Source organism: Empidonax traillii, unplaced genomic scaffold (genome assembly GCF_003031625.1).
Source record: "Empidonax traillii isolate 1590-97213 ecotype Southwest subspecies unplaced genomic scaffold, ASM303162v1 scaffold73:size1297144, whole genome shotgun sequence".
Classification (NCBI taxonomy): Eukaryota; Metazoa; Chordata; class Aves; order Passeriformes; family Tyrannidae; genus Empidonax; species Empidonax traillii.
The window spans coordinates 9,749-153,927 of record NW_020955266.1 but is presented as its reverse complement, the minus strand read 5'-3'; positions in this window follow the sequence as shown (position 1 = coordinate 153,927).

Sequence of the window (144,179 nt, the reverse complement as noted above, 5' to 3'; positions counted from 1 at the left end):
AATAAATGCATATATTTTATTAGAGTGTGTGGTAATATAAAACCTAAATAAAGTGTTTAATCTGAAATCTAGGAATGAAGCTGGAGCACATTTGTTCCTGTTCCCCAATGGTTTTGAAGTATGCATTTGATCCCCAAATGTGGAACAAGTACCAAAGCAATATAATATAACTTGTCAATTCTAAGAAAAAAAATGTGGTCATACTAAGCAAAAGAGATTAAACACTATGAAAAATGAAACTATATTGAAGAGGCACAGATTTTAAGAAAAATATGCTCCCAAGGTATACAAAACTGATTCAACTTAATCTATAACCCATCCTGAGTAAGAAGGTAAAATTGACTCTTGAAGATTATATGAATAAAAAGCATCTTTGGGCAAGGTCCCGTCTTTACCAAAGTCTTATGAACTGCTCAATTCGCTTTTGAAGATCATTCTCTCTCCCTTCTCTCTCTCAAATTATGAATGATGGGAAAATGAGTAAGAGAAAGCCCTTGTTCTTCAACTGGAGAGGACAGATTGCCTCCCTTGTTAGATCATTTAGTGTGGTGATGGGTGGAATGTAATGTAATAAGTGATGCGATTTCTCTTTCACCTCCCAATGTGTGGGGAAATGAGTCCCATATTCCCAAATTACACCCCAAGAACATAGTCATCTCCAAAACTTACTTGCCATTGCTACCTGATGCCTAGATATCTCTGCTGTAGCAAAAAAACATCTTGCAGCAGATCCATCTCATTCGAAGCAGTTGCAGTTATGGCAGGACAGAAATAGGACATGGAGCAGGTATTTCCCCTTATTTTTTTCTAATGGGGACTGAGACACCACAAAACCAGTCCTGACAGGGTGAAGTGTTGATGACTGTCCCCAAATTGTATTAACACACCTTTCAAATTAAGGTAAACCCACTTTGTTTTGAATAAAAGGGATTATTTAACTTAAGTGGACCTTTTGCTACATAGCACCATGGTGGATTCCTTAGCAACATCAAGAAATTTGTAAAGTCTTCTGTTGATACAATCTCCTCTTTTCCATGAGCCTGTTTTCAGCAGGAAAGAAAAATACAGTAGTATGTAGTGAGAACTTCAGTAGTTTTAATTGCATAGGGTTGTTTGTTAGCTTTAGATGCTGAATGATTTCTAAACATGTAATTAAACTTGCAGGGACTGATGACTTCTTACTTAAATGGCTTAAAATTAAACATGTGTTTTTGATGATTGATAGACTGGTTGACAACTAGGATGCTGCTTAACCACCCAGCTGGCTGCAGACTTTGCATGGGGCAGAAAACAAAACAATATGTATAAAGATGCTTTGGTCAGGGTATGTTAAAATCCTATTTCTCATCAGTGATTTATCAATGAAGCTCTTGGTTTAAAATATTTTTTTTAATATTTTTTCCTTTTAGTAGGGGAGAAAAACAGGCAAAGCTTTATTTTGTGGGGTTTTTTTCTCTATTTATTTCAGCTCTCTAAAATGTCTGCCCGTTATCCATTATAAAGGATCCGACTTGTTTCATATAAAAGACAGGCTTATTAATGTCTGGGTGCTGCAGATTGACACAACACATCATTAAAGCTCAGATATAGTCATTACCCCATGCTACAGTGCTCGGGATTATTAATATTTCCAGTGTTACGAGGACACAGGAGATGTGCCACTGGTGTATGCATTTCTAAGCCTTGTGATAGATTAAAAAAAGGGATGCCTGGATACAAAGCACAATAACACTGGCCTGGCCTTTTTGCAGACTCCTTTCAACATTCAGGGAGGTTTTTCTGTTGTTCCACCAAGCGTGTGCTAATTAAACCGATGGGAGGACTGAGAGCTAATTGATGGCAGGATGGGACTCCAAAAGTACTGTGCTAAAGGGAGTAATATTGGGCCTGCTTTTGAAAACTCCAGTTCTAAGTTTTGGCACGTGGTAGATTCAATGGACCAGGCACTGAATCGGAGCCCCAGCCCCCAGAAACTCAGCGTTGTGAGGCTCTCAGTGGGCTACAAGTTTCCAGGAGGGCAGAGAGGACAGAGCACATGGAATGGTCTCATTCCTAGGCACACAAGGACAGCATAGAGAAGGCACATCTCCTGGGAGCAACGAGAATTGTGCAACAGAACGTCCTAGAGCAGGCTGTTGGCCTGGGAAATCGCTCTGTGGACTCAGCTAGAATAGGCAGGTGCTGAAAATTGGAGAAATCCTTGTGAAAAGGGATTTTAGTGTCGTAGTTGATGCTATTCCTAGGTTTAAGCGAAGCAAAGTGGTTGCAGTGAGGTTTGTCACTGTGTTAGGAATGTCTTCCAGACTAAATGAGGTAGCCAGAGGGTTACCTGCTGTGCTGGTGTGCAGAGCAAAGACCCTGCCTGGGGCCTGTGTGTTCCTCCGGCCAGGGTGACTGAACTCTTTTTGTTTTCAGTTTTACTTAGGGAAATGTCTTTAATATGAAGGCACAGATTCCTATCACCACCCAACACGAGAACTGTAGTTCACTGTTTGGCTCACTGAACTCTTCTTTGGTGCTACACAATGGTTTTATAATTATTATTGACTGAATTGTCCTTTTCCATACTTAATCCCCTTGTATTTTGCTGACCAAGGTAGATGCTTTAGCAAAGCTCTTATCTCTGATGCTTTCTACAGATATCTCTTGAGTTTTCTGTATTCTCTTCTTGCTGCAGAAAATTCTTTGACTGTGGAAGTTTCATGCATAAAATGAATGAGAAGGTAACCTTGCTAGAAAAAGGGAGTGTGGAATGGAGAGAGAAGAGAGCCCTGAGACACTGGAACTGGAATTTCCACCACCTTCTTTTGTTGCACTTTGCAGAGTTTATAAAGTAGCTGACTCCATTCTGAGATTTACATGTTGCCTTTCCCAATAGTCCCTCTTTTACTGACGCATTTTAACAATTAAATTAAACTTCATAATTGGCATTATTTCTCCCCCAGGACAGAGGCTGGCAGGGCTGTATTCTCAGGTGTCTGATTCTGTCTAACTGCTGTAGTTGTGAAGTCTGTGGATTTCTGTTGTTTTCTACAAGCCGAAAAAAATTCACCCTCCGATAATGTTAGATTATTTTTTTTATTACGAGGTATTTTGTTGTAGTATGATAATTTCTTTTTAACTAAATACTGTTGATTTGCCACAGTATTGTTTCCTCCTTCCACTGCAATGGAAGTATGGTCTAAAACCACTTTCCAAGAACCTCTGTGAGAGGCACTGCACTAAATGCAATTTGACTAGTACATATTTGGACAGAGAGGAGAAATGGCTCCATAGAACTGGTAGTAGATGCTTCTTGTTTTTGTGTGGCAAAAACAAAGCAAGTGAAAATGAGGGAGAGCCAAGAACAGTGTTGTGGGATAAGCCACACACTGTCCCAAGTTGCCATCCTTATGCAGAAAACATTTTTGTCTCACTCTGAGACCACCCAGCATTCTCAGAGCAATTATTCACCTCTGGCAATCGATGCTGTTTGGAGCCCTGAAGGTCCTTGATTAAGGACATCTTTCCAAGTGTGTTGTGTGAACTCAGACACTCCTATTAAGCTTCTCACTGTTTTACTTCACTCTCTGCAAAATAATAAGTTCTTGCCTAATGGACCATGTAGCCAGTGTTTCAGAGAAAGCCAGAGCAGTGCATCTGGCCCCCACTGACTTTCCACCTTAGTTATTATATGGGTTAATCCAGATCATTTACATGAGCATTGCAAAAGCAATAAGCTCCCCAAATCAACTGGTTACGCTGCTGTCTGTGTTTATTGACTGGTTGACAACTTCAGAACTGTTATTATCATGATTCCTGCAGCTCAGCAGGTAGTAAACATTCTCTTCAGTATAGCATATTGAACAAAATTTGTATGCAAGTCTATTAGCAAAGCTTGTAAACACTCGACTAAACTATGTGGCTCAATTAGCAAAGAATAATGCAGCAATAAGTAAAGTGTGTGCAATTTTATCAACTCTTTGCAGCTCAGTGAAGTCTACAGCATTATCAGGAAAGCATAAAGAGCAATTGTCAGTCTATCTCACTGAATATTTGCCTATTACCTTTGACTAAATCACTAAGACAAGTCAGAAAATCAGAAAAAAATTATTAACAGCATCAGCACAAAATGCAGAACAGTCAGGTGCATTTATTCATTAAGTAGCAAACGTGTACCCCTTGGTTAATTAAGAATATTAAAATATGACATCTGAAGTGTGCTATTAAACTATTGAAACAGCAAAGTTGATTGCTGTCATATAGCACACAAACAGCTCCTTCATGGAAAGTAGATGTAGAGCACAATTTTTTAATTGCATAAATATGAGCACACTTAAAATAGAGCTTTACAGTCAGCATGGGAAATGGATCCTGCCAGGAACTTCTGTGTTGGACCCAAGCTCCATTTGGCCTGAGGTTCAGACAGAGATTTGAACACTGAGATTTTGACTCAGCTGTAGCAAAGCACTGACAGGACTCCTCAGAATCTCAGTTCCTTCCAGCATTTTCAGTTGCTTTTACACCTGATTCATTCAACAGCTGCATTTCTTGGTTTTATCGTATGGATAAAAATTAAAGTGTAATGTGGAGGCAAAAACTTGGGATATATAAAGCTTTATTCCATCTTGTGCTGATGCAGAATTGCTCTTCAAGGACCCATGTTGCAGTTCTTTGCTGTATTATTAAAGGTTTGATGTTCTCAGCAGACTATGCCTGTTAGAATGTAGTTTAGGGGTCTGCTAAGAGAAAAAAGGAGAAAGAAATGTGTCCACCACAGCAACAAGTTCTGCAGAATCCGTGCCTCCCTGCAGAATTATCTGAGGTCATCTGAGGGAGGGAAGAGTGGGATTATATTCCCTTTTCACTCACACCAACAATAAATCATCACCTGACTTTCCTCTCGATTAAAGATCTTGGTGACAGCCCAAATGTGTGTAGATATGTGATGAATCTCTCTGAAAACACGGATTAAAAACAAGAATGAAGGTGACACCTGTATTTTCTGCATCCCACAAGGAACAGTCAGTAAAAGGCTCTTAGAAGAAAGTGCTTGGCACCCTGAAGACCACCCTCTGCAGTACTGTGTGTGTCTCAGCTGCCACAGTGAGATCAGGGGAGGAAACACCATCAAAGAGACAGTTTGGGTTTGATCTCTGGCATCTTTGAAAATAAAAATCAGGATCTGGTATAATGTAAAAGTTGTAGGTGTATAAAAGCCTCTCGGGACTATTTGAGACTTTTGCAGTATCTATAGCAGTAAAAGATAACTTGATAGTATCAAGTATTTTGACTTTCAGACATTTAAGGGCTGCTTCATTAAGGGTTGTTAACCACGAGGCAGCTGGTAACTGGAGACTTTTATTTCCCTTTAGTTTCTCTCAGCTTTCTTGGCAACCTTACCTGGCTCAGGAACTGGAGAGTGTTGGTCCCAATAAGAGCAGTAGCATTGCATCAGGTATTAACATTTCCTGCCCCACTTGTGTCACACTCTCCCTTCCCAGCCCCTTTCCCTCTCCAGGAGCAGAGAGCTCATGTTCATACACATAGGCTGGCAAAACCCCTGGGCTGCCCTCAGCAGCAGCCAAACAGCCCTGGGGACTTTAGTTGCTTGTTTGAGGTACCTGAGGGAGACAAGTCGTTCCTAGTATGGCATTTCATGTGAAAATAGAGAGGGGAAATGGAGAAAGCACAATATTCAGGCTTCATTCCCTCACCTTGCACTTAAAGAGAAGCCATTTCCAGTGATCCCATCGATAAGGAAATCAGAAACATTGCCTCTTGTACTCTAAAGTGGGGTGAATTTGACTCCTACTCGTTCATCAGTGGGACTGTCAGGTAACAAATTTTACATATTTACCCAGCACACTCTATTCCCATCTCACTGGACTGCATGGCACATTCATACGAACATTACAGTTATTAAAGCTTCTGCTCAGCAAAATCACCTCTGACTATACCCAGCCAGAGCAGGGATCTGCCACACTGCATTAGGTGACTGTATTTTTTATGACAAAAAGAACAAGATTCCTCATGGACACAGCAAACTGCGAGGGAGACCTCTGGAGCACCATGTATCTCCAGGCTAGCAGGCTTTTTCCATCATGAAGCCATTAAGTGTGGCATTAACTACAGCATATGAATGGGTAGCACAGATTAGAGCCATAGGAGGTACTGGGAACGTGCCCCCTCTTACATTGTTTGTGGAAATGCACTCCTGTTGTGAGGATTTATGTTTTCATTACAGAACAATTCCCATAATAAGAGCCATAGAATAGGAATGCTTAATGTGGAGTACAGGGGGAAAGAAGCAGAGCCACACTTCAAGTAATAAGTTTGGATTGAATGAATGGCTACTTTATAAACTTTCATTACTATGATTTGGTGTGAGGGAAATAGCGGCTCGTCGGATTTTTTTTTTTTTCCCATGGAAAATTTAATCACAACAGAAAATGACACATTAGGAGGATGAAAAGGCCTTTGGCACCGTTCAGCTGGAACTTCACAGCTTTGCCTGCCTTTCTATGAGTTTAACTACTTGGGTTTTCAAGGTCCTACCCCCTTTTCCTTGGGATTGTTGTGCGAGCTGCCCTGAGAGCTTTCACAGAGCCTGAAAAAGCTCTTGAGAAAGTTTGAGACCGTCTTCACGCAGAATGTGATGATCAGACATCTCAAACACATGGAGATTGGCAGTCCTGAGTGAACAGCACTGTCCTCTGTGGCTCTTTGCTAAACCATGCTGAACTTGAAGCTGTCCAAAGTCAGGTTGTTTTTATGGCCACGCTGAGGGTCCAGAGCATGTTTAGTTGCTTTATTAGCCCAGTGCTACTTGGCTGTGCTCAGCCTGTTTATACCATCTCTCTGTAGGACAGAAGTGTTTTTACTGGGAAATTCATCAGCACAGTGTCATTTTTAGTAGAGCTGTGACTTTGAAATAGTATTGAAACATCACCATAACTCCGCAATCTGCTGGTTTTATCACTACAATTTCAAACTTTTCCAGCAGTATTATGAAATACTAGTCAAGATCTATTTTCTTTATGCAATAGTTTGATCAATAGATGTTTGGTTTTTTTCTTGCTAAAATAGTTGATTGCCAGGTAGGTTTTTTTGAGGATCACATTTTGTCTCTCTGATTCAACAACCCTTTCTTCCCCCTCTCCTCTTTCTTCTCTCTTCCCATAAAGAAGTTGCAAAGTTTTCATATTTGTGTTTTCTGTAGTTTGAGCAAAGTGGAAAATAGGGAAATATATTTAAAGAAAAATTAAATTTAAACAAGAGGAAGTCTCTGGTATTCCTCCAGCTAAAAGATACCTCATATTATGCATTGGTAGAAGATGTGAGTGATACCTCTACACGTACTGGCTTTTCACCTTTATTTTTCTATTTGCAGTTCTACTCCTTGTATTTTGCCTTTTCTTTCTGTATTTCATCCCAGGCTAACCCACCTTTGTTTAAACTTTTCTTCCTAGGATTTTCTCTTTCTCCCCCAGGGTTTCTTCTGGCTGAAAACTCTGATTTTGCTCACAACATTAAAGAGTTTTGAAGGAATCCTTCTACATCTGACCCCAATCCTAAATTTTCATAGCAATTTGCTGATGGTTTAAGTTGCTAAATGGCTTCTTTTCCCTTTTGTTGTAGTGTCATTTTTTCCCAGTTATCCATCAGTCTCAGTAGTTCTATGAACAGTAACAACTTCAGGCAGCGTGCTGTATTAAATTATTTATTCTGCTCTCCTTATCAGGAGACTCATAGTCTATAAACTCTGAAGAAATGCACAAGTCATATAACCAAGGCTTGGAAGTTTCGGCTTAGAGTGCTTTTGATCCCAGAACTATGGATCTAAATACATGATAATACAGGGTCATGCAGATAAGTTTACATTTTAAGAAGCTTTTTGAACCAACATATTGCAGAATCTACAGCTGGTTATCACAGCACACACCAAACAGCAGCTGTAAAACTACACTGTTACAGGATCCTCATGGTTTTTGTCCAGACACAGCATCTTTTTCAAATTATACTTTACCACATAGCTTCTCCTATTACTTGAATTACTGATAGTTGGCTTCACCCTGTTTATATTAATCATGAGTGTGATTAATCTAAATTATTAATAAAAATTAATGAAACCCCACTGCAGCAAAGCAACACCATGAAACTCATTTAGATGTGAAAAGCTACAGTTTAGGTAGCAAGTTTTTCCATCCCAGTGAGTGCCACCTAACAAATATTGCAAGTATAAATCCAGCACTTCACACGTGCTTCTGATGTGACCTGTGTGAGGATAAACATAACTAAGCATTTTGCTGGTTTGAATTCTGTCTGGTGCCTGGAATATTCTATAAGACAAAATCTTTCTGGTCTGTGGCAAGAAACCCTCATCGAGAGGATGTGCAAATCTGGTCGCTGACGTCAGGAGAGCCCCGACTTTGGGCACCACTCTGAGCACAGAGGGCAGCTCCTCTGCTGCTGGGAGCTGGAGCTGCTCAGCTGAAGTAAAATATTTAAGACGTTCATTATGTAGTTGCTCACCTGTTGGGTACGTGACCCTCTCAATCACCGCCTTTCTTTCTGTGCCTCTCTGATTCCAGCAGCGGGTGTGATCCTGCAGACTCCCAGCTGGAGCTGAGCTCTTCATGCACCTTTTGCATATGCATCATGGAAAGATGCTGCATATTTGCCTTCAGCTACGGGATTTACTAACTTGCATGGAAAAATAGCCCTGTACTCCAGCTGCACTATTCTATAAAGAAGTCAGTTATTTTATTGATTCATGGAAATTGCGTATGCAACCCAAATAAAATAACTTTTGTTATTAAGATTCAAAATTTTTAACCAGGTTAAAAGCAGAAAAACCCACCGTTTGCCCCTGAACAACTTTACCTGCTTATAGGTCTGAGTGAGAGATACAAACTGATTTCTTCATATGTTTTTTGGTAAGTCCCTGTAAGATCTGACTAACCTTCTGAGGGCACCATTCTGACACCACGATGACAGAGGAATGATATGTTCCAGTGGCATATGTGCAAATCTAGTTCAAATCTCTCCAGACAGGACAGGAACTAAACACACCACATAGCAGAAGAACTTCATAACCAGTGGCTACTAAGCCTTTCTTCTATGGCTATCTGCTGCTTTACCTCAAGAAAAACCCTGAAAGGTCTCTTTTGTTTTTCAGTTTGGAACAAATCTAAATTTCCAGATTCACCTTTTTTGACAAAACATCTCTTCTTTTCCAGCCCCCCGCTTACAGCCACAGCACAAGCAGTACTTTCCTGATCAATGCATTTATTTTTGAAAGCAGCTTTGACATTTAGAACTAGCTGAAGCAGAGCTATACTTTAGCACTTTCCAAGCCACCCCTGTCAAGTTAGGACTAAGGGAAGATCAGGAAATCTGTATCACTGTTGCTAAATTTAAATTGTGCAGAAAGAAGGAACCACATTTCCAAGTGTGCCACACTCAAAGTTTTCACATGAATAAACTAAAGGCATGAGAAAACAGAGGGATGATGACAAGAAACACAAAAGACAAAACTACATCTTCAGCATGTATTTCTAGACAGGCCAGAGGGCATCTTTGATGATCCTCATGTAGTTTAACTTTTTGTATGTTAGGTGATAACTTCTCTGCTGCAATTGCAAGATCCTATTCCATCTGTACAGAAATGTTTTTCACAGAGGCAGCTCCTTCATCCTGCTCTTCTAAGGGCTGCAGTACAAATAAAACAACTACAGGGACAAATAGAAGAGGAAGGAAAGTTGGGATTATATTCCATATCCACTTGCACTATCAGGTTTCTCATGAGAGGGTTCACACTGGTTTGTTTTTGAGAATCTCTGCTTGTGCAGTGCTTGATAATGATGTGTCTGAGACTCCTCTGTCACTTAGGACAAAGCTCTTCCAGCAGGAACCAGAATGCTATTGCTCATCTTTTCCAATAGTATTTCCAGCTATTTTTTTGAAGCATAGGACTTAAACCCATCCTTCAAACACTTGGAAAAAAAGTTCACTGGTGTTTGCTGAGTGTATCTTGAGGTTCTGGGAGGATTCCTACTGCAGAGTGGCTTTAGGGTCTTTTCCAAACGTAGAACCTGATGATTTCTATTGCTGTGACTGAATCAGTCAAAGAGATCAGTGCAGCTAAATCAGATGAACCTCCTCTGTGTGAGTTCTTTCCTAAATCCTCACCCTGCTTGGAAACACACTCTTCTGGGAAGCATGGGGATGTAAAATCTCTTTCAAGAATTTGATCCAAAAGCATTTGTTTCAAAGTGTCCTTGTTGAGCTGTGTCAGTGATGCTGCAGCTCAGGGTGAGTTTGTGTCCATGTGGGCACAGCAGCTGTGACAAAACAGGGGCACAGACAGAGCTGGGAGCCCTCACAGTCTGAGCTTGTGCTTAGGCAGGTAGGGTGAGGAAGGACAGAGCAAATCATCCCCCTGGAGCATGACTGCTTCTTTCACTACCTGCTGCTGGGGTGGCAGAGCCCCAACAGCCCTCCAGCAACCTCAGATCAGCCTTAGAAGACAGACAGACAGACAGACAGACTCCTTTGGGTGGCAGTCAGCTCTGCTTCTCCAATATCCTCATGTGATCACTGTTCAGGGAAGCAAGAACAAGTTTTACATGACGAAGCTTTGCCAGTGGCATGTGCTTAACTCCCAAGTCGAGTTGAATTAAACTGAGAGTTACAAAAGTACTTGTCCACCTCAGGACAACTTCCCTTTCCCATCCTTGGGCAAAGTCTCAAACCCCTCCAAATTATCACAAACCATGTCAAAATTATTTCCAAGGTAGAGAATATCTGCGTGCAGCCATGTCCTGAAATACACACTTCAGCTTTTGCTGATAGAACCTTCCCTTTTAAACAAGTCTTTGGAAAGTTTGGTTGGTTAGCTTTTGACTTCTGCTTTTTCAAGGAGTTCTGTTCCTTCCTGGAAAGCATTGGATATTCTTTTGGGGGGTGTCCCTGTGTGTTTCAGCAGCTCCTGAATACAGGATTTGACAACCTATGCACTTCTCCTTTGAAAAGATATATTCCATCTCTTTCTCACCTCCTACCTCAATCTCCTTTGTGACAGAGTAGCACAAGGCCCTTTTTTGCTCTCATCCTGGCCTTTTCTTCCTTCAAAGGATTTGGAGTTTCCCCCTTTTCTATTCTTTGTGTCCTCAGCCCATTCACTGGTCTTTGTTTTTGTGTTTGATGATTTATTGATAAATAGAACGTGTTCTGTTTCTCTACACAATCTCAATCCTCAACCAAAACACCACAGAGCTCAATAAAAATCCAAGCCATGAGAAATAAACCCAGGAGACAGGAGCAGACAACAGGAATGGAGAATGTTCTAATAATAATTTTTTTAAAGCACCATTGCCTTGTGCATTTAGATGAGGCTTTCCTAGACCTAATGTACTGCAACTTTGACCCTGAGATAAAGTACTAAATAATTTCTCTTTCAATTACAAATGACTGGATCTTTCTTTTTCTGTTGGCTTGAATGTAGACAGATGAATATTCACAAAATACACATGCATTTCTTTTTCTGCTATTTAATTAAGGGGTGATCAGTGTCATAATCTGTCAGCCAGATTCAAATCTCTACCAAAAAATTAAAATATTTTCACGGCCATAAAAATGGTGAAATATCCAAGCTTTCAGATGAGATCCTCTGTGCAAGTTCTGTAATAAACACACCTTCAACATATTCTGACCTCTTCATTTTTCATTGCAAAGATTAATAATAGGTAGCTTAGCAACGATGCTGTATTGTCAGCACATGTTGGAGACTTGGCAGCATTCAAGGTCGATCTGCAATAAGCTTAGATTGAATGCCATTAGCTTGATGCCACTTTGCCTCTGGAACTTATTGCTAAATTTTTATTCCAGGAGGGAAAGAAAACACCCTGCTGACACAGTTAATATTTGGACCACGGTAGGAAGGTCTGGATCACTTACCTGACTCACGTGTTGTAAAAACCCTGTAATAAATTATCATTTAACCATTTGAAAACTGAATCTGTTAGAGGTAATTTCTGCATGGGGCAGTCATTAGACTGCAGGCAGTTAGGAATGCAATGGTTATGGCTTTGATTCATAGGAATTAGGGTTCAACTAACAACTCTGAACCTGGAAAATCGGGTACATTTGGTCATCTCTTGGCTGACTCCTCTGGGAAAGGCAGATCCACAAGACTATATCGGTGCCTAAAACAGGCACAATGTCTCTATATCCAAAACTTTCAAATTCAAAATCCCTCTCTAGCTGCTGCACAAAAAGACCCATCAAATGAAACCTGTAAGTGGGCTTTGGGGCAATGATGGATTTTGCTGAAAAGGGGCAATCATTAAGCTCTGCTTGTAGAACTGCTTGCAAAGATGCTGAAATCAGGAATTAACCCAGGCAGCTCACCCTCATGGCTACACATGAGAGACAACCAGTAAGAACGTGCTTGGCATCTGATCTTCCCCTTCAAGAGAGTCAGTAAAGCCAGAAGTAAACTTTTGTTGACTTTTGAGGGCAAAGGGATCTCGCCACAAAACTGATCAGTTAAACCTGAAAAAAATCATCAAAACTCTGGAAAACATCACCATTGACCCCCAGATCAGCTCAGCTGGTTAGAGCACGGTGCTAATAATGGCAAGGTTGATCCTCACATGGGCCATTCACTGAGGAGCTGGACTTGATGATCTTTGTGGGTCCCTTCCAACTCAGAATATTGTGTGTGTGTGATTCTGTTACACAAAAACCTTAAGTGCTTCCAGCCACCAAGCTTTAAACCCTGCTGTGACCAATCAGACCTGCAAAGCTGTGCAATTCTAGGGTCGTTTTCAAAACACTAAATGACACCAGAAAAAGGGCTGGAAATTTGTTTCTGGAGCTTTCAAATGCCGTAACATTTAACATCTGTCTCTTGGCAAATCTCTACTCAGAGATGGCCTGAATTCAATCATTTCCTCTGACTCTGGATAAGCTGCAATTGCACATTCATTTTTAACAGCTTAAAAATGAATATAGCACTTAGCAATGCCTGTCGCTGCCCCAGCATTTCCCTTTTTTTCCCAGTGCCTGTTTTTTCATTTGGTTTTCATGGTACAGTGGCTCAATATAGGATTCTGCAGACATGGATGGGAAGAACAGCAAACATATTCTAGAGCAGGTTTCCAAACTGCCACACGCAAAGTAGGTGACCCTCGGGTTTTTGAGATAACAAGTGTTACCTAATTTCCTTAAATTAACTCAGTTTCTTAGGTAGCAGGTAGAATCTGAAAAATCACGGAGAGATTTGTGGGAATCCTCACATTTGCTCAACTCCATTTTTTGAAGCTGTTGTGAACAACACAGAAAGGAGTAGCAATGGAATAATTTGACACCGTGAAGAGAACACAGATAGCCATGTTTCCCCTTGTAATTTCCATGTTTCCATTGTAGGGCACCATTTAACAGTGGAAAAAATTAAGACTTAGGACAGTAAAAAAATGAGACAAAAAATCAGATCAATAGCACATTTAATGTTCCTGCTACCAGTACAGTTGATGGCATGGCTGAATTTTTCTTTTCCGTGAACATGTTTATACCCAGTAAAATGTCATTTCTTGTGCTTGTGATTAGAGGAAATGCAAATAGAAATCCAGATCTAATGCATAATCTTCTAATAAAGTCAAGTTTTCCCAGTGTTCCTATACTACAGCCATCCTCTAATTTATTTCTCATTAGGTTCTGGCATCACTAGTTGGGAGTAAAGCATTCAGAAGGAAATCAACAGACCTGAGAAGAATTTTAAATAATTGTTCTTTTAAAATACGCAGGAAGTTAAATTATGAAGTCATTACTATGCTTTTTTCCCCTTAATTTCTATTTCAACATTTTTTAAAAATTCAACTCCTCTTTTTTTTTCTTTACATCTATTAATTTTTACCCTGGGTAGTAGGTCCCAAGGGCATTTATCATAAATTCTTTATCTGAAATCATTATTACCAAAGAAAATCAAAGTTTATTCCAGCTACTCATGTTATATTTCACATTGTATATTCCCTGTAGACCGGATTATGAGTTTTGAAGTCTCTCTCTTGAAAAGAAGCATCTTTTTTCTGGTTGGCAGCCTGTCTTGCCTTCCTGCTTTGGAGTCAGGCACACAGTAGAGGTTCTTCACTCTTTATGTGGCTTTCCATATATAATGTACAGGGGGGGGGGGAAAAATCAAAATCCATCAACATGCAACCTGCTGCTCCTCTGCTCAGTCTTCTCTTACAGCAGGGCAGGCATTTAAACTGGCTTTGGGTCTGTTTATTGATGCTTTGTGCCGTGATCCTTCACCAAATCTAGAAGTGTCCATAAACTGTAGAATAATACTGTAAATTTAATTCCTTGGGAATTTGATTCCTGCCCCAGGGGAATTTTCTGTGTGGAATTTCTGTGTTGGTCAACTGAGTTCCCTTTGTCTTGTTAAGATACCCATGGTGCTTCTTGCCTCTTGGAATGTTGTTTGCTTTGTATTTAAGTTTGGTGAACGGGGCCCCTCGTTTTGAAGGGACCCGTCTGGTACTGCAGGGTCTGGGGTCACTGCACAGAGGGGCTTTTACTGGTAGCAATAATTAAATGAGAGGATGTTAAAAAATTACTCCTTCTTTAATGGCTCCTCTCCCAAATGGCATTTGATCTGATTCAATTTAATTGTATCTGTTAGAGCTCTCTCTTTGTGCCGTTATTTGATAGCACATATGCTTACTTTCAAAACTTAGAGCTCATTGCTTTCATTAATAAGAGAAAATATGTGTTAAAATCTTGAGTCATATGCTTTTCTCTTTTTTAATGTTGTTTTGTGCCTCTCCAAAGGAATACATTCAATATGTCTTGCTCATTTTTACTGTTGCTTTAATCTCTTGAGCTGTAACTCCTTATTAACATACAGTCTTAGGCAGTTAATGAGGATACACAGGCCTTACACCTTCAGGTCTTTTTTATTCTTGTTCAGGCTGACAGTGCTGAAGGAGATTGCCCCTGTAAAGAATTTTTAGTGCCCCTTTACCTGTGGATTATATTGGATTATCTGCCCTGTCTGTGACAGATATGAAGTGTCTTCCCCACAGAACTGAGGAGGTCATGTCACTTGTTTCTTATTACTTAAACCAACAAATCAGTGAATAACCTCAACTGGAACTTTAGAACAAGTCAAAGAAAATGTTGATCAGTAATAATAACAGCAGTAATGTAACAGAAATAACAATAATAAAAATGCAGTGCTCTATGAAATGGCTGATGGTGAAAGAAGAGGAGTATTAAAAAATAGAATAAAAAGGCAGTTAACTTTATAACCACACCAGCTATTCTACATTATTTGTGCATTACTTTTCCCAGTGTGTTGTGAAAGCAATAGCAAACTAATAGTGATGCATAACATGAAAATAACCCACCGCCAAATGAACATCTGCCTTCAATTAAACAGGTGTATCAGAAATTCGGCATATTCATAAGCATAATTAAAGATGGTTATTACCAGGGAGTAGAGAGATACTTTAGTAATTGAACATAGTTGAAAATTACTGTACTTTTTCTTTATAAACTTATCTTGCCTGTTTAAAAGAAGTCAACTGTTGTCAAACAGATAATTTTGAGGAGTATCTTCATAATTTAAACAAAATTTGGGAGTGGAAATAGTCTATCTTTAAAATGCACCTTATTTATTATTTTGATGGTTTTGATTAACGTTTTAAGGTCATTCATACTTTCAGTGCTTTTCTAGAAGTAACATTAAAAGCTTTACTACCAGAAGATGGTGAGTTATCTCCCTTCTCAAATACTGACCAGTAAATGTCAAAAGTTCAGCATCCACAAATAGAGACACCTGAAACTAAAATTCACATTAGCAGACGTTGACCTTTTGCTCTTGTGTCTCCCTAAAGGCACTGGACTGAAGAATTCCTACATGAGACAGATATTGCCCGGGGATTATGGACTAAAATGTCAGAAGTGCCCAAAAAACTTACTGCCAGTGAGTCTGTTTTTGATGAGCCAGACAACCAAGGAGTTGTCATTCCCCAGAAAACTAAACTTGGGGGGTCTGGGGCATGATTTGGAAGCTGATATAGGATCAGTTGGCACAGCCAAAGCCAGGCCAACTTACAACTAAATAGGTATTGTTACGAGCAGTTGGTTTACAAGTAGTGCTGAAAAAAAAAGGTCAGCAAGTCCTCCAGGCTGTGTTCCTTTTCATAGAGATTTGCCAAACATCTTACTAAGTGGCAGAAATCTCCTGCAGAGCAGTTTTGGTCCAGTCCAACATCTGTGAGGGGCTTCCTTGCTCGTTGTTGCACAAGACACACAGAGTCAGCCTTTCTGACCCTTCTCTGCCATGAGGGGACAGGTCACTGCTCTCTTGGGCTTTCTGCTGAGTGTTCCCTCCTTCCCTCCTTTGGACAATCTTCCTGTTTAAATGATGAAACAAGCAGTGGTTTTGTCTGCTTTTTCTCTCATGAAGGAAAAACCTGTTTGGGGTTCTCTTATCCAGTCTGGAGAGCCAGATTCAGTCAGAATCTGAAAGTAAAGAAGTAAATATGTGTTGGTATTTCATAAAATCATGGGACCTGTCCTTGACTTAGCTATACTTATCGGTACAATGGGGAGAAAAAGGATTTGATATTTGATACCCTATTTGATATTGTATTATTTCATGATTTTCTTTCTCTGCTGCCAGTAGTTTAATTGACCCTCTCCTTTACTGCAATCAGCAGGCAACCCACTTGTGTACATTCCTCTGTGGTTTATGCCCCAGTCATCATCTTCAGCTGCATAAATTGGCTAACTGGAAAACTGCTGATATAGACCTGTCATGGTCTTTCCTCAGCTCTGTAAATTATGTTTTCCAGGTGAAGGGCATTGTGTTAATGGACATTCTGTCTGTGCCTCCTTCACTTCAGACTGTGCTGTCTGAGTCATGTGAGAAGTCAAAGTGAGCTTCACAGAGCTGAACACAAGCAGGGAGAAAGATAAAAACAACACCTGAGAACCTCTTCACCACAAGTAGAAAAACAATGTAGATTTTCTGCACAGACCAGTACCCAACTCTTTTTCTTTATATCTTCCTCACAAAGGAATGAAATGGAGTACTGAGTCAGGTAGTAGTTTAGTTGAGTAGTAAAAATTGCACTAAGCTTTATCTTATCCCTGGACATTAATGTGGGGAGAAATAGATTAATCTAATGAATTTCCAAAGCTCTATATTTCATCTAGTGGTTCTCCTTTCTTCCCCCAGTTTGCTGTGACATGTCCATGTAGAATTCTTCCTGTTATTTCAGATGTAACTATTTCTCTTCCACTGTGTCATTTCCTTTTCCTTGCCTCTTGCATAGCAGACCAGGCTCTAGTTCAAGTAGAGGTGAAAATAAAGAGTAGATTAAAAGCTGCCCTTTTTCACTCCAGGTAAATCTGAGAGAGTTACTAGAATAGATTGAAAATAGAGTTTTCATCCCATGGGGCGTATCCTTTTAATTTAGAAACCATACCAAATGTGAAAGGGTTGAGGGAAGCAGAGTTTAATGAGATATTTTGATTTCATAGTCTCAAATTTTGTTACACTCCAGTGACTGCAGTGTTTTAGTTGGATAGTACAGCACTGCTGAGACAACAGAAATAAAATGCATTGATAACTTCCCACACAGCAGAATGGGAAATCTGGTATGTTACCATATGTTTTGATTTTTGTAAATCAGTGTTATTTGGTGGAACAAAGATCTGTAGGAAAGTTCTCAACCAATTCTTGTGTTTACCCGGATGAAATAAGATAAACTGTATTTCAGACAAACCTGCAGCATAAGTAACCCAGCTGAATAACTGTTCACACTGCAGAGCTGCTTCACACTTTCACCAGCACCAAGGAAATCTAGGCCAGTAAATCCATTAACAGGAGTTTTTTCCCTGTATCCTTTCACCACCATGACACACTCATCTTCTATGGACACACAAATTACTGGGTTTGTGCAGTTTATAATTACCTTTTAAGTAATTAGTTGGCCCTTGCAATAGCCAAATTTAGCTGGGTTACTCTAAAGCTTGGAATAACCTCAGGTATTTTGTCTGTCATTCTGGCTTCCTAGCACAAAGGCTCTGACCAAAGATTGCTTCAAACTATTATCAGGTACTCAAAAGATCTGTGCTCTCTGTCACTGCCCCACAGAGAGCTCAGATTATTTAGGCCTAGGGGTTAATGTTGGAAGTCACTGCTGAATGAGATTCAACTCAAGTTGGAAAGTATTAATTCTTAATATCTTTAAAAAGAACTAACCAAATTGTAAATACATGAAGTGGTATTTGCTGAATTGACTTTTTTTCCTTTATTGATCCATAGCCAATTTATAAGGTGCTTTGAAGTAGAATAGTTTAAAAAAATAAGAGGTTTTAGGACACTTGGAAATATCTCTTATCAAAGAGTTGCAGCTTTTGCATCTCTTAGCAGCAACATTTGGGCTTATTGGGAAACCTACATGTTTTTCCAGTATTCTGATTTAGAGAAGTGTCTGAAAAGCTTTATACAATGCATGTGAGTGATCTCAGATCTTCAGCAGAACTAAGTCAGACACTTTCCTGATGGAGTTTACAGGGGGTTTATTTATTTCTTCATACCATCTTCAGTGACCTAAATTTGAAAGAGAGAGGGATGTGTTTTAATTTCTCCTTTTATTTTCACAGCAGGATGAGTGTTTGTCATACTTCATAGAACCACCAAAAGATTGAATTCTGCTCTCACTTGCACAGCTTTTAATTTGGAGCAGCTTCAGGGGAGTTAGTCCAGACTTAACTACTGTAAATGGAAGCAGGAAAATTTTACTTAGTACAGGTTTGACTCTGATTCCAGGTGTGGTTGTTGACATTTCAGCTCCTATTTGATTCCAAACCTTGGGTTAAGTGCATGAGATGTGTGGCCGTGTCCTTTTCAGATGGAATTTACTGCACGACAATTTAAATAAAGTCTTAATCAGGTGCCATACAAATTCCTGATTAAGGTTTTTAAATAACAACCTTGAAGTTAAAACCAGCAGGGCGTAAGAAATTCCCAGAGCGGTGAATACAGAATCATTAATCTGCACCACTTTTAGTTTCAGCTCAGAATGTGTTAGCAGAGTGGTTAATTAAATTGTGATCCTACGTTTAGAAAAGTATCTGCTGTGAGGGTACACTCATTTTTTTTCCTAATCAGAGATGGTAGGAAATAATACTGATAGAAACAAGTTGCCATTTAATCTTTGAATAAGGAATTTAAAAAAAAAAATCTCATGGAAAAGATTTGTTTTCTCATAAAAAGCAAGCACTGCAACATGAGACCAGCAAGAATATCAGTGTGGAAGTCCTGATGCATGGAACAGGATGAGGATAGGACTGAGCACTGCTCTGCCATGTCCCTGGAACTAGGTATGGTTGTTTAGCTGAGATTATCTGTACAATCACATCGGTGATGAGCAGGAGAGCCCTCAGGAACCCAAATCTGGGAGAGAAAGCAGGTAGGACGTAGAATTCAGGTAGCAAAACTGCTCCTTTAGGTTGTAAATAGCTTTACCTGAGGCATCATCTGGAGGAGAGTTGGGATTTTGGGAAGCTCCTTAGTCATCTGAAGAGATTAGGTGTTAATGATCTTTGGTGTTATAAATATGCATGGGAATGTGGATGAACAGCCTGTAAATGACTGTCTGAACTGCCTCTGTGCTGGGCTCTGGAAAGATTTCTACTACACTCACCTTCTGCTGCTCTTTTCAAGACTCTCCCACACATTTCCTTATTCTGGATGTGAATTCCCACTCCCAGGAGTGTGACTGGCTCCTGTAAATCACTGGGGTGAAGGGTGCTATTGCTATTTGCCATAGGTGGGGCATCCCGCAGCACAGAGCTGGGGCCTACCAAGCCAAAGAGGATGTCTGTGCTGGTCAAAACTGTGTTTTTATCACTGATCTTCCAACTGAGCAGTGACACAAGCACAGTGAAGCAGCCAGGGGCAGCGCAGGAAGGCTCAGCATCATCTCCAGGGAGTCACAACCTCACGGACTCAATGACTCTCTGTGGGTTTGGGGATTTTTTTTCGTGAATTGTGAAAAAGCAGAGGAGAAACAAGTGGAAAATTCAACTGGCACTAACAAAATGCAATTAAATTAAAACCTGGGAAGAAGGGAGAAGGAATTCCCCAGGAAGAACAGTAGGTCACTGCAAGAAAGCCTAGCATGACTTAAATCAATGGGAATGTTGTCAGCTCTGGGCTAATTGCCCTTTCCCTGTGTTCAGTACATGTGCATACCCTGAGATTTTAACATGTAAATGATTCAACTCTCTTTAGCAACGCACTTCTCTACATGTAAGAGTTTTGGTAGTTCGAGGCTCCTGTGAAGCCCCTACTGCTACAATTTAGTTAAAAAGGGGTGAGAAAGCTCAGCCCATCCCAGGAGGTTCCCGACTAGTCTTTACAGGAATGTCCCTGTAGCATGAATTAGGGGATTTCTTAGAGTCTCCGTGCAGCAAAGCCCAAATGTGCAGCTAAAAATTAAGATCCTTTTCTGGGTATTTTTACATATCCATTAATTTAAGGAAACAAGTTCTTTACAGCAAACAAAAGAGAGGTTACGTGCAATGAATGTTAGATTGCTTGAAAAAGGAAAACAGTATAATATGTTCTCTGTGTGGTTGGAGTATCCCCAGTGCTTATTTTCCAATTAAGTGAAAAACTACAGAAAAATAGAGAATATATAAAAAGAGGATCTCTGCAGTCACATCCAGGATATTGGTAGAACCAACTAACAATAATTCTTGTCTCAGAAGAGTATTGTGAGAGTTAACTCATATCTGGAAAAAAAGCTCTTAGTTCTGGGATGAAAGACCCTGCACAAATAGAAACTATTTTAATATTTTGAACCAGTTCTTTTGCTAGAATCCAATTCCTTTTTGCTGGAACTACTTACACTAGAAGATGGAAACAACAATAAGGATATTAAGGACATTGTCTTTTATTACATATGAAGGAAGTCACTGCTTGTTGTAACTAAGAATTACCTGTGCTGATGAAATGCCACATCTGCTTCTTGACCAACACCTGGATCATTGAAAGTTGTTGGTTTTTCACCTCCAAAGGTTAAAGATTGAAAAAAGTCAATAGAGACACAGCAGAACAATTGATAGTGGTGGCTTTCAATGGCTCCTCCCTGTCTTCTATTAAAATCTGTGTCTCTAAAATCCTTTGCAAAGGGAATGAGGAGCTGCAGAAATCTCTTTTGACAAGGCAGCCCCAATGCCCTGGGACAGGGGAGACCTGACCAGGCAGGTCAATGGACACAGCAAGGAGCTGGTGTTACCTGGGGTGGGGGGGTGATGTGACAAAACCCTCAGCACTGAGAGCTGGTTGGGGTCTGGGAAGGGAAGGAAATGATTCAGTGAGTGCCAGTGGAGTAAGAATGGCTAACACTGCGGCTCTGCAGTAAGGACAGTTTTTCCCCAAGTTCTTAATGTAGTTCTCAGGGAAGTAGATGGGGATATTTCTGGTTAATTAAACATCAGAAGGGTGCTCTCATTCAGTTAAAACACCATGGTCTTGGGCTTTTTATGGTACCTGATAAGTGACTATTCACACACAAGTCAGAATTCAACAACAATGCAGAGATGGGTAGCACTTGTGTTGGTCTCTCAAAGCAGCACATAAAAATACCCAACTGTGTTAAGCAAATATGATTTTGAGGCCTAAACGTGGAAATATTAACTTTCAAGGTGTGATATAAAGTAACTAATCTTCTGGAGACTCCGTTGATTTGATGTGACAGTGCAGAGTTTTTATCTCATCACTGAGTGATATTTTGCGTACGAAGTTTGCAAACACAATATGTTTTTGTCATATAAAATACAGTTAATTTTGCTCAAAACCACCGGGGAAATTTTGAAGTAATTTTGTCAACATGCTCAGTAATGAAATGAATTTTGGGGCTCCCAGGCTCAGTAACTTCCTCAGAAGAAGAAATAGCTCTTCTTAGTCTCACTCAGAATGTTGCTGGCAACTATAAAAGTCTATAAATACTTTAAACAGGAACATTTTAAATGGTTAGAAATGAACCACGGTGAAATTGGCTGCTCCTTTCTCTCATTTCAGAAACCCGAACGAATAACAGCAAAGGGAAATGGGGGGGGAATACTTGCACACAGGCAAAACCTTGAGAAAATTAATCCAGCTCAGAGCAAGGTGGATGAGTTTTAACAAAGAATGGGACTAAACCGTAATCCTTTTTGCCAGGATACAAGATATTGGCAGCACGTAGGTATCACATGTTGAACGGCTGGGTCACTGGGGGGTATCCCAGTTTGTATTGCATTTATCCCAGCTGATGTCTGGCAGAATGTCCAAGGTTGAAATCCAGCAGCTGGTTTGGAAGGAACCGTTGTCATGGAGATGCCGGGGCATAAGGTGTGGTCTTGTGGACCAGAAACAGGCTGTCACTGCAATTCTTGCACACAGACTGCTCCTGGGAACGCTGTAGCTCATGGAGAGTCTTTGTAGCATTCTCCATGGACTGCTGATCCCAGGCAGGACTGAACGTGCTGGAATTTTGCTTTCTGGGTGAGTAAGAGATCCCTGCTTACACCAGAGTGCAGCAAAAGGTGATGGTTGTCTGTGTTTGCACTGAAATAACCACTGTGAGGTACAACAGGAGGCACAGCACTGGCAAAGCCAAGGACCAAATGCTCCAGCATGGCTTGCAGCAGTGAAAAATGACTGTGCACAGGGTGCACACATCATGTGTGAGGGCAGGTAGAGTAACCTCCAGCCTCTGGGGGGAATAAACTGCCCCTGGCTCAAGCTCTGATCACCCTGTTCGGGTGGAGGCCACAGGAAGAACCAATAATGACAACTATAACGCTCTTGTTTTCAAATGATCTGAAAATTACCGAAATGCCTTCTAAAAGAAAGGTTATAATATATGAGCCTCAAATGAGATGTTACTGGCATTTCTGTACTGATGCTCTGCAGAGGACAGTGGAGATTCAGGGAGATTGAATCCCTGCAGTGCCATCCTCTGCCTCCACATTTCCTCTGGAAGTTTGGACTTTGTTTTGTGCAGTTTTTACAGCAGTGATAGACGGTGTAAAAAGGAGGTTTTATAAAAGTGTGCTGCAGGGGGATTGACAAACCCAATACACGGATGGGATGAGGTGAGGCCCAAGTATTTCCATACCACTATTGCATAATCTCAGGCAAATTAATGTTTAATGATTTGATTTATTCAAGCTTTGTAAGCCACAAAGATAGCACACTGAAGGGCTTAATCTCTTTGCTCCATTGGCTTTAATTAAGCTCATCTGCAGCTTATGAGTTTTGGTGGGTTCATTACAAAGCCAAACAAACAAAACCTTGCCCATGTGGGTGAATCACCCTGAAATCCCCATTTCTGCCTTCATGTGATCTTGTGAACAAACAAATTAGCACTAAATGTTTGCAAATTATTGCAATGAAGGTTTTACTCAAGTCAGGATTGATTGAAGGGAAAAGTGACTACATTTTGATTTTTATCAGCAATATGTCTCTGCATAGAAATCCTGGTAGGCATGAAATGAGGAACTGAGCATCCTGCTTTCATTGTCAGACTGGATCTCAGACAAACACTCTTCCCAGAGTCTGTATCTGACAAATTATTGGAACCAGAGTGGCATTTGAGGTGCCTGGATAAAGAGGCAATAAAAATATTTTCTATTTGTTTACACTGAAAAATATCATATACTGAACTGTCAGGTCTGAAAAATTGATGCTTCTGACTTTACAAATATTCGGCAGCCTAATAGAAATGTCAGATGTGTGTGGTTTTGAGAGAGCAAAAGAAAAAAGGGAAAAAAAAAAAAGAAAAAATCAGCCACATAACAAAATGTTCATTTATTTTCATCAGATTTGATACTTCATCACGTAAGTGATAGATCCAAAGACCTAGAAAGTTTATAGAGCTTTTTTTCTTCTTGATTTCAGTGATTTTGATTAAGCATTATAGAATACCAGGGTTGAGTAGCACCTCTTTAACATCACTATTTCTTCTTGCTGGAAAATTGGTGTCTTTTGGATGGAGATTTGTGTCATTAAAGGCAAGAGGCTGAGGCTGCCTTTCGGCAAGTTCTAGAAGGAGGAGCACATGGGTCGAGTAGAACCATTTTGGTTGTGAAAGATTCTACTGCTGCTCATGTGCAGATTAGAGAGTTCTTTTAAGGGGTGCTAAGGGGAGCAGTTGTCCACCCTTTCATTATTTTGAAATATTCTTACTTTTTGCTTTAGAAAGGGGGAAAAAAGGTCAAATAATACTAGGAGGGTTGAATAGATTTTTCATACGGTTGGCTGAAATTTCAAACAGTGGTAACTGAACTCTAAGGTCCAAATCTGGGAATGTGGAAACTGGGTCATTCTGATCACTGTGGATACAAGGATGGTGCTGGGGGGAGCATCAGCAACTGGTGGAAATCAGTATTTTTGCCTTACTGCCAAGGGCTGGGCATTCTGCAGTTGTGCCATGGCTCTATCACGTGCGTGCAGTGAAAACACAAAGTCTGGAACTGAAGCCCACTAGGGTACAGAAAAACTGTCATTCCTGCTTCTTTCAATTCCTCTCTAAGCAGATTTCAGTCCCTAATTTCTAAAACAGCACAAGCCAGAACAGATCAGTTTTATGATGGTCTTTGTTTTCTCTGTAATAGCTTAGGGCAGATTATCCTTTGGGCAATAGCTGTGTTTGGGTGTAATTATATAATTAGAGCCAATGCATGTAAATCAGATAAATGGGACATAATCAGCTGTAGGATTTGGTGGCAAACATACCCAATGCATATGAAGTACATGGTCCTAAGGTTCAGCTGATGGAACTGTCAGCACCCATTAAGGATGATAAAGCTGGAGCTTTCAAGGCCTGGCTGTGGGGAACAGGAAGAATTGGGTCTGTATTAAAAATGCATCCCCGGGTGGCTGTTTCAGCTGACAGTGTGGAGGGGGCTGGAGCTGTCAGTGTGTGTCCTGCTGCCCTGAGGCAGAGAAAAGGATCCAGGTTTGGGGAACAAACCAAATGGCAGCTGAGGACACCCTGGACTTTGGGGACTGGTTATTTTTGATGTGCCATTTCTGTCTCAGAGTAACGTTTAAGGGTTTGGTTTACAGGGTGATATTTGGTCCAAGGTCGGACTTGATGATCTTGGAGATCTTTCCAAATCTTGATGATTCTGTGATTCTAAACTTGAAAACAAGTGTGGTATCAGAATATTGAAAATAGGTTAAAGTATTGTTTTCTCATGATTTTACTTAGCCCAAGCAAACCAAAGTGTCCCTGGATGTAGGGAAGACCAAGACAGCAAAACACTGAGACTGAATGCAACTGTAAAGAAGAATTTTGTCCTTATTCAGTCCTGAATATCACTGTGCCACATTCTGTTAACACAGAAAAAAAGACTTAAAATGGCTTTGAAACCCAGGGCACCAAAAAACCCCAGTTCTTTATATACAGACTGAGAATTGCATTCTCATAGGAACTCGAGCACATGGATGCCTGTTTTGGTCTTTGACCTAAAGTTGTTCTTAAATCTTATGGACTTAATAGGAATTAAGTCAAAGCTTACAAGTGTAGAAATTATTGTCTGTATAACTGTTACTCATTTGCTGGGAAAACAAATATTGGTCTTGTAAGAAACAACAGGAAAAAGAAACTGGTCTCAGATGAATGGATATTGTTGTGGGATAATAGTCCCTGATAGTCTGCAACTTTTGTTTGTGCAAGCTAAATGGTACAATTTTAATTACCATAATGCTGAAATTACTGTAATGGATTACAGTAAAAACCTAATTTTTTTTTTTCAATTGTTTTAGTGGAAACTCATGAGCAGCCATACTGTTGTTATCCTGTGGTTCTTCTGAACAGCTTTGGGATATGCAGGAGAGAATGAAGGCACTGTAGAGATGAGATGCCACAGTCCTGCTATAAATACCTGATTGGGTTGCGGTTTGCTTGCTTTGCTTGGGTTTCTGAGTGGTAGAATTTTTGGTATTTCCTTCTCTGAACATCAATGGCTGCAGAGACATGAGACTGGAGAAGAGAGTAACAAATGTCCTCACACATGAGCTGCTTCTGCCTCCCCTCTGAGCAAGGGCAGTAGCTGCGCTATGGGCTCCTGTCCCTCCCTGACCCTCCTGTACACATGAAGCAGGGTAATGTTCTTTAAAAATAATATATATTACCCTTGGAAAGAATGCTGTAAGTTGAAAAATGGGTGCCTTGGACTTTGGGACTATTGAAAGGAAGACGAGAAAATAGGAAAGTTGATTGAGGCAGGTTATATTGAACAGCCTGGAACGCCGTGGAAGCAGTGCTTTTGGAAAAACAGCAGGGGTACAACAGATAAATAAACCAGCAGCAGAATTGCCAGCAACTGTCAAATCAAAAGCAGCAGTAAAGCAGAAATATAAAGTCAGTATCAGTCTGAATAAGCATTTGTTAAACACACCAAGGACAGACAGACAGTTGTGCAAAGCCATAATGTCAGTGTTGTTTTCAAAAGATAATTGTTCCTGTTGAGACCAGCTGGTGGTTAATGCTCTGTTCTGATCAATATGACTATTTTAATCAAATGAGTAAGGAAAAAAACATGAAATCATTTTTGGTAAAGAAAGCAGTTAACGTGTTAGCTGTGTGTGACAGAGTGAGCCTGCCATCCTTTTTCTCACTGAGTTTCTCATAATGGAGTCCTCCAGGAACTGAGACTATCAAGAGGTGACTGCAGAATTTAGGAATGTGTCAATCAGGTGGGGACCTGACTGGGCTCAGCACTCCTTGAGGTGCTTTGTTTCCCCATCACAAATATTTTTCCACGGTCAGCAAAGGTTGATTCTCTCAGCTTGGCCTGTGCAGCTTTGGGATTGTTGTTCCCAAAGGTGCTGGTTATTATTAAGATTTTGGAAGACGTAAATTGCCTTGTAGATCCACACAGATCAAATGCACAGCAGAGGAATGGCAGTAGAGCACCGAAGTGTTGTACCTGCCCACAACCAAGCTGGATTTGACAGCATATTGTCTGATACCACATGTGGATAATGGATGTCTGTGGCCGGTTTGGGTCCATAATTAAGTTTTTGAGTTTTCTAGAAGCTTCTAAGGAACTTCTAAGGAACTGGGTGTCCCCTGGACTGTAAATAAGGTCTGGGCAGTGGTGAAAGAATGACAGCTGGGTAACAGCTGGGGTTTCAACCACTTCACCTGCTGCTGAATTCAGAGTTGTATTTTATTAAAATTAAAATAATTTTAGCTGGATGAACTAATGACATTAGACCATCTCTCTGTAGTTTTTCTATACTGACAATCAATTCTGCAGGGCATCTCTTAATACACTTGCTCTAATTTCTTCAATTCCTGTAACTCTGCAGGAACAGGTCACCTGAAATGCTCACAGAATAATCTTCCCCAGCCCTTAAAGAGGCTGCTTTGATAAGTCTGCTCATGGTGTGCTTTTGAAACAGAAGCCAGCAATTGCACACTGCTGCTACCTTCATGACATGGGGAATATTTTATCAGATCCTTTTTAAGGTACAACTTTGTTTTCTCATCTGGGATTACATCCTATAAGGACAATCTAAAACTTTCTGTAACAGTTGCAGTGAAACTCTATGCAGATATGTATGGGGGGAAAAACCCCCCTCTCTAAAAATGTGCAGCTTTTAAAGTCAAGCCAAGTCGCGAGAAACTGTGGTACCAGATGTGCATCATCAAAGTTCACAGTAGTTGTGGCTTTCCTTTCCTCTCTCTCATCCTTTAAGATTCTGAAGCAGCACACTTCAAGGGTTTGACAAGAAAGAGGCATATATTCCCCTTTGTGCAAATCTGCTTGATGCTTATGAACACTGTTCATTCTAAAACCCCATTAAGATACTCTCCCAGTGCTGTGGCTCTGACAGAGAGAAACAGAAATAATTCCACAGCAAGGAAGGAAAAAAAAAAAAAAAAAAAAAAAAAAAAAAAAAAAAAAAAAAAAAAAAAAAAAAAAAAAAAAAAAAAAAAAAAAAAAAAAAAGAAAAGCCATCTTGCAAATCTGTCACTCCAAAGAATGTATTAAATATATTTAACATATCCTGTTAAATAGAATAAATGGATGAGATTCTTATCTGAAGGGGGGGGGTAGAATGGGTGCAAAAATTAAAACAGGACAGCAGAGACATAGGTTTCCCAACCAAAAGTTGTGTGGTCCTTTGGAGTCTGGTCCAGAACCCAGAGTACTTCAGAAATCAGTCTCCTGTGGAGTGCAGGGAGTGAGTGAAACAACTCACTCAATCCTTCTCGCAGAAGGCTGGTCAGAAGCAACATAATGAGGGGTTTTCTGAAACCCAGCATCCCACTTTAGGTGCTGCCATAGTCCTGTGGTACTGGGAGAATTTTAGCCCCTCTCTTGGGTTAAGTTGATATTTGTACCATCACCGTGCACTGTGCAACAGGTTCCTTAGAAGACCTGCTTGCCAAGATTTACAAACAGTTTGGAAAGCAGAAGTGCACTTGTTTATTTGTACAGGGGCAGTTACTCATTTCACAGCTCTGGCCCTTCATCAAAGGCACTTTACATGTGTAAAAGAAGAAATGAGTCATTTTTTTTCTGTACCCAGAAGCCTCCAAGTGTACAAAAAAAGAGACAACAGGCAGAGTCAGGCAGATGAGTAGTAGGACGTGACAGGACGTCAGCATCACTCAAAATCAGAAAATGCCACTTTTGAAAAACATTGTTTCACAGTGAAACATCTCCTTTAGCTTTGAAATTAAGACGTGCAATAAATAGCATAAAAAGCAAATGGAGATGTCATTTAGAGACACAGAGGACTTATTTTACTCTTACAATCAAAATGTTTCTGTCTTATTGCTCTGTCTTGAAATGAAATTTGTCAAAATTGATATATCCTCCAGAATTTTTCAATTTTGTAGAAAGCTTCTTTGTTTCAGAAAACTAATACTTGGATTTTTTGTTGTTGCCTGTTATAATCTCGAGACTTTAGGATTTTATTGTCTCCCTGAGGAAAAAGAAAAGATGGGGTAATAAATATTCTGAGCATTTTTATGCTATGAAACCTAGGTATAAATATACAAAAGTCAGATTATTTTGGATTTCAAATGATAAAGCTGAGTTCGTTGTTTGATTAACTTTACTTTTGCCACTTACACCATTCTTTTAGTGAGTTTTAATACCTTTTGGTGACTAATCAGGCTTTCCATTAAAGCATGGGTCATTGGGAAGAGGTGTCTCTGCATATTTATAGTAATTCATTAAGCAGCCTCTTATCAATTTAGAATAAAAGATCTGTAATCATGTTTGGAATATGAGGCAGCTAATGCAACACAGTATTTGTGCTAAGGGAAAACATGGGGTTGAAAAATCATTAAAAATATAGTGTTTGAAACCCCCAATAAACTACTGTCTCTGTACATATTCCTTATGTATTACAACTGCTGTGAATTTAGACAGCTGCTTTTGAATAATTCTCATGGTTCAGTTTTCTACTGCTGCAGCTATGCATGTCTGAATGTTGTTCAGAAAATGAATTATTTAACAATATTTTAAATCAATTATCAACTGATAGATCAGAGAATAATATTTTCCTCTAACTCACTGTACCTCTCCAATGGCAAGTGAGTAAAACAACACATGATGCAGTACAGCTTTTACAATACCTTTAATCAAAAAGAAGCAGGCACACAAAAAAGAATTGTAAAAAAAAAGAGAAAGAATTGTGTCTAGAGATACAAACGCTGGCACAAATTTAGTCTCACTAGCCAGGGTAGCAGATATATGCTCTCATCTGTAAGTAGACTTTGCTGCAAAACAACCATCTGAAACTAATTGGCCACATTACCCCGTGTGTGTAGGTGGGGAGTGAGTGCCTGAGTCTTTGCCTGCAGCCACTCGGTGCCTATTTTCAATGCATGGGGAGTTCCCAAATGGTCCTACCTGAAAATGTACTTCACAAATCTCATGCCTAGTCATTTTTTTTGCTCCAAGTCCAACTTATGTGCTTGTTCTGTTCAGGCAGCAAGTGTGAGGTGTAGTACCTGTGATTCCTGGAGTGTGGGAGAAGGATGTGTGAGCTGGGAATGCCCTACACAGCAGCCTTTGGTGGGAATTCAGGGTATCCAGGTCTTTGGTCCATGAAGATTCTCTACATTAGCAATGAATATGTAAATTTGTGGTGCTGTTCTCTGAATTGCCACAGAGAGAATCGGACCCTGAACTTTTATCACTTCAAATCGAACTGCTTGGGAGTTCATAGACTTCATTAATAACAAATGCTATGAAAACTCATAAAGCCTTTTCCCTTTGCCTATCTGAAAGCTCAGATTCAGAGTTCATTCTCAATCTTTAGATTTTATTTGTTTCTTTAAAAGGTAGGACTGAAATGTGGATGAAGTTTTGTCATGACAACCTTGAGTCTTGATTTTTCAGTAACTCCACACCGTGGCACCTGCTGTGGTGGAAAATAAAGGCAGCTGGGATTTTCATCTTCCTGTAGCACGTCTCAGAAATGTGTCTTCCCTTTAAACACCCACAAAGGTGTAGTTTCTTGAAGGATCACACCATGTAATTACATGGTTTACTTCTTCACATCAGTGACAGACATACTTGGTTTAGTTTTATTGCGTCCCCACGGTAGAACGTGGGACATTGATGTGTCTGTGTCCTTGGCTGATTTCTGCTCTGGCTCCCCATGGCAACCCTCACTGGGAACAAGTTTCAGGCTTTCCCTGGAGCTCTGAATTGACCTGTGGACCCCTCCCTGATGGGTATTGCAGGCAATGCAGAGCAATCACCAATTGCAAAATAGGCAATGGCACAAATGACAGGAGGCAGGTGCACGTCAATATAAAGGCATTCCCATCCTTCCAGCAGCTGTGATGATAAAGCCACTATTTCACCATGTGATTAAGTACCTTATTTCCTTTGTCTGTACATCTCCTTTTGTTCCTTCCCACCTAAATTCTTTCCCCTGGATGTGTGTAGTTATTATTTTAGTAGCACCTAGAGGCCTAAAACGCAGCAGGCCCCCTACTGTTTTAGGTAGAGTTAATTAAGTTTCTCTGCTCTCTTTTTTCCATGTGTTTAATACCTATTAAATGTGCATTATCTGGCACATAAGAGTCTCTGGCAATGATACAGGACCCCACTGTGGTAGGTGAGACTGTTTTCTCCCTGCTTTATAAATTCTGAGTAGATGAGCTGTTATAGGATGGCAAAGAACAGACTCATTTCTGGTTCAAGCACCTGGTGAGGCATGAAAGTTGGATGAAGTCTGTGAGAGACTGGTTGAGCATGCACTTCTCTGGCAGCTAAATTGGAAAAAAAATATTATGCTGAGTCGTATTTGTTGTTCTTTCCACCACTGACCTAAAAATATGATCTAGTGCACTTATAGCATTGAGAAAAAAATTATTTGCTAAAGTGACAGCTTAGAACCTGTTTCCAGTGGAATGGAGATGATGGCACTTTCCTTGGGTTTGGATAATGTTATGTGGTTCCCAACATATAACTACTGCTACCAGGAAAGCTGGGTTAGAAATTCCTGAGGGCCACTGCCTAGTAGAGCTTATAATTTAAGAAAGCTGGGGTGAGTGAAAAGAATATACTGAAAGAAAGCTGGGATTTGATGCAGTGAGAGATCATGAGTGACTGCTGATCACTGTACTGAGAATTTTAACTTGGGCTTCTTCAATCTAATTGTATGACCCTTTTGTAATCTTGCTAAAGTAAATACATTTTTTGAAGCCCATGACCTGGTTTTATCAGTGCTCAGTCTCTTAACATCCTCAGCACAACAAATTGTTGTCCCAAATCAGGATCCACACAGGGGCCCAAGGGACTAAATTTTATTTATTTATGTGTGTGTGTTTCCTCCTGCAAATACATTTGTTAGACAGGCATTAAGTGACATGAGTGAAATAGCAAATGTTTCACTTTTGGATGGAGTTAGGGAAAATAAATCTATATTTATGACTCTGGGTTTGTTTATCTTTCTAGCAAATATAAATATATTAATTTGTGTAAATCCAAGAAGCTGCAAATAAGAACGTGGGCAACCTTAAAAGGTCAGGCAGAGTATGATCCAAACAATATTTGCTACCTCGTAACTATTTTCTCCCTAATTGGAAGGGTAAGCAGAAATCCTACTGCTGCTTTCTTCACTATTTAGGTGAAAACATGGTTGTTTCGCTAAAAAATATTACAATGCTAATGACTGCAGTGCAAGCTGGACTCTTCAGAATGTTTACGTCCCCTGAACATGTAATATCTTAAACTCTTCTGAATATTTCTGGCTTCACTAATGGATGGCAGAATGGTAATCCAAACGCTAACCAACATGCATGCTAATATATTTATTTTCCCAGAACAGTAGGCCCATTTTCAATATTCAGTGGGTGCTGTCATTTGGAAATCTTCTACCAGAAGAAATGTCAGTTAAAGTTTTGATGGTTTTGGTTAAATCTTTCATAATATTCTTACTCCTTCATGGCTCAGGGGTATATGCTGACTACCACCTGACAGATTTTTTATGGCATCCTTTGAAGACAGACATGGGAATTTCTGATCTGGGACTACGCAAAAGGAATGAAAATGGCAAGTCCTCAATGACAGACTTTTTCCAGTTGATAACACGTTGCCTTTTTTCATGTGTGGCCCTGTATGTGTCCAATATTGATTTTCTGACTCATGTGTCCCTCCTCTCCTGCCCCACTGTGGTGCCACGTTCACTCCTGGATTATTAGTTTGGCTGAAAGATAAAGCAGGGGGACAGGGCCAGCCTGGGGAATCACAAGGCTGCTTTCAGCTTCTCCTGCTGCACGTACTGGAAAAGTTAAGGGAGGAAATAATGGCCTTCCCTAAGGCTCACCTGAAAAGCCTGCCAGGGAAAAATGGATCCACAGAATGAAACACTGGACATGCTGAAGGAGAGGGATGCACACAAGGGCTCAGGCAGTGCCTGTAGAGCTCAGTGTCATTGCTGAGAGGACAGAGCTGCAGATTTTCTTCCTTTTATTTTATTTTTCCCTTTTCTTTGCTTAACTTTGGAAAAAATGCAAAGAAAGGAAATTAAAGGGTTGATTCACTGGCAATGGCAAGCTGAAAACAAATTCCTTTACTCATAAACCTGTACAGATCTTTAGGTGTAGTGACACCATTTGTTGTAACTGATTTACAGTTACAGCCTGTGGATTGAGTTCCACATGTATCCACATGTAGAGTTTATAGAAACCCAAACCTGACTCACTCCTCAATATTTTTGTGTATCATTTGGGAACCTTCTCATCAGGAAGGCAAGAGCCTGCACAGTTTTGCAAAGTTGTATCACATAGTTCTCAAAGAGAATATCCTGAATATATCTCTATGTTGGCTCTTCAATTAAATACAAACAAGACACCTTCAAAATAGTTATTCTTCACGAACAACATAAAAATACTGAGTTTGTCAGAATCCCTTTTCTGCTGTGTGCCAGGCCAGCCTGAAATGCATTTCAATGTGCCAGCAATTGTGAGCTCTGTCCTTTTTTCTTATTCTTTCTGAAGATGCTTGTTAATGAACCTCCTTGAACAGTCACAGAGGAGGATGAAAGGCCAGGGCACTGGGTGGAAAAGCAATGCAGATTGGAAAAGACAGAAAGCTTATTTAATTCTTTCTTTTCCTGATCTCAACTCCCTCAAGTTATCTCTAAAAAGATGTTTAAAGCTTACAGTTAGAACTTTTCTACATTTAACTGGAATAATTAAAAGCAGCTAAGGTAACATTCAGGTCCAAAGGGAAAACTTTCAAAACTCATTTCATCCACTGCTGGTCATGTATTTTGGGGGTGGATGGGATCTTGAGCAGAGTTCACAGCTGTCTTTTTACCTTGATTTTTATTTTTTAGTCAGTTGTGCTTGAATGTAATTTGTTAAGATTTACGGTCTTCATCTTGGGCCTGTTGCTTACCAACCTCTGGATTCTAAATGGGCACTGTTGACTCTCAGCAGCAGCAAGCTGAGCTTTATTTGAGGATGCAGTTTACGAGTCTGCCAGTAAAGTGAAAGATGTGGGTTGAAAGAAGGAACTGGGAAAAGCAGAGGGATTGAAACAGTCCTGATCAGGTCCTCAAGAAGTGGTACTGCAGTTTGCAGGCTGCTCACCACGTGCATCACCTTCCCAGTGGACTGATCAGGATTGACTGTTCCTAATGAGAACATAAACCCGGGAAGTCTGGTACCATGCCTACATCAATGACTAATTCCAGCCATTTAAAGAGGACATAAAACCCCTGTAATGAATCTACTGATTCCATAAGGGAAGTGCTGATGTGATATTCTAAATACCAAGATTTCAGTCGACATAATTCATATGCATTCGCAGCCACACTTTTCAGAGAGGATTGTTAAAGTATCTTAAATGCAGACTAAGACTGTTGCAGGTGAATGTCTTCAGTTCTTTCCAGGATAGATGGAGGTCACTGCTCTAACAGCTTCTGGGCAAGCTGAAATTTCGATGTGGGAGAAACTCAAAGACTCAGTTTATTCCTGTATCATCTTAGACCTGAAGAAACGGGAATATTTTTGGACAGTGGTCACTAGAATATGCCATACAGCTATAGTAAGGGTTAGAAATAGGGCCAGCCATGAGTTTTAGGAACAGGGAATAGGGGACAACATAGAGTGTAATCTCTAAAACAGAAGCTCTCCTTGGTGGGCCCTTATGCCAGTTATACTGCTGATGTATTTGTAGTATAAAACACTTTAGGCAGGATTACCTCTCCTCACTGTGCTTTATTCAGCCCCACACATACCACTGTCTCTTTAGGCAGTAATTAATAATAAATCTTCAAGTAATCTGGTTACAACATAATCTTCATACTGTTACTTCCACTATGTGTGAGATAAAACAAACTAACAGATGATTTGGAGACTCCTGAAGCAGTGTTAGCTGTGTGGGGGGTTTTCAGCCACTTCAATATGGAAAGATTTAGCAGGAAATCTGGATTATATGAGAGAATCTGTGTCTGCTTTTGCCATTGCACTGAAGTAACCTAGGAATAACTGTAATGAAGTTATGAGACTTTATATATAATCTCCTTAATCTTCTCACACAGCTAAGCATCATCATGTAGGTGGTGAAACTAAATAAATGCTAATACTGAGCTCTTTGTGGTTACTTCAGGCAGAGAATAGATCTTGGAAACTTTAAACAGCAGCTCATTAGTCAGCAGGGTTGGCTTATTTTAGATATAAATTATAGATAAGCTTTTTCTGGGTCTCTACAAAGTGGTTAATGGCAACTTCCATGACGTGATTGAACACCATACATTTCCCATTCACTTATCCCCAATCATCAAGTTGATATTAAATCAAGTAGCTCTCCCAGCACCCCTTCTCCAATGTCTCAACTGGAGGTTTGGTTTCCATCCAGCACAGACTCTTCTGCTCTTTGTTCCCACTTCCTACAAATCCTGAACTGCCTCACTGGCTACACTGGGGAAGCTTGGTAGGGCCTGTTTGGAAATGGGGCATGTGAGCTTTGGCATCTTATTCTCTGGGATTGTCAAATGCCATTCCTGTTTGCCTTGGATAGATTGTTTTGTGTGAGAAAGCAAATTTGTGTATTTGGCCGGCTAGAAAGAAAAAACACTCATTTCTTAATGTGTATATAACTGTCCCTTATTCAGTGTTATAGAGTCTTCCAGTCTCCTCCTTGTCATGTGTGTATCAGCACATATCAAACAGGCAGGGAGAAAAAGGGAGAGGAAATGGAGCTGACTCCATCCAGAACATTGGTGTAATATGTATATAGTTTGTAATTTAGGGAACAGTTACAATGGGAGTGAGGTTAAAGAAGGGATATTTCCAAAGCTTGGAGTGCTGTTTGTACTTGCCAATTAATTCCTAATGAGGGCAGAAGCACTTAAAGGAATACTATAAAGGTACATTTTCTTTTTTCATTTAGAAACATAACATCTGAGGAGCATTTATTAGCAAAATATCAACTCTGTTTGCACACTTCTAAATAGAATGTTGTAGCAACTGAATTTTAATTTTCTTGTCTGTAATTTGTTAATATAATTACTATACAATACAGTCAGGTGCTTTCAAATCTTTCAGTGTTAATTAAAAAGCTAATAACTTGAAAAGCTATAAATACTGAGGTAGAGGGGCTAGTGCTCCAGGGAGTTAATCCTTTATTTGTCATTTACTAGAGATCCCTTTACTAGAAGGCCAGGCTTTGTACTCCACAAAGCACTTTGTGACGTGACTCCTTTGTGCTACCTGAGATGCTCCCACCAAGCACAAGCAGTGCAAGGTTCCATCCCTAGCACAGATCAACATATTCACAGCTAAATGCAAGCAGAAAACAGAATTAATCCCACCTCTTCCACCCATTAATTTTTCTTCCTTCTCTGCTTTCACCTCCTCTGCCCCACCTAGACCTCACCTGCCTCTCTATGGACTGGCTGGTACTTGGGACATTGTGAGACAGTCTTTGGCTCTTTCTAAAGACCATCTCCACTGGCCATGGAGGTCTTTTGTAGCCTGTTATGTAGGAACTGCGAGAATCTCTCTGAAAAGCCATCAACCTCACCATGGGCAGAGGGGTGTGTTTGTCAGAGGATGTGTACTTGCAGCTCTGGGGCCCAGAGCAGCAGTTTTGGGAAGCACCCCTTGATCAGCAGCGTGTGGAACTGGTTGAGGTGTTTTCAGTTTGAGGGTGAATTTTCCATATGACAAATTAAAAAAGGAAAGCCAGTACTCAGGATTTCTTGTTGGAATCTCCACTAATCTGAGCCACCTGAACTCACTGGAGTTCCCAACAGCATGAGCTTCACTGGGACTACCAAGGGGATAAAGTCCCATTTGTGCTGCTATATCAGTGTAAATCTGCAGAGCAGCATTCCTGGGACTAATCACAGCTATAGGGAAAAATACCCTGTGCTCATCATGCAGTGTCTCAAAAGTAGTGTAATTCATGTCTTACTCCTGCAAACTACTCAAACTGTGGTAGGCTAGAACATGAATCACTTTTTCCTGTGCAGTGTCTACTCTTTAGTCAGTGGAAATGGAAGGAAGATTTTATTTAAATGTAGTGATCCTGTTTTTAAATTAAGTTTGTCTGGACATACCCTGGTTCTAATACAGTGACCTGTGCTGTGGAGGAGGGAGAAAAATGCTTTGTATTAGGCATACTGTGATCTGGTGCTGATTGTTTTAAATGCTCTAAAGACGACGTGTATTTTAACAGCAAATGGACTTGCTCTGCAGTTATGTAAATGAAGCACAAACAAATGAGGCTGTGCTACCTCACAGAAGGAAAAGCTGTGTTTTAAATTCTAGTCAACCAGCAACATAGCGGCAGATAACACACCCAGCCGGGTGCACGCTCGCAGCACAAAGAGGCTGAGTTTTAAAACGAGCCAACAAGACAAACGTCAGAGCTGGGAAACAACGTTCCCTCTCAGCAAAGACAATGCTTAATGGTGCACCTCAGCATTGTTCCAGCACACAGTCATTTACCTCGCAGAAATCATTAATTCTGCCCAGCATTTTTGAAGAATGGCGTGATGATGAGCTTCCTAAAAGGCACTCAAAGGAAGCACCGCGTGCTGCAGTGGGCTCAGATTGTTTAATATTTGTCAGACTTGAGTTGTATTCGAAGGATACATTGTGAGTAATGGATTCTCCTGCTATTTACACGTGGGCAAGGCTGCACAGCCGTTCCATGTGCCATTTATTGCACTGCATTATGCATGAGGTGGTTTTGCCAGCAGAGACATAAACACAGAAGGGGGGAGGGAAGAAGAACACAAGAAAGCAGATTCGTGTGTTGTCCAATCTGCAACTGTTAGGAATAATTTAGAAAACTTTTAAACACCTGTGTGCAAATATTTTGGAACTGCAGCTCTGAAATGAGTTATTTACTGCATTCTCAGCAGAGAACATGGTAGCTTTACCATGAAGCAACTCCTCCTTCTGTTGGAATTAGCTTATAGCTACTGCACTGCTGTTACAGGACAACAACAATCCCAGCAGCCTGCATTGAAAACGTGGGGTCACATCCTAAAAAAAGAGCTATGCTCTTTCATTTCTCATTGCTTTAAGGGTAATTTTGGCACTAAGTCCATTTGTAAACCTGCTGCTCAAACTGTTAAGATGTAGGTGTAGTGCGTAAGAAATGCCAAATGTCTCAGAAGCCCCCACCAGGCATTGATTTCCAGGAGGCATTAGGGAACGCTCTGCTCAGGGATTTATTGGTAAATCCTACTGAGCCACCCTCTAGGTCATCAAATCACGGTGCTGCTCTGTCTGTGAGCACTCATGGGAGATGGTAACACCTCACAGAGCTGGATTCTCCCGGGCTGGCTGCACATTTCTCACTGAGCAGCACTCTCTGGTCCAGTGGGGCTGCGTTCCAGGCACCTCATTCCCTGGGTGGTGTCAGTGGGAGGAGAACAGCTGATGGCAGTCATTGCTCACCCAGGGGAGAGCACAGAGCTTCAGTCTGGCACTGCAAGAGGACTAATCAGAATAAATTACCACTTCAAGCAGGAAAGGTGTCAGAATTTGGCTCTTTGTGACTAGTTAGGTTGCTGCCTTGGAACTTGGCACCCACGTAGCTGGGAATCACCACTGTGTTGACCGTAAGACACTGGCATTCTGTCAGTGCAGTTCCTTGGCTCTCAGAGTATCACCTAACTTGGAAGGGTTCATTCCTATTTCTTTTAATCTCCCAAATGCTCTGCACAACTGAAGGTCATTACAGTTTTCCTGGATGAGCTGTCATGGAGAGCAAAAGGAGAGACAAGCACAATGCAAACCAGAGCTAATATTTAGACATTCCGTGTCAGGATTTGAAATCCAATGGCAGAATCCGTGATTTTCTAGGGAGACTGTATGAATGTGGGCACATTGTCCGGGTATAAATTGTTGTTTGTTAGTTCTGGAACAAGGTAGCTAATGAGCTGCCATGGCACAGGAGTCAGAGACACATTTCATGGGAGAGAATGAAAGGGACCTGACAGCCAGCACAATGAAAGATAGCAAAGCTGCTTCTCCAGACAGGAGTCTGTCTCACAGCACATAATGCAGCCTAAATATCTATAATATTTTTAGAGTGTGCTTTGAAACCTAACATCACCTAATACTTGCAGTCCACCACTTCACATAAGGCTGTTGTAATACTGAGCACAAATTTTATAACATTTGTAAAATTTAAGTCTTGTGAAGGCTATGACAGGATGTTTCCCTATGATTTGAATAAGATATGTGTGAAATACCTTTCACGGATTCCTTTTGGCAGGGCTGAACACAGAAATCAGAATATTACTCCTTTCCCAAAGTTCACTTTACCAGACCACACTGCCCCTCCTAACAAAGAACTGAACAGTGTCTTGTGTGGTTTCTCTTTCATGTTCCTGTGACTCTTTATCCCCAAATGTTACATCCTTACTATGGCAGGAGACATAAACTTAATCAGCTATAAACATTTCTAAACTATAGCAGGCAGGCAGGGTTAGGGTTAGGATTAGGATTTGGGTTAGGGTTATTTTTAGTCTTTTTTCAAGGTTATTTTTAGGGTTAGGCTTAAGTTTATTTTTATTTGGGTTAGGGTTCTTTATAAGCTTTTTTTCAGAATTATTTTTATGTTTAGGGTAAAGTATATTATTATTTGGGTGAGGGTTAGGGGCATTATTAGGCTTATTTTTAGGGTTATTTTTAGATTAGGGGTTATGGTTGGGGTTAGAGTTTATTGTTAGGGTTAGTGTTAGGGTTAGGGCTAGGATTAGGGTTAGGATTGGCATAAGGGGTTAGGGTTAGGGTTAGGGTTAGGGTGTGAATTTCCACTAATATACTTAAAAAATACTAGTCCATGGTAGAAGTACATTAGTTTTAGACAGTGTTAATGTTGTACACAAGAGCATGAGGATTGATAGTCCTTTTAATCTCTTATCTAAACATAGGAGAGCTGCATATGCTGTTCATAAACCACTGAAATCAATCATCATTGTGGCAGACAGGTAATTGGGAATCAAGCTCCTGCTTGTGCAGACCAGGAGAGGATAATAGCCTTCAACAGGTTGGGTGGGTTTTGTTTTCTTTTAAACACAAATTATTCTCTGCCTGAGATTTCAAACTTCAAAATCTTATTTGAGTCACTTAAAATCCACGCGTGAGCAATCAGATAGGCAGCTTGGCTTTCAGAACTGCAAAAATCTTGCATTCTCCACCACTTCAAAGATCATAAGGGTTATCCAGTGCTTAGTTAGAAGGGCCTGGAAAGGTGGGGTGCTGGACCTGGACACTGCTTGTTGGGTACCCAAGTGCAAGGAGAGGGTTCTGATTTGTAGTTCCTGGTTAGAGATAAAAACCAGCTATGTCTTCGTGGCTCTACGAGTAGGATCAGATTTTAATTAACATTTGTAAAGTCCTTTGAAATGTGCTAAGGCTTAAAACAATTATATGACTGCACAGCTCCGTAATTTTGATAATCAAAGTCTTGTAAAAGGGATCTTGGAGCATTTAAGAACAGCTCTGTTTACATATTCAGCCAGAAGACGATAGGAGGAAAGACTCCATAATTAGAAAGGTTTTGTGACTAAAAGCTTCTCCATGTATTAAACATTAACAGAATGTTTCTAACGATGAAATGAATTAGACCTAACTAAGACATTGTAAGAATTAGCAGTATTCACTCTCTGATTTCCAGATTAGTTACATTAATTTTAAATACTACTTTTTGCCAGGAAGAAACTAGTAAATACATAACAATAAAAATTGGCCATGTTTCATTAAAACGCTGAGAAAAAAATATACTTTTTGCATTTTTTTAATTATTTTTTTTTTCCTTTTTGGTAACTCATTGTAATCCACAACTTTCACTGAGTTTGCTGGGATTTATCCTCTTTCATAACAACACCAATAATTATTTTGCTTTGTTTTTTTATTGCTTCATAATAGGAAGGAGAGTTGTTTCCCTTGCCTAGAGAAGCACAGTTTAGCTCTAATAGATATCTGTGGAGCTGGCAATGGTCCCACTTCTCTTTACATTACACAAGTCCTGTCGGCCCCTCAGGATGGGAGAACCCATCTGTGCTTTCCTACTTACACAACAGCAGTTGTTTCCCTTATCAAAGCATGTGGTTTGTTCAGGGGGGTTTTCATGTTGTGTTTGATTTGGGGTTTGGTTTTTTATGGGTGTTTGGGTGGGTTTGGTTTGGTTTGGGTTTTTTTTCTTTATTTTTATTTTCACAAGCTGTGATGGGGATCTTGGTCTTGCAAGGAGTTTGTGCGTGGGCAGAGCTGTCCACACAGCTCCCCTGGAGCGTGAGATGCAAAGTGCTCTTTGCCTCACCACGTCCCATCTGAACGCTGGGTTTTTGGCAGGAGGGACTGGTTGTCTGTATTAATGGTGTGGGTTGCAACCACAGCCCTCTGTAGGGTGAGCTGGCAGTTGGCTGGGTGGCAGTGGAAAAGCAACAGAAGAAATGTGGGATTTTTAAATTTTTTTTTAATTTTCTTTTTTTTACATCCTGTGATAGTAAAGCGTCTTCTTTTAGCAGACCATGTGTTATATCTTTGCTGCTGCACGTTGCATTTATTCTCTGATGACTCATGGCTTGATGGCAAATCCTTTACTTTCTTCCCTGATAGGGTGGCATTTTTCAAAGTGCAAACAAAAAAATTATTTGAAGGGGGTTTGAATGAGTTACAAGGTTTTAGCCTCTTGCACTGTATGTGTTAGAGTTGGTTTAGGATTTCTTTGTGGATAAACAAAAACTTTAAAGACTCTGGAAAAAACCTGGGCCTGTACTTCTTTAGAGGCACTTTCATCTCCTTTTTTTCTCCTCTCCACTCTGTAATTACTGTCTATAACCCAAGCAGAAAACTCACCCAAGAAAAACTGTGTTGTTCTAGAAATATTTACATGTGTTTAGCACAACAGAGTCCTGATTTTAACATAACATTTTTAGACGCCAACTTTACTCTGGTCAATAAATAACCATCTCTAAAATTACCCATGGACAGGAATCTTGCTTAAATCCAACATTTGTCAAGGCCTTAAGCACCTCCCTAAGGGAACATGCACAAAGGCACCCTTGTCCTTTATGAAGAGGATTTCACACTTCTGTTTTAAATTACAGGTTAATTGATCAAAGTGCTGATCTAATGTCTCATTTTCCCCACCCGTGTTGTGTGATAAAAGCTGCTTGTAAACACACACAAAACTATTAAAATTGTCAGAGTTTAAAACATGTAATATCAAGTCAAGTACAGCCTTTTCTCTTTTCAAAAGCATGTAATTTATAAAAGAGGCCCTGCCATAAATATTAGACCTCCTGTGTACAGAATCACACATGATTACTTCAGCAATTAGATGGCCACATGGAGAGTGAGCAGCAGGGCACTCCTGGGAGCGACTTACAGTGAAATACTTCTTGAGATGATGCTGCTGGAGCAAGGCTGAGGGCTGAGAGCTGTGAAATGCAGCAGGTGTGAATTGCTGCACTATCATTCACAGGCTCACATGTCTTATTAGAATTATGTAATAGCCCTATGCAAATGTTCTCTACAATTAATCAGATCTGAGCCCACACCTTATCTAAGGGTCCTAAAGTCTTAAACAGCAACAAGGTATTGCATCATAAAAGTAAAGGGGGAGAAAATGGGTTATTTTTAATTGGTTAAAGTAATTAAATATAAGAAGTACATTTGAAATGTTTGTTCCTAGTTGCTTTGTCATTTAGCCACTGCATTTGCCTGTCACAATCTCTGCCCTCAGAATGCCCCTGTTCAGTTTTCTCCTCTGTCCAGTGTAGAGGCAGCCAAAGTCCTTATAAAAATTTAGCTTCTGATCATCCTTGCTTCAGGAGGTTTCTCACAAAGTTTAATCCATTCTGTAAAGGACTGAAGCAGATGCACAGCATTCTTATTTTGAAAGGTATGCTCTAGTTCTGAGTATCTGGCATTAGTACTCACTGTGATGAGTTTATATCTGTACCCAAAGCAGAACCCACTGAGACCTCCAGCTCTCTGTAGCCTCCAAAAATCAGACTGCTCCATTTCCAGTTAAAATGCTAAATCTGTGGGCCCAGGGTAGCTCAGCCATTATCAGTACATCTACAACGTGAAAATCGAAGCCATTCCCCTCTGAAAACAAACATGCTGATAGATGGAAGTACATTCTTATTGTTATAAAAATACCCAGATTCATCAAATGGGCTCTCAATAAAGAGTGGTTTGTTTAAGAAAGGAGAATTGATGAGTGCTTCCTGTGAAAGAGGGGCTGGAGGGTAGGCTGAGCTCACCAAGAATGAAATCAGATTTCAGGTTTTGTCAGGCAAGCAGAGCAGCCCGGTGTGATCGAATGAGCTCAACAGCTGCTGGGTGTCAGTTTGCAACAATGCTGTAAAAAAGCTGAGTTGATGTTTTGTCTCATGGGAGGTTCATATTTAAAACACATATTTGGATATTTATGTTCTCCAGACTGTTTTCTCTTAAGAAGGTCAAAAAAATTGTGCCTGTTTTCTGAGTTTATTTTTTGGCAAGTTACACCATTGGCAACTTGCAGGTTTTGTAAATAAACCAATATGTAACAATTTTGCCTTTTTGTTTACTTAGCATATGGTCCAGCCATAGGAAATACTGGCATCCTTGGCTTCTTTTTGGATCAGAGGGATTGAAGTGTGGTTGCTTTGTTTGCTAGGTGTATTGTCATAGATCCAAAAGGATCCCAGCCCCACACTGAGGTTAGATGACCTTCTCAGGCTGAGGAATTTGGGACTTTTCAGCCTGGAGAAGAGAAGGTTGTGTGGAGACCTCATAGCAACCTTCCAGTATCTGAAGGGGCCTACAAGGAAAAGCTGGAGAGCGACTGTTCATCAGGAACTGTAGTGACAGGACAAGAGGGAATGGCTTCAAACTGAAAGAGAGTAGGTTTAGGTTAGATGTTAGCAAGAAATTCTTTTTTGTAATGGTGATGAGGCATTGCCACAGGTTGCCCAGAGTAGCTGTGGCTGCCCCATCCCTGGAAGTGTCCAAGGCCAGGTTGGACGGGGCATTGAGCAACCTGATCTAGTGGCAGGTGTCCCTGTCCATGGCTGGGGGTTTGAAATTAGATGATCTTTAAGGTCCCTTCCAACCCAAACCATTCTGTGTTTCTATATAGGGAATGTACAGCAGACAATATTTGGAAGTCCCCTGATTTAATTCCATTTTTATTTGGGCCGAATATGTCTGTTCTAAGAGCGCCGGAAAATTATCTTGATGTAACTGAAACTCAGTGGCAACCCCCAATCCCTCCAGCTCCTTTAAAAAGCCATCCTTCCCCGAGCAGTGCTGTAATGAGCCCAGTTACATGGCCCAAATTAGATTTCTGTTACAGTTACTTGGGGCTATTTCAATACTTTCATGAAACTGAGTCATCTTTTACAACCATATCACTAATTAAAACCAAGATGAGCAAACTGCTTACACAGCTTGGTGGCTCCGACTGCAGAGTTCCTCGAGCACATGCTGCAGCATATGTGTCCTCCAGGAACATCAGAGGAAGAGAAGTTGTTTGGCTGCCCAAGAGCAAATGTCAAATTCCTCAAGCAAGAGCTTGACTGAGCTCTGGTGCCCATCTGAGAGTCCAAAAAGGCCTCCAAACACGAAGCAGAAGGGGCAGTTTGCCACGAGGATTGATCTCAGCACGTCCCTCCGCTACGTTCTGGGACGCAGCCTCATCCTGCCACTCCGAGGTGTCCTGGTCTCTGGATCTGAAAAAAGAATTCAGGCAAAGGCTTGTTCTGAGACAGACAATGTTGCCATGGAAAGCTGATCAAGCTTTTACAATCACAGCTTTGCTCTGCCCTGTATCCCTGGCCCTCTGTATTTCTTCAAGCTTATAGAGGGCATGGCAGGCCTTTAGCTCCAAAATCTGCCCAGCACAATGATGGTGTTTTACTGCTCTGCATCCTTCATCAGGCTGGCATTTTCAGATGAGGACCCAGGAACCAGATCTCTCTCTATATATATATAATTTCTCCATATAAAAATGTATGGAATTACATTTAACGCTCATTCAAATGGATGAGGACTTAGTCAAGTGCAAGTAGTTGAAAGCAACAGTAGTCATGGTGTCCCCACCCCTAGACAGAAAATGTGCATATTAATTCCTCTCCTTCATGAAATTTCAACACACCCTAATTAGTGTTTAGGCTCCACAGGAGGGTTGGTAAATAAGGACATCCAAGATTCCCTGTATTTTTAAGTTTCGGTGGTCTCAGACTCTGTGAACTCATCATCTGAAGTTAACAGCCAAAAGGCAAATGGAGAAAATTATTTACCTTCTAAAAAAACCTTCTGAGTTGGTTTCCTTTGCTTCAAGTTTATGTAAGTTCACCATGATTTCTGCAAGCATTCTTAGGGCTATTGTAGCGCTTGAATATTTTTGTAAATAGCAATCCTTATCCCTGGAGGTCTGAATCTACCTGCCAAAATGAACCAAAAATCTTAAGTAAGCCAAGATGTTAAAAAAAAGTTTCCTGTAGTCAGAACTTTGAAATTCTCTTTTCAGAGAGCCAGATGACTGAAGAGCATTCCGGAAATGGATTAAAAAGATCATCAGCTCTTCCAGTTATCAAAGTGATATTAAGTTCTTCCTTGTGGATGCAGATGTACCCACTGCAACTCCATTTTTCATTTGTTTTCTATTGTGCCCCTTCTCTCCCAAGCAGGATTTCAAGGCATGAAAAGCCCTTTAAAAGAATTCAAACTTAGGTTCAAACTGAGTGAAAACAACGTGGTGTTTTGGGGGCATTTTTATGTGGTCACTGCAGGACTAAGAGGCTCTCTTGAGTCTCTGTGCCTGTGTCACTGCTATAAATTCTTGTGTCACCAGCATTAGCTTAACACAACGTGACTGATCTAATTAGACACGATGTGTCACAGCAGCTGCACGCCAGTCTGGGAGCTCAGAGAGGGCCTCTTCAGGTGATGGCAGCTTTATGTGTTCCTTCTACACGCAGCAGCTGATTAAAAACACACCTGTTTTCAACCTTGAAGCTGAACCCTTTCCACATCCCCCCGGGGGAACCAGGGTGACACAGTGCTGGGCACAGGCAGTGCTGAGCCCCAAGGGATGCCCACGGCTCCAGGGACAAGCTCCAGCCCTGCCTGCCTCAGCCAGGGGGTCACCTCCACCCCACATCTGTGGGCAGGGCACAGGGACAGCCTGGCTGGGCTGTTTGGGGCATCCAGTTGGACACCTACACGAAGATCACGCACAATGATGGCTCATCCTGATGGCACTGGTGGTGGAGCCCCGTGGAGGCGCTTCCAGCATCACTGTGGAGCGGCTTGAGGAAGGGGCCAACAGGAGCAAGCAGGTGGATGTCCATCTTGTCTTTGCCTGCAGTCCTCCCCTGGCCCCAGAGAGAAGATCCATGACCACTATCAAGGCCACTCAGATGAAGTGACAGTACCCTGGCAATGACACGGGGATGGTGCATGTATCTCAGCTGGACCTCACATGGTACCTGGACAAGCAGATCTTCCACTTTGACCATGCTTTTGATGATCAAGATTAATGGGAATTAAGTGTATGACCCTCTGAAATGATAGTTTCTGAAAGTGATGAACAGCAGATCAAAGTGGTGAGGCTGTGGGAGAAAGGAGTCACCAGTGTGGAAGATGCCATCAAGCTAATTGAAATGGGTAGTAAGTGTCACATGTCAGGCAAGACCTCTCTCTGCCAACAGTCAGTTCTCCCAGAGCCATGCCAGGACCATACTCAAGAAGAGAGGGCATTTTGTAATCAAGTTTTCCCTGATTGATTTGGCTGGGAAAGAGCAAGGCACTGACACCTCCACTGCAGACAGGCAAACCAGGCTGGAGGGGCCTGGCACTTGAAAGGAGTAGGTTAAACATGTAGGAAAATAGTACACTGTTGTTTCCAGTTATTTTTCACTTCAGAAAGCACAATTGGGTAGTTGTGAGGTTCTAACTTGCAGGAAAAGGCAAGAATTTACAGAAAATGTATCTCACCTCATCTAGGCAGGTTTTCTCCTCTTGCCTGTAAAATGCACACACACCCCCTCCCCACAAAGCTCCCTAGATGGGTCCTGCTCCAGGGTTGTGTCAAACTGCACCAAAATCAAAGTAGTTCTCAGGGCAGGAGGCATTTGGAGTGATTTAAGAAGGCATTAGAGTGCAAAGCACTGTCATCTCAGAGCAGGATACATTTGGGAAATGAGGGTTATTTTGTCATGACATAAGCAGTGGCTTTTTTACAGCATCAGTTCACGTTATTTTGGCTCTCCTTCTCTATCTTTCTGTCCTAACTATGTTCTCATGAGACATAAAAGGATGCTGGAACCTGTCTTTGGAAAAATGAGACTAAAGACGATGGCAATTGCCTGGCCAGTGGGGAGAGGATGTGCCTGCACGGTTTGCAGAGGAAAGCAGAGGAGTCAGTGCCCTGTATCAGAGGCCTGATGAGAGGAGATTTATCAGACCAAAGGGTCAGAAAAGCTGCATCCAACAAAGCACCACCTGATAGTGTGTATCTGTGTGAGAGCAGCACTGCCCAGGATGGTGCATCATCCCTGAAGGGAAACCCTGCAAAAAGTGCTCTGAGCAGAGAGGTCAAAGCATCAAGCACATATTTATGATTATTATTCCATTTGGAAATTAATTAGTATAAAACACTGAAAGGGTAACAAAGAAGTGGAAGAAATTAAACTGTATAAATCATATCTAATTAACTGATTCTAATCTCCCTGCATTTCCTCATGCTGTCTGAGCTTGCTCTGGCTGTTGGCCCCAATCACCAGTTTATGCCAGCAAACATTTTAAATATCTGAACTGAAGTGTGATAAAACCAGTGATAGGACTTCAGCAGCCTTTGAACCAGAGATCCATTTTCAGTGATGAAATTATGGGACACCAAATATTGTTTAAATGTTGGTCATCTCTTAGTAATAATACACTGTGCTTTTCAGCTCCAGTGCACTTTACAAGCATTTATTTATTGGCACCTTGCTTGCTTTGGTATTTTCCTCGCTTCAGCAACTCAGAGTGTTCAGAGAAGCAATGAGACATAGGTGCCACTTGCCAGATTAAGATAAAAATGTGTTGCTTCCAGCGGGGATTTACCACGAAAGGGTTTTCTCCTTTCTGAAAACAAACCTCTTTGAGGTTCCTTCCTTAGCACTTCTCTTGGCTTCTCGTGTTTGAGGTTGTAAAGCCCTGTTACCCCACCATGGGGTACAGTAAAACTACACCCCTTGCCTGGGATTACCAACCAACTCCCTTTTGTCTGGGTGTAGGAAATGTTTTCCACACAGAGTGATAGATTCACTCCTTTGGCTGCCCACATTTTGGTCCTTACTCCAGGTCTAAGTTCCCACTGTTCTCCTGCTGTGGCCGTGTCTCAGCTATAAATCACGGCCATGAACTGCTTTGGCAAAAAGGGCTAGGAATTAATTGAGTTGGGCACAGCTCTAGAAACACAGTTTTAATGAGCTGAAACAAAGTCATACCAGGGTGGGATGGTTTGCAGTGAGTAGGAAAATGGATTTCATTCTCTCCTCGTTCGTAGTCACACATCCAGGAGGCTGCTTGCAACGGAGCTCCCAAGGCGACTCAGGAGCACACCCTACTGCTGCTTACAGCACATGCAAAAGGAACTAATTAAATTGGCTCCCCCCTCCCCTCCCCATTTTTGTGGTTACATGTAGTGTTGATTAACCTGTTTTGCTTCTTTGATGAACTGTATTTACAGATTTTCCTTTGTTTTCTAAACATAAATCCTATGTATGTAAGGGGATTTTTTTTCCCTTACCTGGATTTTTAAAAACAATTTCTGTCCGGTTTTCACCAGTCTGTAGCCATAGAATACCCCCTTGTATTTTGGGTTTGAAAATGCAGTTTACTTGTGTCCACAGATATGTCCCAACCCATAAAGGTTGACAGATACAATTAAAATTCCTTCTATTTTTACCGGCCAAGGCATGCCCTTGGAATGAAACCAGCATCAGAGAAGGGTGCTAGGGTGTAGGTTTGCATCACTCTGGTGACCATAAATATTCAATTAGGTAAAGATCCCTAATTAATTATAGTGAGGTCATTCACTTAGCCTGTTAAACAACTGAAACACTTTTATGGGATGTGTTTTTGTTTATAAGTCAATGTAGCTGAATGAACAAGAGAAGCAACGGTTGTATAAATAGAACCTGGTTAATCTAATCATTTAATGCCTGATAATTAACCATAAATATTGCTATTCTGTTATGCTTCAAGGACTTAAATCCGCTCTCTTCCTGCCTGTGTCATTTCTAGGAAAGATTTTATTGCTAGTGAGACATTATACTTAGGAGTTCTACAACCCCCCCACTTCACATGCCTCTGCTTGACTTCAGTGTTTCATAAGACCTGAACACAGAATCTTCTCTGCCAACAAGTCATAGTAGTTCCCATTGCAAGTATTATATATATTTATAGATAGATAGACAAATATATGTTGGTATAATTTTCCAGCTGATGCCTTCCTAGTTCTGACCAGGGGACAGCTTTGACCGTAAAATATATTCTTATTTTCCACAATTCTCAAGCTTTTGCCACCTAATTTTGTCAGAGTAGTCCGCAGTGCCTCCACAGCCTGATTCAGTCTCTGCTGAAACCCTTGTTAGGTTTCCTCATCACTGATTCCAGCTCTTGCATGTTCTCCTCATGCAGTCCTCGAAGGTTTGAATTTCCTCAGCTGAGGAAGGCCCATATGCTCCCTTCAACCCATAACGTGTGTGTCAGCTGAAAAAATATTGATTCATCCCCTAGATTTTTGAAGCATTTAATGGCTTTACCCGCTGCTCTCACGTCCATTTGCCTTCCCATCTTCTACTCCCATTCAAACTGCCTTTCTGGCTGTGACTCTCCACACCAGGCAATCAGCAGCAATATTGTTGCATGTATCTCAGAATCTTTCATTTCAAGATTTCTCCCAGCGTTGCCAGCTCTCATGTCTCACAAAATACAGGATCTTTCATTCCCACTGTACCTTCTAGAATTATTCAGTTGTCAGAATTATACTTTTAAGTGGGGGTTGGTTAATCTTTTAGGCTTCCTGGTAGCAGAAAAAAAAACACAAGACCTCAGAAAGATACAATTTAAAAGCTTGCAAAAAACATTTAGGTGCTAAAAAAATATTTACAGGAAGTTAATCTTGTGAATCTTGGCACCAGAAATAGGAGATTTAGAAGCTTGACTTTGGCAGTACAACTCTGCTTAAACCTTCCTGTCTCCGGCACTTGTGATCAAGCCTGTGCAGGGATAACTCCTTTCATCATACCTCTGATAACCAGGGAGTTTGGTGACTGTTTGAAGACATTATTTTGCTCTGCTTCTGTGGAAGTCCAACAGAACAACATATTTCTGGGCTCAGGGTCCAAAAAAATCCACATCTTGATGTGATTTAAGAGCTCACCTGGGGCAGAGAGCAGCTGGGATGGGAGGTGGCCCTCTGATGCTGCAGGAGGGTGGAAAGGCAGAGCTGGGTGCCACAGGCAGCTGAAATAAGTGAGGTTCAACCCATCAGAAGCCCCCAGCTTCCCAAACTGCAGCATCAGGAGTTTCTGAGGTGTCAGTCAAAATGGGAGCTGTAATGAACAGATCAAAATAATCTGTACCCTGCAAAGACAATCTGGGAGAACAAGACACCTTCTGGTCCTGCCTCTGCTCTGTGCAATTTGCTCGATTTAGCATCAAGTATGGCTGAATTTAGCCCTGTATTTTTGGCTTTATTACTGTCTGAGTGTTACAGCCCAGCCTGGTAACATGAGGCTAACTCACAAGGTTTTATTCAGATTTTTCTCTGGTTTCTGCTCAGACAAAGCCCAAGGCAACTGGGATTTTCCAGCGCAGAGAATGACTTGTCACTAATAATAGCTTCAGTCAGCAACATATGTTTAGTGATGCACATCAATATCTGTGCTTTCACAGATGCTAAGATTTGGCACTTTCGATGTCATTGTGTCCACGAGCATGCTTTATCTCACTGTTTTAAAAGTACACGGAAAATACTGGATTTTTATACCTACATTTCCCAGTGGCTGAGATTCCTCTGTGATATCAGACTGTGTCACATTGCAAACCATCCCATTTCCCACCTTGTACCAGAATCCTGTGAATCTTTGAAATACGCACCTCAGCTATGATTTATGAGGTATTTGTATCATTTTCCTTTTATTTTTCTAGAGGAGCAGGCAATACCTCACAGGGTACGTTGAAAGACTTTATGTTTTGAAGCAATTCGCCTGCTATTCTGCCTCACTCTCTCCTTCAACACTGTAAGGAATGTGTGACAAGGCAATGTTGTTATTCCTCAGGTTATTCCTTGAAGTTTTCTCTTGTTTCTACTTTTTTTTTTTTTATGGAGTTATTCTTCATGTGACCTCCTCATCATTTCCTCAGCGACAGCCTGGAAGGTGACATTGGAAGAGGTGATTTCAAGTGAAGAGGAGATCTTAGATGTAAGGAACCTGGTTACATGCATGACAGAAATGTTTAATTCTGCATTGCAGTGTTGTCCAAACAGCAAGCACAGTCTTGTCTACAAACTAGAAAATTCCTGCTGACTCCCTCAGACACTGGAGGGAAGGAGATGCCCTCCTCATGGGGTTTTTACAGAGTAGGTGTGATCAAATCTGCATGGTAAAGGTTTGGCATTTATGTCCAGAACATTGGTGGGTTTATTTGAAATAACACTTATTTGTGTGTGCAGTTCAGGTGTTCTATCCAGGAATGATAATTGGTCTCCTTCACATTTTGGAGGAAAGAGGTTTAATGAAAAACTACCATATGGCTTTTCTCCTTTTTTTATAGACTTTGGTTTTGCTTGAATTAATTTCTGTTTCTCAAACTCACGGTAAGAAGCAAAACATCAGGAACCTCCTGCTCCTCCTGGGGACTGGCTGGTGACAGGACCATGCATCAAAATGCTCATCCACCTTTTCTGCCTGAATCAGCTGGTCACAAAAAAGCATTTTTGTTTCCTCTGCTCTGGCTACAAATAAGCTCCTACTACTGAGCACAGACATTTTCTCTCTGTGAACTGTGTTCTTGATATCAAGGAGTAGAATGGTGGCTGGTGAACAGCTGCTGTGTAATATGTGCCTCATCCTGAAGTTGATGTTTAAATTCATTCTCATTTGTAAGACTTCACTGGTTTTGTTCATCACCCAAAAGCTGACTCTGCACAGGTCTTGTACAGCTGAGCAAAAGGGTGCCAGGCTGGTCTGGAGCTTCTTATATTGCCCACAGTCTAATTTTCATAATTTCAAGCAGTATTAAGGACCTCTTGGAATAGGATATTAGAGCCCAAACTTCATTTGGGTGTTTATTCCCTCCTCCTGCAGACTGTCCCTGTCTTCTGCTGCTGTGGGATGTTGTCTGTGACGCCTCTCCCTCATTTCTTTTCTCTCAACAAATCACTGCTTACAAACTGCTCCTTCCCTTTTGGAGAGCTCCTATGTGCTATCCTCCATGTAATTGTTCCAAGGAGAGGAGAGTAAACACACCACCCACCTTTTTGAAGGAAAGGAGTCTAAGCAGAACTGTTTCCAACTCGGATATTTCCTCCATTAAGCTTCCCACATCCCTTTTCCTTTTTCTCCCACTCATGGTACCTTATGGGCAGTGGTGTTATTCTTGTGTGACCAATTTGCATGGAAGCAAAGGAAAATATACTTTTTATTTGATGTAAACATGCTTTTAAAATATTTTAGTATTTTTATGTGTAAATTTATAGATTAAAAAACACAAGGAGGTGCAGGATTCATGTTTAGAAAAGCAGTGTGTGTCAGTGAGTGCCTTGGCTTTACTCTTTTGACTTAGCAGCTTTGTGCAATGGAGGTTGAAACTACCAATAACTGTAAATATAACCCATTTTTATTGGCATAACAGTGACATCTATTGTTTGATATTATAAACATCTGTGCCACTCTTAGCAACTGCCTGCAGGTATTGAACTATCTTTCTCAATTTCATAAGGTGCAAGCAGGCAAAGTCAAATCATTGATTCAAAGAATTAGGTAATGGTACATGTAGTAATGCCATTGGACAGCTATGCAAAATTAAATCTAATTTGTTTTGTCACAGCCTAATTTACAGATTAGTGTGGACTGATGCACAGAGAGAGGTGTCTCCTGTTTCAGAGTGTCGGCAGATGTTGTTTTTGTGTCACCTGCACACCAGCCACGCTGCTGGCAAAGCTGCAGCCACGCTGATCTCCCACCCTGGGCACAGCCAGAGGCTGGCAGTGCCCAGCAGTGGATTCTCCCAGGAAAACTGCCTCTGCTTTGCCCCACAGTGCAGCTGCAGAACATCTGCCCCCTGCCATCCTCGGGCTGAACCAAGAGAACCCCGAATATTGAGCTGCAGGCACAGGCACAGTGGGCAAGAGGGGAGTGCCGGCAGGGAACGCCCCACTGCTCCTTGATTTCACTGAGCAGCTGCTGCAAGGCACAGCCACAAGCAGAGCACTGGGTCCTACCCACACCTGAGCCCTCACAAGCCAGCCCCAGGGGTATATAAGGGCCCAAAAGCATGCCAGGTACTTGCTCCAGGTAATTCCAGGCCAGGTCTTGCACTGAAAACAAAGCATCAAGCTGAGGGAGTTGAGAGAGTTAGTTTTCTTTAAGTCCTCTCTTATTGCCCTCTTTTATTATCTCTTCTATTTCTCTCTTCTTTTAATAGAGAATAGAGAATTCAGATAGGAAAGATTTTAATATAGCAGTAATGAAATACAGGGACTATCTAGTGTGTCAGACTCTGTGGCTGATTAGACTTTCTGATTCGTGGGCTGGCACTCAAGGGAACAGCAACTGTCTCTTTTACTGCCTTGTCTATGAAAACAGCAGAAGGCTATGTATGCTCATTACTATTTTATGTGGTTCTGAACATTAGAAGAGAAGTGGAGAGAGCAGAGCTATAGCAAGATACTTTTAATAATTTTAATGGAATACCCTGTTTAATTCTTACATAAGCAAGCCCTGGATAAGCAATTATTCTCAGTAAAAAATATCTGATACTGGCAAACAAAGCAAGATAGTTGCCTTCTTTTTAAGCCATAAGCTCTAATATAGGAATGTAGAATTGTAAGAAGGGTGAGTAAAGGGAACACATTGCCTATAGACCCTGCTGTGAAAATAGCACTGAAATATGTGCTAAACATTGGGCTTACACTTAGAGTTCACTGGGGTACATAAATGCCCTCATGAACAGCCACAGCACATTCCTAAACTGAGGATATAAAGTTGGGCTGTTGTGTAACCCCCCAGGCTTTCCATCAGAAGAGTAAATACTGTCTTCTCCTCCATGGATCTGTACATAAACAGACTTTTCCAAACCTCCATTCAACTGTAAAGGCTGCAGGATGAAATATTCATATGAAAAATCTTGGATTAAAATCTAGAGTCTTTCATGTATTGTTCTCCAAAGTGATGTAAACCCGCTTCTAATTTCTTCCATTCCAGCCTCTCTTTTCAGATGCTCTCCACATAGTAGCACCCAGCTGAAAAGAAACAGCAGCTGCGTTTCTAAGGGCCCGTGTTGAACTTCTGTTCTTTCCAAAAAGAGAGAAAAATAAATGTTATAGGAGCAAGTAACACAGATTTCATAAATAAGCATGTTCTGGAAATCTCACTGTTCCCTCGGCCCAGAGGGAAAAGGAGAGCATGTAATGAAAGCTCTGAGTGTGTGCAGTGTTGCAGGGGCTGGAGATGCAGACAGGCACCAAACCCCACTGGGATGGATTTTCTGAGATGCAAATGTTCACAAAAGCAATGAAAAACATCTATTCCAAAACCTGACACTTCTGTGAGTGAAGAACTAAGAGATCCAGTGGTGGCTGTAAGGATCTCTGGAGAAGCCAAGGAAAGTGGTTTTGCTCTCCCAACCCCAGATTCCTGGGGGAGAGGCCTCTTGAGTTTGCAGCAGGCACAGAAGTAAAGCTGCAAGGTTTTTAAAAGGACCCAAGGGATGTGGGAGCCTGTGTCACACTGAAATTCAGAGGGCACCCTGCTGATAATTCCCCACACGTACTCTCGAGATCCCAGCCCTCTCTATTTATTTATTGTCTCTGAACTTGCATCCCTTTAAATGGTAAAAGCAGAGAGTGAGTGATCGTAGGTTCTGAAACACCAGCGTTAGCAACATGCAGACAGCCCCCAATCCAAGTGGAGGGAAGTAATTTATTATCCATTAGGTGACCTGTCAGTCAGAGAGGACTAACAGAGCAATAAACTCTGAAGTGATCAGTGGAGCTCAGCCCATACTACCAGCTGGCTATCAGAAAGGTCAGGGTGGCAAGATGGATGGTTTCCTCTTCTGCAGGCACTCAGTCTTTCTGTCTGGTGACACATGCAACTCTCTCATCGAGTAAGATTGTCAGATATCTCCTGTGGACGGAGTCAATTCCAACCCAATTGCATATTTTACTGTTTCAGGGGAAAGAATACGAAGTTTTTATGTTTTAATGAAATGTTTTCAAATTAGGACGATGGCCTCAGTTGTTCTGGTGGTGGTGTTAGTGAGCTGCAGCTTTCAGTGCCAAACCCATTCTCCTTGCAAAGCTGATGCTCCACAGCTCTGCCAGGCTCCTGAGGCACCAGCCAGATGCTGGTGCAGCGAACCCTCAGGGAAGCTTTGCCAGGGAAGTTATTCTGTGTTGTTCCACTGTAGTCAGTGTGCCAGGGCCTAGATATGAGACCTCTTACTTGGGATTCAAGGGGTGCAAGCTCATTTCTTCTCTCTCACCTGATCCACCAACCTGTGGGCTCCTCCAGGATCATACTTCAGCAAGGATCCTGAAATTCAGGATTCATTAAGCCAGAGAAAAACCATGAAAGATTCAGAGACCCCCATCTCTGGGAAAGGGGGAAAACTTAGATTTTGGTCCCAAACTGCTGCTAGTGTTTCATCCCACACTTTTTCCAAGTAAAACAGGAACATTCCTGGAGGCAGCAAGTAATATTGCTTTGAAAGGTTTCTCTAAAGCAGGTGCAGCTTTCCCAGGTGCTGCCCTAACACATTAATATTTCCAACAGACTCTCCTAAACTCCAATCAGACAGTCTTGCTCCTGGGTGGCCAGGGAACCGCATTTCTCCAACAGACTTGTAGCTCACTGGAGAGCTCTCTGCAAACACTGCTCACAGCCCAGAGCATGCTCATGATGGGGAATTAATCCACACTCTGACACACTCCCTGGCTCCGCCCTTCCCTCCTCACTCCTTATTGCACTGACAGTTGTTCCCAGTCTCTGGCTTGCAGCTACAGGCAAAAGTGTAACCAAACTTCCAAGCCCCAGGGAGGGAACTCGAAATGTTCAGACTTCCAGCCCAAATGCAGTTCTGGTGTTCCTCATCCTTTTTTTTTTTTTTTCATTGCAGTATCGTGCACACGTTTGTTTGTCGTGCTCTAACAAGCTGTGTGTGAACAGCCAGCTTGTTTGTTCTCAAAGAGTAGATTAGAACAGCCAGGCTCCTCCTGGAATAAGTGGAAGTTGAATTATTTATTTTCTTTTCTTCATAAGAAGCTTATAGCATGCTGCATGAAAAGCCAGAAATAATTAAGAAAAAAAAATGCTGTGCGTTCAAACAGGAGAAATACACCCAGAGAAGGTGAAAGGCTGACTGTGGCTACACTGGCAGTGCTCAACAGGTCACAGCTGGTCTGAATGTTGGCTTGGGATAGGAAGGGAATATCCTTTTGATCTTGCAGGATTCAGACTGGAAGGATGTAGGGATTCTGTGGAAGTCTGTCATTTTTTCTGAAATCTCATGTTCACTTTCAGCAGCAGCAATAAGTCTCTGGGTGAGGCTTTTTACCTGGTGGTGTGGAAGTGCTTCAACAACCAGGCTACTGCTGTCATGGTGGGTGTTTTAAAGAAGGGGATACTGAGGCACAGAGAAAGGATGACATCTGGGGGCTTGGAATGTGTTATCCCTTTAATTATGCTGTCAAATAAGACTCTTTAATTTTAATACACAATTTCTGTTATTTTTCATGGAGACAGAAAGTTTGGAAATACTCCTTCTCTTTATTAGATGCAGGTTCTTTCTGTTCTAAAATACTGATGCATCCCTCAGAGGAGAAGTTCCGCCCTTATGAGTTTCTACTCATTGGTCCCACACCTCAATTTGGAATTCTGAGTAAAAGACAATATTCCCCAACAGTGGAAATTAGAGCTGGTTTATAAGGTGTGAACTAACATCCCTTAAAAAAATATATACTCCTGTTGCTTTACTGGTATTGGATTGTTTTAACATTGAAGTGTCAACTTGGGAGTATTACATATCCTCACAATTTAATTGTGATTCTGATCCTACATGGAATAGGATTTTCTGAAACAGATATAAAGGAAACGTGAATTTCAGGGACTGAATCCTCAGTAACCTCAATTGCTGGAATTCCATTTGAGAATAAATAGCCCAATATGCACTTCAGTTTAAGAAAGAAATACGTTAGCATAAGGGTAATTTGAATGAAAAAGTAATCTCCTTTCCTATTTCAGCACAAACAGTCTATCCCACCTAATCATACCTTTTACTACATCCAAATCAGTGATTGCTCATAAAAACAGATTCTCTAGGTTTAAAGCCAATTGCTGCTCATGTTTAAGTGAAACAGCTCTTTTACCCGAGGGACAGCAGAAAATATTCATCTCAACCTATTACCCAGCCCTTAGAGTTTAATTAATGGATGTGAAGTGCTTTGAGATCGTCAGGAAAAGGTAGTTCATAGGTGTAAATACTGATGATGACTGCCTTGGCTAACCTGCCCTGGAGATGGCTAGAGTCAAAAGCCTGAGCTGCTGCAGTGGAGAGAGAAGGGCAGGGCTGTGGGGGTGGGTTTTAACATCCACCCCACCCCCCGTGGATGTCACACAACAGGGACCTGGAACCAGTGAATGACACAAAGGTGTTGCTGTTGAATGCCACAGGCAGAGTCCTACAGAGCCCTCAGCAGGCAATCAGGCTAAGCACCTACCCTTGCACATTTTTTAAGGTTGAAATCCTACAGAAAATATATGAAATAGGTGTATTTTGCTGGAGCTGAGCAGACTTCAGATGTTCAAAGAGACAGGGACCTTCCTGGTGCCCCAAGGCAGTCAGGTACCCAGCCTCTATTGAAGCTCACCAGATGCCAGCCCTAACTCTCTTGGAGTCCTTTGAAAATCGTGAATCTGATAAAAACTAATTTATAAAAGTTTTTCAGATTTTCAGGACATAATAAAGCATAGTCTGGATGCTTCAGATGGCATCCACTTAAATTGGGACAAAGTCTTATGGTGTTTTTGTTTTTGTTTTTTTTTCTTTAAGGTAAATATTTTTGTATATCTTTCAGACTGCATAATTTATCATTTGTGACCTCAGTAAATTACCATCCTACGATTCACTAAGTGCTTCACAGGCAGTGTAATATTCTGTGAGCACCTTTTCAGGTATCCTCGTGCTGGTGGGTTTCACAAGTTCTTTTAAACTAGGTCAGTGAAGTGTCCTCTCTTTGCAGAGGTTTTTTTTCTTTGAATCAACCTCACTAGAACAGCCTCGAGCTGCATCATGAAACCTCTCCAGAACATAATGTATAGCAGTATATGGGGTACAAGATTCATTGACTTAGCCAGGTTTAAAAAACTAATCCTTGTTCCCTAAATCTTTGATGAAACATTATTTTAGCTTGAAATGTTGTGTTGTGTGGCATGTAGTAATTCTTCCTCGGGTATAAAATTTTATTTCTGCTCCAAGCCTGTTTCGGAAACCTTGGCACTCTCAGCTCGCTGCAGTCAACTGCCACAGGATGAAAAGTCCTTTGTGATATTGGAAGGCAAGGTGCCCTAGTGCTGTGTGATGTGAAAACTCATTTAATTACAAGAAAGAACAATATATGATAATTTCAGAATTAAAGCATTATCAGTGCTGGAAACACAGAGGTAAATCCTCTGTTGAATCCTATATTCAGAGCAGAGAAGTGACTGACAGATTCAGAGGATTGCTCTAATCCCAGGTTGCTGGGAAATCAGGCCACTGCATAGGTTAGAAGACCCACTGAGGACTGGTTCGACCTCCAGGAGGTGGAGGATGTGTCAACCTGTGGGAACACGGTGTGCTCTGAAAACAATGTCACCTCCTGCAGCCAGAACACCCCACCCAGTGGAGAAACCCACCCCTGGGAGGGTGGGCACTTCAGCAGCAGGAGAGAGCCTGAATTTTGTCAAGAGCCCACCCCTGTTTTATCTGAGCTGGTGCCTAACAGTTTGATCCACTAATCTGCTTACAGCAGATCATATTTCCTTACTTTGAAAATTTATGCTCATTTTTGAAGTTAAAAAAATTGCCATAAGTCCACAAGCTGAATATTTCACGAATCTTTTAACACTAATACTGTTCTAAATGCAAGGCTGGAGATTTGGAGACCTCTCTCCTTTCTTGTTTTAGTTTCATTTCCCACTTAATTGTTCAGCATCACCTATTTTTGATTTGCAGTCAGATGTCCTAAACTCCAGCACAGGTATTATCTGTATTACCTTTGCACATTCTTATTTAATTATTTTTAAACATCCTGACCCATTATAGATTAAAAGTCATGAATGGGGTTAATGTATAATTAATGAGCAAGGGTGTTGGTGGTGACAGCTCAGAATAATGATGAATGAGCTGAACAAGAGATCTGACGAGCTGTCCAAGGTCAAATTGCTCATGGGAGTGTTAATGTTGCCTGACACAGCTTTATTTCCTTCTGATTTCCTATTTTAAACAGATTTGTTATTCTTACAGAGCTGTTAAGCCATTTAAAGGGATGGGAAGGTGTCCTCTGACCTCTAAGTAAGGAGTGCTCCTTGCTGGTAGTCCTTTATACCATCTGCCATGAAGTAACAGATCCAAAACCCACTCTTCTCTCTTGAAAATATCTGTAAGTCCAGAGGACAGTTGACTGGGGGAGAGAAGGGAAGAAGGTAAAAAAAAAAAAAAAATACACCTCAAAAAAGCCTTAATTATTGACTCAAAGAAAAAAAAACTTGGATCCATTTCCATACAGCAAATACTTCACCTACTGAAACAGTTATTTAGTGATTGAGTGATTTTTGTCAAATTTCGGGGTTTTCTGGTACCACAAGTCTTGCTGTTTGTCCCTAGAGAAATCATGACCAAAATCCTTTGCAGAATAGTAGCTGACTGGTGAGAAAGGTGTAGAAATTGTACGCTGGTAGGTGTAATTTATGCAGCTGAGGTCCTGTCTGGTGATCCAAGGTCCTGTCCAGTGATCCAAGCCCCGATGCTGCAGAACACACCACTGTAATCTGTACAGAGGGTTTTGCAGCAGCAGCAGTTAATTCTGCCCTTTCTCCTTTCTTAAAGGTGGGTTTCTTCCTCAGCAGCTTTCCCTGGGAAACAAGGTGCTATGGATGATGGATAGACTGCATGTCAGGGTTGCTGGGAAAACTATTTGTGTCTGCTGCCTTCAGGGTTTGTTGTACTGGACCATGGACCAAGCCTGGTGGTGCCTTGAGACTGGGCAATTTGTCTATTTGCCATGTTTTCCACACAGTCTTAATTTACACTTGTCTCAGGGAGGCAGGAAAGGTTTTCTGTCTCTCTAATCATTTGCTGTGTAACGTTACTGCTACTTAATTTGTTTTCCTTGGTCACTGTTGTCCAAGTTTGTGCTCCTCTCTCAATCATTCATGAAGGTAACTGAGTGCTGGTGCACACCCCATCTTTCTGCCAGGAGGGCACTCAGTGTTATCCCCCTTCAAAAGGAAAAAGCACAAAATGCTGGCAGATTTTTTTTTTTTTTCCTGGACAGCAGAGATTCTGAAAACACTGAGACATTTCAAGACATTCAGGAACATCAACATGATCTTCCCTCAATGTTAAAAATGAAAGAAAAATCCCACAAACTATAGACTTATATCAAATATGATAAAGATTGTGCCATTTAAAACTACCACAGTGTATGAATGCACAAATTTAGAAATTACTTTTATTTTGTCATGTTCACAAGTTCAACTTTAGCATAGCTGAAGGGGGATTTTACAGAACATTTATCTGCTGATAATTGCCCATAAATAGGATTAATGCAAGCCAGAAACAAACAAAAGACCCTTTTATCTCCCACAGTGCTACGTGAAGTGTGGTGGCACACGCTGTGTGATTAAGTTAAAGGTTAAAAAAAGAACAGAAAATGGACAAAAATGGCAAAATATAGCACAACTGTGGCATTATGCTTGCTATACCAAAAGAACAAACTGTTTAAGGCAGTAAGAGTATGTGAGACCTGCCTGAGCATGGAACTTTTTCAAGGATTGGGTCCCTCCAAGGCAGGAGAGTGGCCCCAGGCCATGTGACAGCAGGCACTGCACTTGGCCTTCCATGGATGCTACCCTGGAAAACACCTGCAGTGTTTCTTGCTCACACATCCCAGGATGGTTCCCGAGTTCAGGTTCCACAGGCAGGTGCAAACCTGCCTGGCTCCTGCAGCTTCACCAGCCGGGGGCTCCCAGCTCTGCTGGGGATCCAGGAAACTTGCCTTGGTTTCCTGCCCCAGCAGAGAGCAGAGCAGTGATCTCACCGTGGGAACCCCCAGGAGATGAGGGTGGGAAGGAACTGAGTTTACTCTGCTTTTCACAGCACTTTCTGTCACTCCAAGAACTCCATAGATGCGAATTTTTGCTTGGAATAAGCCACAACTGTGTCACACATCTGACATCAGGGACTAAGTGCCCAAAATATATTTCTTCTTTTCTTCTGCTGGATTTTCCCTTTTGCTTCCTGTATTTTCTTTCAGCTGCCAGGCTCCAGATTGACTCAGTATTCAGGCTGGATAAACCACACATGTCCTTCTTTGAAGGAGCAGTGCTTTATTCATGTTTATTGTTTTCTTGCAGTACTGTGTCCAATACTCTTTTTTTTTTTTTTTTTTTTGGCTTTTTTGCCTTGAAGCCTGCTGAAGCAAACCCTTAAAAACAAGAAAGACAAGATAAGCAATGCCCTTCTTAAGAAAAGAAAAATATTCCTGAACTCTCACAAATTCTGAAATGTGAGTTTGAAGAGCAAACATTCATCTTATTTCTGAACAGAAGCTTTTCCACCCATTTAGGAAAGGGCACTTCCCTTGACATGATGTATTGTCATCTCTGGATGTGCTTCAGTAATGACTGATCCAACAGCTGCCTCCAGGCATAAGATTTTTTCTTGATTAGGATGACTTGCCATAAAGCACATTTTGTTAGGAGGAAACAGAACACCTGTCCCACAAGTACAGCCTGGCATGGCTCAAATTGAAGCACTGTGGAAGTCGTGGTTGCTAGAACTGCTCTTTGAGAGAAGCAACACAAGTGTCTGAATGGCAGAAAAAGCTGAGTTCTGGGTCTGGCTGGCTTTGTTTTCTTTGTTTTTGCTTTTTTTGAGGGGAGCAGATCAGTAGAACTGTATTGGGAACCACAATAAGCAGTGTCCTACTTGCAGGTGATCGCAGCAGTTTGGAAAGGTAGGATGTGCAGGCCATGTGATGTGCATTGGTTGCTAATTCATTAATTCTGAGCAGATCTGGAAACACTGATCTGGAGAGTGCTGCTGGACCTGAGGGTTCAGTGTTTGGCAAACGTTGGCTTTCACCATTCTTTTTAGCAAGTGAATCTTTACTTTTTGAGTTAGAATTAAAAATATCCCCATATCATCAGATGCTGAGTGACTTAGTCCCAGGACCACTGCAGAAGCTCTTTGCAGGGGATTTGAATGGCTCTGGTCAGCCCTTCCCATCATTTCTTTTGCCTTTCCACTGCAGTGTCAGTCCTGAATAATTCTTTCATATCCATCTGAGTAAGTTTCAGGTGGGTAAACCCTTGTGTTTCTAATTCAGGTGCTGGGAGATGAATCTGTCTCTTCCAGCTCAGTACCTGGCTTGTTAATCCGAGAAGTAATTAACAGGACAGAGCACAGTATTGATGGAGTGAGACAGGCCCTGGAGCCACATAGGCAGGAGGGGAACATGATTCTGGCATGTTTTCTTCCTCAGCATATTTGCCAGATCCTGTGCTCTACCTTGTCAGCAAAAGCTTGGCTTCTAAGTAACATTTTGGGGTGTTTTTGTCATTGACGCTGTGAATATTTACAACAGTCAAAATAATTTGGAAAAGCCCCTGTTAGTTAACTACCACAGTCAGCTGATACGAAGTGGCTTCAGGAAGCTTTTGGTCAATTGTAAGGAAGGTTTTACTTGCCCTCTGCTGGTAAGCGTGGATGGAAAACACGGTGGGATGTTTCGAGTGGTATTTGTAGTTTTGCAAATAAAATTCCCTTAATCCAGACTGAATGTGGGGATTTCAAGGAGTTGAAACAAAGACAAACAAAGCTGGAATTGCTTGTTAGAGAAATGAGTTCACATTAGAAAACAAGACTGAGTGTTTTCTCTTTCTCTTGATGCTCAGTTTGGAGATAAAAGGCTTAATGCCCAAATTAGGCAAGTCAAGTACTCTGCTTATGTCTGTCATCCTCAGCATTTAGTCACACAAGCTATAGAACACGTGCACACATTTTTGTGTTATTATTTATTAAAAACTTGCCTTTCTGTGCAAACAGAAAAACCAGAGCCCACTTGTCCAGCCACAGAATCAGCCAACATCAATGAGTGGAAGGCAGCTGGAAATGGCACCTGGAACATCCTGCAGGATGCTGGGAAAGGTAGGAAAAAAAAATCAATATAAATCTATATTGCTGGTTGGGGCAGTGGGATGGGCTGTGGCACTGTTCTCTGTCTAATGTCCTCCCTTTAACCACGTTTGGTGCATTCAGAGAAGGTACAGACCTTGCTGTCTTGGGGTCAGCTTTGCCCAGTTGGTACCCCTGGTACAGAGGTACAGTATTTCTTTTTCCATATCTGATGAACATTCCTGCATTGCTTGTTTCACAAAAACACACATCTGAAAAGTTCCACTATTCAGTATGGTAGAAAAACAAATTTTAGCTTGCAAAACAGAGCAGTCATTTTTGGGCCAGCTGTACTTGGCCATTTTCTGTTCAAGTTGGGGGATGCTGAGCTGGGGGGCAGCACTTGGCAAAGTCTGTAACACCCTCATTATTGTCCGTGTTCTGTTCTCTCACTCATTTCATCTATTAAACAAATAAATGACTGATTATGGCAGATGAGGGGTTTTGTGCGAGAGTATCTTCTCCTAGCATTGCCATCTTTTAGTGGTAATTATACAGTCATACAGCTGTTGCTTACAGGCAGGTTTGAAATAATATTTTTATACGGTGTATAAATCACACCATAAAAATAAATGAAGAAACAAGTGTCTAGTCAGAAAACAACAGAGAAAAAAAGTTAGGCATCTGAATTACAGAATACCTGGAAAGACTCAGACTGCAGTCAGTCCTGACTATAATTGTGCTACATACTTACATGATTGCAAAATAGAACCATGGAATGGTTTGGGTTGGAAGGGACCTTAAAGCTCATTCAGTTCCAACCCCCTGCCATGGCAGGGACACCTTCCACTAGACCAGCTTCCTCCAAGCCCCATCCTTGGAGCAACCTTGGACCCTTAAAGGAATGGGGCAGCCACAGCTTTTCTGGGCAACCTGTGCCAGGGCCTCGCCACCCTCACAGGGAAGAATTTCTTCTGTACCTAACCCAAATTTCCCCTCTTCCAATTTGTACCCATTACTCCTTGTCCTATCATTACTGTTCCTGGTGCATGGTCCCTCTCCAGCTTCCCTGTAGCTCCCTCAGATACCGGAATGCACCGTGAGGTCTCCATGCAACCTTCTCTTCTCTAGGCTGAGCAACCCAAACCTCCTCAGCCTGTCATGCCTGTCAAGCCTAAATCTACCAATTAAGATTCTGGACCTCAAAAAAGAATTACACACATGCTGAAGTGTCCAGACCACAGGAAAGTTAAGCAATTTCAATTTTTCTCCTCTGCTCAGATCCACAGTGCAGAGTGGGGAAAAATTCCTGCTGCGGAAAGTCAAGTGGATGTGTCATGTTTTTGGTGGATAAAAGCAGACCAGCGTGAAAACACTGAGAAACCCAAACCTCCACAGTCCCCAACTCATGAACTCCACATGCAACACTTCTCCAACACATTGACTCACACATTTGGATGAAGCTCCTTCCCAACATATGGTCTGAAATGGGTCTCTCCTGTAAATTTCATGGAGTTATTTTCTTTATGGCTTTACTCTTCTGAAGCCCAGTAAAAATGCCTGTTCTCTGTTTATTCTGGCTATTTAGTCCTGCAATTATGTAATGTTCATGAAACAGAAGCAGCACATAATTTTTATGGTTCATAATATCTCTCCTCAGCAAAAAGCTGGCCACTTAGAGGAATTTTCCTCTCCCAGGATGCTTTTTTTTGGTGATGACTTTTTGGCAAAACTGAACTGCTGCAGCCTGGAGGGAGTCGTTTTGTAACTGATTGACTGCTCTCTTCTTGCTTATGAGCATTCATAGCTCCCATTGCTTCTCTTCCCTGCTTCCCCTTCCTTCTTCCCAAGGTGATGAAAGGAGATAAATGTCTAATTTTGGCTTGTAAAGCTGCCACATTAAAGGATGCCTTGTTTTGGGTGGTTTTCTTCTTTCCTGTTTTTTTGGTTTTGGGTTTTTTTTTTTGTGTTCTCTTTTTCAAGACATAATGGAGGAGACTGCAGGTGAAATAAAAAAGAAGTTTGTGTCAGTTTAGCATTTGGGGAAGGTGTGTAAAGTTCATGGATATTTTCCATCTCCTGGGTTGCAGTTCAGATATGTTTGTACCATGCTCCCATGGTTATAATATCATGATGTTTTTATTTAAAACGATGGGACACTAACAGAAGGATGCAATCCCACACTTGGCTCTCATTTTCATGTAAACCCACAGCAGTTCCATTGAAGCCAAAGAATAAACACTAGATAAAAGGTAAAAGACAAAGAAAAATTAGGAGATATTTTTTATAACTGCTATGAGGAAACTTTTACACCTGAATTTTAAGAAAATATAAATTAAGTCAGGAAGACAGTGGGCACATTCAGTTTATTAGGTTTGCATGTGGAAAATGGACATGGATGAAGATGTAACCTTTATTTGAATGACTATTGAGGTTACAGGGATAAATATTTATAAGAAAGGTGTGAATTATTTATATGTGTTCCAAGATAGCACAGTTTAATAGCATCCTTCCCCTGGAGTTGTTACACTGTGAGCTGGGGATTGCATGCACAGTGATATGGTATCTGATATTAGAGGATTTGTGTTTGACATGAGGAGGCTGCAGCAGAGGGAGGGAGCAGCTCTGTGTTGGAGTTTGTATTTGGAATAGGTGCAAAGGCCAACAAAAGCACACAGCTCTGAGGAAAGAACATCCAGGGCCCCATAAATCATCCATCTAATGTTATTATGCTACAGTGGCAAATTATGCTGGGTTTGTCTCTGCAGTTAGACAGTGCAACAGATGGCAAAGATTTGCACAGCCAGTTAAAATTCTTGGCAAAGCACATTTTTTGAATTTAGCTGAAGAGTTAGTTGGGATACACTGGAATATTTGTACCAAATTGGGGGGAAAAAAAGCCCAACTTTTTATATAATGTCTCTTCCACTTAAAAAATATAATTTGACACATTTGCCTAACAAGTAGCACTGTTACACCAGCAGTTTCCATTCATGCTTGCACTGTGGTGGGGAAAACTGCCAGCCTCAAATTATCTGGGAAGCTGTTTCCAAAAGGGAAACGCAGAGCAGGGAGACATTATCCCTGTTAGGGCTGTTCAGGAAACTGGTGACAGGACACATTTTGTTTGGCTGCACAGAGCACCAGTCTTGTTCTGTCCCTCATTTGCAGATTGGTGGTTCCCAAAGCTGAGCCCAGTAGGTGTAAAGGAAAGTTAGACCATATTCCTGAAAGTGAATCCACAAGGGGAATACTGTGGAGATGTCTACTCTAAAACACAAACTAGTCTATATGCTTGTTTCTCATCTTTAATTCATTATTGTGTTATAGCCATACTTTACACTACAAAGGCTGTAATTACATTGTAGTTTATGTAAAAATTACAATGCAATCTCAGTGCATTTTGATACATAATTATCTGTTAGTTAATAAAGCTGAACAGTTACGTGTTTAGAGGCCCTTTTACTCCAAAGGAATAATTCTGAATACATCTACTATCATAACCCATGTATTACAACAAAACCATACTGCTCCCATGCTTCTTCTCTGTTATCCAGTGATGGGAATTGAGGCTAATTGTACAAAGTGAATGCCTTCACCATCCCTGGAGGTTTTTAAGCAGAGATTGGATATGGCCCTTAGTGCCATGATATAGTAATTGGAGTTGGATCAGGGGTTGGACTTGATGATCTTGGAGGTCTTTTTACCCTTTGCAGTCGAAAATATTCAATATATCCCGATAGTTGAAACTGAAATAATTTTAGATTGATTACAGAAAGCTTTCTAGGGCAAATGTGCAAATTGAATTCTTCTGTTTTAGCTTAGAGTTTAAAAACCTTCTGTTGTTTGTATCACAGGATGTCCCAACGTACTACCCTCACTAAAAATTCCATCTGTAAAAGGCAGAACAGACCCTGCACATCATCCCCTTCTTCACTTGATTGTACCTAAGGCTTCTTTTTTTGGTTGCTGTTGCCACAAGCTGGAATAACTTGATTTGATGGCATCGCAGAAGCTTCTCAGGTTCATATTCAATCATCTGGATCTACCACGATCCAGCTCAATTTCCAAGGAAACAAATCTGATCCTCGGCCTTCTCTTGTTCCATCTTTATTACCAACTTGCTGTGTAAGGTGCTTCTCAGCAACCTGGCCTATTTTCTCCCTTTTCTGACACAGGAACATCTTGACACATTCATAGGAACAAGTAGGGGTAAAAAAAAAAAACAAAAACCAACCACCTCAAAATACAAAAGCTTACTCAGCTGGACGATGCTTTTTCAGTATTGTCATGAACTTCATTATGCACAGCTGATTTCTCTAAGGAAGTGTATTCCAGGTAATTTGAGATCTTGCCCAAATGTTCAGTGCTGTAATTGAGTTTTTTGTTAGGGACAGAAAGAAAACCCAAAACCCACAAGAAATGTACACATAGCAGTTATCTAAATGAGCAGATATTCGATGACAATCACATTGCTTTTTGGTAAAGTAATTTTTAAAAGAAACAATTTAAAGTGCATTCTTGTGCTCTTCAAGACATAGAACTGAAAATAGTTCCCTTATAGGTTTGACTCTAAATTTACATTAGTGCTTAAATCAGTCTGACTTTTGCTTGGAGTAGAGAGGACACCCTCCTGTTTTCTTTTATTTTTTAAATTTAAAAAGCTGAAAACCACCCTTCTTTTGATCAACTCTTAAAAAAAAATGGCTCAGAAACAAATAATTGTTTTTCTCCAGATTGAGTCAGTTGAGTGAGAGTGATTAGAAAGAAATCCTCAGCCCTGTTATCTGCCATAAGTGGGTAACAAGATCAAATTAAACAACATGACATAGGAGGCCCTGGGGAATAAATGAGAGTCAGCACACTTGTGAATCCTGGAGTTGAAGAGGGCACAAGGGGATGCACCGGCCACAACTTTCCCAAAACAATGAAAGCTCTGGGGGCTGGGAGGTGAGTGTTTTGTTGCTTTTCAAAGGGTTCTTTGATGGCTTTCCTTCTAGGAAATAAGATGCTGGGAGGCAAGTGATTTCTAGTGCTGCCTTAATGACTGTGTTTAATTTTCTTGGTAAGTGCTTGAAATCTGAAACTGGGAGGGAGGGAGGGAGAAAAGGGAGGTAGATGAACAAGATCAATGACTTTTAATTTTCTCTGATGTGTCTTTGGATAAAAAATTAAATCTCCTGGAACTGAATTTGTTGAAATAGGAATTGATACTGCTATTCTTCATCCTGTGAGACTATATTTATTACAAGAGTAGAAAATCTATTTCTTCCCATTATGGCAAGGGTTCCATTTTCAGCCTTATCTCCCAAAGAACCAACACTGAAGGTGTAGTTCCTTTATCCCTCACTCCTCTCCTCCACGATCTGGGTCCACTGAGTGAGTTCAGCCCAGCTGGCAGAAGGGTCTCAGACAATTAACTGTGGATCTCCCAGGAGAAGGTGACCAGGTAGAAGTCCCTGTGAGCACACGTTTGAGGATGAGGTTTATGGAGAGCTCAGACCCCTTTCCACTTTAAAATAATCAGCACAGACAGAGATGTGCTCTCACAGTTTTGCAGCAAGGCTTCTTGCTGTCCCTTTCTGCCAGCCTTGTTCTGTGCAGGTTGCTAATCAAAACTTAAGGCAGGGTTTGAAAAGAGGATGCTGACATCCAGCTGTTGCAGTGGGATAGAGGGAGGCTGGCTTGGCTGGCTGCAAGAGGAGAAACCACATTAGGACTGAGGGAGTGATTTCCTGGCTCACAGGTGGCCTCCTCGACTCCTCCAAATAGTCTTGCCACCCTTTGCCAGTGTTTCCCACGACAGATAACTTCCTACGGGTACCAAAAGCCCCACTAGGCAGGGCTTTTGGTCAAACAGGGTTGAATCTGGGGGTGCTCAGGATTTCCTGGCAGGAATGACTGTGTTCTCCTCATCCTGGCACTAAAAAGGATGAGGAGGGCACAGGGTGATGGCTCTGCTGCTGTGCCATCCACTGCACTTGCACTGGATTAGCAAGCCCTGACACCATTTCCCTGCTCTCCCCTGCAAGGAAGCACTGAGGGGCTGAATCCCTCCAGCCAGAGATGGATAAAAAGCTGGAAAACATTGTCTGGTTATTCCCCGAGCCAAAAAGAAATTAGTCTGTTGTTAAAAGGGTAAAATTCTCTGAGCTGAGTGCCTGGGAAGGACTAACCTAATAAAGGGTCTACCCTGAGGAAGAAAACTTGCCAGTGCTGAGGCTGAAATGCTTTCCACGCTTTAAAAGCTGGGGTATTTTGAAAAACACTTAAACCAAATTGTCTGCTTTATAATATGAGATGACAAATCCTATTTTTCTCACAAATTAGGTCCATGCCCTGAAATATGTGAAGTAGTTAGCTTTTGAGTTGGGTCTTGTTAGGTCAATAATCAAATAATATCTTCATATCTTTTTCTTCATGTTTCAGAATAATTATCCTTACAAGCATAAATATTAATTTCTGCTCAATATGTATGCACTCTGGATTCCCTAGGTGTGAATAACAATATCTAATTGCAGAAGCTGGAATAGTCATTAAATTCTTTCAGATAATCTGTAGCTGGGTGTACTAAGAGTCAGATAAGTGCCAGAAGGAGGGTTTTCTGCAGAGCTGTGAAATGATTTTCCAAGTTTCCCTCTGGCCAGGAGGATATCACAATGTACAGCTGCTGGCACCAAGGGAGAAAAATAGAAAAAGGCTTTGTGTGGCCAACGAGGCTTCATATTACTGTGCCATTGCAGATATGTTCTATATAGTTAATTCTACCTCCTTAATAACTTGATCAGTATCTGAAAAGCAGTATTTTTCAAAATCATTACAAGTTGAGCAACACTGAGATAATAATGGTTTTGTTATGATAAATCAGTAGTGTTCTTAAAATCACATAATGTGGAGTTTTGCTTCTTTCTGTTGTTACCCTAAATATTTAGAAACTTTGCATACTGTGGAAAAAGCCATGTCCACAGTTCACTTTGCTGTGTCCATTCATTTGCTTCTTAGCAACAGATTGACATGCTGAAGTCAGTTTTGTGAGGCTTTCCTGAAGTTGTAGGAAATAAAACAGAGGTGCCTACAGGGGTCACCCTATGCCACCCTTTCCCCCAAGGCAGGACCAGCTGTGTAACTGCTGTCTGATGTTTGACTTGGCATTAAAATGCTGTGCCAGTCCCTTGTATTTCTAGAAATATGCTACTTTTCCATTTGCAAATGAGAAGAGCATCTACATAATTAATAAACCCAGTGTGTGCTTTGTCTCCCTCTCTTTCTCAAGTTCAGCTTCCCGCCTTGAACAACTTGTGATGAATCCCACGAACTCAGGCACTCCATAACCTCTGTGTTCAAACTTGTAAGGACCTTGTGGGAAGCTCCCCAGGAGCCTCCCCAAACTAAACTCCCAATATGTTCATCCTGGCTGAGTGTTTCAGCTCTCAGAACAGCCAAAAGATGTTTGTGACTCAGTAAACACAGAACAGGCCAGGAAATACATCCCAAACTCTCCACAGAGATCCAGGAGCCCACACCACTTACTGCTCTGTGCTTAGCAGTCCTGCCCAAAATCGTTGCAGCTGATGCATCTTTAAGCAAGATTCATCGATACATCGTTTATCTGCTTTTTTCTCCTGGAAGAAGCATTTAAGAAAGAGATTCTTGTGCTGTATGTAACCCAGAAATAGATTAGTTTAAGACACAGTGCAGGAAATGTTAGGGAGAATATCTGCTAGCCTAGCTTGGGTTTGGGGTTTTTTCCCCTCTTTCTTAGGTATCCAAACAAGTTACCTGATTTCAGATTGAAATGCATGATGTGCACCAGGCTGGTTTTTCATTTTGACTAGCAGTCACTGTTTAACTCTCTTATTCTGTTCACAAAAGGTTTTGATTTTTTTCCCATGAACCTTTTTTGCTCAAATCCATACCTGAGTTTTATCCTCTTTTTGCTGTTTGCTGCTGGCCACAGCTGTGTGTGCTGGCACCCAGCTGGTTAAATGAGTCAGGTGATAGCCTTTCTGATTTCTGACCTGAAAGCCCCAAACTTTTTTTAACAAGGACTTAGTGGTGCATTAGCAAACACTCTTGATCCCACAGGAGTATCTTCGTTTGCATGAGAATATATTCATACAGGAACAGCCGCTCCCCAACCATTCCCCGCAAACAAAACATGTTCCCCTGAATATTCATGAACAACAAGGGGCACAAACGTGGCTGAACCAAGCAGCTGCTCAGAATTCATACATCGAGTTTGTAAACACCGTTTGGCAGTGTTTGACCAGCTCTAGGTGCTGCTGTCAGACAGCGGCACAAATGAGCCGAAATGTTGACAGTAGTAACAGCAGATTAAAAAATAAAAGTAATCAGTGATACATTTACATCCTTACTAAATCTTACTGTGTTTGAAGGCCAGCCATGGTAATGAGCTTAATTCAACTTGTTTGGCTTTGATGATGAAATGCCCGAAAAGCACTCTTTGGGAAGGCACCTTTTGTGGTGGTTTTGCTGTCTCATCTCTTCAAGTATTTCCTTCATTATCTTGTTTCCATCCTGCAGTGTTGAATGCTGGCATAAATTAACTGCTTCAAAATTGGTCCTGTATTAAATATTCTGCTTGATTTCTTGATCCTTTTCCTCCACTGGTGTCCGTTGTTTCCAGCCGTGAGCAGAATGATGCTCTAGGACTGGAAGTGGAGCAAAAATCACCTTTTTAGCCCCAGGATGATGCTGTTCCATTCAAAAAATGACAGTATTTTAGCCAGAGAGAAGCAGAATGTGACTCTTTATCAATGGACAAAACTATGCAGGTTGTTGAAGAAAAACAAGTCTTTGAGGGTTGTGATGAATAAAAAGGGATGCAAGTTTTCAAGAGGAGCTTGGAAGCTGGCCCTCAATTAATTTTTGAACTGCTGACTTCCCAAACTAATTTAGTCATTCATCCATGAAACCAAAAGGATTTAGCTGCTGTTTGTATATGGGAGAGTTGGGGAAGGTCCTTCTATTTGTTTTCCTTTAAATCTGCATGTAATCACTCCACCTGCTGGGGTTTTTTTAATGTGTAAAAGTGCAAATTGAAAGGGTTTTCTGGGATTTCTGGAGCTGTAAATGAACAACTGTTCGAAGTCTAAATTAAATTCATTGCCCAAAATTGAGGAGATCCTGATTTCCCTGGTATTGCACAAACAGAAATAAAATGCAGTGTTGTTCCCTGTGGGAGGATAGTGACTCAATAGGTATGATGCTGACCTAAAAAAAAGAGGAGGTCTGTGTTTTAATAGTTGTTCTACAAACAACCTGCTGGGTTGGTTTTTGCAAACAGTGGTTCCCTCACAAGAATACACAAGAATAGGGGAAGACAACTGTAATTAATTTTCTTCATTTTATATGAAGCTGAATTAATCAGGTAATTCTTTTTCTCTGGCTGTATTTCCTAAAATAAGTGAAAGACGATGCTCTGTGTGCATCTCACTTGTGATCCCTTGGCTTTTTTCCTCCCTTTCAGTCAAGTAATGTGTGTTAAACAGGATAATGTTCTGGCTCCATCCTCCCTGTCCAGCTCCCATGGAGTTCCCCACATTTTTTGGCATTGCTCAGTTACCCTGTACCAATTTTATGAGAGTAAAGCAGATTCAGGCACTAACAAGTCGAAGATTTGCACCAAATAATACAATTAAGTTGCTTCTGCTCATGCCATTTGCCACATTCCTGGGGATTATTCAGAAGAAGGTGGAATACATTTGGAAAAAAAAAAAAAAGTGCATATTTGCATAATGCAGCAAATTTTTCAGCTTTTGTGCCCCACTGAATGCAGATGAGATATTCATTTAAGGAGTTTACAGTTCTGCATCCATTCTAATATCTGTTTATAAAAAAGAGCTGTGACTGCAGTTTGAAAAGAGGAAGGTGATCTCCACAGCCCCTGGGCATTAGCTGCTACCAGCGAGACACATTTTTAGCATACTCTGTTTATATTGAAATTGGCTGTTTGCCATGGAAACCTACATGTTATGATAAGCTATCACATCTGGAAGTGCAGGAAAGCTGTGCAGGGAAGCTTTGCAGTGAACGCCATGAATTTCTCATCTAGTGCTTTTTCCTGAAATTATCTGCTCTAAATAGGGCTCCTTCATATTTCTGCTTGATTTGATGAGGATTGCTCTACCCGCTTAGTTTGTATGGGGAGTGGGAACTCCCATCTACAAAACGTTACCTTCCTTTGAATCCTCTATTCCCTCCAAATTCTAGATTTCTCTGTGAAAGAAAAGCCTGAAAAAATATTTTGAGGGAAGTGGATCTGTTTCATCAACAGCAAGAAACACTTTTTTCTATTAGATGATGTATAACTCAATATTAGAAAATAAAAACCAACTGAATTTTTCCATCTGAAAAATATCAACATGAGATGTTTTGTCTTTATGTTCTTTTTGCTTCTCCCATTAAAAAAAAATCCAATCCAGTGAATATCAAGTAATTTTTACAAACTGGGCTTATATGTTGATGGACCTGATTCTGGTTTTTTGTGACTGAACCCACAGGTCGCAGGGGTGAGTTTTTCAAGACCTTGTGGCTTGAAGCAGCAGTTGCACGTCTGCTGGAATACAAACTCCAGCAGCAAGTTGTACAAACGCCTGATGCTGCTGAGCTTAATAGTGTGCAAGAAACTTCCTTTGTCAGAGATGGAACAGGGCACCTTAACCCAGGCCCCTCCAAAATCAGGGTGACCAGGCTATGCACAAAGACCCATCTGATACTTTATTGTATCCACTCCTCTATCTGCTGGTTTATACCTCACTTTTGAAATAGTTTCTTTTAAAAAGTAATTTGGTACATGAAGGGGGGGAAATGGGGCTCACTGCAGCCAAAACAGATGAATAAATTAAAGCAATAACTCTTACAGAAAGCAGTTTAATAACCAGTGTGCAGGCACTGCTGATGTTAAACCCCCTTTGAAGTCTGTTATGTAGTTAAACTGGGATTTCACATCAAAAAAATGTTATTTACATTTGCACATGCTAGCCCAGCTTTTGTTAACAGCATTGGAAGATTAGATGTAGATGATGTGAGGCCAGTAATACAAATGCAAGAGTCTGAAGACGTTTCTCAAGGAGGCTATTACAAAACTGGGGGGAAAAAGAAAGAATTCAAATTCCAAACCATGTTCTGCTCATCCAAAGCATATTTCCAGATGCCAAAACAATCTCAGCTAGCAGAAGTGAAACTCGTTTGCTCAAGCTTCCCATTTGCTGAACTTGCCTAACAAGACACTTGAGATTAAAGTTTACATTTTCACAATGAAAATTAGATGGAATGATGCAAAGCCCTTCTTGATGCCTCTTCCCTTGATGTTTCTGCTTCTCTGACATTGGGTGGTTTTACTATAACTTCTGCATCTTACCCAAGTTCTGGACTGCAGTGCTGTTCTAATTGCTCCTGGGGGGAAAATAATTCCTGGAGGTATTGGGATTTTAAGAGAATCATGGGTAATGTAGGGAGACTACCACATTGTTTTTCCATTTCAGATCTTGGACCTGAATTGGGTAAGAGAGACGTGGTTGGATTTCTTGTCTGTCCTGTACCTTTGGCTTAACACTTTTATTTAGGTCTAGAGTCAGGTCTTGGATGAGGTATCTGATTTTAAGCATCTCAATTTAAGAATCCAAGTTAGGAATTCAGTCCTTCCAGGCAGTGTTGGATTCATACTGAGCCTAAGTGGAGCCATGGAGCTCTCCCTGATTTTGGAGGGAGTGTGTTTTCCTTACAGAGAGGCTGATTAGCAGCTGAAAGGAAAGCAGGACACAGCCTATTCTCCACGGGTAATTGTGCAAGCAGTTACACTATTTCTCTTCAGAGCCAAATAGAAATATCAATTTATTCTCACAAAGGACAGTCAAGATAGTGGGGTCTTGGGTCACATTTTGACATGAAATCACTCTTATTTCAGTTCTAGGCAACCTTTAGTGGCTTTCCCTTTGCCTACCATGGAAACCTCAAATAACAACACTGCTGCTTAGAATTAGACCTGTTCTATTATCTTGCCTGATAAGCTGCCTCCTTATAAACAACCAGGGAGAAGTCTCCATTCTGAAGACAGGTGTGATTCTCTGTAGTATTTTCTGCTCTTAAGGTAAAATAGAATCTTGACCACTTTTGAACCACATAGGGATTCTTCATTTGAGACCAATCTCAAGCAAAAAGTAATACAAGGCTGGTTCTTTTTTTTCCATGGGAACAGTAAGGAATGAAGGATTATTTCACTAAAGATAATGTAAGTAGTAGAATAGACGTCTTCTGCAAGTGAGAATCAAGTTTACTGTCAGGAATGAAAATTAAAATGAAAAAATTTGAGCATATTCTTAAAAATATATATATAAATAAATAAGCCAGTTGAGACCTTTATAATCTGCTTTTTAAAAGGTCTTAATCAATGAAGTTCTTTGAGGCTTCACTGAGAGCAACAGGTCCCCAATGCTTCTGACAATCAAACCACTGCTCTTAACTTTCAAGCAACTGTAGCAACTGTCAGATATTTTTAGTATATATCAGATTAAAATGAAAAAAAACCAGAAAGAATTTGTCTCTTACTGATTTTAGTTTCATTTGAAAAATCTGTCTCTTGTGTTTTATTCTAGCTTTAAGAACCTAAGGTCACCTCTTATATTGCCTATTTGCTGTGTATAAGGTGACACCTGATATTTAAAGCACCTAAATAAATTAAATTTCTTATCTGTAAATTTGTGGCATTTTTAGGCTGCACTTTTTTTTTTTAATGCACTTTTATTAAGAGTGTACCTTTCTCCGTTTTGGGGGTGGGTTGGTTTGTAGCCCCTCTCCATCCTTTAAAAAATGTTTAAACCGGAAGATGCAGCTCAGGTCTCAATAAACACCTTGATTAAAATTCTGAAATGAAGGTTGCTCACATACTTTATGAGGCCTTTGAACAGCATCAGATGAATAGCCCAGTGATTGATTCTGATCACAATCCACATATTAGAGGATTTTGCAGCACTCCAGAATTCATGTAGCCTTTCAGGAGAGCTCTGTGTGTGTCTGTTCCCTGAAATGTTCATTAAGTCAGGCCTTGGAAGCAGAGTTAGCCTGAATACAAAGAAGCAGATCGCAAAAAAAAGAGTGAATGTTTGGGTCAAACTCATTCTATATTATAACAGGGTGAATGTGGCCTCACAAAAGATGGAGGCAAAATAGAGGATTTTGTCCAAAATTTGTTGGAAACTTCTCAAGCCAAATCACACATCACATGTCCATTATCTAAAACCCCAACACAGTGTCACTGAACAGTGTCTGTGCCATCTTCATTACTCAGTTCCCTAAAAACCAGGCTCAACAAGGGTGGATTCCCATTCCTATAAAACTCTTTTTTGTTATATTACTCATTTTACCCAAAGTGTTACAACCTCGCTTAATCAGTGGAAATTGCCTGAAAAGAGGGGGATCACTGATCCCCAGTAGTTTGAGAGAAAAATGGGATCTAGGCTTGGGATTTTCAAGAACTCATACAAATGTTAGTGCCTGGTTCCCAGGCTGGGGTATTAGACTTATTCTGGACTTTTGAAAATGGTAGTCTCAGTGCATTTATGGTTCTTCATTTCCTATTTGTCAAAATGAAAGAATTTCCATCTTTTAATTGTCAAGAGCAGTGATGAGCTGAACCACATAAATACATGTGGAAATCCTTATTTACTGGACTCTATATAATGCAGCCATAATGTTTTAATAGTTACCATAAAACATAATGGTTGCTCAGCTATTTTCAGAAAGCAATACTTTGCAGGAGGGTTGGCCTTTTGATTAAATCAAAACATGGTTTAAAAATTAATTTGCAGTAGCTTCTACTGGCTGGGAAGCAGAGCAGCTGCTGTGGAGCTTTTGGATAAAATCCTTCCATGGCTGCTGCAAAGCCTCTGCTGCCACTAAACCTCTTGCAGAGATGTCACCAGCATCACTGGTCAAACACCAGGTAATTCCATGAAATGATTCTCCAAATTGGATGGGTAGAACCAAAGCAGTTGGAAAATTAGAGACACCATTAAATGAGAAGATAACCTATCCTGCAAAGGGTAGAAATGTCCCTCTGAAATTAGGCTGAGTCAACTTCTGTGAACTCATAGCAATTAAAAGAACCCCAGATTGGGGTTTTTGCCAGGTGGTGTTATAGGTGGTAGACATTTGCAGTGACACATAGGAGGTGTCAACAAAAAGAGTGACTTGCTGAAAAGTCTCCTTGATAGGACTAGCCTTGCAATGACTGCTTCAGGAAAAGGGGGAGCAGGTTCCCCTGGCATGAACCATCCACCAGGCACATCTGTTGCTCAGTGAGTTGCTGCCTTATGCTCCTTTTATAGCATTGAAGGAGAGAGAACTCTTTGAAGGAGAGATTCATCTTGCTCATTTTCAGTGTTTAGTCAAGAATGAGATAAATCTTGACCTAGAAATGCTTTTGCCTTCTCTTTGACTAGATGGCATTGAGGACTATTTCATGTCTTACCATCCAGCTTCAATCAGTTATTTATATTTGAAGAATACAAAAAGGTGTGAGGAAATTTTAATTTCTACAGCACATGCGAACAAAATTTTTCTATTAATACATGGAAATCAAGGGAAAGAGAAACATTATCCTGGCTTTCTTCTGTCTTTGATTTCCTGTGACCAGGAGCTAGACTGGAGGGTCCTACAGCGCCAGGACTATGGGCTCTTAAGCAAAATCCCTGGGAATTGTGTGCCTGGCTTAGCAGAAGAGAATATAACCTGCCTACCTAAGCAAAGAAAGAAATCCTAACTCATTTGAAATCCTGACACTCAGTTAGTGATGTTTCTCCTGTGCGCTGTTGCCTCTGTGTGGCAGCTGGAATAAGCAGAGGGATGATTAAGGTCCCACTATGGTGTTGCCATATATAGATATCTGATTTCTGCCACTTGTTTCTCCTGTCAGGATTCAATCCCTGCAGTGATTTCTCAGAGGAAACTTTCCTTTAGCAGGAATAACAAGAGCACCTCGTGGCTGCTCTGCTGCAGCTGTGTAGCCTTTGCTGCTTGAGGTGCTGCTCCCGGGCTGTCTGAGCAATTGTTTCTTGACCTATGGCTAATTCTATGTTAAGGAAGGAATCTGGGGTTCAAAACCAGAGTTTCTGTTGACACAGAACTGCCACCTTTCAAAAATTTTCCAATGTTTGTGTGCACATTGATGTTCCTCCTGACTGTTCACCCCTAGTGGATGCCTGGTGATATCTGAGCACGTGTTAAAACATGTCCTAGACCATCTTTTGTTTGTTTGTTCTTCTTCATTTTAGTTTGCAGTAAGTCTTGCAGAGTCTCACTTTTCCTTCTTGGCACTTCAGTTGCAATATTTTTCAGGTTTAGCTACGTGAGAGCCAAACGCTGGATAAAGAGATCCACTGGTCCTATTGATCCCCTCCTTCTTCCCCTGTCACTCCTGGGGGATGATGACAAAAGCGTAGCCAAATCAAATGACAATTTACAATTATCTTTTCAGGAGGTCTGTGCCTTGCTCTTGTCACATGTAGAATGTCAGCAATATTTTTAAGGGTTCCAAATGTCAGTTTAACTTCCTGCTTTGAAGTTCCTTCTCTGACTTACTTAAATTGGGCATCTCACAAGATGCTTATTATCAAAAATAAAATCAGCATCGATACTTCTTTCAGAAGTCAGAATATGAGTCTTCCCAAGTTATAGCATTGATTCCCTAACACAGGATAGATGAGAGGCAGCTGAAAAGAAACACATCTCCATCAAGGACAGCAATTTTAAGAGCAATGGGCATTCTCTGTAAATGTCTTCCAAGACATTAGAAAAATTATAGAATTCCTTTATTAATCCATTTCTGACCACAAATATCCCACCATTGCTGCTGGCACCAAGAGCAGGTTGCTCTGTGACACGTCATCATTCCAGGAAATGAAAAGAAAGTAGGAGCTGTGACGTCAAATTTCTCTGAAATCGCATTCCCTGAAAGCAAAACTGCTTCCTTGAAAAGACTAGAGTTCCCTGGAAATGAAAAGATGGTACAGGAGAATGGTATACTGAATATTTTTTTCTTTTTTAGAAGCTAATGGCTGCCTTATAACTATGTACTTTCCCTGTTGCAGACAGTAAAAAAATAATGTGGTGCTTTGGCTACTTCTTATGTTGCTTCTCCTTCCATACCATGAAATGAGTTTGGTCACTGCCATGTTTATACAGAATTAATAACTTCCTTTTAAAAAACTGAAATTGAAAACTTAAACAAACTACGTGTCTTTCTCAGGGTTTAAGTCTCCTGTATTCCCCATGTCTCTCATAAGAGCATTTTTCACTCAGACCCTTTTTAAAGCCACGGTTTTGTTGTGTTCCTCTGTCAATCTGAAACCCACAATCTGCAGTGTGAATTGGGCAGTGGCTGCACGCAGCAGATGGCCCTCAGTGTGCCTCTGCCAAGCAGAGAACATGTGCACCAAGCTCCTCGTGTGTGGCTCCCATTTCCTGACCAGAAATGTCCAAACAGCTGCCTGTGAAGGGCTTTTGCATCTGCCCTAAAAATCTCTGCCAGAAGTCCTGTAATTTGCAGGATGGTTCCTATCTGAACAGTTTTAATGTGCACGAAGCTGGAGCAACGATCTCTGAGCTCTGTGTGATTTACACCAGTTTACAGGAGAATAATCCTGCAGGATGGGGAGGGTTTGGGTCTGGTGCACATCCTCATAGCTGGGCTCATAAAGGCACTAAAGGAGGCACTGGGAGAGTCAGATCTGTTGTGGTAACAATTTTAGAGTGGTTTCAGAAATTCCTGGCTCTTCCACATGGCACAGTAAACCTGAAAATCCATTTGGATGAGTGAGGAGTTTCAGAGGATTTCAAGAGGAGCAGGTGCAGCCATGGCTGGTGAAAAAGGAAGGTGCATTATCAGCCACTGGCAGGTCCTGGGAGGGAGAAAGCAGAGTATTCCTGTCCATTGATGCTTCTGAGCTTCTGGTGGGAAGCAGCTCTTTCAGTCACATTCCCTGCACTTTTATATGATCTGCAGTGCTTGATGGCTTGGCCTTCACCTTCATTCATGGCATTGCTTCAAATCATTGGCCCCAATTTTTTGTCTTTTATAGGGCTTTTCTCTTAATGAATAATCAAAAGTTGAACAACCTCTTCTGGGAAACATTTTTACTTCTCCATTTTATTCATCTAGTCCCAACAGCCTGACCTTTTGTTTCCTCTTACAAATAATCAGTGAAATTTTCTCAGGCATTCTGAAACGGCTGTAATAAAGGTGTAGCTCTTGCCCTTTGGAAGCGACAAGAACCAGCCATTTCTGTCTGCAGCTGCATCTTGCCAGTGAAGTTAAAAATGTTTTGGAACCTTTTCCACAATAAAAAACTGAAATAATTGCTCTATTCTGGGTAGTTTTTTTCCTTGTTGTTCTAGTGCTTTTACTCTCAAAGGCCAAATGGCCTTTAGAATGATGAATGTTTTGCTTCCTCTTTCCTTCCCTAAAATACATGGCAGTAGTATCTACTAGAGATTTCTGAGATACCAAAAATGCATTTTCCTGCTCAGTTTAAAATAGCTTTTTAATTTTAAATAGCTCTTCTTGGGATATTTAGCAAATTATCAAATCAAATGGTTCTCTCTCTTTTTTTTTTGTTGTTTGTTTGTTTGTTTGTCTGGTGGCATTCAGTCCTGTAGAATGGGAAACTGGGATTAATAGTTTGTGGCAAGATCAACTACTGAGATCCATGGGATCCTGCTCTGTGGCACAGTTTATCCCACAGCAACACCAGGGACTCAAACCCTCCTCTGCTCCATGTTACTCATGTCCTTGCAGCACATCTTCATGTTTAAGAGATTTAAGTGGTCATTAAGGTCCAAAAGTTTGGGATGGCTTTATTTTATACTGTTTACTTCTACTCCCCTCTTATTTTGAAGAGAAACCTCAGATTCTTAGGTATCACTTTTCATTCCTACTTTGTGTATATCCCCTGTCTCTGTAAATCTCCTGTCCTGGCTTTGACTTTAGATAGATGGAGGGTGACCATTAAATGAGCTTGTATTATAGGAAGGACTAGCTAAATGCATTGAAGCCACATCAATATGTTGTAGCAAATACAAAACATTTACAGAAAAACAAAGTAACCCGAGGGTGCTATTAATTTTAAACTAAGAATGCATCATGAATTGAAAACTAATCCATTAAACTGGAATTGTTTTGCTGTGATTCTAATGTAAATCAAGGTCAGAAAAGTAAATGTATTAACAGGAACTAAGAAGTTTTACCAAGATCAAGCCCAAGGTTTGAGAGATGTCCTCCTCCTTCTTGTGGGTTTGCAATTGCTTTTCTTATTTCTCATCTAAAATTAATCAGTAGCACTGGAAATAATTCAGCTCTAGACAAAAAAACCCACAACAACCCAACCAAAAACAAACTCAAAAAACAAAACTCCTTTTGAGACTCCCCTGGTGTCTACATAGAACACGTAGAAAAACCCAGAACTAGGTAATTATGTTCAAGGAGCAAACACCGGGAAAGTAGTAATAAAACAAGAATTTATTTCTTTAGAAATAAAACAGGAATTTTATTTCTTTCCTGACAGTTCTTTTAACTGCTGATGCTTTCTACAACAACAGGTCAAAACTACAGGGAGGTGTGTGTGCCTTTTAAGCCAGAAATATCCTTTAAATTTTTGCCATTTATTATGCATTGCTTTTAAATATTAGAGTGCATCACATGCAAAGAGCTGTCCCTGTGTGCCTCTGCCTTCCTCTTTGAAGGTAAGAGGCACTCACCTGCTCTGGGAGTCTGCAAGCACAGACCTGCTGTTTTCATGAGGAAGTCCTTATTTTGAATATTTCCTTTTATCGGTGTATTTCGAGCAGTTTGCCTTCAATTCTGATGCTGCAGCACATTCAGGCATCACTGGGATGAGGTTCCAAGCAGCCAGTGCCTTTGACTGGGCACAAAGGAAGCAGTTTCCTTGGCAACTGCAACACCAGAAAGGTCCCAAAACAGCACTTCCACCTGCCTGAGATTTCTTTTTAATTTAGGAGTTTGCACATCGGCTTTGCATGGAGAATTGGGCTCTGTCTTCAGGCTTTATTCATAACACAGGTTGCTTACAGGAATAATGTAATTTTTGCATGTGAATTTGTACTTTGGACTGGCTGGCTTACTGGAAAGACTGTTTGCTTAAGGAGTGACGGTGGATGCTGCAGTAGCATGTGGTGGGATTCAGGGAGGACACACAACATTAAAGCTCCAAAAATTAAAGCCCTGCATGGGAGAAAAAATTCTGTCTAGAGAAGACTTAGTTTGCTCCTGTGCCTGTGTCAGATATTGTGAGATCTGGGGAGCTGCCAAACTTGGTGAGATCTTCAGGTTTTACTAGATTTGTGAACTTTTAAGATGAGACAGAAGGTTATTACGTAAGGAAATACCAAAAGCAGTTGCTGTGACAATATTAACCCAGGGTTAGGCCAAAGGGAAGGGCTGTTCCTCCAGTGCTGCATCACAGTAAGGGCAACATCTAAGGCCAGGAGAGACCACTGAGCCCACTGGGGGGTGGTCACCTGGCCTCAACACCCCCCACAGCACCAAAGACATGAGCTGAAAGATGCCATGAACACTTGAGAGCTCTCAGGAGCCTGAGTCTCTGAACACCCCTTCTATTTTAACCCACAAATGCGACTTAAAGCTCAAACATGTTTACTCAGCTCCCAAATACCATCAAAACTGGCAACCTTTCTTAAAGGTCTTGGTTCCTATGAATTGGCTCTCACAGAACCACTTTCCTGTATAGACTGTGTGTCACCTTCAGATTTATCAGTGTTCAATTTCGTAAACAATCATGGAGGTTTTTTGTTGTTGTTTTGTTGTGGTGAGGTTTCCTCTCGTGCAAGAGATGTCTTTGACATTCAGATCGTGAGCAAAGGGATTTTCAGTCGCTTCTTTTAACACAGGGAAATGAAAACAGAAATCACGTTCTCCTGCTTTGCCGAAGTTGTGTTTATTTTATAAATCTTTATCTAATATTTTCCTTTTCTCCACCTGCACTCGGAGAGGGGCTGTTTGTGTATTTAGTTTTCTGGTTTGTATTTAAAGCAGACAGGCAGCCCCTCCAGCAGCTCTGGTCAGTGCCACAGAGCCGTAGGTGCCAACCAAAGCACTGAAGGTGAGAACTAAAACTAAGCAGTGTGGCTGCCCCTCTACCAGCCCAGTTCCCAGTAGCCAATTAATATTTCTCGAGCTTGAGTGATGAGACTCAAGAGTGCAGGTCTGTGCCTAGCAGGGAGAAGAAGAAAAATTCTTCACAGCTGCAGCAGCAATTTCAATCCCTCTTTGACAGAACTCTTTTAACGTGACGCTCTTGTCTCCCTGGCAGAGATGGATCCTGCCAGCACGGAGGTATTCCTCGTGTTGTTAAGAGACTTTGTGACCTTGGTTCTGTTGCTATTATCTCAATAATTAATATGTCACTTACTTGGTAACATTTCCCAACATGACTAGTTTTGCTGTGAATGAAACAGGTTTCCATCACCTCCAATCTAAGGGCGGGTGGAGGAGAGGAGAATTTTCATGTCTTTTCCAAGCCTGTGCTTGGAGGATGACTCTAATACCCAGTGGAAGTGCTCTGTCAACAGAGAAAAACTAATGAAAAGGAAGAAGTCCTCAGGTAGAGCAGGAGTCAGAGCTATGTCTGCTTTCCAAAGCATTATCTTGATTAGCCTCTCCCTTCCTGGTCACCTAAGTAACAGCATTTATTATTTTCAAATCATGCTTCAGTGAAACTCCTGAGTCCTCAAGCTAAATACCAGCATATGTAATCTCCCTGTTTTAATGTCTCCCTCTGGTTTACATGTCAGTAAGACACTGCAGACCTGCTGGGTTGTTGGGTTATATATATGTGAGAGAATAAATCAAATAAAACAAACTGTGCTACAGCCATGTGAGGAGGAAGCAGGCAATGATCAGCCTGATGGGAGGGTCAGAGACACAGCCCAATAAATAAAGGGGAGGTGGAAGTGTCCCCAGCAGGGAATATTTGCACATGCTGTTGTGTGTTTACCAGCTAAGCCCCTGCCCAGCTGCGGGGGGTCAGGAGGGCCTGTGTGCTGTTGCTGGCTCAGCCAAGGATGACAGTCACCAGTTGGAGCTCCCAGTGCTCTGTTTCTCTGGAAGTCAGGCCCCTTCTCTCTGAGAGAAGCTTTGGTACCCTTGGCTGCTTTGTCTGCTTTGTTTTCTTGCTTGGGCAACTTGTCTGGCACAGGCCATCCTTCAGACTTCCTGACTTATATAACAGGACCATATCACCTTGCTGGATACTCAGGATTAAAACCTTCAAAGAAATTCATCAGATTAACAGTAGCATATCTCAATGTCAAGGGGTACTGTTTCATTTGACAGGAGGAATGAACACTTTTTTTTTGTCAGTGGCTGAGCTTTAACCATGCTAATGATCCTCTACTCTGTGAAGAGCACGTACAGGGAGTCTTTGGAAACTATTTGCTTCATGTTATGTACTCACAGCCCACTTGTTAGTGCCAGGCAGCAGGAAGGCAGAAATAACGTTTTTAAAGCACTAGGAAAAATTTTGTTGAAATATCTAAAGCTCTTGGAAGCAAATCTGTTGTAAGGAAGTAAAAGCCACTAAATCAATGCTGGGCTCCTCTATTTAGCAATTTCTATATATCTTGTACTGATACAGAGATAGATTTGATTTTAAAAGCTAACAGATTCATGAACATTGTGTGACAACCAAAAATATCTGTTTATTACAAAAAGATAATCAACAGATCAATAAGCCTGTCTGAAATAGTTGCCTTGCAGCAGTATTGAATTCTATTCTTTGCACCAGCCATTGTTTTCTGAAGGGATGGTTCTCCAGTAAAGCAGAGTCGTGTCATAACCAGTTGCTGGGCCACTGTTTCTCACGCCTCAGGAAGAAGAAAGATCTGGTCTGGTTGTATCTCCTAATTAGCAGGGAACTTGATCTGAGTCCAGGGCTTATTCATAGGAGGCCAGCCACGCTGTCTGAATGGAGAGATTACACATCTCAAATGACCTTGGATCCAAACCACGCTTCTGGTGCCCCTGGTCTCCCCTGGCTTCAGCTGTGCTGAGGGGAGAGCTGCACCATATGGTGCACAAGTGCTGTGGAGAGAAGGAACCGGCTGATGACTCAGAATCGCTTTTTAATTCTGGCTCTAGACAAGAGAAAGCAGGGGGGAGGATGCAGTCTTTTAGCTCTGGCCTCATTGTTACACAGTCCCCAAATTGGATCTCTTCTTTCCATCCTTAAAAAGCATCGCAGGAGGTGGAGGACCGATTAGCAGAGGCAGTTGCTGATTGCTTGAGCTCGTTAGAAAATGCCTGTGCTGTAACTCAGGGTTATTTGTCCGTGCAGTGCCACGGCCTGACACGGTGCAGAGTTGATGGAAATCAAAGAAGGGTTGACTTTGAGTCTGTTTTTAACACTGACACCGGATTTAAATAAAGATCAGATGGGACAGAGGCAGTTTGAGGAGGTAATTATGTGATCCCCACAGTAAAATATGCATGGGAGAGGTGAGGCAATACCACATAAAGAGGGAGAAAGATGGTTCACACCACACCTGGGATTTTGGTGCAGCCTGGAGAAGCTTAGGAATATCTGGGAATAATTAAAATTAATGCAAAAAAATATGCATGTAAAAATAAATGCTTTGCTAAAAATTACAGTTAAGTGTGAAATTTAAAGTAGCTTTGCAAACAGCAAAAGAAGTGGCTGGGAGCTTCTGATGCCTTTATTTTATAGCAGTAGAAATGGAAAAGGGATTTCAACATAAATCGAGAAAGGACATTTAATTAGTAAAAATTCAACTAGTAACAAATCAGTCTAACTAATGTACTTTAGATTTCCTACTCAACTATCATTGAAATTTCATTAAACATGACTAGTTTAATTATTTTGTCCTTAGTGAAGAGTGCTAATTAACTTGGCTATGATAAATATGCATCTGAATATCATTTTGAAATCCCTACAGATCCTAATTATTCTTAAAGACTGAGGTGTAGACCTTGCTATTATAATTCTTTTTTTAAAGTAAAGATTTCTTCAAGGGTACCAGTGATTTCAAAGGTGAACAATTTTTTTTTTTTCTTCGGGGGTGGGGGGGGAAGGAGTCATTTCTTGATCAAAATCTGAGGTGAAATTATGAGGGCTCTGAAAATAACCTTGAAGTGTGTATCGTGTTCCCAGCCATGGGTTCTGACTATGAATTGAAGCCAAATGAAAATCTGCAAAGGGGGCTTGGTTAACTGCTAACCATTGTAGCAGCTTTGAATATGTAATCAGTGTGTGTGTAAGAATAGCATTGCTTACACTGGAAGGTAAAAAGGAACGACATGGCAAACCCTCCGAATCCTCCATCAGGCCTTAATTTGAGGGCATTGTCTTGCAATCACAATGGAGTGAAGACCTTCCCTCAAAATCACTTCAAAATCCTGCATGCATGTCATTTCTGGCGACTTGGAGCTCATGATCTCCCTGACTGTTGACAAGATCTGTGACTCCTGAAGACTGAGCTGAGAGAAAAAAGGGCTTGCTCTGAGAAGTTTTTTTATTTTAATCATCCTTTGGGTTGCTACCTGGAAAACTTTTACTAGAACAAATCTTTTTGCCTTCAAATAGGTGGACTGTTGATACTGTTGAGTCATCTGTTCTACACTTTCCTTTCTTGGCTTCTTGACAAGAGCATTCATAAATTAGAGTACATGGAATTCCTTGACGAACTAATGAAGTTAAGGTGTGCTAATTAAAAACTGAGTCACTATAGGTGTGCAAAGGTGTTTCACAGATTTACTTGGGTTTTTTGTTATTCAGATCTCTTCGTGTCAGGATATGTTACTTTTAATCCTTGACCCTGTCAGCTAATCAAACAAAAGCATGCCTGCCTTCTAATTACCAAAATAATTTCCCTTGTGGATACAGATGTTCCCATAAATCTAAGATAAACATTAGTGCAATTAAATGCAGTTCAAGTTGCTGAAATTTGCTTTGGAATACCGAAATGCCATAGTATTAAGTGTTTTAGGAACTGTTACTCAATCATTCAAATGATTCATGGTGGGTTTTATTTTTTGTTTGGGAGGTGTTTTTGGTAGTAAAAAGGAGTGTTTTGCATAAATTTTAGTATCAATACTAAAAACAGTCCTTTGGCCACATTGTGGCCAGGAAATACTCTCTGTCTTTAAATGAGATAATTATAAGCTGAAAATATAAGATGAATCTGAATTTTTTCATCAGTGATCTATCACCAGAGCCTCTTAAAGTTGCAATAATACAAGGGGCATGAAAAGCACAAAGGATATAAGTGCCTCGACTTACAATGGTAATGAGTACAACAGTTTGCTGGAGTAGCTGTAAATCAAATGTACTGTAGCTATAAAAAGCCCATAAGACATTTGGATGTGATCCTGGACTGCTTCTGCAATATAGGAGCTGTGCATAAAAATGAGAAGTCATCCATATTGTGTTATGGGCAGGGCTGCATTATTGGAACTGGAAAGATGATAATAGGAAGTTGTTTTGGTGAAACTACTAAAGCTGAGCTTCCTTGTGTTGGCACTAATGTAGGGAAATTATACTTGGGATACCTCCAATATCAGTTAAATAGAGGAAATGTAATAAGGAAGGAATATGTGATCATTAGGAGTATAAATAACATTAAATTCTGGAGAACAGAGGACTTTATATTTTAGCTTCATTTTAAATTGATTTTTTTTCTCCTCATAATTTATTTCACTTAATGCTTTATCATTTTAACCTTTTTTTTTTCCTTCCTGTGGGCTGGCTAATGTTTGTGACACCTTCCTCCTGCATACTGAGCTTAATAGAACTCTTTTAACAAAGAAAGCTCTTGGAGCAGACATTCAAAAATCAATGCACTGTATATAACATAGGGCTGAAAATGAGGGAAGATGGACAGGATTGCTGGAAGATCATCTGAACAATTCTTTCAGGAAAAATATTCTGTAGATTAAGGGACCATCTGGGACTGCATTCAGTTCTCGACCTTGTCATGTTTTCGTTCTCCAGCTGTAAAAGCAGAAAACCCTTCTTTTCTCTCCCCTAATTCCTGTGTACACTTTCTCTTTCTTAGTCCCTAATCATTTTTAAGTGGGGTTTGGTTTTCACAGTGAGGTGCACTTTAATCAGCATTCTGATTGCATCTGGAGTCTAGGTGTTAATCCAGTGTTTGTATTATTACAGCAGCATTTAGTATTGCCGCTTGTTATTGCAATATTAATGGTTTTTCTCACCTGAGCAGGATGTTGGGATGAGGCTGGGACTGCAGGTCCCAACCTAGTCTTGTCTTCCATAGTGTCCATAAGCTGGATCTAGTGGGAAAAACCCATAATTAGGAACACGGTGGCTCCTATAAATTTTTTCACTAATATGATTTTAGAGGTTGTTTTGAAGGTGGAAATTCCCACTATCCATCCAGGAACCCACCCAGCCTTAGCTGATTATTTTTCCAACATGCACAGATTAACTAAAGCAGCCATTTTTAATTGCTGCAATTGAATGTTCAATTCATAGATTAGTATGTCAAAAGTAATTGTTGGAACGTGTTCCTGTTGTATCAGGTAATGTGAGTCTAATTTGATTTAACCATCAAGCCTCCCTTTTCCTGCAGTGCTGGCTTTTGAATCTTTTTACCTTCTCACATTTGGAAAATGCCAGTAGACAAAAGCTTGCACTTTAGAGTGGGACATGTGAAAATATCAGGTGTAATATGTAGGTGATAAATCTGCTGGGGTCTTTAACAGCTTTATTGATTTTTGTCTGGTGATATTTCTGTCAGGAAGAGACACCTAATCCAACTTAAAGTGGTGTTACATATAGCCCCAGCAAAAATAATTACAACTTCCTTACCTGCAGTAAGTATATTTATGTACTCTGCTGTGCTGTGCAGTTTGGGTTCTGTTCTCTTCATTATGTTGGAGGGCTGAAATACCATTGGGTACCCCAGAGACTGAGTGAATGCTGTTGGTCTGTTTATGTGCTCTTTATTGGAGTATTTATTTGCTTTTTTCCATATACGTGGCCCCCTGGTGCTTAATGGGAGCCGTGTACATTAACCCCCACAAACACGAGTTCCCAGGTGAGTGGAACCTCCTGGAAGTGACATCAGAGAGCCGAATCCCCCTCAGAAGCTTATCTTATAGACATCCTTGTTGATTTGCTCACATTTGGTGGAGTCAGAAGAGATGTGGCCATCAGGAGAGTGCCCTGAAGCATCCCAGGGGGAGGGAGGGAAAGTCACCAGATTGTGTCCTATCTTTTCAAGTGTCCTCCTCAGGCTCCACTAACTGTCTAACACTTTCTCCAGCCTGTCCAGGCTGGCAGGGCACAGCAGGGTTTCCCTCTGTGTTTTGTTCTCCTGTAACACTGATGGGTTTATCCCTGATGGTGTTGTCTGAACCTGATGGATGTGGAGCAAATGCCACCAGGGGACAGGGGTATATCAGAGTTTATCTTTTCCTTGTGCACCCAGTCAGTGCTGGCAGGTTTGCAGGGACCAGGTGAGCTGAGAGCCTGTGGGGCAACGTGGTAGTGCAAGTCAGGATCTTCTCAGTTGGCTAAAAGCAGGCAGAGTTGATTTCTGGAAGCAAATATAATGGCAATATCGATTAATTCCATTCTGTCTGCCACACTGGTTTTTTGCTCACTGTTAATTGAGAGCAGCTGATTGGCTCTTGCAATCAGAGAAGCTCTAATTCAGTCTGTGTTGCATCTCTTCCATCTGGGTATTCTTCAACAGAAAATTCAGGCTTATCTTTTTCCTTTCAAATTCCATTGATATTATTTACTACTTGAAATACTGTTACTCTCCTGGGCCTCCTTATTTTCATGCCAGAGCTAGTTGGCAAGGATGGATACCTGTCATGACTTAACACACACATCAAAATAAATTGAAGTGGGAACATTGCCATTTGTCAGGAATAGGAACTGTTGAACACAGAGACATTCTCATATACAGTTAAAAAAAAAATAAGGGAAAAAACTCTCATCTGCTACAGTACATAAAAGAAAGTATTATTAAAAAAATGTTGAAGCTTCATCCTTCTTGCTGTCGCTTCTGAAGTGGGCTGGAACGAGAGCTGGCCCTGTGTCAGCAGTGGGGTTGGATACAGGCAGAGGGACCACATATCTCAGAAATACCAGTTCCTCCAGACTGAACCTTCCCTGTGTGTGAGTAAAAATAACAGGAGAAATTAAGGGAGCGGCAGTAACGCTGCTCTGTAATGTCCTTATTCAAATTCCTTTCACAGCCTTTCCAAAAATAAATAAATATTTGAGGGGAGTCTTTTGTGTGGTTTTATATGAGCTCTGTGTCACTGAGAGGCTCTAGAGGTGCTTTGTTTGCAATGGTGGCTGTAAGGAGGAGAAGCAAAAGTGGTATCAAATTAGTGTATAACTGGCATAAGCTGAAATGTTGTGAACAAATAAAAGTAATGTGTCCAAATCCTGAAAAATATGGCAACTGTACCATAAAAGCAAACATCTAGATTCTCAGCAAGGAAAATTGATAGAGAAGAGAGAGAAACCATAGAATGGTTTGAGTTGAAGGGATATTAAAGATCATCTAGTTCTAAACCCCCACCATGGGCAGGAACAACTTTTCACTAGGTAGTGTTTATCCTAGATAATAAGCCATTTTTGTGGGAAAAAACATAGAATCACACTTCAGAGAGGCCAGTTACACACAGAAAAAGTATAAAAGTACAAAACCACACATTAATATAACAGATATGCATAGACAGCAAATATCCACTCCAAAAAAATATTAATCTGCTATTTGAAAGGGCTTTTTTTTTTTTTTTTTTTTTTTTTGCAGTGAGCTGTATGTAGATGAAAACTGGAACATAAATCTCAGGGGAACGTGTGAGAGCAGGCAAAAATGCAATGCATTTATCTCATTTATCTGAAACCTGCTAATGATAGTGGATGGTTCTCGCTGAAATGCTGTTTGGTAAAGCAAAGGAGGGAGCAAAATTATTTTGTATAAGTGAGTTGCAGCTTTAGATTCAGGGCACTTATCCCTCTCTCAGATATGTGCAGGGTGCAGTGAGCTGCTCCTCACATAAACCTTTGATAGCAAGGCTGAGGGCATTTCTGAGGTAGACACTTCCAGTCAAAACTTACTGTGCTTTACATAAAATCCCTGGCTGTCTTCCCGGCCATCCCATTAAATGTTTATCGAAGATGATCTGTCACCACGGTGCCTGTGTGGTCCTTACACTGTAACAGTGGCTCCTGTTGTGTTTAATCTTCCCAAGCCTGTGAAGAAGACAAGTGTTATCAGCTCTTTTTTTATTGATGAAGGATCTGCAGTGTCCCTTGAGCTGATTTTCCCCGAAACACTCAGTCTGCAGATTAGTCTGATTATTGCAACGCCAAGCACTGCAACGCCTCACGTCGGGCACGACTCCAGCCCTGACTCCAGTTGCTCTCATCAGGAACGAGGGAGGTTCTCCAGGAGGGATAAACGACACCTGGGAAGAACTCAGCATCTCAGCGTGGAACTGCTGAGCAGTGTGCCCAAAATGGGACCCAGAGGTGGAATACTGATGCCCTGTTAAGGACAGGGAAAGGTGGAGTGTTTCTCAGAGGAAGGAGCCCTGATTTCGCCCGGTAAATACCCAGTTTCAAGCCCTGTGCAGTCAGGGTGTTGATACCTGCTGGGGGTTTGCAGAACCGAGGAGGTTTTTTGCTGAAAGACAGAGCCCTCTTCTGTTAGCTGGCACTAAGACAAGAGAATCTACCTTTTGTGCCTCAGCAATTAGATGGAAACATATTCACAAACGCTAAGAAGTCATCCATCATCGGGCAATGATGCACGTCTACCCTAATGCAGGGCAGTGGTTCTATTATTCATCCATTAGCTGCTCCAAGAATCTAACCCTTTCCCTTAGAATTCAATCCCAATATTTTTGGTGTTAGTTTGTTTTGCAAGAAGCTTGAACTGTGCCTATATCCCTTTTATGAATTTGAATTGTTAATGTGTGAGCATTTGAGCTCATTAAAACTCTGAAATGTTTCCTTTGTTACAAGTAACTGACAAACCTGCAAACACTGCTCAAAAAACAGTAAGTGCTATTTCTGGGGTTGTATTTTCTTCACTGCTGTGCACAACAATATGCTCTTGCCTTCACTAATGAAGCTTTTCTTTAATGAACACAATTAGAGCTAGGCAAACAATGCAGAAATATTTTTCCATGAATATTCATCCAGAGTCTTCAATGAATTCCCTTCAGTTATGTTTGCACCCGTTCATTGTCCTCTTTCAGTGAAATTTTCCAAGATTCAATCTTTTAATGCTTGAGTAATGAGGAAGGAAATTAAGTTTCAGCTCAGGGGTTACCCTTCTAATGTCCAAGTCGTTATTTCTTATCGGTACTTGCATTTCTGTGAGAATATCTGGGTGGGGGAGTTGTGTGGGACAAGAAACCGGCATCTGACACAGTAAGGTTGGTGGTGAGACCCAAGTAACACAGAGCCAAAAGCAGGAATTTCTGGAGGAGAAAAGGGTGCAAAGAGTTGGGTTCAACTGGTGACTCCAAGGGAGGAGCAGCAGAAGCTGCTGCTCCTCCCTTGGAGTCACCAGTTGAACCCAAGGAGGACAGGGCTTCTGTGAAGGTGGGGTTTCAGAACCCTGATCGATGCAGACGTAGCAGGTGAAGTAGTACTTAAGATTTCAGCATTTACATAACAAAATAAAACCTCTGAGAAGTTAAAGATAAACCCAAACAGAGAAGACGGCTGAGGGGTTAATGATCTGGTTTCAGCTGTTTTCCTGAAGAGAGGAGCAGCAGCAATTAAATCAATTACGAACTCTTTGCTAAATTCTAATTACACTTAGCAGTGTGGAAGAGAGCAGAGCCCCAGCTGAGGATTGCAGGGGGAGTGTGGAACCTTTCATGTGTACAGAGCATTGGTGCAGACACCTCCTGGGGGAGCATCTGAAGGCTCAGATCATGTCAAGGCTGCCTGGTGGTCCACGTGAAGCCTCCAACCAGTCTGCAATGAGTGAGAATCTGTCTCCTATAACTGGTATTAGTGCTCAGATTCTAAAGGGTTCCCCAAATGAGGCAGATGAACCACTCCTATAATGTCTGGTGAACTTTTTCTTCCTCTAGTTCTCTTCTTCAAAGCACAATTACACCTTTAATGTTAAATTTCTATGAAATTTCAATGGATAAATGGGTTTTCTTTTAAATTCTCCCTCCCTCACTTTCCCAGGACTTTGCTGTTCCTACAGTTTTTCCTAGGCTGCTCAGGCTTCCTGATCAAGAGGAGTCTCAACTCACTTAATGCATGTACTCTAGGAGTTCAGGGGTTAAATCAGAAAATCAATAGATACAGTAATCAAGATTAGGAGAAGATTCCTGGCCATGTTTCATAAAGACAGTCAAAAAAAGCAAAACTCTCAAACATTTCCAAGGCAAGTGGTCACTGATTGAAGCCCAAATCAGTTCTGTTTTTGGACTTTGAGGGTTTGGGAGGAATACTGAAAGATAAATATGAAGACTTAGCCATAAATACAGAGAGCTGTTATCTTGAGAGCTTTAGGAATTAAAGCTTAAAGCCAACCAGCTGATGTATAAGCCAGGTGTGTAAAAGCAGATTATTATGCATTTTGTATCAAAATTTCCCACAAGGTCATTTCAAGTTATAAACCATTTGGGTTTTTTCATTCTTCCATAGTTTCTTCCAGTCCTTGAGTTCAGAGACGTTCAATAAGTATGACATGGGAAAAAAGATCTTTTATTTTGCACACTGTGGTAGCTGAACAGAAATAGAAGATCCTCTATGGAGCAAAGCTTGAGATAGTTTTAGATTTCAAGGTAAGCAGCTGCAGAAATCCTCTTACTGCAGAGAAATTATTAGAATGGAAAAGTCCAAATGTATTCAAAGGACACTGCATAATACCCTGGTATTTTGTTTGGGTTAAACTAGCTATTTCCATATTGTTTGTCATCTAACCAGGTGGAAGCATGTCTGTAAATCAAAAAGACTGTTATAATCACTTTTAAATGGATTGCAACCTTGGCACAAGGTGGCTTAATGTCAAAAGCTGCTGTGCTGTGCTCTGTCCTCGGTGAGCTGATTGCAGGGCACCGCCTGAATTCTGCTCAAGGTATAATAGTTATGGGACCACACATTGAATATGGTGCTGGGGGACAAGAGAATCCAGGCAAGCATGGCTTAATTTCCTCTCTGCTCATATGAATCAAATACTTTTGTCAGGGGTCCCAAGAGAGCCCTGCTGATGGGCACCACTGAAGAGCTCCTCTTACCCCATCCCAGCAGAGTGGTTTTAGATCATTGCTTCTGTGAATGAGCATTTCCCTTTGTCACTGATGCGTCGTGCTGGCTGCTTTGTTTTGAAAGGAAAAACAATCAGCCAGCCTGGCGTATTGTGACAGCTGCAAAGATTTGTTCCACAAATTACAAACAACCAGTTTCCTGTCTTCGACATGTAGTATCAAAATATGCAAGGCATTAATAACTAATTACTACTTTTTAAAATTTATTTTTTAACCCTTCAGCTAAAGATGTGAGTTGTGTCTGCTGTGGAGGTTTAGGATATGAATACCATGGCAGTTTGTGTATATATAAGTCATCATTTGTGTATTCCTCTTGGCAATCAACGAGCATCCCTTTTGACAGGTGTTTGTAAACACTGGGTGTATTGTTAGACCAATGTGAAGGATAAATAATATTCACGTACACAAAGATAATAACTCAAACCAAAATAACTCATCAGAAAGGCCAGCTGAATCCCTGAGTTTAGATTATTTCTCCTCCTTTATGCAGAAGGACTTGTAACACCTGGAAGTTCAGAAGCTGTGTTCCTTTCCTTTCCCTAGCAGGTAGAGAACACACCAACCTGACTGATGTAAACACTTTTCAGGTGTTCCTTGGCAGCTTGTGGGGTTTGTGCAGGAGACATTCGTGCAGATTTGGAATTTGAGGACTGAGCTGAAGGAATCAATTTACACTTTCATGCAAATCAAACCATCTTCACATGATTTGCAAACAGCGAACTGAGCCGTGGAAGGTTTTTAGAGCTTCTCTCAGCTGAGGGAAGAGCAGCTGTAATTCCAGTCACATGGGAGACATTTCTGGGCCTTGGTGCCCCCTTCTGTCTTCCCCCTGCTGAGATTTGTGGTGAGAAACCAGCATTTCTGAAAGATACAGTCTGGGGAAAGAGTTGGCTTTAATTCACTCACTGCTCAGTGTCTTCTTCTCTGTCTTCTAACAGTGCTCTGAATTTACTGACTTTTGTGTTCAGTATCACCCAAATTTGGATGCTGCTTAGTTGTGTCGTGTGGAGAATAGGTCACTCTTATTTTAATGCCATGAATTCTCTTTTGAATGAGTCTTCTGATGGGTTCATGCAGTCATTAGTATGTAAATAGTAAGAAGAAGTAAATCCCGTTAGCACATTCCACACACACACACACACATACAACTATGTACTGTTCTTTATTCATCATTTTAGGTCTGCAAATATGTGTCAGGTTTGGCAGAGAAGCAGTGAAGGCACCCTAATTAGCCATTAGTGTTTGCATATTCTATTTTCCTGTAGTTTTACCTCAGGTGTCAAAAACCAGAGGCAAAGGTGCTCAGGATGTAGGTGTTGAGAGCATTCACCAAGGGTCACCCTTTGCTGCTCTGCCCCCAGAATGAAATTTCTTTCAGTCTCTCTAATTAACACAGGCAGATTTACTGGATTCATAAAATTCATATTGAGTCACTGGAAGATGCCACAGACAACTCAAGCAGTCTGCCAACAGACAGCATTTTTATTCCAGCTAATTATTTTTTAATGATACTATTAGTATTTGAACTCACTGTACACAGCACACTGCAGACAAAGATCTCAGCAAGTTTTACATAACAGTGATGTGAAGCCTCAGAGCACATTTAAGATCAGGGTGAGTGAGTTTCTTTTGAAGGCATTTTATATTCAACTTCCAGGCTAATGCTCTACTCCCAAATCAAACCGTGTCAGAGCCACAAGTTGGAGCTTAAGCCTTGCCTGGCTCCGTGCCCTGATTGCTGTTCCCTGTTTTGCTTCATCACTTGGGTTTTATTCCCTCAAGGTGGTGTTTGTCACAGTCTCCCAAGGATTTGGATGCACCAGTTTTGTCCTGTGCCTTTCACCTGTGCAAGGAGTTGCTGCTCCAGCTCTGCCCGCTCTGGCAGCAACAACTTTGACCCTGATTAAGCAACCACAGACAGGGAAGGAGGTCTCTGCATGTGGTTTGCCAGTGATTAGCACGTCCTGCTTCACACAGAAACAGGCAAGGAGTGAATGAATCGTAATTTTGCAAACTGTTAAGCTGTTGAAAGAGTAAAATGAAACACCAGCAGTGTAATGTGCTCCTAAACTGCTCTGCTCTGAGTGCCTAGTGGCCCAGACCAGCGAGCGGTGGAAGTGCCTGACCCCCAAATGTCTGTGATTGTTGTTCATAAATGTCTCAGTCCCAGCAATAAATCATCCCTCAGTGCTCCAGAGCAGCAGCCTTTATCCTGACAGCCAGGAAAACCCATCCTGTATCAACGTGTTCGTTCGTAAAGGCTGTAGGTTTGGGTTCTGCCTGCACTTCAAAATAGCCTTATGAATTTTAAAATAGTAAAAGCAAGAGTATTCAAAGCTCTGTCACCCTATGCTGATTACATTTGTGATGAGATATGATTAGGGAAGCTGGGGTTTGTCAGGTTTGAGAGGAGATAGGACTTGGTTGGGACTGAGGATGGGAGCAATGACTCATCTCCTTGGAAAGCTCTCTGGCTTTTCAATAGGAAAGGCTTCTTTCCAAGGCATCAGGAAAATCTTTAGAGATAAGAAGCTCAAACTGAGTAGAGGAGAAAGGCTTGGACATATTTATATCTGGGACTAAGGCTGTGGATAAGAAGATGCTCTGTTAAAGTAGGGTGAGCTTGGGAAACAACGACCTGCCATCTGCCTCTCTCAGAGTTTCCTGCAGGGGAAACAACAAAAAAAAAAGCCCACAGCTCTGCTCAATTTGTTTCTTCAGAGGTGCCATGACCTTCTCTTGCACTTCTTCATTCAAATCTATACAAAGATAGAGCTTGCAGTGCATGAAGTTGCTGTTTTCCTTTCCATATAAAAAAAGCTATTCCTAAGGTCCTGTCCATTTCTTAGAATTTAACTGTACTTTTATTCTGTGGTCAGGCTGGCCTTTAAAGCAACTGGTTCTCTAGCAATGTTTTGTTTAGACAGGCAAAGACATGTTTTTCACTGCCTTTTTTTTAAGATATTTTCAGTGTTTGAATCTGTGCATGCAAGAAGAAATGTCCTTTTTCACTGTCTTCTGTACAGGTGCTTCGACTTTAGTGCTTTTTTTTGTCCTTAAGTCACGGGCAGACACTCACATATACACAGAGGGAAAAGATAAGCTTTGGGATTTTGTTTTTCTGCTGACAGGAAAATGAGATTCAGTAGTCATTAATTCAAAAAATTAAATCATTCCATTGTAAATCTATGGCTGCAGTAGGTGATTTTCCTTGGTTGTTACATCTCTGTACCTTGGTTTGGTACATCTCTGTCTGCACTTGAAAGACAAACTATAGGGAGGGGATTTCAGCAATATGTCTTTCTACTTAACTACTTTTTAAATTTCATATTAAAAAACCAAAACCAAAACACAGTAAAGGGAATCAGGTAGTCCAGGAGCAGCCCTGGGTGCTGGTCAGAAAGTGTGTTGAAAGGCAAACACAGGCTGCAGGCCACACACTCTGCAGGAGAGGGGTAAATTCTGCCCCTTCAGATTAGAAACAAAAGTAATGTTTTAAGGCTGCAAAGAATTTTTTTTTTCCCCTCCCCCTCTTCAAGGTGAAAACAAAGGATTAGAACTCCTTAGTGCTTAGACAGAAAAAGAAACCACAGTGGAACATGCAGCGCAAATTCTCGTGGTTGCTCTGTGCGAGGCACTGGCTGCACCCTGATGGTGTGGGTGCAGCAGAGATTCTCAGGAACTGTTTGCTTTTTAGGACTCTCACTGTGTTGGTGTGTATTGCCAAGTGAGTGGGTGGTGAGGAATAGTACCAGCACTGATTCTTTCTTCAGCGGCTGCTAAGTCACCTAAGTATATCATTTTTCTCTTCCACAGCATTGTTGTTTGCAATTATTGATTTTTTAAAAAATATTATTATTTTTTAAGTAGTTGTCTCTTAGTTGCATGACCCCCTGTACAAGTCTGTTATCCATCAGATACCAGACCTCCTGCTTTGTGTTGTCTGTTGTACACTAAAGCCAGGTGCCAGCTCAGATAATGGGACAAGATCAGTCACAACAGCTCTGAAGTGGCATTAGATCACTTCATGGTGCTGCTGACCAATCTATCCTGCTGGAGTCTGTGCCTTCCAGACACCTGTAAGCCTTTTTTTTTGTTGTCCAATTCGATTTCTTCCTTATGTAATGAGAGTTTTTACATTTGTCTTTACTGTTTGCTTGGTGTCATTTGAGAGAACCTGCTAAAGAGCTAAACACTTCATAACTTCCTGGGGCGTATTCCTACTTTTTAACTCGTTCCTGCCTGTTCCTTGAGGATGCTGTGCCTTATGCAGTTGCTGTAGGTCGATCTTGAGCTGAATTTGAGCCAGCAGGTTTGGGTAGCCAACAGTGCTTTGGCTCTCTGGATAGCTGTGTGCCCTTTGGGGACACTGAAAGCATCAGAATGCCAACCTCTGTGTCTCAGTCTGGCCATGACAGCACTGTCTGATATCTGTGTGGGCTGCCTGCTGTGCAAAAGCTTCGTGGAATATCAAGATCCTTCCTAATAAAGCTGTTTGGTCTGTGCCAAGCCTCTCTCACATGGTTGTAATGTAGACTTGTACTTCTTGGCAGCTTTTCTCAAAAAAACATGAGTAAGCCTTTTCCCTTTTGTCTTGCAAAGCTCCCGATTACTGGTAACTCCCCTAGACTAAGGAGGCATTAAAGTCATGATGGATTTTCAGAAAACCTCCCATCCATGACATTAAAGAGCTTTTGGTAGCATTTTACAGGCCCATGAACAATATGCTTTGGGGCACTTTTTGCTTTATGGGGTCTTCCTGTGAGGTATGTCTCTACATATTAGCAAAACTCACATTTCCAGTACTTGTCTACCTGGCACTGCCAAAGAAAACCTAAAGAATAATGCCTTGGTCTCTGATTTTGTGTTTGGGGAGTAGAAACACAAATATAAGAACATAAAATGCAGGAAAACGGCTGCTAAGTTTCTGCTGCCACAAGCCACTGATCTTCACTTCTTCTAAAGTACAAAGACTGAATGCACAGGAACAATTTTAAAATTATTTGCAGGTTTCAGCTGACATAATATTACTGACAGACTGACTCCTATGGAGCACATGTGAAAGGACTGCATCTTGGAAGTGCAGCCCAAAGTGAGCACTGGTGTATTCTTGGGTACAGAGCTACATCACACTTGCCACTAGAAAGGCAAGCACAGCTACATAGTAAGCCCTAAAAAAATACTTCAAAATTAGTGTTTTGATATCAGGAAGCTTCAGCCCACATCTTCTATAGAAAAAGGTCACACCAAGCACTATTAAATATAGATCCAGATCTGTGTGAGCAGCAGCTTTCTGTGCCAAACCGGGACATCAGCACGTAGGCTGGAATCCAGGGAAGTGAAGTGATGTGAGTTAACTTACATTTGGTGAAGCCAGATTTTGGCTTAGTGTTTCAAGGCAGTTCGCCCAGCATTAGTTGGGTTTTAATTGCTCCACGTTTTTAAAGCAAGCAAATCTTGACAGGAGCATCTGTGACAAGAATGGGCTAAAAGTGTCAGCTCTCTTGAAATTAAACAGCCTGTCTTTTCAAGCCCCTTTGTTCCTGAAGATTCGATTTTGCTCAGTTGCAACAGGTCCAGCTCTCATTAGTTCATATGGAATTACATTTGAAAGTGAAGGGTAGTTTGACCTCATGGTTATCATTATTCCTATTCACTCTGCAATTACCAGCGCAGATCAATCTGGAAAAAAACATGTCCCTGCTTTAACTTTCATTAACAGCTGAACCATACCATGTTTCTAAAGGGGCAAGGCCTAGGAAGCACATTTCTTGTCTCTCTTCTGTTTTATTTTTAATGTCGCTTGAATGCTACAGACACCTCAGTAGGTAATCAGGATATCCTTAATTAGAAAATCTACTTAATTGGAATGTCTTCCAGGAAAATGAATTAAGCCTAGTGCTATTTAATTAAATTGCTTAGGGAAGCTTCATTTTTTTCTTGTCTACACTTTCATCAACAGTGTGTTTTTGGAAACTCTTCCCCTACTCCAAATACTGCTGACCTGGGACCAGCTCTGGTGATCAGAGTGAGTGTGAAGTGTTGCACAGGCTCCTGTAACTCTGGGGTTTAGCTGTGGCACCAGGAAAACTTCAGGGCATGAGCTGACTTTTTGTTTCTTAATGCCATTCCTCACCAACTAAAGCTGTGTGGAGCACATCATAGGGCTGCTTGATCTGAGCTTTAAATGGGATCAGAAGGTATATACCTGTTTGAGACATAAAATCATATTCAGATCCACACCTCAGTATTTTCCAGGGTTGTTGATTATGGCAGAGGATGATGGCCCACTATTGGAATGGAAAGCAGGGGGAGGGAAAGGCTCAGATGTACCACTCCTGACACTAAAGCCACACATGTGACAGTGAAAAATGAGAATTCGAGCACCGGTGCTACTGCTGGAATTAATTTGTGTTGCACAGCATGAGCTGTTATGTGTGATGATTTTGTATTTATGTTAAAAATGTCATTGCAATAGAACCGTTCTTTAGTTAACTAGGTCTATTTTCAAATGAAAGCATCAAACTTGCAAATCAAGCAGTTTGTTGTTAATTGCTGCATTTTAATGTTTCTTCTAATAAAAGATATTGTCTCTCTCTGCATAATTCAAAACTTTAAAAATGCTGAACTAGAATGTCTGGAATGTCTGCCAGCATTAAGGCTTGTTTTTGAAGATGTGGTGCTAAAATGAAACAAATCTGAGCTTTCCTCAAATTACCATGCATGCATCTTACTGATGGAAATGTTATTTGTTAACTGAGATGTATATACTTCAAAAAACTTCTTTTTAGAAGTCTTGTGGCACCCCTGCTTTCTTGATTTTCTAGCTTGCCTCCAGCAAAAAAACTTTTTCATATGATCAGTAGCTTGCAATATTTAATTAATTTGCATTCTCTTGCTTTTTAAGGACAAACTATGTGGTCAATTTTGACTGAAACCTCTTAGTTTAAAAAGTTAACATTTACAAAATCAAATACCAGTGACTTAGTAATTCCAGTGTCATTATTTGCACTAGAACTCTTGTTGCTCTTTCTCTCCCAAACGAGAGAGAGCAAATATCAAACACTTCAACCTACAGCAAGTGCATATGAATTAGGAAATGGAAAAGATCCAAGATTAGTTATATACAAAAGTGAAGCCAATTAGGCTGCTTCATTTTCTGGGGAAGAGTAACTCAGAGAAGTTAAGCATCATAGCAAAATTTCAATTAAGTACAAGAGTTACTTTTCTGTTTTAACAGTTACTTTTGGTACGTGACTGCTATAATTGGTGACATACCTGCCATTTTAAAGACTGTCATGAGTAATGTAAAGGCCTTTATTTCAGCCTTCCAACTGTGATACTTGGCTTTTATTCTTAATGAGTGCATAAGATCAGGTTTTGTTGGAGCTTCATCTCCATATGACCCAACCTAACCATGTTAAGCTGTGTTACCCACACAGTAACCACTCCTTTCCACCTCCCTTTTACACACGTGCTCCTCAGTAAATCAGCTCCTGCTGTCCATGTGGGTTTTTGAGGTTGTTGACGGGAGCAGCCTAAACCAGTATGAGCTCAGTTTAAACTGGTGTAGCCAAAGAGCAGGTTGCACTGAAATGAACTGGATTTTTGACTGGTTTAAAACTTGCACAACTGCTGAGTGTAAGGAAAGCTGGGAGTCAAGCTTGAGTTTGTGCTGTTCCATTTAGAAGCAGCTCCCTGGGAGCACAGCCTGCCTGTTGCAAGACATTTCTGTTGATTTTTCGTGGAAATTTTCCCATTGATAGTAAGGGCTGTCCTGCCAGCATGAGGTTTGAAAAGTAGTTTGAAGTTCATTCAGCAGCAGATAAACACTGGAACCAGGCAGTCAGCCAGATTGATCCATCCATCTTTAAACAGAAAGCCAAATTTCCCATAATATTTTGGGTGAAATGGTTAACCAAGCTCAGCGTTTTGCGCTTTGAAGTACCTTGAAAATCAATCTACCTTTTAATCTTTTCGTTTGGGTTTTCAAAAACTGCATTAAATGCTGCTTTTGGAGATGAGGAATTGCAGCAATTTCCTTGGGCCTGGCCATACCTGGAATCCCTTGAGACAAAATCCTAAAGCAGTGCAGGAGGGAAGGTGCAGAGGGGGTGACACAGCTGGGCTCAAACCTTAGCCCAGGCTCCCTGTGAGCCAGGGCAGCTTCTGCTCCTGTGGTAAAGATTTCTGGCAATCAAAGAGCACAAATGGGGACTGAATTTGGCTAATTGCATCCTTGCTTATGCACAAGTGGTGCATAATAGATATTTACAAATCAGTCTGCTTTTCAGACATCAACACAATTTCATGTTTGGAAGATGGAGTTGTGCTAATTTCATTTTGTGCTTCAAAATGAGAATGAGTAAAATGAAATGAGGTTCAGAACTGATTCTATGCAAACCTTTCTCTGTAGATTGTTATTAACAAAAGAAGTACATGCAGCTCCATTTGTTTGGTCTTCATGGATGAGATCTGAAACAGTTTTTGTACGTTGGAGTTTGTGATGTTGGGTAGCACAAATGTGCTCTGACTCAAAGCAGAGCCATGAAGTGCTTTGGATCACGGAAGCTTTTTCCGCTGCTGGTTTGGACTGTGCTGGGGAGCAAACATTTTTAGGTTAAGGCCTGGCTTTGGTGGCTATTTACCTGCTTGTTCCACTGGAAGTGTTTCTAAAAATAAAGATATATTTTTGGGATATGCACTATGCCATGCCGGGTTGGGGAGAGGAAGGGGGAGAAAACAAGATTCGAATTATTGATTCTTGTAAGAGTTGTTTTAGTTTCACTCTATGTATCGAAATAGGGCATTTAACTTAATAACTACTCCCTCTGGATGTACTGCTTATTTTGGCCTTTGAGGTTTTTCTGTCAGAGGTGATCAAATCCTGGAGAAAGGTAGAAAACAAACAAACAAACAAACAAAACAAGCCAAACACACACACAAAAAAATGACAATAAAATCTGGCATATTAATCTGAACCATTTTCTTCAATCTCCACCAAAGCTGCTTTGGTGGCCCTGGCAACTTGTAATTCCTGTTTCCTTTCTCTGTTATGTTCAGGCAGTCAGATTTGATTTGCACAAGTGCCTACCAGAAGCACTTTTGCAGCTATGTTAGACACACTGAGGGAAAACACAGGACAGGGAGGGACACTTTCTGAGGCAGAAACACCATCTCCTCTCTTGTCTGTTCATGCTCAGATTCTTCTTGGCTTCATCCCACCTCTTCAAACACTGGTGACCCCATATAACATAATATTTGCTGGGGAAATAAATTCTTTTGAAGGCAGAAGACAGTCCTGCTGCTGTGGGTTGCCCTTTCCCCTCTTACAGTCTGTGAATGACACCCCTGGAAGAGAAGCTACTCATCAGCTGCCGTGGCAGAGTGGGGTCCTGGGGTTTAATCCAGTGGCTCAGTGCATTGTGATTTTAAAAGGCTTCTCTTGAGAGAGAGAAAAATGTTTCAAAAGTTTAATACTTTGTAGAGATAAACTGTTCCCTTTAAAGTCATTGTTGTCTTGCTCTGATACATCATCTCGGAAGAAATAATTCAAAATGCTTTTGTGTCCCTCTCTGTGCTGCCTGCAAGTGAAGTATTTAAAGCAGGCTGTGTGCTCTAAAGCTAAAATTCAGAGTGGGGACTTCTGTGGGTTTTGAGCTCACATCTCACTTTTTTTTTTCCCCCAACAGTTTTTGTCCTCTCTGTGCTTCCTCATTTTTACTCATGTTATCCCAATGTTACAGGAGGTCAGAGCAAACATGAAGTACCCTTTGGAGAGACAGTTATTCAGCAAGGAATGATGTAAAACCACCACAATTAGTTCTGTGAGGAGCTTGTAGCTGCATGAGGTGCTGCTGGTTCTCCCCTCTTGCCCAGGTACAGAAGTGGGAATGTTTGAAGGAGCCCAGTATCAACATTTCCTGGGATATTGTATTAAAAAAAAAAAAAAAAAAAAAGAAAAATCCAAATGGGAATGAAAGCAAAGAATCTCCAATCACATATAAAATGAAATTAAATAATTTTAGGTCTGTTGAAATATTTAACATTAGCAGTATAGTTGTGCCATAGAAGAACTATCTGAACAGAGCTACTTGAGACAAAAGAGAAATTACTTATTCAGAGGAGACCAAACTGAAATATCTTAATTTTTACCAAATTCTCTTATTTTTGTCCTGAGGGGGAGTTGCCTTGAAATACTCACCTGCTGGGAGAGGTATGTTTCTAACAAAGTAGCTTAGAAGAGGACCTTTTCATTGAGTAACTGGAAACGATTTTAAATAAAAATATAAATATTTATACAGTCTTGTTGCTGTAGCACAGAAGTCAGCTGCAAGTTGCCTCAGTTTAAGGGGAAATCACCTCCCCACACAGCTGATTCCTTAGTCTGTGTTCTGTGGGATGTCTTAGATGTTCTCCTAAAGCTCCTGGCCTTGGCTGCGAGCTGCTTGTACCTCCTCAGTTTAATGCTGGGCCCTTCTGTCCCTGAAATAACCTGAAAAATAGAGGAGGAATGTGAAGTTTTATTATTTAATATGGTGTTCTGCATCCATCTGAGCCACGGTTTTGAAGGCTGACGAGAAATCATTGCCAGGCATGTCAAATGATCAGATTGCAGATGCCACAAGTGTGTCTGCACACAGGAACTGGCTTGGATTCTGACCTGAGCCTTCAGCCAAAACAAACTGGGAAGAAATGTGGTTTTCTCCATAAACAGCTGCGGCCAGAGGTTGAGATTACTGGTTTTGCAGGCACACAAGGAGATTTCCAGTGGGTAAAACAAGCAGAGGATGGAATCAGACCAAATCCTTTATTGAGGACGTGCATCTTAAAATGCACAGCACCTGAGGTCTTCTTCAAGACTGGGCAAGTTTTCAGTGAAAATAATGGACACTGACACTATTCTAGCAACCCAAGAAAGAGGAGAAACATCATTGCACTTTCAGACTGTGTTTTTCAGACTTGGGAGCTTTTACATTTACTTGGGATTTAAAACCCACAGGTGATGGTTTTTCTGGCCTTTTTTTTTTTTTTTTAATGCACTAAAAGTTTCCACGTACAATGAGCTTTGAAAGCTGCAGAGTTTTGCTTTAAAAGCAAAATCACATTTAAATTGTGGGGGCATATAATAACCCATGGAAATGTTAATGCTGTTTTTCTGCTGTTTAAATGCCAGCCAGGAAAAACTGAGCCAGATACTTGTGGATCCCCACTGAGCAGCCCAGTCTTTTTTTTTTTTTTTCTTGCTCTGGGCAAGGTACAATTTTCTCACTAATATGCTAAGAAGAAAATGGTTTAGGGCATAAGCCCTAAACAGAGGACTTAAGCTCAGTCACAGTAACAGCATAATTGTGCATACCCTGTAGTTTACAAACAGTGGGGTGGGCAGGCCATATTTTAGGGGTTCATCAGTGAAAATTAATCCTCTTGTGCATTAGAAAAATGTACTGGACTAGGAGATTATCACAGAAATCTCTGTCTTCACATAGGACTGAACACAAACAGATCAGGCTTACAGATGACTCGAGTTCATAGTTTGGGGCTGCTAAACTAAACTTCATTGGGATGCACTCAGCCACGCCAGCTGGAAGTTCTGGAATAAAACTTGGGCACATTATTCTTTCATGAGGGTATGACTTCCCTGTCAGGTACAGAATACAAGTAGATACCTCAATATTAGACACAGGAGTAGGTAAGTTAAATATTTAACGTGCCCTTTGCATTTCTGTCAGTCACCTGTCGGCAGCTGAAGGCAGAGACTTGGAGAGACACCAGGACAGGGTATGGCAGGGTTTGAGAGTGCCCTGTGTGTCCTGAACAGGTAGGATGTTGCCAACCCAAATAATTGAAGACTGAGCCTGGTCTCCCATTCTATCTCTAAATAGATATTTTTTTTAAAACTGTAACTTTTTTTAAAAAAGTTACACTACGACTCTGCTACTGTTTAAGCTTGTTTTATTTTCTTTTTATTTTTTCCTTCTATTTATTATATTTTTCCAAGGTACTCTTGGAAGGAATCAACATAAAACTAATTAAACAAAAATGCAGTGATTTAAAAGGTAGGAGGGTCTTAATGGCACTCTGAAGATTCTTATGATCTAAGTTCCATGATCCTCTTTCTCCTTTTATACCAATATTTTCTTTGATTGTGATTGGACTCAGTAGACAGCTATTAGCAGGAAGGAAATAAAATAATTGGGGTTGGGAGGACCACACTGAATTTTGTGTTATTAGAAACAGTCTTTTAAAAGTAGGAAATAGTAGTGTGTAGTTTTTCCACAGTCCTACATATTTGTGTTTCTATACATTGTTAAAGTCTTTTCCTGTTTTAATAAATCTTCTTTAGGTACGTGAGATGAATGAAGTCCATGGACACCCTCCATGTGATAGCTCTTTTCCTTGCCAAAAATTCCTTCTCTCCATGAAGGCATATCCTTTTAAAGCTTCAGAACCTCTTCACACAGTAAACTGAGACAGCCCTGATGAATCAGGTCAGTGTTTCTGCTGTACATTTGAAAGCAGTGCATGTATATTTAATGTGTTCTTTTGCATATATGGCTTAGCTGGGTTACGTGACAGAACTCTCATTATGGTGCCCGGTTCCCCTGGAGCTCACAGGAGGTACTGATGGGTGTTGAGACCAGGTTGATAATGCAGAGTAACTGTGAGCCATTTCTGAAAGGAACTGGGGCTGTTCAAAGGATGGGCCTCCCTTCCTGTCTTCCTTCTACCTTCAGAGGAGCAGGCTTTCTCTGAATGATGGGCTGATGCTGGGTGGGACTTGTTCCCAAGGCAGCTTCTGCTGTTCAGTACTCAGGTCCAGCAACATGTAGGAGGTGAAGGCATTGCCAGTGTGTAACTTATTTCAGTGTCTCATGAGCAGGGAGGATGAGATTTCTGTAAAAGGCAACAGATTTAGTGGTGACTCCTGTTACTAAATCCCTGATGCATCTGCCCAGGTGCTGCCCTAATGTCCTGATTCCTGGCATGGCAGTGCTAATGAAACCAGCAGGTGACAATTAAGCATTCACATGCAGTCCCTGTAACGAGGAGGATGGGTCAGAATTGCCTCTGTTGTCATTTCTGAGCCTGGCACCTCGTGCACCTTCCTCGGATGCTGATCCTGAACATTAAGGATGAGGCTGCTGGGACCTCCTCAAGCAGCTGTTTGGTAATTCTGGCTGGGAAGCACTCTCCCTGCAAGCAATATCACACTCTGCTCACTTTGTTAAATATATAGAGAGGGATTTACAGGCTCAGGCTGGAAGAGATCAGTAGCATAGAGCTTTATCATGCAAAAAAAAGATTGTGCCCCCAGAGATAACGAGCCTTTCTAGAGTTCTGTGGTACAAAAGGATGCTGGGTTCATGTTTCCCTGCTGTCAGCCAGCATGCAGAGTAGAGTGAAGAATACTTGCAGCCTTTCTTATGCTCTTCAAAGAGAAAAGACCCAGTATAAGCAGGAAAAGTGTATATTTCTGTTGGTGATGTTATCTGCAGTTGATTCCTTGCAGGCAAGACTGAATTGTTCGGTTCTCCAGGGATAGAAAACTTCTGCCTCGTTTATTCTGGACCTGCTCTGCCCATGTGCCAAACTGACCCAAGCAGCAGTAAGACACCCGAAAAACAAATTCTGCCTGAACCTGTACATACATTTGCAGTTGAGAGGTTGCGTCTCGTAGCATCTCCTTGTTCAAAGAAGTAATTTAGACAAGCACGAACCCTTCCTCTTTGTTCTGGGAACTTTCTGGGGAGGTGGCACTGCTCGGCAAGCACAAACTGTACAAATCCAGCTCCTCATGTAACACTTCCTACCACCCCAACAATATTAGAGCACCAGGGGGCCAGGCAGGCTGTTGAATTGAATTGGATCTTGTCCTTGTGCTGTTCTCACTCGAGTAATCAAGCCCCAAGTGAGAGTGTGCATTTGCCAATATATGTGGTGCAAAAACACCCATGTTGCTGTGTTAAGAGGAATTCTTCCCTTTCATTACAGGTTCCAATTTTTCTTGGTTGCTAGTAAGTTTTTGCTGAAACTTGAAAATAAGACTCAAATTGCCAGTGTGGGCTCTGCTGCTCTAACTTATTCTCTTTCCAGATCTTTCCTTGAATATTAGCTGAGTATTATTCTGTTCAACAAGGCTGGCACTGTAAATATATTCTTTATTGCCATGCAAACAGCCTTGAAAGAATGAGGCTGTGATGAATAATAGGAAGGCAGTATCATATGTGCTAATTCCACTTTACTTTTAACAGTTGTATTGAAAAAGCAGTGGGCTTTTTATTTTTGTGACAAGGCCCCTCACTTGGCAGCATAACTGGTGCAAAATAGACTGCCTGGACAATTTTGCTTTAAATAGGATCTAACTCTAGGAAGTAGGAATGTTGCACTCTGCAGAATCTAGTTTTTAAGAGTTTTTGGAGAAGTCTGAAGCTGAAAAACTTCCAAAACTGACTGGTGATTCACAGGGTATTACCAATTTTTCTTTATATCTAAGAAGAATTTAAAATTAAAAAGCACAAAAATAAGTAAACCCCTTCTTCATCCTTTTCCTTTGTCTCTGATTTCCACAGTTGTGACTTCCCAGCTGCCCTGGCTGCTCTGAGATCTTTTGAGACTGAGTTCACTCTGAACTTCAGCCCTGAATTGAATCTGTGTTGCTTCTTATAGGAAGGGAAGAAAAATAAAAGTCCATAAGCCTTAACCATGGCCTTAGGAAATGCCACTTGGGGATGAAGCTTAAGTATTAATCTTTGAGCAATTAAGTGGCACTGGTTCTCAGGACATACAGGTGACCCTCCTGCAATCACCCTACCCAGTGGGACACATCTCTGCTTAATTATCTCTCCCTTCTGTCTTTGAGCTTTCCCAGCCACCCCCACAGTAACAACTCCAGCTCATCCCTAGAGCTGCATGTGCAGTGATTGAACAGGTGATGCACTAAACAGGAAGAGCAAGGGAAGAGGAAAGGGCTGCCCCAGGAAGCACAAGCTCAGCAACTCCATCAGCTCACACCGAGTGTAGCTGCACTTCTAACATATGTTTAGCTCCACGATCCACTGTGGTGTAAAGACACCTGAGCTGGCTCTGACTGAACTGCCTTCTTCATTTCCTAAGTCCCAGCTGCAGTACAGCTCCATTAACATGGCAAAACACCCAAACTAATGAGTTTGGGTAAAGCTGATGCTGCTGAATTGCCTTCCCTTCTGGTGCAGCTCATTTCCAGCCAGTTCAGGTGTCTCTTAAGTGCTGTTTTGCATAATATAGATAAACCCTAAATAACCTGTGCAAGGCAAGCATGGAGTCCAAGTCCAGTGAGACACAGATAAATCTCTGTTTTCTGAGCTATCCATCTGATCCCTAGAGCTTGCAAACCTCTGACATACCATTTTATATGTAAGGTAGGTGTATTGTCGTGTGCAGCCATCGCACTGCTTACTGTCTTGTCAAGTCTTTCAGAGGTTACTGATCTGAGCAGAAAGGAAAATTTTCAGATCAGAAATTCTAGAGTTGAAAGAAGAAATTCATCTCAGTGCAGTCAGTTCACTTTAGCTGGAGGTTTCTCTTTTTCCTTTTTATATTTTTTCTTAGCTTTTTTACTCTCTCCCCTCCTCCACCCCCAGCATACCTACCAGATGTTGAGAGCATTTACTGTCGTTCCTTAACTAACTTGAAAGCCTCAGGTATTCAAGTGCTTCTCTAAGCAGTAAATCTGGGAAGCCCCACTGGAAATAGCAGCTACAATATGGTAACAATGACTGCATCACACAACAAGGTGAGATGAAAAGGACATGTTTCCTTGATCTCACTTCAGAAGACTGGCATGTCTCTTGGCAGAACTCATTTGGATGTTGCTCTTTTAATTAAAGAGTGTATCATCATGCATACAGGACATGGGTGAAAGAAGGTCTCTGAAAAGCTGAATTCAAGTTGCCCAGACAACCCTAATTTTGGCAGTGCCTAGTGTTCAAGTACTTGACTTGCAACTTCAGTAGTGTTTCCCTTCTAAAAATTATTTATAAGCAGTTTCTCAGGGGAATTGATTTTCTTGTTTAACTTTCAGCTGCCATTAAATAACATGTAATTCTTGGTCCCATAAAGCATCATCAGACAAGTGACCCACTTGTCACTTGGATTGCTGACAGGCTAACCATGGCTGTAAATTGCCATTCCATAACTGGATCCATGTTATTTGAGATAGGCACTTACCTGCTGAGTTTAACAGATGGTCAATATCAAAAGTCAAGGTCCTCGGTTTCCATTTTTTATGTGGTTTATTCAAACTCTCTCCCAATCTTTTTTTTGTTCCTTTGATATTTTGGATTATGGAAAAGTACATTCATAGTTTAAGATCAGGAGTTATGAACTTATTTCATTGAAATATACTCTTTTCTCAAATGTGGAAGAGCTATTTTCACTTCTTCCCTTGTATCTGGCTTCACACTTTAAATATTTATCTGAAATGTTTAGGATATATTAGTGCAATCAACCTCTTTCCTTCTTGGAGTAATTAATTTGAATAGTCCTCAGTATTTTCTTCTGGAAGAACAAAAACAACTTTGGGCAGGTAGGAACCAAGAGAAAAGAGACACCAGATCAAGGCCTTCTACTCTGCAGTCACACCATGTTCACACATTTACAATGTACACAGCAGTTCTTTCTAGGAGTAGTGAAGTTCAGTGTGTAAGCACACGTTTTTCAGGAGCAATATATAGGATTTAAAGCTGAAAATATGGCTGGAACTTTGTCTCTCTATATTGCCTTACATCAGGGAGATTTGTCTGCACTGTGCACAACCTGTTTCCTGCGATTTGGTGGCTGGTTAGTGCAGTTCTGTCTTGATGACTCATGATAATATCTGCTGATATCACATCAATGATTCTTGGATAAATATGGAAATGCAGGATGGTCGCAGGAAAAACACTGATGGAAATGCACTCAGTAGGTTTATGCTGCACTGTTTAATCTAAAGTCCTAAATGGAGTTTTCATCATTTCTCATTGGTAAATCAGTGCAGGGGTAGGGTAAGAGAGGGGGGAGGACTGAGCTGGGTGAGGGGTGACACACAAACGGCAGTAGAAAGATCCAGAAAGTTTTGGGATGAAGTCTGGAGTTTTACCTATTTTTTCTATTAGGACTTCTTGTATTCCAGCATAGGAACAACACAGAAAAATAGTTTTGAACACAAAGCCATCCTGTTCTGTGAATAGTTCAGTCTAAGGCAATGTAACATGTCCTACGTCATCCCCCTTTATCATGTGTAATCAATGATACAGTTAATGCAGCGCGACTTGTCAAGTGATTAACGGCCTGGTGGGGACATTAACAATGTAAAACTTTATTTGCATTTACACTAATGATTTTATAATGAGAGTTTTATTATATTAATGAAGACTGCTGAGAGAAGAAGGGGAAAAACAAAGCTGAAGCTCCCCTAATGTCTTTCTTTAATAGAGAACCCTCTGGTAGCACTTTGTTGACATAGGTGCTTATTTGCATAAAGGAAAATATGGGCATTTAGAGCCATCAATTATGGAATGCTTGATGTACTTTGTGGTAATTATTATATTATTGGATTATTTTAGAAGGGGGGTTATGGAAAATTTATTAACACAATAATGAAGAGAGAAGAGAAAAGTTGTTAAGATAGCTGCACTTGTGTCTTAATTGGTACCATATCTCAACAACAAAGTATGGGATAAAAACACCTGTGAGAGCAGCTTATCTTTAGGCAGATGTATCCAGAAATACCATGAACTGCTATCCCTGCTCTGTGCCATTTCAGTGAGTTACAAACAGCTTTAACTGGAACAGAAACCTGGCAGAGATTGAGCTGTTAAGTCCAAACACTCCTAAGAAAAGGAACTAGCCCTGAATGGAGTTTCTGAAAAGCAACATCAGCTGCTTTGTACCACTTCCAGGTGCTGCCTGAAGGAGAAATGTAAAAACAAAGCCAGAAAACCCTGACCAAAACAAACTGAATTATTGGATGGAGTACACTTTTATGTAAGCAAATTTTGTCTAACGATAGGCAATAATAATGTAAGGAATTACAAAGTAGTTCCTTGTGACTTGTTTGATTTTTGCAGCTCTGAGGCTGCCTTCATGTAATTACCTTGGCCAGCAGTTTCCATTATTTTCACGAGATAGCTTTCCCAAAACTCTGCTCAAAAGTAAAAGATCAAAACTGTCATCTTTCTTCCTGCTGTGTCAAGTGTAACCCTGGCATGAAAAAATGGAGATGTTAGTAAAACAGACAACCCCTCTGAGAGTGTAGTAATAGATTGGATTGTTTTAAGGCAAAAATATTACAAAACCTACCAATATTCTTTTCATTCTATTTGATGGGTTCACCTAAACTGTCTTGCTTTGATTACTCCCCACTTCCTCCAATGGACTAGCACAGTTACTACCAGCAACCTGGTTTTCTGTACTTTCTGTAAATGATTGTTTATATTAATTAAGTTTTTTGGCAAAGAGTCCTAAAAGTCAACTTGCTGTCAAGAGACTTAATTTCACTGCATAACACTCTAACACACGTGATGCAACCTGTATTAATTAAGGTTGCTATGAACAGAGCTGGGAATTAAGGATGCAGCCAGGCATTGTGGGACCACAAGGATCTCCAAAGATCCAGAGGTTTGTAGCATCAATGTCTTGGCAGAAGCAGATGAAAATATCAGGTAAGTTCTTCCAGGACCTCATGCTCTTAAACATCCAGTGCTCTACAATAAATAACTTGGGTGATGCTCTGGAAAAGACAGTTCAGTGGGAGAGGTGAGTGACTTTGGCTGGAATTGCAGGAATAGACTGGCTGGTGACCAGGATCTGTGGTGGCAAAGAGCAGGAGCTGGAGAAGAGAGAGCCCAAAGCCCAAATCCTTTGGAGGTCTTTTCTCAACAACATAAATCTTGATTCAAGTACAGTGGACACTGAAAGCTGTAGCTCAGCTTTAGCTATGACATATATGATTTATAGCTCTGAATCAAGAATTCTCTAGGTATGTCTTTCAAGGACTACTAAATTGAAGTCAAAGACAAGAGTTGAATTCAGAAGTATTTTTATCAGGCTTTAGAAGAGAAGAGAGACCCTCACAACCAAACTGAATCTAAAGAAAGTAATTTGGCTGGGCACTGTAGATTAGAATCCTCTGTTCTTAAGTTCCTAAAGTTTTTCACATCTGAAACAATGATTTTAGGCAATGACATGTATTTTTGGAAGAAGTTAATTACAGCATAGAATTACTATTGGACTAAATGAGTGGAATTCTAGAAAGGGTTCTGTTGAAGTAGTTCCTCCCTGTAGTGAAGGCTGATTTTGTTATGGGGAATGTTTTAACAATGGAGCAGCATGAAATAGTTCCCTAAAAACAGGTTTAAGTGGCCTGTTTAAAACCACAAAGATCCCTAGCTGTGAATTTGTGGCACCTTTGAATTAGGCTTTGTATTAGACTGGTCCTTCAGCAATTTACCTCATTACAAAAATCTTATGTAGGAGTTTTCCTGCACAGCTTACCTGAAACAGGTCACAGTTCAAAACTTTAACTCTGCAGTTTAATGAAAGTAAATATTTATGGTCCTGATAAACATGTGTTGTCATTTCTCATCTGCAGCTTTGTATAAACGGAACATATAAGTGGAAATGCAAATGCTCTTTCTTCTGCACTTCTGTGAACACCTGAAAGATATATAATAGCAAAGCGCATTTTTTTTTTCCAGAGGATTTCTTGAAATCAGTTTAAACTTCTCTAAAGATTCTATCAGGAGACAGCTGAAAAGAAATGAAGAAGAGTTGTGCCAAGGAAATTACATTACTGTCACTGTTAATTTGCTTTAAATAACTGTGAAAAGAAGCAGTCTATTCTCTCTTAAAATTTCCCATTGGCTTACAACCAAGTGGTGAATATTATATTTTATAGACTCTGACATGAAGACTCTGTTTAAATATTTATCTTTTGAACAGCTATGTTTACAGCTAAAACCTTCCTTCAACTTCAACTTCAGCAATATTGTGATATATTCCTCTTCAGAAGTTGACTGGGGTGAAAACATATTAACAGGTCAGGTTTTATGAAGTTCTTCAGGTCTCTCAGATCATTTGCTCCCATGGGAGTCAGTGCTTTAAAGTTGAAGGTGCAGTGGGTCACATTCCCCCTTGCTTGTGGATTTGTAGGAGTCCTTTGGACTTTACCATGGAGCATCATTCCATGCTGACAGTGTTGCATAGAACTCTGATTGCTGGGGTTTGAATGAATACAAGAAATAGAGGCCTTGTTGGTGAATTTTCCAGCTTTCACAGTCTGTTTGCCCTCCCTGACACTTCAAAGCCATCAGCTCAGCACTGCTGACAGTGTGGATGGGCGACAGGCCACTGCTGAAGGGACCAAAATATGTGGCTGTGCTTCTGGCTCAGAGATAAACCAAGCTCAATTTATTGACTTAATTTCTTTCCCTTAATATTTGTGATTTTTTCCAAACTGCAAAATATTTGTGAGTCCCAGGAATGAGTTTTGCCAAATAGGAGGAGTGCTGTCCCCTCTGTGCTGTGCAAAGGGAGCGTTGAAAAGTGTCTCTGTCATATAAAGGAGCCTTTAAATTTATTGTGTCTATGATTGTGGTTCAGGGAACAGGCTGAAATAGGTATAAATTTTGGTGGAGAGTCAGTTGGGCCTCATAAAGATGCCACTGGGAAGCCTGCAACTCTTGAGTACTAAACTTGTTAGTGTTATAATATCGAGGGAAGATGTAAATCTGTTTTAGGTGCTGCGTCTCTCCCATGTGTGCACGAGTTCATTTGCCACTGGGTACTCTGCTGACAGTGTCAGCTGTAATGAGACTGGGAAAGATTGAGCAGGATAATATTTGGCTTAAAAAGGAGGATTCCCAGCAACCAAGTTCAAAAGGAGGGATGAAGTGCATCATCCTGTGAGTTGTGGTGGGATGGAACCACGTGCAGGGTGGCAGCAGGGCCAGGGATGGGTTGAGCCAGACCGTCAGTTGTGGATGAGGTGGAGGAGGATGTTTTAGGAAGACAGACCCAAGTCCTTTGTGTTTCCAGGCCTTGTTCTCCAAGCAGCCTTTCCCAGCTACATTTCCAGATCCTCAGAAGCAGCTAGGGGACAAAATCAAAATGCCTTTTCTTATTAGGCTTCAAATTGTGCTTTTGCATGCAAGGGCACTTTTCCCAGTTGAGAATGTTTAAAACCAAACAACTGCAAGATTTTTTTTTTTTTTTTTTGTTAAAGTGAATCATCCTGTTGAAACTGCTGGATGATTTACAGTATCAGCATGTACCAAAGAACTACTCTGGAAGGCAAGCCCTTACTTTGCTCCAGGTTTTTCATCTCCACTGCTAGTGAAACAAATTGATTGATAGCAATTAGTCTTATTAATAGCACAAATGCTAGACATACACTGAATGGGCTCTGCAGGCTTTGTCTGATTGAATTTATTTGTGTCTTTCTAGGTTAATCAAATATTCCAAAGAAAGGTGATTGATGAATACTAAATTCTTTGAGTCTATCAGTATTCTGAACAGCTGTTTCTAGCTATCCAAATTCACTTGAGCTGATGTACATGTATTACATGAGATATTTATTGCCCAAGTAGATTTTTATCTTTTTGTAAATTCATTGTTCTTGCAATTAATAAAGCTCTTAGTAGATGCTTTCTTGCAGGAAGAAATGTCTTTCACAGAACTACTAAAGTCATTTCACAAAGGAAGTTAAACACTTGAGGAAGACATGGAAAAAAACCCCAAGCCTGATGCTTGAAATTTCACTAGGTAATTTTTTTCTTATTGTGTATTTTTAATTTAGATATTTCTGGATTTCAACCCAGAAACTATAAACAGATCTTTCTAAGTGCATCATATGTTTTGCTCTGATCTTGAAAATTCTATTTTAAAATATGTCTTTAAAATGTAGAAGTATGTCAAAGTATATTTCAAAATAAACAGTTTATTCAATAACTTCTGAGGAAAAAAATTACATTTCCTAGATAAGAATATGTGAAAGTGTTCCCTTGCTGACATGCCAGAAGTATGACATTTTAAGGATTGTAAAGGAGGAATCTAAGCAAAGTCACTTTTGATTAGAGTTGCATTTTCTGTGGTGGTGCAGATAATTTTGTAGAGGAAAAGCTGCACCTATTTATCTCAGTCCAGAGAGAATTCCTTATAAATTGTAAGGGAGGGGAGGGGGGAATTTTTCTTAATTCCAAGTGGCACTTGTGCTTTTGGTGATCAGCTTCCTGAAATAAAGTGGTGCCATGTAATAACGTTCAGATTTACCTTCTCCAGCCCAGCCAGTGCCCTGCTCTGGCCAGGTTTTACCACGACTGGAACCTGAAAAACAGAGTTGTCCTGCCTGTGCCCAGTCCAGGGCTGGATGTGGGACTGGTGATATTTGGATCCATTGTTCAAATTCTTATTTGAGGACCAGCCCTGTCTTGTTACTCACACCACTTGACCCCAATTCACCAAGTAAGAGGTTGATAAAATCCCCCCCTTTTCCCATGGAAACATCCCAACAGCACTTTATCATAGAGGGAAAAATTCCAGCCAGGCAGGCCAGAGGAGAGTTGAGGGTTTGTTTCCCATTTATCAAGGAGCTCGCTGAAATGCCATTCTTTACTTTTAATAAGTAAAAGTTAAGTAAGAAAATAATTTTATTAATCTCATTAAGCTTGCTTCATTTTAACAAGCAATAAAAATTATAAATAATTAAACAGCCAGAGAAGCCATGTGCTGGTGGGTTATTAATGCAGACCCAGGGCACACTGCAAGTCATGATCTTGAAGGTAAATTGACTTTAATCAAAAGGCCTGCATTAATTACTTAGTCATTCTAGGCCCTTTCTCTTGCTATGATAATATCAATTTTATTTTTGTTTAGTTTTGCCTCACATGAGCAAACTTGTATATTTTGGGGACAAACAAAAACCCCTAGAAAGTCTGCAGTATAGATTTTAATTTAATTAAATTTACTGAGATCGAGGCTGTTACAGTCCCCAGCCACAGCACGTGGCTTTTCGGTTTCAATGCACAGAATTCCAGGGTTTTTTTGGAGGATCACACAGTCCATTTGCACTCTTTTCATGTCATCTCACGACAGATGAAGTGGGGTAGAGGACTTCTGCTGGACTTGTATAAGCCAGGCAGAGAGGAGCCAGAATGGCTTTGAATTTGTACCTGAAGAATTCATATTTATTGCTTTAGTGCTACTTCTTGGTCTTGGTGCTTCCAGAAGACTTCACAGCAGCTGAAATGGGGCTTTAGGGGGTCAGTGGAAGGCTGGTGTAAAGCACAAACCTCATTTAGGCTCAAGTTTAAGCATCACAAAGGCCTTGGTCTGTCACTGTACCAATCCCTGAATTCCCTCCAGGGTGAGAAATCCAGGCTCTGTTAAACCAAACCCCTACATAGCCACATGGAAATGTGCTCTTTCAAGCCTTGCATTAAGATCCATAAATGGATTTTTATATGTTTTTTGAGGTAGCAATAAAGCATCAGCTCTCATTAACTGGGACCTCACCAGTACTTGTTACTGGGCACAGATGAGGTGGGTGTTTGTGCCACAAACACGTGGCTCCTGTGGAATGTTGGTCTTCCTTGGTGTGGGATGTGATGCTTCCCGTTCATTTTGGTAGCTTGGACAGAGTTCTTTGAAAAATGAGATTTTTAAGTGTATTGAATTTATTTTTTGTAACCATGGAACATTTTGTATATTGTGCAGGCCAATTGCCCCTCCTTTCCTTGAGCATGACAGGGAACTGGACATGCTTTTGGTAAAGCAGCCTGATACAGCCTTAATTTATTTGAAAAGAGAAGAGAAGAAACATATCAAACTCACTAAAACTCAACTCCCACTGCAGCAGTCAGGTTTGAAATAGTAGCTCCAGCTTTTAAAGGAGCATTTGGATATTTTCCAGATTATCTCTGATCACTAAAGCTCTGATGTCAACACCGGTGATATTTCTGTTCTCCATACAATGTTGGCAAGGAATAGTGTATTTCCAAAAGGGTGATGCTGCTTTGCTTCTGTTTATCTTTTTTTTTTATTTTCTTTCCTCTTCCATCGCTCACAAATCTCACAGCTAGATTTATTTATTTTTTTTAAATGTCAGTTTAATTACATTTGAGATACTCAAGGGAACAGAAGGAGAATGACTTTCAGGAAAGCATGTTTAGGTGGGCTCTGCATTCATAACTGAGCTCTCAGTACCTGCAGAGAAACATCTGGCCACTTCATTAAGGTGCTTAACCAAGAAATTAGCTCTTTTGAACATCTAGCCCTAAATTCATATAACATGCTGGCCCTTATAAATTTGTTTTAACCTAGAAGGCAATTTTTTGAGACTTTTCTCTTCCTCCTTTCTCTCCCAGCATTCAGAGGCAGTGAAGTTGACCAAATTTTGTTGTACCTAGGACTAAGTGGGGAGATGGTGGCACTGTGGGAAGGTTACCTGTCTGAAACAGGTACCCATTGCTGAGGGGAATGGAATAAGCAGGGCCTGAGTCCAGCTAAAGAGTCTCTTACAGAAAGGCTAAAAGAGGAAGCAGAGTTCTAATTAAAACAAGAATAAGGTTCCTGCTGTCCTTTAAATTCACCTGTGAAGTTGTGGTGCAGCACAGAGGAGAACCTCTCCTTGCTTCCCAGGGTAAAACCCTGGATTGCTTCCCTTTAGCTGGCACCATAAAGACTTTGGGAAGAGCATAAACCATGGATTACTCTTTAAGCTAAAATGTGAGTCTAGTTCAAAATTAGTAGGAGTCAAGATCTCTTACCAGCTGCATCTGAGGGCAGATCAAAGATAGTGCAGAGGAGAAAAATAATTTATCTGTCACGAAGACAGACTGAAACTCAGTGAAGCAGCTCAGAGAGAACTACAGCAGCGGGTAATTATCCTGGAGCAAAGATATAAATGTAGGAATGATGGGAAAAGTTTCCATGAACTGTGATACCAATAAAGAATTAAAGTATTTAAGCAATATGTGATGACAGGCGGTGCATATCTGGATAAGTGCAGCATGCCTCAGGTAACGCTGCAAAGTGTCTTGACAGCAGGTTCACATTTAGATTCTCCCAGATCTTACACCTTTATCTATCAATCTCAAGTGATTTTAATCACCCAAAAAAGGCACTGCCCAGAGTATCCTGTGAAGGAGCTTGAGACAAGTGATTAGAACAGGGAATCTGCCACTCTGCCTCCTGTGCTCTGCTTCTGTTGTCAGCCTAAAATATATTATACCTTTACACATAAAAAATGGATGTTACAGTGTGCAGCTGTTGGACTATTTCAAGCAGCCAGGAAAAAGGGCCAGTACATTTTTGTTTAAGAACGTGTGTCATGGCTGCACCCTAAGAACTTGTGTCTTGACCAAAAGCCAGCAGCAGGTTTCCATAGGCTGAGAATGTGTGTGTGTGTGTGTGTGTGTGCTGGAGATGCACCACAGTTTCTAAGTGCAGATTCAAGAAGGAGAAAAGGAGATATTTTTTGCCTCCAGTCTATCATGTTAAATAAAAAAAAAAGATTTTTTTTATGATAAAATGAGCTTTCTTTGAAGACCTAAAAACACAGTCAGGACTCTGCTCTTCTAACCTGATACAGAGTGATGCTTCAACCAGGGTTTGGGCAGATATTAAACAAAGCACAAAGGTTGGGTTTCAGCTGAATATCAATTTGCAGTCCTTGCATGCAAAATATAATAGTCGGGGAAAATCTTGCATGATTTCCAGAGTTTGATCTTTTCCATGTATCAGCATCCAAAAGACAACAATGAATCATGTTTTTGTAATTTTGCCTTTGGCAGGGAGGAAAATGTTAGAACTGCTTTAAATAAAAAAAAAAAAAAAAAGTAGGTGACACATTATGGCTTCTTTCGAGTTCCCTCCCCTTTATTGGAGTAGTCACAGCCTGGTGAACACTTAATAATAGACAAATTGGTAAGTGAATTAGATAGCTAGAGATCCTCTTACTGACATCCAACAAAGCTTTAAAATCCCTCCCTACTTTAGACTGTAATAAAAACGTCAGTGGAGATACGTTTTGCAGTGCCCGTGTATCTAAAATGGGGTAGACTGGACTATCATATTTTTCTGAGTTTCTAAGGAATCTGCATTCTCATATGCATATTTTACAGCTGTTTTGACAGCCAGTGCATAAACATACAGAATAAATACAGCTATCAGCTAAAGAGCATCTCTAGACATTGTCATTTTCATTTAAGCTCGCTGATGATATACAAAATAATCGCAGGAATATATTTACTGCAAGTAATGCTGGTTGCTATGGTATATTACAAGATTAAAAGCATAAATTCCCTCATGTGGGGAAAAGACTGTAATATGCAAATACTTCAGACAAGTGGGAAAAGCTGTCACTGTGTTTGCCAGTGAAAATGCTTCACCAGAAAGGTGTTGCCTTCAGATGATTATTGCAAGTATAGAAGGAACTCCAGGGGCAGTGTCATCTCTAGAACTCAGTCCTAGATGGTTTGTGCTCATTGCCACTTTCCAAATGTTACTGCAAGTCTTTATTTTATGAATTACTTCTTGTTTTATCAAGAATGCTTGGAAATGCTTCCATGTATTGCTAACCTGTTGTAATAAACCAGTCCAGACTACAACAGAAGATTCTGATATTCCCAATTAATATCTCAGGTGCAAGTAATTGCTCCCTAAAAATGTGTGAATGTATTTAATGCTGAAAAGGTTTTCTATAAAGCTGAGACTTTAAGAACAGTCATGGCAGAAAAGGGCAAAGGAGTAAACATTTGAGATGTATATACGTATTTTTCATCTTTCTGATTGCAAGGAAGTGTTTGAGAAGGTTTCCATAACACAAGGGATTCAAAAATCCTATGTTTCTTCTGACTGGGTAGAAATTAGTTTAGATGTTGGCACATAGGACCATGAATTAGTGCATAACCACCAGGAGATCTCAGGGTATTGTTCTGCCTCCAAAACATTATTAGCATCAGTTTATTATAAGAAGTACAGCCATGTTTTGCTCAGTTACAAGGAGTGTCTGTTATGAAAAATGCCAAATACATTCATCCTATGCTCTAAATAATGGAGGAATTCCATATAAACTGTACTAAATAACGTGTTAATGCCCTGCCAGCTTATTCTGCAGCATCTACCATGACAATGCAAAGACAACATCAGTGAAGCCTCCAAACGAACAAAGGCACCTGTGAAGGAGAGGGAGGAAAATCTAGAGCTATTTGGATGCCACGAAGAAGGAAAATCTTGCTTCCATAAATAATTTAGGGTGACAAATCACCCTGACTTTCAGCTTGTTACCTGGTCATGGGCACACAGAGGCATCCCTGTGGATGGCAGGGGGTGCAGACTGGCAGCACAGCTGATATTCCTGTGCACCTCCTTTCCTGTGGTTTGTCTTGTTCCTCCTCGAGGGAAGCTGCTCCCCTCCACCCCTGTGTGCTGGTGGGGCCAGGAGCAGTCGGAAGCAGGGTCACAGAGCAGCTCACACGTTCCTGTGGTCCCTTGTGCACCTGGGGCACCTTTTACAGAGGAGTGTGAACTCGGGAAGTAATTGCTTTTAAAAATCACCTCCACCCTCCATGAAAAAAAAAAAAAATTCATCTTTTTAATGCACATTCCTGTGCTATTTATAAGGGCTTATTTTGCAACTCCAGTATTCTATTAACCATAATTACTCTGAAATGTGCATCATTGCCCTTTACATGGGCTATATAATACACACAAGAGAATATACTGAGCTGCTTGTGCAGCAAAGTTGCCCCAGGGATGAAGCTGGTGGGCTCTGTGCAAACCAGAGAGCAAAATGTTCCAATGGGTTTTGTTCTCCTTTGTCTCATTCCCAGCACAATGGCCTGGATTTGCAGTATACCCATTAATATTACCTGCCAGGCACAACATATTAAAGAAGTGATCCAGTTGAGGATTTTATATTGAAATAGAGTGTTAATTATTCATTTAAACAAAAAAACTGTGATATTCCCCGTTAATTCTGGGAGAGGAACACATGTGGCTGTGGCTTAATTATCTTTATTTTTCATAGTATTTCATGTTCTATACCCTTAAAAAGCACTTAGGCTCAGTGCTTCATGGTGAAAATACCTGTAAATGAGAGCCATATTTCTTTATATTAGCATCCTTTGGGTGACAAAAGACCTTTAAGATCGAGTCCAACCATTAACCCAGCACTGCTAAGTCCAACACTAAACCATGTCCCTAAGCCCCAAATCTACCCATCTTTTAGATACCTCCAGGACTGGTGACTCAACAGAACCTTTTAAAGCTGAAGATCATTTCTTGCCTGTAAAATGAATGAGGAATATCATTTGAATTTCAGGTATGGTTCTGGAAATCTCAGCTGCACATTGAGAGGACAGCAAGGCATCCTTCACATCTGCCCTGCCACACAACCCGCTCCAGCCTCATGGCCACCTCCTGTTTATGCTCCTGGACAACTTCACCTGCATAATATCTGCTCCTTTGAGTCAAGAAGGAGAAAAAGTAATTGGCAGAGCAGGCATTTTACCTATAACTACATATTTGTGTTTTTTTTTTACTGCAGAAAATTGTTGCTGTTTCACACTGATTTAATGAAGAGGATTGAAGTCCAGTAAGGGCTTGGGAGGAAAAAAGTAAACTGAAGCTGTGGAAGAATTCAGGTCAGGTGAGGAAGAGGATGGTCAACTAGATTTGGGTTATTATTTTTAATATATAAGACAGTCTTGGAAATGTTGTGTGTGTAGTGGAATGTGATTTTTAAATCTTCGGCATCTTACTGTAAGTACTGTACAAGCTTTTGACAGAACGATTTTTAGGAAAAGAATAACACTACTGGACACATTTAGGGGGTACTGATATAATAGTAAGAGGTTGATATTAAATGCACAAACATATTAGTAAACTGAAAGCTTTAATTCTTCAGTTGGATAGCACAATCTGTTATCCTAAATTAAATTTCCAAAGGAGTATTTTTTTCAGATATTACATACCTCATAGCTGACAGGGACACTATCTAATTAGCTATTTATATGCAAGGCATACCAGGGGATAATTAGAAACATGGATTATGCAAAGGCAATCAGACTGGCAGAGGGCAAAGGAAGCTAACATATTAAATCAAATTTGTATATATGCTTATATAGTTTATCATGTGTCGTTTGGGTTGTATTACGTTAATACTTCATTTAATATGTTGTTACACATATTACTGTAATCCACTAATTTGTAAATTAAACATGTGGTGTCTTAAAAACAGCAACCATTGGCCCAATGAATCAGTTTAGCCTGCAGGAAAAGGCTTAATTAAGCTACGTATGTATTCCAGCCCCCAGGGGGATGCCCCGAGCATCTCTATTTGCACGTGCCTGTGGTCACATGCAGGCTCTGTGGGTCACTGCTGGCCCCTGCACATCATCTCATGCCCAATATTTGTATTGCCAAAGCAGTGGTGAAGGCACTGTGAAACAGGAGGGGTGGTCTCCAGGCCAGGCAAAGGGAGGGTGGAACAGGAAAATGTTCTTTTCTTGAGCCAGGCAGAGGGGACGCGCCTCGTGTCAAAGACACACCACGTGTCAGAGTTCTGGTGGGAAAAGAGGGTCCTTTGCTGTGCAAAGATCTGTAACTCACACTGTTTATGTGACTAATGGGAGAGGGGGACTCCTAAATGACCAGCTCTGAATCCCTCTGGGAAGGTGGTCAATTTTTTACCACTTTCTAGGAAGTCTCATGGGCTTTACCAGCCAGGTGGTGACCAAATGAATGGCAGGTGGAATATCTTTCTCAGGTGTCCAAATTGGAAAGTTTTCCCCACTTTGTGACCACAGTGAGCCAAATAAATGTTCTAAACAAAGGGTTGTTCAGGATGGGTCAAGCCTATATGCTCATGCAAATCAGTGCAAGTCTTCCTGAACTTCTAAAAACTTGGCAAATTTAACTGTCTCATTGCCAGTTGTCAAGTCAACAGTAGAAACAGGCACAGCTGCTGAAATCTGGATGATTCCTCTACTGTAAGGTTAAAAGACTGTGTCTAACCTGCTTTTGCTACCTTTTATTAAACATTCAGAAGGAGTTGTCTTTCCAGTTTACAGTGAAAGGAGAGTCAGTTCTTTTAAGGTCTAATTGTAGGAAAATCATGAAACAAAAGCAGAGGACAGGAAGAGATATGAGTAATTGTGTCTACAGCACTCGTGAGACCAGTGGATTTTCATCTGTGAGGAAGGGAGAATCTGTATTGTATTTTGTCCTGAATGACACTTAGGGTAAACAATGGATGAAAACGCATTTTAAGTTGATTAAGTCCATTTCTTCAGAGGAATTACTGTTGTTCCCCTTCATTTTCTTCTGATAAAGTGTGGCAAAGCACTTAGGGATTATTAGCACTGGATCTTGGGCAGTCACCAGCAGAAAGAGCTGATATGTTCATATAATAGTCTAGATATGGCTGATGTTGAAATTGCATCTGAAAAGCTCCTTAACTAAAATTTCTTCCTCCTTATGTCTGAATAGTTCTAATCTATTGTGACTCCTGACTCCACATAGATATTTATGAATTTGGGTGAAGGACAGCAGAGGTTCCTCTTTACAGCTTGAAATTCCTGTGATAGCTCATGTCCCCCAGCAGATTTCTCATGGGAACTGGTGGTGTTCTGCTTCTGACGCAGAGAACTTCCTAAATATCACAGACTCTCCTTTTATTCATGCTGTAGCCCTGCTTTAAATAATATTACTGGCATATGAACCTTGGCATAGCTGAAAGCAGAATTTACCTCCTGGACTTTTGTATGCTTTTAATATTTATTCCTTGGTCTGTACCAGAAGAATATTTGTCATCTTAACTGGATTTCTGGATGAGAGTCAATGGATCATTAATTTTAATTATAATATATCAGTGTCATGCTAGTACAATTTATACCTAATGAAATTAATGTCGGTGATATACTGTACTGTCATCACTAAATTCTTCACGATAACTATAAATATTGAAACCTGTTTTCTTTGTGTTATTTACAGATTGATTTATCCAGTACAGTCTAATCAAAGAGGCACCATTTTAAAAGTGATTGCATATTAATGTTGGATGAGGCACAACTATACTGGCCCATCCAGCTCTGAGGAGGGAACATCTAATGTAGCAAGTAATATATGGATCATGTGGTGTTGGATGAAGGATTGGACTGGGAATCAAGAAATTGAGTTTGCTTGCCTTTGAATCTTCTTGCTCCTAGTTTTCTGCTCTTGAAGGTTAATTAATTTTAATATGCTCTGTAAGAATACTTCTGTCTTGCATTAGTGAAATCCTCACTTGGATGGTTCAGAATATCCAAATCACTCTGGCAACTACGAACATGGAACAAGGCACAAGTGTAATCATGTTTATTTCCTGAGTTTTCCTGAGAGAAGTTTGCAGGTGTCCTTTGCTGAGGAAGACTTACAATTAATATATGTTGTTTTCTTTGCAGTTCTTTGAAACATCTCCAAATTTTGCCTTCCAAAACTTCACAAGAAATTCAGGAAAACCAATTGTGAGAAATGGTGATGTACAAAGAGACTCCACTGTGACTCCACTTGCTCTTTGCCCCATCCTATGAGAAATCCCATACAGGAGCTCCCCTGCTCCTGGCCCAGGACTGATTCCCAGTCTGTTGATATTGGAAATAACTCCTGCTCTGAGCTCAGTATTACTTGGGACCAGCTTTTTTCTTTGGTCTTCCAGGCCAAATCAGGAAGAAAGAGGCAAGAATCATGACACTTGTTCCTGTTATATGCATTATTCCTTCACTTCTGTCTACAAAATATCCTCTCTAGTCCACTACATTCATCACATTTGGATGTACTCTGTTATGTCAATAATCTAGTGCTTCAGACACCTGATTGCTGAGAGCAAGGAGCGCTGGAATTTCTCGTTGGCAAATGGAACTTCCTGCTGTTTCTCTTCCTTTTCTGCTTAGGTGAAATATTATAGCTTCATAGATGGCAAATTAAATGTCAAATATAATTTGGCGTCTAAACCACGAAATCTATTTCTGTCCTAAGAGCAAACCTGACAGATGCCTTCACGTCCTGGCTGTATGGGGAGCTATACAGGATGATAAATCACATTTTAGTGTGTCATCACAAGTGGTTCAGTATAACTTCCTTATGGAAGTTTAGGATTTTTATAAGTGCTTTAAAAAACCCCATCTTTTCATACAGCTAGTCAAGTTTAGCCCTGGAGCCTCTTTAATTAGCTTTGACTCTTTTTCTTTATTTTTTTCTTTTCCCCCTTAATCATGTAAACATGCATCTAGTTAGATGATTGAAGTGTGAAGTGCTTGCTTGCCAAGGTTTTTGATCAGAACATTACCACGTGAAACAACCATAATTTCTTCTTAAAAAAAAGAAATTTCTTCTTAAAGAGAAGCAATTATACCAGTAAAACAAGGTAAAACAGCAGAGTGATAACTTGTACAAGGACCCCAGAATTCTCTTCCTGAATCTTACCATACAGGAAGAATGAAGCCTACCTAGAGTTCATTTTTGATTCCTAGAACAAAGTGCATTTTGACCAAAGTGATTCTACGGTTCTGTGACGCAGGGGTCAAAAATCACGCCCATGGTCCTCTGGTGATCAACTTGCCCACAAATACATCTGCCATAACAACAAAAGATGGGCTTAAAATAACATCTGTCCTGCAGAAAAACATCAGTGAGTGTCTGAACCGACAGTGGCATTTAGAATTGCAGTAAACTACACAGCCAGCCCGAGCCATTGTGTGTGGGGAGATCACAGCAGGTTTGGTGACCGTGCAGAAATCCTCAGCTATCTAATGGGTGGCAGAAATGATTTTTCTTTAGCCAGGGTTTATTTTGTCGTTGTTTTCTCAGCCACCTTAAGCACGTGTCAGCACTGACCATTAGAGAGATAGAAGAGCCCGAGCAGATCAGTGTCGGGCTGGAATCCTGTCCTCAGTCTCTCAAAAGAGAGGGATTCAATTTGTGTGCTGGGTCATTCGTGCGGTAAATACGATAAAGGAGGAAACCAGAAAGTTTTATATAAAATTGATAGCATTTTCAGCACAGAAACATGGGAGTTAATGTATTGGATCAGTGCAGTGTCTATGTACCCCATATCTGTCATAGAAAGGGTTTAAACCACAGGCTTCAGAAGCAACACAAACAAAAGGCAATTGCAGTCTAAGAAGCTCTCGGGGGAAATTTTTTCCCATCTTCCAAGACAGGAAAAACTCTAGAAACGGTCTTTGAAGCACTGCAGTTTAGATCCCTTCTAAAGCATTTAAGGGCTGAGGGGTTTGTTTTGAATTTATAATTACAACTCTAGTTATCATTGATATTCTTGCAAATGTCTAAGCTCTATAACTCCTCATGAGCTGAGTCAAGAAATCCCACGGTCTGACTGTTCCTTTTTGCCACGAGTTTTGAGAATGACACTTGCTGCTGCTGGAGAGACGAATGTGAGCTCATTAGCTTTGTTCCCTCTCTGCAAAATGGGAGTAGTAGTGCAGATAACCACAATAGTGTAAGAGAGAAGAGCCATGTCCTTGATACGTCAGCCACATCGACTCCTAAGCTGTGTTTCCACCCGGAGGCAGCGGGAAGCAAAGTGTCATTCCTGAATTTCTGCCCCAGGTCAGTGGCAGCACAAGGAATGGCTGCCCATTAGACCCAAATCTGTGCCAGCTAAGTGATAAACATGACAAAGAATATAACTTCTCTGGCAGTATGCAGTAAAGGACTGCTTTAATCTCAGATTTTTTATATTGTGTGTGAAATTACGGAGGAGGAGTAAAAGCAGGGAACACGATGCAGACCTCTATGCTGATAGATTGTTAATAATCACAATGTAACATACCCAACAAATGTAACTAGGGAGAGTCAAGTGAGTGTCTTTTTTTATTCATGCTCTTTGTAAGCTGCCTTAAGATGTTTGCTGTAGTGAATTGCAGATTGATATTTCCTGGCAACATATTTACATAAAAGAAAGTTAAAACAAAAAGCTTTGCCAGGAAAATGCTCTGTGCCCAAGACTACTTTCACATTCATTTTAACTCTTTTGCTTGTGGTTGAATGGGTTACTCCAGCCTTGCTCTCAGTAATTGATTGATGAGTGTCCTCCCCTTTGTGAGGATGTAAGGTAAGAAGATGTGTAAAATGGAAGAAGCTTTTGAAGAGCCAAACTGGCATAGAGGAAAATCTAGTCCGTGATTTGGAGACTGCTACAGGTGTTTAACCATCTGTATCTCTCCAAGAACTGAAGGTTGCTAAGTGACCAGTGCTGCTTGTCCAATACTGAATCAGCCAAAATGTTTATTCCTGCCTCTTTCTGCTGCTGAGACCAGTTGGGTGTTTCAGGAGTGGGTCCTGAATATGCTCATGTTTGCCAGTCACGACGCACAAAACTGAAGCCAAAACTGGGCTTGGCTTGTAACTTCAGCCAAGAGCTTCCCCATAGATTTTCTTGGAGGTTGCTGTGAAATTCATGGCAAGCATAGCTGGCTCTCATTATACTAAACAGCCTTTCAACAAACACCTGAAGGCAGCAAATAGCTCAGAATGGGATGTCAGTGTGGGGGCCAGAAAGTTCTGTGTTTCCTTAATGGACGGTCTGGGGGGTGGAACGATGATGCACTGCTGCTAACCAGCAAAGGTTGTTTCCTGAAGTAATACTGATAGAGAAAGTTCCAACCTATTCACATTCAGCTCCATCCATATTACAAATGGTAAGGAAAATAGCTGCAATAAGAACTTTATATCGATATTCCCAGTGTCACAGTATGCATTACAGGAATGCTTTGCATTGGCAGTCGAGTGCAGTAGCTAAATAAAGAAGGAATGAGGATCTGACTCTGCTCCAAGCTGTGCCAGGTACAAATGGCCTGGTACTCTGCATGGGAAAAATGAATGCAACAGTGCCTGCTTTGCTAAAGTGCCTTGAGAAGTCATGTAAAAGAGTAGAGCATTAACACGTTTATTTGGTAACATACAAACACAGGTTTGTTTTAAAAAAAAAGTGAAAAAAGGAGAATCGTGTGCCTGTATTTTGATGAGGTGATAAGATGTGGCTGCTTCTCCCTAGAAGATTCATTACTAAGTGTACCTTTCCCATCAAGTGACTGTAAAAGCTGATGTAATGGAGTTCGAGATTTCTGAATTGGGGGATTGTTTTTAAACTGCAGGTTCAGGTATTTACAGTGCAATCCAGGTTCCTCAGTTGTTCAGAGATGGGACAGTGGTGGCTGTCTGTCAAAGACCTTGTAGCAGTGGATTTTGGGAGAGAATTAGGGCTGGGGCATTCTGGACGGGGATTAAGACTGGATTGAATTACTGGTTCTGAAGAGGGATCAGCTCAGGTGCCTGTTGCAAGATATGGACTCTGCATGAGCTAAAATTGAAGCTGTGCACCAGAGAAAGGTCCTCAGGCAAGGGATGCTGCTTTCCATTTTTTTAGATGAAGTCATGCAATGCACATTCTCAGCCTGTGAGCAACCTGTGATGAGCCTATTTGGTGATTGCACCTTTTCTTTCTTTTAATACTTTCTTTTAGGATCTGTCTTCTAGTGTTTTTATTATTTAGCACACTGCTTAGCATTCCCTGAAGTTTATGGGAATATCTTGGAATAAAACATACTGGACAAGGAGGACTTTGACAAGTGTACAAAACAAGAGCGGTGGTTTTATAATCTCTAATTAAAAAAAAGCACAGTAGAAGGTAAATTATAGGAGCAACTGTACCCTAGACCCCTAAAGGTGACTCGAGCTCTGTGAAGAGATTTTCTGAGTCACACTTGATGTATCTACAGTGTTAAACCTCACTGTGGCTGTCTGAAACATTCACCACAGCAGGGTAGAGTTCAGCCCCTCTCCAGCATTAGAAAAACATCTGCTCCTCATCCTCACACCTTGCAGAAAGTGCCACATGTGGGTGAGGGTGCAACGCTCTGAACCAAGAGAGGAAGTCACAAGGCTGCTTCTTCACCCTTCAGTTAATGAGCAAATAGGGCAACATCTCTTCCAAAGGCACATTCATTATAATTCTAATTAGTAATATGTATAAAATTGATTTGCATACCTAAAGGAAGAAAAACTCCCTCTGAGAAAAGCTAGAATTACCGGCTTAGGAAAAATAAAAGATGATTCTCTAAAGCAAATCTCGTATTTTCTGCTGCAATTAGCTGGGGTGTTTTAAATTGTTTATCCCAAGCCTTTAAACATCTTTTAAAGTATCAAGTGGCTGACTCTGTTCTTGGAATCAAAATACAGCTGACTTCAAATCCAAAGAGTTTTAAGATTCTGCTTAGATCCACCAGGTTGTTCTGATGATGCAAATCTTTGAGCTGATGTTATGTCAAGATAAACTGACAAAAAGCAAACCAAGACACTTATTTTTATATTCCTCTACATTGTAAAGTATATAAGGACAGGAAATCTGTCATTTTACGTGTCTGTGAAGTATCAAACACCTTTTCATGGTTCATAAATAATGAATAGGAGGAGTATTTTTTAACATTATGTTGCAGCAAAAATCTCTGGCATTCACATAATATCTTGGATGATCAAGTGCTTTACAAATATTAATTAAAGTTGATTTGAATCAGTAGAACAATATTGAGAGAGGTCTATTAAACAGGCCAAAATGAATAATAATAGTATTGAAATTACACATATCAATACTTCAGATTGCATTGTAGGAAGGATATCCATGATCCATGGCTATTAATAGTCTTTACTGGACTGAGCAATGCTCTGAGTTCCAGTTCTGTGTAATTAAACCCTGGCACTGAAGAGAAGGGTTTTGTTAGAACTGTTTGTTTTATGCTAAAACCTGTGTTGAAACAAGCCATATATGCAATCCAACATGCATTTGGAGTTTTAAAGCAAATGTGGGGCAGAAATATGTCTGATCTAATTACAGGTAGCTCCAAATTCAGCAGAACTGCAGATTCAACCAGTAGCTCTGCAAAGTTGTTCAGAAAATTGCTTGAGGTGACTTTTTTTCATTCTAAGCTTTTGAGTGTAGCCACTGTAGCCTGCATGTTTGACAGCCTTGGAAAGCAGGGTCCTGCTCTTGGCGAGCACTCTGGGGAGCTGTTGTTGTACAAACAGGTTATTTAGAGGCATGACTTCATTCAAATTATTTAGATATTAAATTCTTTGCTGAGTTTAGGGCTCCTTTTAAACCTGTATTCAAACCTCACAATTGAAATGTTGCCTCAAAATTCCCAGTGACCATGATGGACTTTCAACAAGGTGTTGTGCTCTCAGAGGCAAAATGATCATTTAGCCTGTAGTGGGGTAGAAAAAAACTGTTTAATTTAGAAATTAACATGTGTGTGTATATATGTACATGTGTTTATGTAATAATCCCTCAAGTTTCAATGAAAACACAATCTATTGACATGCTATAATTGTTTATGTTATACCATGCAGAATATTAACCCTTTTTCTAATACATATACGACCAATTCTTCCCCCATGTATCTGGGATATATAATATGTAGCTTCTAAGTGGATTAGAATACTTGGGATCTGAAAATTGGGATCAGGCAAATAATTTTCATTGTTTCTTACTAACATGTACACCCATTGTTGCAAGAAACTTAGACAGTTCCTGGCAGGGAAGATAATTTTCTAGCTCTGCTAGAAAAAAAACCCTGTTGCTAGGTTATTTGGTTGTTTATTCAGGGATATCTCTTGAAGTTAATTTTATCAGATAATATCAGTGAGGAAGACTGAAGAAGAGTGAGTATTTCTTTTCAAAAAACCCAAACAAACAGCACAAATACCAAGCCCACCTGCAGCACATCCATATTTATTTGTCATAGTGATGCTAAAACCAGGAAGCAGCCAGTGCCTGAGCCATCCATCAGTCGGACACATCACATATTTATCGTTATTAGGAGAACGTGGATTGATGGCCAGCGAGTACAACTCTGAGTTATCAATCCCACTGTTCATATCTTTGTAAAAGGGAGGCACCACTTCCTCAAGGTTGTTACACAGGTGACCATCACCACAGTCTGAGTTTTGAAGTGGCAGGGGAAGTAATAAGATACTGTTGACACTGGGTACATGTTTAGGAGGCATCACCTGTACTGCACAAGAGGAGGGAGAAAGAAAATTAGCTGCAATCATGTTGCTGTTATTTTGAGTGCCTTATGTCTAGTCCTCCATGAACAGCTTTTATTTTTATAAAGCAAGCTTAGTGGAAAAAGATTTACACAAAATGTGACTTTTGTCCTTCTGGAAGCAGAGGAAGTGTCCAGAGCACCATCATTTACCAAAGACACTTGTGAAGGACAGTTCTGTGCTTACGAGTTTGTCATGTGCTCTCTGCTCTTTTCTCTTAGTTTTTCTTAATTCTTGGAGGAAAAGTACGAGGTTTTCTAAGGCTGTAATTGTTTTTTCTACACATGATTACATAAAATACATATTGTGATGAGAATAAAGCTTAGAGGCTGGGGACTATCCGAGAACAGGAATCCGTAAACAAGCCCATCCAATATATTGTCAACAGGAGACATATATTTATGGTGAAATGGTTTTCAGGATAGAAACTATTGGATCCTCTTCTTTTATCTATTTTCTGGCAGAGGAATGATTTAAAGTGAACCTCAACTCACATTTCAAATAATAGCTGACAGGAGCTCATCCATTTCAATATAATTCATTGTACTGCATATGTATGGGGGAGATTTCAAAAGAAAACCAGGGACTGTTATTTCCAAGTGAGCCACTAGATTTTTAAATGCGGTATTTCCTCCTCACTTTCCTTCTATTAAGGTTATTGGTTTCCCTGAATAGAAGACTGCACTTTTATGTTGGATATTTCTCTTTGCATGCTCTTTGACACCAGCTCCAGAGCCAGGGATAGGATAGGGTACTTTGTTAGTTTGGTACTCTGAATGTTGTTTGACAGCTCAATTTTTTGGTTTATCGTTTTGTTGTTGTTGTTCTCAAGTGTTACTTTCCTACTTTATTGACCTAATGTACAATTCACTGTCCTGAAGAGTTGTCAGAGCTCTGATCTCTGTCCTCCCAAGTGTCTGAAATACACGAACTTCAATTCCCTTCAGTATTATGAAGTCAAGTAATATCCTTTATCTATTGTAGATTTCAGGATTGGGTATGTGTGGGGGGTGAGGAATATTCTTACTGATCTATTTTATCTGAATCCTGGATAAAGACATTCCCTATTGAAAATATTCCTTTGTTTGAGAATCACTGAGCGCAGCTGAATGTTTCCAGCAAAGCCAAGCTGAGGGTGCTGGGTGCTCTCACAGCTTGGTAATCTGGAGAGCCTGAAATTTTCACTGGAAAACCAATGTCCAGACTGAAATCCCAGACATGGCACAGGATGACTGCCTCACACAAAGTGAATGCATTACTTCACAGATGCTTTAACACTGTTTGGACGTGACATACCAGCTCCTTAATGCATATGCTGCGTGTAAACAGAGGCAGATTCCAGCATAAAATGTGTCACAGTTGCTCTAGGAGAAAAATCAATCTTTTGTAGTTCCAGGCAGTTTTCCCCCACGAACAGAATGTTTTATTTTTGAAGACAACTGCTGTATGACAGGAATGACAGATATGATTTGTCTTTGAAGGAAACAAAGTGCACAGTCAGTGCTCTACTTTCCAGTGAGCTGCAAACTTGTGGTGATCTTCAGCTGATGGAAGCAAAAAGAAATTATTCTAAAATGATGAGGGTCAGGGCATTTTGGTACAGCAGAATTGAATGCTTTTGCCACCATAAATTGCTGCATATTAGTGTTGGCTGGAAAGGCTTTCACCAAGGCATTCACAAAACCAAAAGACATCAGATTAAACAGAAACTTGGGACCTGGCAGTGAGTGAATCTTGGGGCAAGAAGGGGATTTATGTGCCAAACCAGTTTAAGCAACAGGATTCTCTTTGTATCCATTTGTTTATCACCTGTTCCTCTTCTTAATTCCCCTTTCATTCAATTAATTTCCCTGCTCTTGGGAAAAGTCAAATTTAATAATGCCAACCTGCACAGAAAGAGTTATGCATATTCATGAAAGCTCATGAATTATTGGCAAAATCAAGCTGACTCAACTTTGATAATGGCAAAAGGCAATTAAATGTACTTGTCTTGCAAAAAACTAGATCTCAGATGAATATTTTTGTCTTGATCACGTGTAATTTGAAATATATTTTGATGAAAAATGAGACATTGAAGGGTATCAATTAAGGATTCCGTGTCTATGGAGTTCTATCCCTGTTCTCAAAAGTGTAATGTACTTTAAATCCCTAGAAATTCAAGAAGTTCAAAAAGGATCTCTGGGCTTAAAATTTAAATTCAGAAATCCCAGGAAGTTTGCAGTGCATTCAGTTTGTCTAATTCTGGGGAAAGCATTTTCTGCCTCTCTTTTGTCATGTTGAGGGAATTGACTCACTGACTGTAGGGAAGATTTTCGTGACTGTCATGAGATCTTGAAAACATGATGACTGGTGTGGGTAAAAACTCTTGACACAACAGTGTCCTGTCAGAAAATACAGATGAATCAAAATGTGTTTCTCAGGGATACATAAAATTCTTCCAAGCTATATGCGGGAAAACGTGCAAGTTAGGAGATTCGACTTTGTGGTTGCATTTCACCTCATTCCACTTGGAATTTTACACGTTATCCCTTGTTATTACCCTTCAATGAAATGCTTCCATGATATCACTGAGAATTTCTGTTCACCTGAAAATGTTGAAACTTACTGGGTTTTTTTTTTTCTCATCTGACGCACAACAAGTTTCCTTCTGTTTCCGCTGGAATGAAAGTGTTAATTTCCAGCTGTGGCCTGGATTTCCAAGCCTGCCCTCAATTTTTGTGTGGTCAAACTAACCCTGTGGAATCTTGATCCACAGCACAGCAACTGTTTTGAGAAACCCACCAGCCAATGAGAAGCCATTAAGATGTTGCAAAGACTTTTCTGCAGAAAAAAAATATGAGGAATTTTTTGCCTCCCATATGCCTTAAAAGATCCTATTTCTGGAGTTAAGCCCTCTATTTCAGTCCTCTGTTTCATTCTTTTTCTGTTCCTATATCAGGCTCCTAAAATCCTAAAAAAGCTTGGAGGAACTGAGAGAACTTTTCCCGTGCTGCCAAAGGAAGGATCTCTTATCCTCCTGTTCAGGGAAGGTAATCCTGGAACGGGAGCTGTGCCAGCACAGATGGATCATGGACAGCTGGGATTAGGGAGCTCTGAAGTGTGGGCTTCCTAAACTACCATCTTTTGGGCACACCAGGAGCCTCATCAGATTGGTGTTACTGGGCACATACCGGATATATTGTGCTGTAGGTTTTGAAATAATAACAAGAAAATCACTTTGTAGCTTCTCCTAAGAGTACTCCTTCAGGAGGATGTGTTCTGTTTAATCAGGTAAACCCACACACTCCTGCTATGTTTGCTTTTGTAGGGTGGAAGAAAGCAGAACAAAATGCATAGCAATTAGTAACTTCCCCGTGAAAACATGTACAGGAACCTTTTCAATTTTAGTACCGGAGCTTGCAAGCAAGTCTGGGAGGCGTGGAAGGGCTTTACATAAGGTAGGATCCCAACAGTTCATACAATTAGCAAAAATTACCATATATTAACATCATGCTGGATTCTTCGTTGCGGCTTTTAACAGCCTGTATTCTGGAGAAAACTGAGTTCTCTAGTGGAGCACATAAATGTGGAGTTATTTCATATTCATGTTATCTTGGTGTTTAACAGAAGGATAATTTTAATCATGCAAGTTGGTATTTGGGAGCCTTTTGAGAGCGTTCCTGGGGTGTCAAGCCTTATATTTTCTCCTGCTACCATTTTCCTTGAAGGGAAAACTCAAGGACTCCATGCTGAAGGACATATTTTCTGCACTGATAATGCTGCATCTCTCCCAGACAACAGAAGTTACGTTCCCATGGAATTGCTTTTGTTTTAGCTGAAGAGCATCACAAAACGAGAGAAAGAAAAAAACTGATGGTTGGGGTTTTTATTGTTTGGTTGGGTTTTTCCCTTCACAAAAGAACATGGGGTGAGCCAGGTGTTCATCATGGGGCACTTGACAGTGGTGTGTGGGTGTCAAGAGGATGGGGCCAGGCTCTTTTTAGTGGTGCCCAGCAACAGGATAAGGGGCACAGATTGAAATGGAGCGAGTTCCACCTGAGTATGAGGAAGAACCTGTTTGCTGTGGGGGTGACAGAGCGTGGAACAGGCTGCCCAGAGAGGTGGTGGAGTCTCCTTCTCTGCAGATATTCAAAGCCTGCCTGGATATGTGATCCTGCAAGACCTGCTCTGGGTAAGCCTCCTTTAGCAGAGAGCTGGACCAGATGATCTCCAGAGATCCCTTTCAAACCCAACCATCCTGTGATGTTGTGACTTGGGCAAAAAGCCTGTAAACTGCTCTCTGATGAGAAAAACTATGATTTGCATCTGTTTTGAATAGAAGTAATTGACCGCTGCATGAGGTAAATATAATGTGCACCTGCTTCTCTTCTGCACCAGCTTCCCTTGCAGTCAGTGCAAAATGGCTCCTTGTCCCTGTAACTGAGACAAATCCTTGGTTATTTCAACACCTAACGTAGTGGAAGCAATGAACTGGTTAATCAGCTGCAGTTATTTTTCAAAAGCAGATTTTAAACACTTCCTGAGTTGTAGTTACAGAAAATAATGCCTTTCCTGAGAAACAACTAATCAGGCAGTCCAGTGATGGATTGTCTTCTTATTTCACTACCATTTTTCCCCACTGCTCAGCCTTGCTGGGTGTTTGATGCTATAACAGTTGCAGCAATAGTTCAGCTGCTTTTTTGGCAAAGTACAGCACTGTGCTGGGTCTCTTTGTTGCTCACCATGTCTGCTTTTAAGGGCATCCCACTGATAGGAGTTGGTTCCCCTCCATGGCACAGAGGGACCACACAGGTTTGATTTGATTTCTCTGTTGACTTCGAGGTTTCCCAGGACAGAAGGGCTTTCCCTGTGGCAAGAAGCTCAAACTGTCTTAGATCAGAGACACAAAACCATCCAGCTGAGGAGTTCTGTGTCTGGGTTATCTACAGTGACAGAGGGGGGTTGGTACACCTGGAAACTATTTTTAAAGCTCTGTTTCTGATAGCCCCCAGGAAGGTAAAAATAATAACCCAGGGGAAAACATCTCCAGGACTGGGAAAAATGATGTGCTAGTAGATGAAAGCAAGGAGATTCCTTCACAGAAAAGAAGAGCAGAAGGGACAAAGAGGAAAGCAGAGGCTAAAGAGGGCTGTAAATACCAGTGACACGTTAAATATCAGGTCTGGAAAGAGCAGCCCCATCGTTTTGCAGCATGTCCTTTCTGGACTGGGAGGGATCAATGAAGATTCCATGTAAAATGCTGAGCTCTCTTCTTTAGCAGGACTTCAGTAACACCTGGAACATTGACAAAGTCATGAGGCTTCCTTTAATGCTTGTTGAGCCTGTCTTTTCAGCACATGTGGCAAAGCCATTTTTGGAGGGCTGCAGTCAGGTTTTGACTCGTCTGCCACGCTAATCCAAGTGAAACAAGAACATGAGCTGGGAATGAGAATGTAAATGTGATTTCATGGCACTGTGATCAAGCAGATACAGTTCTTTATTGATATAGGCTTGAGAGGAGACAGTGTCAGAGGAGTGAAAACAAAACTAGCCTCAGATCTGTTTACATGGAGATTTTTCACCTCCATCAAACACTGGAATTGATGTTTCATGTGCCAAACCACTCCTCACAATTCCTGCAGACAGGCTATGTCCGTGGAAAACTTCTTCCACTTTCTTGGGGTTTAGTCACCCTTGTAAAAATAGAAAACATTTATTTTTGTTTTCTCCATAGAGATTAGTACTAGATTTTAAAACTTCCTCTATGAAATTATGCCCTCACAATTCATTCTAGTGCTGAATGTGCCATTTTTTTCAAATGTATAGTTTAAACACTCAAAAAGTATTGAAAAGTCTATTTGGACTATTATGGGATCCTTTAAAAATCTTTTTGGAACACAAGCTCATTTTTAAAATATTGCTTTGTTGCTGTGAATACTTGATTTCTTTTTGAATTTTTGGCATTGTTTTAGGGGTTCTGAAACTCTTGACAGTCTAAACTCGGTATTTTGGGTCAATAGTAAGTAGACATTGATATATATTTAGCTGATGATAGGGTAATGTTAAATAAACCTCCTTGGTATAACGTGAAAAGGAGGAGCCACAGGAGCAGAGGAGGTGGGTTCTGGTGTTGGGCTGAGCCTTTGTGGAGCAGATTTCCAGCACATAGAGCTGCTGTGGGTTGGTTAAGGGTGTGGCAGGAGCCTTTTTTGCCAGTAAATGGATTAGTGGGATTGATGGTGTTTGCTTTGGTCATGTTCTTTGCAAAGGCAATATTGGAGTATCCAAACCTCAGGCAGCTGCTTTTCAGTCACTCCAAATACCAATAAGAAATGTTGTGGGGTTTTTTTCAGCCCTGTGCAATCAGGACTCTGAGTGTACCAGCTTTTCTAATCTGCAGATGAAACAAGCACTCCAGATTATTCAGGAACAATAGAGAGTCTGATTGTTTAATACACTGATAAAAATGTGTTTAAAAAATAAATTATCTACTAGCTGCTGGGATTGCTTGAAATTCCATTAAACACTAATGAGAGGAGGCATCACAGACAAATTAATAAACACCCTACGCACCAACCTAGAAAATGCCAGCCTGAAACCTTTGATGCTAAACTGATTAAAATGAGAAACATATTTCATGTGAAACCGCTCAGCATATTTCAGTGTATTAATTGAGGCATAATGAAAATGGAAGATACAGCACAGAAAAGGGAGAATACCCATTATAAAACAGGCTCTAGACCTGCAAAACAGTCACATGGAACTGCAGCCTTGGTTTCATGCATAGCAGTGGAATGGTCACAGAAGAAAGTTAAATATAGTCAGATTTTAGTGCATTTTCTTGGGTAAAATCAAAGAGAGGGGGTTTTTGATTTTTCAGTGAATTTGTGCATGTTCTAGGATCATAAATTCTTTACACATATGAAAAATCACCCCATCCTGTATGTCCCATTGGTTCTATAGGTTAACTCCCTCCTGGACAAAGAGGGAGGCTGGGAGTGCCTGAATTTGTGTCTCCTGAGGAACATACTTGGGGGAGCAGGGATAAGCCTTTCCAGCAGAGAGCTCTGGCCTCTCCCTGAGCTCCTGCACAGAAAATACTTCAGGCAAGAGCAGCACTGTGCCAGTCAGACATGGTCCTTGGAGTTCCTGTGTCTATTCATCAAGTGTCTGCCACCTGAAGTAAGCACTGCTTTGTGTTGGCCTCCCTCCAGTGACATATGTATGCGGAGATAGTGTGTGATTTAGGATGGCCATGCCCTACAAGTAAAAGTGCCATCAGATGGTGATGCAGAGCACATGAAGTGTGATTGAAAATCTGCCATGCCCGCAGTTATCATTATCTGGGGTGACAATCTCACTGGTGTAGAGAGACAGGGAGTTTATGGGGAGACTCTGGGATGTGCTATGAATCATGCCCAGTCAGCTTCACTCTATATTTGTGATCTATATAAAAATTGGGTCCTAGATATGAGTAGCCATGAACTGAGCCCTTTCAAACGAGTTTAAAAACCAAAACAACCCAACCAAATCCCACAGTGTTTTTTGTACACACGCACACACACAAGTATTTCTTTATTTGTATTGTTTCTAATTTTTTTAAGTAGTGTTTCGGCCTCTCTTTCTGCAGGAACAGTTTGAACTAAACAAAAGGTATTTTTAAACAAAATTGAGCCATCCCATTTATCTCTTCAATGTCAGGGACAGAGGCATTCATTGGTTACCATGAAAGCAATAAAATCACAATCTTCATCTCAGCCAGGTCCAGATCTGAAAACTCTTAAAACCTGCAGGAGTCTGTGAATTAAATTCACTGGATTTTACAGAAAAGTAAATAGCTGCTCCACTTCACCTTGTAATTCTTTTTGACCACTCTTACAAAGTTCATGTTTAAATACATTCTTCCAGAAATGAAAAACAATATTTTTTCAGCTTTTGGAAAACTGATATAAAACATGTCTGTTGTTATCTGTATGAATCAAACCCGCATCAATGAGGTGTGACACAGAGCACAAAGACTTCTTTCATTGAAATCAGTTGGAGCAGGAACAGCCCATTATTCACTTGTGATGGAGAGGGAAGAGGAATAAAAACACCACAATGAAAAATAAAGCAGTAGAAATTATTAAAATGCACCCCAAACCACAGGTGCATACTTGGAAATGTCTGAAAGCAGGTTCTTCCTCTGGTATTCATGGATTTTACTTTTTCCCTGGTGATGTAAGATGGTAAATATTTGGTGGTATATCAGTATGTCATTTATATTAATTTAATATACTCCCAAACAAAGGATTTCTGCATCTGTAGTTATATATTGCCATCAAACAGATTGCAGAGTATCACAGTGTATTTACAAGGCTAATTCAATCTTAGCCTTAAATCTTTTTACTGTCTGAAAGATGAGGAACTAAGCGTGCTTTAATATTTTGAAATAAAGCATATAAATCCTTGGCAAGCTCTGATGTGAGCTGTCTGGTTGCTGCATTCTTACCTTAACCAAGCTTTCCATATGTTAACTGAGAAATTCTAACACTTCTATATTGAAAGATATATCCTAAATGTTTTATATTGCTCTAAGAAAAATTTTTGTTTGTGGATAAGATGCATTATAAATGTCACCAAAATATTTAAGGAAAGCAGCAATATGTGTAAAACTGAATCTTCCTGATTTCATACTAATGGAGCAGAGGGCTTTGAGTAGTAAAGGAACTGGAACTGTAGTGTAAGTGTGGTAGGGGATGCTTATCTGTGGTGACCAAAACTCACTGCTCCCAGAGTCTATTCCAAGAACAGGTTTTATTTGGGTTGGCTGAGTCTATGGGAAATATTTTTTTTCCTTAGGATTGGTTTGTATCAGTGGTGAAGGGAAGCTTCTGAGCACGGGCACATTGGCTTAGAGACGTGAAAACTGCTTTCCAATTTTTCACCTTCACTCAGTTCTGTGACAGTTTCTTTGGGAGGGTAATGGTTATAATTTCTATACCATTCCTAATGTTTCTATGGCTTTTTTCTTAACTTGCTGAAGCCAGAAGTACAGAAAAGCCATGAGACCAGGACCTGTGTAATACTCAAAGCTTTATTTGAGGCTCAAGATGCATTAATAGCTTTTGTTATGGATTCATCCTGGTTTGTGCCGGAAAACTGAAACTAGAGCCACTCCTGAACTTCCTAGGCTTCATTATTATCAAAAGCAGCACTAAGATTTGGTTACTAATGAAACATTGGTTTGCTGGAGAGCAGTGCAGTAAAACCCCTCATGTGGAACTGCCCAAGCAGCTCAGAGGATGAGCCACCAGCATTGCAGGGCTCTGGAACAAACAGCTGTACATTTTTCTTACATCTTTCTCATTAACTTTTTAAAGCCTCTGCTGGCTTTGTGGGCTTATTGCTGGGAGTTCCAAATGATGGATGGAATGAGAAAGGAAAGGCAGGTTGTACTCCACAGTCACCGCTCTGTGGTGTTGGATGTTATCCTGAGCTCATAAAAAGCCAGGACAGGTCTGAGCAAATAACTTAGCAGTGACTTACCAAGCACAAGCTCTACTTGAGTTCACAAATTATTTTTTAAGCTGATTCATTTTAATTCTATTATTTAGTTGATTTATTTTAATTTCATTATATTTTAGTTTCAAGACTGCATTTTCTTTTGTTTTGACTCTTATTGCTCTGCCATTTCCCTCACATAAAGGCAGAGGACAGCTTTGTTTTTTCCCACCAGTCCTACAGTTTGCTTTGAACTGTAATACAAATAATAGTACTATCTATAAATATGACACATGGAGGTTTATATAGGAGTGTGCAACTTTTTAGATGCCATTCTAAAGAGATATGTGCTGCCAGGAAAAAAAAAAAAAAAAAAAAAGAAGAAGAAAGATATTAAAAGGTACAATAGACAAATTAAGGAAAAGAGGGACTAATATGATGTATATTTGTCTGTGATCCATTTCTGTCTGAATCTTATTGATCTATGATGTTGATATCATAGTTCAGTCTCTACTGGCATTTTAATCAATCCCATTCATGTGTTTTTGTCACATTCTTTGAGAGATGTTGATTGAATGTTAATTTGGTTGGATGTGGGAAGTGGGGAAAACAGAGCATTGGTAACAGTCAAAAGTGCAACCAAAATGCATTTATTTCCAAAATAATGAACTCACTTCAGCCTCACAGCTATGCAAGCACAAGTAGCTGTGATGGATGTTACAGCAGTGATTCTGCTCTCCAGCTTTACTGGCAGCAAGAAAATCCAGCAGAATTAATAATGAAACTGTGGAGGATGATGCACGAGGGTGTGGAAACCACACTTTTTGTGCCCTTTCCATGCTCACATAGGGGAGACCAAAAGTATGCAGTGACACCCCCTAAGAGGTACATTAATGAACCTGGCACCACAGAGGTTGGGTCCAGCCTGACCCAGGAGCTCTGCAAACTCGGGAAGTGGAAGGGAAGTTGTAAAGTTTGGGTTGGAAATAGAGTAGCATGGAATGGGAGGAAACTGTCCTGCTGTGTGGAATGGGTGTTCTTGTCTTCTCTTACTGAATGCATCCTACAAGCCAGTATGAATCATCACACAGGAGTCTTTCTTTTATTCTGGTTCCACACAGCTGACATAAAAATTTGCATTTTAAATGATTTTTTTTTATGATCCTTTTTAAGCCAATTTGAGTTTTAAATATTTTTTTCCCTCTAATGGTATTGGCTTTATAATAAAATACGGTCCAAACTTGTAAAATAAAGAGAAGATTAAGTAAATATATGTTTTGAAGATGCTGATGACATCCAAATACTTTTGTCTAATACTTCAAAATAGGTGTGCAGGATTGATCCCCATTTACATGAATTAGGTCTGCAGTTCATGCACAGTCACAGGTGGGCTCCAGGCATCTTACAAAGTCCAATATCATTGCCTCTGGTTCTCTTCATTAGCTACCAGCAGGTTGTTGCAACTAGGTTAGGCAAAGATTAAGACCTTATCCTTCTGTTCAATCTATGATAGATTTTTTTTTTCCACTGCACCTATGTGGTACTCAAATCAG